This window comes from Bactrocera neohumeralis, chromosome 3 (genome assembly GCF_024586455.1).
Source record: "Bactrocera neohumeralis isolate Rockhampton chromosome 3, APGP_CSIRO_Bneo_wtdbg2-racon-allhic-juicebox.fasta_v2, whole genome shotgun sequence".
NCBI lineage: Eukaryota > Metazoa > Arthropoda > Insecta > Diptera > Tephritidae > Bactrocera > Bactrocera neohumeralis.
The window spans coordinates 16,612,893-16,757,071 of NC_065920.1; the positions used below are offsets into that span (position 1 = coordinate 16,612,893).

General features: G+C 35.3%; 1 protein-coding gene and 1 long non-coding RNA gene across 2 annotated transcripts; both read left to right on the forward strand.

The window, feature by feature from the left end:
• Window positions 1-8,727: 8,727 nt before the first annotated feature.
• Window positions 8,728-57,584, forward strand: LOC126753672 (uncharacterized). Its single transcript, XR_007666206.1, has 3 exons — window positions 8,728-9,447; window positions 51,308-51,470; window positions 57,398-57,584. It is a non-coding gene; the product is annotated as an uncharacterized LOC126753672 (long non-coding RNA).
• Window positions 57,585-77,961: 20,377 nt separating this feature from the next.
• On the forward strand, window positions 77,962-110,820 carry LOC126752273 (homeotic protein spalt-major). The gene is given in 6 exon segments (XM_050462972.1): window positions 77,962-78,592; window positions 101,571-103,961; window positions 103,964-106,099; window positions 106,394-106,530; window positions 108,122-108,202; window positions 109,191-110,820. Coding segments are annotated over 6 exon segments (4,926 nt in total). The 5' UTR covers window positions 77,962-78,441; the 3' UTR covers window positions 109,221-110,820.
• Window positions 110,821-144,179: the final 33,359 nt, after the last annotated feature.

Below are 144,179 nucleotides of genomic sequence, written 5' to 3' on the forward strand. Positions count from 1 at the left end.
TCATCTGGCGAAACCTTCGATATCGCGCCACTATAGCATATACATAGCTGCCATACAAACTGAACTAACTGATCGAGTTTTTATAAGGAAAACTTCCTCATTTGAAAAGATTTGGCACGGGTTATGGCCTAAAGCAGCTTTGCAATCTCCGAAGAAATACTTTCGATCGAATCAATTTAGCATATCGTTCCCATACAAACTGAATGATAGGAATCAAGTTCTTATAAGGAAGACTTCGTTATTCGAAGAGATGTATTCACGAAATTTCGCATGGATGATAACCCAGAGTATTACTATAATCCATGCATAAGTTTTCCAGATCGGATGCCTATTGCTTATAGCTGCCATACAAACTGACCTCACTCAATCAAGGTCAAGTTCCTGTATGGAAACTTTTTTTATTTGTGAAAGGTATTCTAACGTCCACTTTGTTTAGAAGTTAAAATTATTTCTGAATGAATATACTTACTGTGTGATTTCTAAAAAATATATGATCTTTCATTTCAGTACAAATTTAATAAAACACGAAAATCTACTCTCATAAATTTTTGAAATTTTTCATGAATTTTTATAAAAATTACACATACGCATTTTTAATGCATAAAAAATGTTAAAACTTTAGGAGAGCTTAAGCTCAGGTCACAGAGCACCTCCTGTCAATGAATATCGAAATAAGTAACTGAAGCGTATGAGCATAAAAATAAATAAGGGTAACTTAGTACAGTGAAAAAAAACTTACTGAATTAATTAAAGCAAATTTCTTTATAATATATATTTTTTTTTATAAATATTATTTAATATTTTATAATATTCGAATTTTATAAGAAATTGAATTTCGTTACCGTTATAAATTATTACTGCGCACTTTCAATTTTCTTTACTGGTTTCTCGGCACGATTGCAATCCCACCGCAGTTTCTCAGTGATTGTTTGTCACTTTTACAATCCCCTGAAGAAAGGTGTATTGTAACTATTTACACCTTAAAAAGTGTTCAGAATTGCTTTAGGCATGATATCAGAGCCACATGCTCAGCTTATGACAAATCTAATTCGCTTATGAAAGTTGTTTATTTGTTCCTTGCTAGACTATTTGGTTTTTAGGCATCTGTAGAACTAGTGAAGAGATAGTTAAAGCACTGGATAATGTGGATAATGTATGTGATTGCCTTTATCTTCCTCTTATAGATCATGATTATATCTCAAATCAGTCACTATTCCACCTTGAAAGACACAACCAGAGATCCTAGCACTGAAATGAAAAAAGTTTATAATTATAACTTCGAAATATTTCAAATTAAATACTAATTACACATATCGAGTTTTCATTGTTTTTAATATGTAATCTGCTATTCGGGGCGGAGATAAATCCAACGAATCAATAACCATGAAAATTGGTTCAGCAGATCTCGAGTTATAAGTGTTCGTACAAACCCGTCTTTGTTTTATACATATATATATATAGATATGCGTATGTTTTAGAAATATTCTGTAAGAAATTTTTCTTCAGAGCATGTTAAATTTCAGACCACAGTAATTTCTTACTTGATTATAGGTACTATAAAAATTTATTTTCTCCACTCTCCATTTTTCTCAGTGTACTGTACAACTCACACCAAACTACAAATATGACTAAAAAAATAAGTTTCAGCACACCAAAATATTTTTTTTTCAAAAAAAGAAAAATTGCACACATATCGACCTGCCAAAATATCCATTTTCGCACGAAATAAATAAACGTCATCAATGTCAAATGGAAATCATTCAATCATTCATGCAAATACGCATATATGTACATATGTATAATAGCACTTCCTTATGTGAAATATGTATTTGTATGCATAGAAATGTGTCTATTTTTGTGCAAATGTATCTATGTATGTCACTAAATCAAAATGCATGACATTTGCAAACTATAACAGTACTCAAAACACAAATGCAAATACAATACATACATATGTATATGGTGTAGTGAATGTTCCTGTATGCATGTATGTTTGTGTGTATGAATATAATATGTACATATGTGACAGAGTGTTTGACATTTCGCTGAATCTGTGAAAGCAATTTATTTGACACAGGTTGCGATTTTTTATAGCACCATTTGTATATACATACATATGTATGTAGATACCATATTATATATCAGCAAATATGTATACATCGATTCCGGAAATGACAAATATAACAAAATACTGACTGACACAAGAAATATTGACTAAAAATAAAAATGTATGTAGAAACAAATATATGTGAATCGAAATACATATATTGGGAAATGAAATGTGGCAAACTCACGAAATATTTTGCGAAATACTCTTACATAGTTAGATAGCAACGAAAGATGTATAATATTGTATGACTAGACCTTGTACTTTCATACGGTTCTACTAATTTGATATAATAGGCACCTAGGCCTTTGGCAAACCCATTGTGAAACCACTGGGATCAAAATTCCCTCACTCTATTATGTCCTCTCTGAACCACCCTGTGCTCCTGACCCAATTCCAAAATACAAAAAGTTAAATTGGTGCAACCTTCCAGACATAGTCAAGTCCTCGCTTTCACTTAGAACATGTTTTATAGTCTCTTCTTCTTATACCTTTTGACGGCTTCTACAATAATCATTGTGTGATATTCTCCATCAATGTCTGTCAATGCCTGCCAATTAGACACTGACCTATAAGCACTCCCATAGAGTTCGTATGTCATCCCTTTTGAATTTTTTCGCATGAGCGATTAGGGATAGACCACCGAATCTCAGCTATATTTATGACATGTTTGTCGACAAAGTATCTATAAGTAGACAGAGGCATATAAATTCTCTCTTTTTCGGAGTATAATTGTTAGGCTTATCAAGAAATAGGATGTTAAATCCCCTAAGAGAGGATTGTATTCCTTTGCTACCTTTGATAAAACCTTAAAATACTTTATTGATTTCAGAGCCGCTTGGCTATCTGTTTATGAATATAAAGAATCGAAGTTTCCTACTTTTTTTAACGAAAAATCACCGAAACTTCAAATATAATGGGAATGTTTATTATCATTCGAAAGAACATTCTTCGGTATTTATTTTTTGAAGATTATATATTTCAAATTTTGTCCGCGTCTACGTCTCAAATGTTTCATCCGTTGAGTAAAATTTTCTCGTCCGAGCATTTGACTGGTAACTGGCGGTGTTTTGCTTCAAGCCCTGAATCGAAGCAGGTTCGTCCGCATATACTTTAGACTTTACATATACCCACAGAAAAAAAGTCTAACTGTGTGATATCATATGATCTTGGTGGTCAATTGACCGACCCAAAAACTTGAAATTATCTGTTTTCCTAAGTGTTCTTTTAATAAATCCATTGATTGATTCGAGGTGTGAGAAATAGCGCCGTCTTGTTGAAAGCAAACATCGCCGAGATCACGAGCTTCAATTTCAGGCATCAAATAGTCGCTCATAGTGGCGCCATAACGGTCGTCATTGACTGTTACGTTCTCACCGGCATCATTTTTGAAGAAATATGGGCCGATGGTTCCTACGGCTCACAAACCTTACCAAACCGTTATTTTTTCTGTATGAAATGGCAGCCCTTGAATCTCTGTAGGTTGTTCTTCGTCCCAAATGCGACAATTTATCTCTTTTATGTACCCATTGAGTCAGAAATGGATCTTCTAAGGCGTTCATAGAGCGAAGCGATGTCGCTAGGGAAGGTCGAGCGGCTTCAGCTCTTGCACAAACTGTAGTTTGTACGCTTTCAATTTGACATAAAATGCGTCAAGACATTCCATACGTCAGTCCGAGTTGCGGCAAACGGCGCCGAATCGATTCTCCACAGTCTTCGTGTAGCTGAGAGGCTGCTATATTTTCTTTATGCGTGCTGGACGTGGTTATTCGGTCAAATATTATCCATTAATGTGTGCTGGGTCTCAAGATGGGTGATGGTGTTGGGAATAGTACGCGCGAAACACATTCTTTGCGTATCGTGAATTTTTCAAAAAAGTTGAGTGATTTGTAAATGTTGTTCAGGAGTAAGTTTTTCCATGATAAAATGCCAGGCAATACTGAACGAAAAACTTGACACGACTCACGCGTGACTACTGATACCCCGTTCACCCGTTATCTCGACGCTTAAACAATTCTATTGTCTTTAATGAAGCGTCGGTTGGGCGGAAGGAGGATAATCGTGGGGTTATTATTGATTCTGAAAAATTAACTTTTTCTATCGGTTTGTAGTCCTGTTGTTCGTTAACTACGCGAATTTCAGAACTCGAAGATATATCCATAGTAATTATTGTAAAGCAGTATCATCTTTTACATTATGGGAATAATGGTTCTTATGTTAGCTTTTCATATTTTAATTCAATTCTACTTTTTGCGGCTTTTAAACATAGCGAGCGACATCTCACGATAACTTACCGCTTTTTCGCAAATTTTGAGCATTTTCAATGCCAATAATATCAATTCGAAATCAAAAAAAAGTATTGACAGCTGACATGAAAAGACGCTTTTCGCTAAGCTGGAAATATAAAAATCATGTTTATGAAGAAAAAATCCAAAAAATAAAAAAAACAGCAAGTATAAATGATGATGATGATGCCTTGAACCCTTTTAGTTACATAATATGTATTTGCTGGAAGCGCAGACAGCTCTGGGGTTTAAATATGTATATGAGCATAAGAATACACTTGTCTAAGCTGCCTCCGCACTGGAAAATTTGTGTATGAGTTTATTTGTGTGTGTGTGTGTGTGTAAATCTGCGTACATTAGCATGATATATGACTTGGCAGTTAGTTTCTTCTTTCCGCCACATTGCCTACAGCGAGTTGATATTCAATAAGTATATTTAATGTATCGATAATATAAATACACGCAGACATACAAACATATGTGTTATTTATAGCACGTGTGTGTGTGTGTGCTCGTGTGTCTGTATGTTGTGCTGTTGCTTGTGTTATTTGGATCACACATCAATAACTCAAATGACAGCGGAAATGCGACAACCGGAAGATGGGTGGCATATCATGCCCACACACAAATACATACACACATACTTAAATACATACATACAGATTTATATATGTCCATACAGACACACACACGCATATACTTATGCATTTCCACAACCGTCGAACTGAGGTTACTCAATATTATTATTATACTTCCTACCATATAGTGGTGGTAATGTTCTCGTTGTTGTTGCTCCGGTTGTTGATGATGATGATGATGATGCCTGTGTTGGTTGTTGTTATTGCTTCTTTTGGCATATCAATCTCAGCTTTGTTCAATATGATTTTCCTTTTACATTTCTTTGATTGAATGCTTCATTCGTTATGCTTTTATTGTGCTTGTTTGCTGCGAGGCAATTTTCGAAAATCAAAAAAATAAAATAGCAAAAAAACAAATATGTGCTTCTTTATGTTAGCAAAATATCGAACCCCTTTTAGTTTGCAACCCTTTCAATACTTTCTTTTTTTCTTGCTAAATTACGTCAATACATTTGCGCACGGCATTCGCATTTTGAGTGGCATAACGGATTTTTCCACTTTACATTTGATCGCGAATGCCGAACGCAACGAATTTCGCGTAAAAAATTGCCTAACGGATATGTTCGATTTGCTGGTCAAACAGTGTAGCTAATGTTCTTTCCGTTGGTGTTGTTGTTGTAGTGGATTCATTTAATTTCGAGTACAAGTCGCAAACTCTGAATGTATGAATCTATGTAAGGTAGACAACAATTGTACCTCAGAAGGTAGTAAAGCGGTTTAGTCAAAGTCGCTATGGACCAGATGGATTCATAGCATTCTAATCTAAAACTTTCAATTGTAGCATTGGGTCTAATCGGCATTTATGTGAATATTATTATACTGTTTTGAAATTCTAATGCCACTGATATTTCGGCGAGATATACATACATAGTTACATCGCCTTCCAATTTGGGTAAACTAGACTGAGCATACCTAAAGGACAATATAACTTAGTTTTACAGTCACTTTGCTAGCTTGGTCCCCCTGCGGGTAGGGGGGACCCTCTTTGGGTAAAACCGAATATGCCCGCGGCAAGGCATGCCTGTCGTAAGAGGCGACTAAAAGCCAAATGCACTATGTCTGACAAGTACAGGTCTGTTTATAATTGTCAACATGGTCTAAGTCGGAACAGTGCTATGAAAAATAGCTCGAAATGATGTCATATTCTTAAATGGGTTTGCGATTATATAACAAATTCTAAAATCTAAAGGGATAACAAAAATCATACAGTCGGGTTCTTAAGAATTCCTTGGAATTCTTGGGGGCTCGACTGGCAGTAGCTTAAGCGCAAGCTTGGGCTACAGGTCACACCAAAGACTAAAACATGGTACCACGGGGAGCAGCCGCCCCTGAAGTTCGCTTCAGTCTGCTCATTGGGTTTTGGCCCTTTGGGGAGATTCGTGGTGGCTGTGGTTTAAACCTAAATGCAGGAAGGGCAATAGTCCAATGTGGAGTCGCACTGCGGCCGGGTGCCGGACCCAGAGTACGGCAGAGGTTTTAGATGGGCCTCGAACCCGACCAAGGTGGCTAGGGTGTCTCCTTTGGTTTTCACCCGAACCGATTGGAACCAAAGTGTATGTGTGTGGGGCGGCACTCATACCTTGGTTTCTTCCAGAGTGTAGTGTTGTGCATGCACTGATCAACGCATTAATTTGATCTATGTGCTACTAGCAATAGATAGCACCGTGGATTTGAGCCTTCGCAGGCAGATACCCACGTAAAACACATTGACAGTCACTTTGCTAGCTGTAAGGACGTTTCTTCTACTAGTTTTCTCACCATTCACTATTTCTTCTTATATTCAGTTATATCAGAAATAAGCTGCCTGGAGCTTTCTGCTGTATCTCCTCGCAGTTTTCCAGTATGATTTGTGATGTATTTAACGAATTAAAATGGTCAGTTATTGTTGTAGCGTCGGAAAACAGTTCGCGAACAATAATCGGGCGAAGGAAATTATTGGTGAATTGAGAACTCAGCCTGATAAAACTTTCAAAAAAAGAATAAATGCCAGCCTGCTGTCTCTAGGACTAAGAAGTTGATCCCAGCATTCATAATACACAGCATGTAGCCAGCCGCTTAAAATCCCTTTCATTCTCTCCGAACTTCACAAGCAGGCTCATATTCTTCTTCTTGATTGACGTAGGCACCGCTTACGCGGTTATGGCCGCGCTTTACTTTCAGAGCTGAAGAGTTTTCGTCCATTCGGACGACATGACTTAGCAGGGTTTAAAATCATTATTTTCAAAATCGCTCTAACCAACAAATTTTAATTTTTCTGGTGCAATCTAAACAGTTTGTGCGGAAAGGTGTGTAGGACAATCTCGTTAAATAGAACAGTTTGCCATAGAACTTCATATTGATGTTGTTGTTGTTGTAATTGTTATCTAGTCCCCGTTAGGGGGGTAAGGCTCAGATAAGTTGTCGTCGAGATCGTCCAAGGGTAGGCCCAGGAAACGTGCTGGGCAAGGAAATTGGTGTTTAAAGTCATACAGGAACTTGTTGCGTGCTGGACATATTAATATGTATTTGGTATGTCGGGATCGATTCTAGATAAGTAGGAGTTCAACCGGCTACAATATCCAGAACGAAGCTAAGCAAATGTCGTTCTCGTTTCTCGCGGCAACTGAAGCTAATGCACTGCAATGGGTAGTATTTTGATTCCAAGTACGCCATTCACTGAGAGGGAGTCGGTGAGGGGTTATATCTCCATGTCTGAAGTTAATTGCGTCCGAAATCTGATCTGCGTATTGTCTTATTTCGTCGACGTAGTTAAGGATGGACCATTTGATGCTCCTAGGAAACGATTCTGCTTCAAGCAGGTGACTGCAGGGATGGTTTCTACGAAAACACACGAACGGAAAACGCTTGAAGAGGAGTTCATTATGCCCCTTAATTGGGAGCATACAGACCTTACAATGTAGAGTTCAATAGGAGACATCAAGAGGCATCCCGTTATAGTCCGGGGTGCATTGTTCTGGCAACTTCTTTTTCCTTTAGATAAAGTTAGATATAACTTCATTTTGACCTGTGTATATGTTATAGTAATCCGATATTAGCGATTTCGACAAAGGAGCGGCAGATCGATATCTCAAAACTGAGAGTTTGTTCGCATATAGCCAGACAGATGGACGGACTGCCAGACGGATACGGCTTAGTCGACTCAACTCGTCGCGCTGATCATTTAGGTATATAACGATCCAGGTAGATCCTCGAGCAACATTTAAAATACTATATGACTTCAAACCACAAATGCCAAAGAATAATCTTTCGAATGATAACAAACATTCCCCATTAACTTTAAAGTTTCTGCATTTTTTCTTTAAAAATATGGAACTTCGAAATGTATCACCCTTTACTTTATATGATCTCCGTCGTTTCTTTCTGTGTCTTGTAAACTGTTCTGGGAATAAAAATCAAACATTTAACTAACTGGTAACCAGAGCTGTCATTGCATCAGAGAAATTCTCTTAAAGATTACCAAAGAAGAGGAAATTCAAATTTATCTGTTAAACTCATCAATAAAAAGCGAGTGGTGGATTAAAAATTTATTGTACAAATTTAGAAATAAGTAGTAAAATAATTTATAAGAAAAGCAGTAAATTTGCCTGAGAATCAATGCGCGAGAACACTTTTTCTTCACCAACTGCACTTACTTTGATGCCCATCTTCTTTCTCTTTCTTGACTCACACAGGTGTTCTAGCCACACGCTCACAACATTAGTATAACTACTCAAATGCTAATTTATTTGCTTATCAAAACATTAAAAAGTGATACTTATCGACTAACCGAAGACATTCTTCATTATAGAGACAAAACACACAAAAGAGTTAACTAAAACTCAATAAAGGCAACAATGAACTGAAGGCAGAAGAAAAAACGAAAAAAGTACGCCAACAAAATTAACAAAATATTGAATTTCATAGTAAATAAATTTTACTAAAAATTTGTACCGAACACGAATCAGCAGAACACGAAGAGCAGAGAAAATTTCACAAGAAATCATAAAAATTTTGATTGCTTACATTAAAAAGGGCCGCAACAAGACTCAAGATTTAGCTGCCTTTGAAAAAGAGTACACTGAAGACACTGGGTAAAAACACGATATGGAAAAGACGTCGAAAAAGCAACAAAAAAGAATATATAAACAAATAATAAAATAGTGTACGCCGTTGTTGAATAAAAGTAATGAATTAAGAAGCATCATTGTTGATGGGAACACGGCATGAAAGCCAATCAACACCAACAACCAAGTGATGGGTTCGTAAGAATTACTGTTTTCGGGCGATAACTCATCTGCTAACGATAATGGAGTGAGTGAAATTGGCGCGCCAGTAAACATCGTGAGTATGTGCTTCGACCTCTGCGCTTACGGAAGCATCTTCATCGCACACTCAACCGACCGCCTGAACACTGACGCACGGGAACCCTTGGATGCTGGTGAGTTTTTGTTTGACTTTATCTATTTTTTTTTCTTTCTGCCTTCTTATTTTAATGATGAATTAATCGTTATATAAAATGTTATAAGACGCGCATAATGATTAACGTGAAATGAAATGCATAAAAGTGGCAGGGATGCTAGGGAACCGAGCTTATGAGTACATTAAGGCATGAGTGGGGTTATTACATACATTTATAGATAGTCACAGATGCTAATAGTGAGATATTGACAGCATGGGAGAATTTACATATGTACATATATATAGATAGTTTTGTAAGAATTACGTACTTAACTATATGTATATACATATATCTGATTGTCTTCTATATATAGACTTGCAAAAAGTTTCACAGAGTACGCTTTTATGCTTAAATTCTTCAAAGTTTTGCAGGAAATTCAGTCTGAAACATTATCTTGAGACAAATCGGCGGTAGAAGTGAAAATTAAACAAGAAAAGACCTTAACTTCGGTTACACTTTGGGTATAGACCCTTAATAAATACACAAAATTCCTTAAAGAACTCGAACCAATCAGTTTGTATGACAGCTATATGCTATAGTGGTCCGATCTGGTCAATTTCTTCGAAGATTGAACCGTTTTTTGGACAATACTCAATGCCAAAGTTCGTAAAGATATCACATCAACTACAAAAGTTTTTCATATGTACCAGCACTTGGTCCCGTATCAGTTGTATGGCAGCTGTATGCTATATTGTTCTGAATTGAACAATTTCTTCGTAGATTGAACCGTTGCCTTAGGCAGTAATCCGCAATGTGCCACTGCAAGTCACTTAAGCACCATCTCTAAGGAACCGTCGTCCACCCTGGATCCACATTTGCATTACTTCAGGGTGGCGTTCCTTTTTTCTCATTGAAACATTCACATCTGCGCACCTGTGTCCATGTCCCGTTTTTGACCCGTAGCAAAATTGTTGCGCATTTCTGGACATTCCCCCAGTTCGCTGCGCTCTCCAGCACGGCGCTGATTAAATTGTCCGCGTTTATTGTGCCAACCAGGTTGTTGTTTTTGTTGCAGAAATCTGTCGTGTTGACAGTCCTTGGCAGGATAAAAATCTGGTCCTCTCCTGTTATGTAGACCCAACTGTCGTAGGAGCGAGAGCCAACCAAGTCGTCTACAGCGGTTGTAAAGGCATGACGGCCCTACAATTTTTCTTATGTGTAAACGTCGACTTCTCCGAATTTACGGCTTGTTCATAACTTTAGGTCTTTTATTAGTCTGGCCGTCCATCTGCCGCGACTCTCGTTCTCCCATCTTCGTTGCCATGTTATTATTGTATCTTTCTTTATTTATTCTATTTCGCTCTTGTTATGTTTGGATGTTTTCTTCAGCTTCCACAGCATCTTCCTTTCGCATGTCAGAATGTCGATTGGGGCATTACCGTTTATAACTAATATTATATCACCTGACGCTGTTCGATAGGCTAATGTAACTCTGAGGGCTGCGGTGTCGTCGACATTAGGAGCTTAATCTTTTCTTGGCTCGGGCCGCCTAGTTAGTTTACTGCTTTTTTGCTCTAAGAATATCATTAGATGTTTGCACACTTATTTCGAAAGCTATGTAGTTTATTTATTAGCAGTAGGGGCTCTGTTTTATCCGTAGGAGGTTGTCTGAGTCGAGCCATGCTTGCGTCCGTATTAAGCTTTCTTCGCGCTTTTCTATGTCTCCTGCTGTAGTCACTGCTGCAATGTCGTCGGCGTAGCCAACTGAGTACGATTCGTCTGGCATTTCGAGTTTTAATATAGCGCCATAGCTGATGTTCCACAAGTCTGAGTCTAGAATAAATCCTTGTGCTACTCCTGCCGTGAACGCTATCCCTCCCTAGCTTGTTATAGCAGTCTTCTGTTAGCAAGGTAGCTCCGCACCACAGCTCTGAGGTTGTCGGGGATTTCAAAGCTACTTTTGGAAGCGTCGATCATATTCAACCATCTAGCACTGTTGAAGGCGTTTCAGACATATAAAGTCACCAGAAACATTATTCTTTTGTATTTATGCCATCTATGATGTGCGGCTTCTACAGTTTCAGTGGCGCATTTTATACCTCCTAGAGTTGATCGACCGGGTCTAAAGCCGTGTTGTCTAGGAGTGAGGTATAAAAATATATTTTTACTATCAAAATAACTTACGATATTCTCTAAAACACCTATTATTTATACCTCATGTCGAACTCTCATTTTGTTTTATATTTCTTAATTAAACTATCGTAACTGTAATATCTAGTAGGTGAAAAATTACCGTAAAGTCTTCAACAAGTACTCTAAAATTTGTTTTACTTGTCTTACAAATATGTTGTTACAGTTTTACTTTGATTTGGCAGTTAGAAATACTATTTCTGGCATCTAACAGAAGATCGCCTCGATCAATCAATCCGGAAAGTTCTCAAACTAAAAATGTATTGCCATTTAAGCCTATCATTGTTAGGTTTTAAAACATTGCATTACTTTTCAGTCAAGGTTTTATTTAGACGAGGGTTTCAAAATATATCCATTATGTTATCTGGAACCCTAAGTTCGGTCGCGAATCACCTGCTCAGCTCTTTTCTTCGAAAATATGTTCTATTTCACTTAAACCCTTTCAAGAACAAAATTGTGACAACAACTGCCCGGATACCTAGCTAGCCTTTTATGGTATTTGTCGGAATCTGGCAAGCCTAGGATCTGGCAACTCCCAATGTTATACATACTTTTATACATACTGAGAATATACAGTAACTTAAAATATTCATCTCGGTCAAAATACGAAATAGAATTTCGAAATTTTTTCCTACAATTTTCGACGTGTATTAACTCAGCAACAGTGCAACGAAGAACTTTGTTAAATTTTTAGCAAGGAAGCTCCATCAAGGCACGCTATTTATCAATGGCACGTCGAACTCAGTAGAGAGCGCAGATTACTTCAAGACAAATTTCGTGAAGGTCGTCCTAACTCAGTTGTTCTGAAAACTATTGATGATGCGCGCAAACTGATATTGAAAGATTGTCCTGTGATCTATCGCGAACTAGCATACATTCAATATCTACTTAATTTATTGTAGTACTTATTGAAATAACGAGCTGTAATCGTCGCGTATTGATGCACGCTCCTGGAATCCTTACTCTGGAACATCTCTGACCTCGCCTCATTTCATGAGAAGATTCTACGGTTTTGACTTTCAAAACTAGCGATCAATTATCAAGCGCTTACTCCGAATTATGTATTACTTGCTGGACTGGTCTTACTTTGGATTTTGTCAACACCAGCAGTTGACATATATGATATCTGGTAATTTTCTTCGAAAATTGTAGGAAGTTGCGGTGATCCTTCGCATCCTTCGAGTTATTCAATGTAACTTCTCTATAATATTTATTAAAATTTCTCAAGGGCAGACCTGCTATACTTCAGTTCTTATAAAATGTAAGAATTTCTCAAAGCGAAGAAAAATAATTTGTATACTATTATCAGATGTACTTGAACTTTCTTTTTTGTAAGAAATAGCGGAACCCCCTCTCATTATGAACACATTCACTCTTGATATTAGATTCGCCTTCGCGTCTAATTTCATTACAGCTGCAACACATTTATCTTATCAGAATTTTGGAATTCAAAAATTGTCAACGACACACACACGCACACATACATACATACATATATATAATGCGATGCACTTTCAATTGCAAACTATATGCTTTCTACAAAAACAACAAAAACTACCAGCAAACTCCAATTTGGTACGCCCCATTACACTTCAATTCGAGTGCAACACACACATGCATCCACTAGGTGCATTTGTGTTGCCGTGCAACATTTGTTTAGACTAAACACATTTGTAACAATATTTGAAAACTAATTTTAGATGCCTTGAAGTGCAGTGAAACAGTCATCAAAATCGAAAACAAAACATAGCTCAACACCGCGAGTACTACCAGCCACCAAGAGCAAAGACAAATAAAGCAATATGGCATCACCTTAGGGTGGCAGACTACGTGCAACGGCATCGATCGACAGTTGAAATATTTTATGCAGTGATTTTTGACGTGTGCGCGTGATTTGTCATTGACATTATTATGAACTGTTCGTGTCACGCGAGTGTAGAAATATGTCTTCAAATTTATTTTGTACGCTAGATACATACTTGTATGTACATATGTTTGTAGTAGATATTCGTAGGTGCTTATGCTCGCCCTCAAAGAAATTTTTAAGAATTAGGCTTCAGAAATATCGAATTTGTGAGATCGTATATTTCTTCAGATTCACCCTTATCTCGATAATAATATGCTGAAGCATTATTTCCGGATAAAAAAAAAAAAAAATAAAAATATATCGAAATGCTGTCATTTCGAATATGATTTGGCTGAATCTTTTGTATACTGCACATATTGGTCATTGTACACCCTAGTTACCTCATCTGACACCAGTTATAACCGACGTACATATGTAGCCTTACCACGACGTTTTCTGTTTAACTGTGTTGGCGTCTGACTCAAGCTTCGTTTATTAGCACCAATGTCCGTTTGCGTTACTAGGCCTTGAGAAACGGACCGTCTATATTCCAGCAGAGTGATTTTTTTCATGTGTTTGATAGTATACGACATAAGAATTAATGAACGTTATTTTCAAAAGCACTCAAAATAATCTATGCCGCCATTTTTTAAATCGCCTGCCTATCCCGTAGGTATTTCGCAGCTGAACTGCATAGTCTATTCCACCCATGAATGAGTTGTAATCTTTAACGGCAGCTGGACAATGAACATGTATTTTCTGGTCTTTTTGATCCCTTCTCTTGACTGTAGTTTGCTCAGTGCCATCAAAATTAGACGCCAATCATTATTATCTATATATTCATAAACAATTACTCAATTCATTGTTGATCATGAATCAAACTCGCCTCTTTTCATATGTTTTGTTTGGCTTCATGTTTGGAGGAAGTCCTTTTCGATTGCCTCTAATTGTTCCACATGCAAACACTTTCTGAGTTTGGAAGAACTCTTGGAGTCTAACGGAGGTAAAATTGTTATCAAAGTACATGTGTATACATGTTCTTGCCCACTCATCTTCTATGAGGGACAAAACCACTCTCTTCCCGAGACCAAATCCACCGTACTTTGCTTCCACAGTTTCATCTTTTCTTTGGTATATTTGGAATTTTTTTAATACATGTAGCTATATTGATCCGACAAACACCAGCTTAATTTGTTTCATGGGGCAATATTGTTTAATGGAGTTTCTGCCCTTGAAAAGAATCATAGATTCGTCAACTGACAATTCCTTGGTTCCGTGATACACCTGCTGAAAGCGTTTGTTCAGAGCGTCAATCATAGGGCGTATTTGCAATAGCCGATCTTCGTTGTTTTCCGAAGTTTTTGAATTATCATTAACATGTAAAAATCTTAGTCTTGAGCCGAAACTGTTACGGGACATTGTTTTGGATATAACGGGTAAAGCTAGGACTTCACTCGTACGCCAGTAATATCGCCAACTGGAAGTTGATTTTAACCAATAAAATAGTTGATGCCAAGAAATGCAAGGAACTCACTTTTTTGAGATTAAATGCTTTTTTGTTTTATGCCGCATACAAATTTAATTAAATATGGTTCCTTCAACAATAGTTTCAAAGTACGGCAAGAAAAATTGTGTCAGCGTGTCCATATCTTAAAAAAAAAAAACAGCTAATGACCCACTAATGAATCAAACTGTGAAATCTCGGTTGTTTTCTCATTGTTTTTTCATTTCCGCAATGGTTCGCCAAGAACTGCGTTTTGAGGATTTTCCGGCTTCGCTTGTTTCTTTAGCCATGATTTCATTTAGAACGTCACACAAAAACTGATCTTCATTGCCTTCTGAAATTATAACTTGGTCTTCTTCATCATCAGACTCTGCATCCGTGTTCGATTAATTATCTATTGGAATTTCTTCTAAAATTGAAGCAATTTCATCTTCTTTTAAAGATTTGCCGTAAACACGATCCATGATATACTAAAGTTTTATATAATTACATATATGAAAATATTGTATGTATATGTTACTGTCAGAAAAGCAAGATATAGCTATTTCTTACTTGAAGAGATTTTTTTAGAGCTGTCTAAGAACTTATTTTCAGAGCAACGAGCCAAAAATTCGTTTTTTTTTGTTCCCCACCCTAATATACATATACATATGTATATTATATCTGAAATATGAGATTCTGTTCCAAAAATGAACGCATTTTTTTATACCCTTTTTTAACAAGATTTCCAATACCATTTTATAATATAATTATTTCCGCCTCTCAAGTGGGACTTATTGGGAATATTTTGTTCAGCAAATTGTGATTTGGTACCAAAAATTAAAAGCCAGCCACTTATTTCCATAGTCCACATTTGAAGTTCATTTTGAGCTTAACCGTTGCGAAATTACGTTTGGGACCGAATACTGAGATCTATACAGTTTTGAGAACACATTTTGGTTTTTCACATATTTCGAGATATATTCTAGCAAATTCTGTTCTATCAAAAAATTGTATTTTTTACCTTATAAAGACTTAATAAAACGTTTCGATCTACTAATGCCAACGGAACATGGTTCCTACAGGCCCAACTCTCATTTATACTACGTACGTACACACATCAAAGATGCCATCAGCTACCCAGTTGTCAACAGCCTGCGTTCACTTTAACCTCTAGATAGCAGTCAACAACAACTGCATATCACAACAACAACAATAACATACAATGAGTTTGACAACAAAATATCGAATTTTATAAAAATGAGTTTCTTTTTCTTCCGCGTGCTGCGCTTCCGTCCACTCGCAACCCCCTGTCGGCCCACTATCAGCTTACTGCGCGCCGCCACATTTTCTAATTGCTTTTAAAATGTTTCACTTTATATAAATAATTGCATTTTTGACATTTTCTCGAACGTACAACAACACAGCGCAGCAACAATAGCTGCAGCTTGCTCCCCACAGCAAAAATCCCTGCGATCAGTCAGTCACTCACTCAGTTGGCTTCTTTTGTTGAGGCTTCTTCTATTTTGAGTGCTCGGTGTGTGTGTGTTGTGGATTTTCGAAATGGTTTTCAAAGCTAAATTGAGGCAGATTATGGTTGTGCGGCAAGCCACCCCCTCGCATCGGCTGCATGGCACCGCAGGGACTTACGCTAATTGCCTCGGTGCGTGGTGCAGTGTCGCGCGGCAAATGCTTTTGGTTAATTTTGGAAATGCTCGCTGCGGCATAGTTTGAAAGTCACTGCCATATTAATTTAATTTATGCCTGCCATTTATTATTTTCTAAATTGATTTGGAACGTGCCATATTGTTGCATTATAAATTTATATATGAGCAACTTACAACAAAGCCGACCAACGCCAACCATACGTCCATGGCTGCTCCTCCGCCCTAACTGCCAACTCCCGCATCTCATGCCTCGTGTTCTCACTTCCTCTCCCGCTCTTAATGTCTTAAAAATCTGGAAAATCGAAAGCGTAATGTAATTAGACATTCCATAAGCACAAAATTTATATTCACACTCTAATCGAATTTATTGAAATCACAAATTTTTATTTGCTTCTAAAATAGTCGGAACTCTGTCGTAGTTCTATGGTTGTAGACCCGAAATCTCTTATGCAAAATTTTCCAATTTCAATAAAAATCAAAAATTATGTGAACTTTGCTCATTTACGCCATTAACGGTGACAAATTTAATACTCACCTCGGTGTGTGCCAATTTACGACCGTCAGCCGAAGTTGTTCGTTTGAGGAAGCAAGCAGATCTGATCAAAAGAATCAATAAAATATCGAAAAGCCATAGCTATAAAGTATGAGCGCTTAAGTTCTATAAAGTAAGCGTAAAGGCCGATACCCATACCACCTATCTTAAGTACTCAAACGATAATGAGCTTAAAAAACGAACGACAATAATATATCGATGACAATCTAAAATAATTTTCACTAGAAGATTGGATTGATACTACTCATGGATTTTACCTAGAAATTGTGTAGAAATCTATTTGCAATGCCATCAGTATGCGACATTAAGCTTTGGCTTCATCTATTCATAACGACCACGACCAAAATTGACATGCTTTTATATGAACCCTTTAAAGACAAATTTTTGTTTTTACGGGTGGTCCCAATAGAGGTGATTTTTTCAATAGCCTTTTTTTGACAGCTCTCGCGTGAGCTGTGTCAAGTTGTTTTGTTATTTTTGTTCAGTATTGTTTGGCATTTCATCATGGAAAGACACTTAGACCTGACCTGAAGCCGCTCGACCCTCCCTAGCGACATCGCCTTTACTCTATGGGTTCTTGAACAGTTCCAAGAAGATCCGACGTTTTCGAGCCAAATTTAGTTCAGCGATGAGGTCCATTTCTGACTCTATGTGTATGTAAACAAGCAAAATTGTCGCATTTGGGACGAAGAGTAAATTGAAGAGATTCAAGAGCTAGGCGGGTGGAATCATCGATCCATATTTCTTCAAAAATTATGTCGGTAAGAACGTAGTCGTCAATGGCGATCGTTATCGTTATTGCGCCATGATAACCGACTGTTTGATGCCTGAAATTGAAGCTCAGGATCTCGGCGATATTTAGTTTGAACAAGACGGCGCCACTTCCCACATATCGCTTCAGTCAATGGATTTATTGAGAGAACACTTTGATGAGTAGATAATTTTTCATTTTGAACCGATCGATTGATCACCAACATTGTGAGATATTACACCGTTAGAATTTTTCATGTATTTTTTTTCTCTTATAGATAGAAAGGTAATCTATATCTTTCCTCTTTTGCCTTTCACTCTCTCTCTCTGTCTTTCTCGCCGATATAACGGAATGCGTTGAGTTCAAGTTTACCATTTGGTATATAGTGGGTTCAAATTGCGTTGATGGTGAACTGACGGTTTGAGAGATAATACCAAAAATTTGAGTGCAATTATCACAGCTATAAAAAAGATTCTCGCGAAAATATGATCTTAATATTTGTAAGACCCCATATTAGTCATATAGCTGAATCCATTCTTAAATGTTTAATAACGACCTGTCGAATCCATATAATTTATTTCCCCTAGGAGCTTCAGAGCATCAGCTCTAATAAAACCAAATTTTTTTCAATTCAACGCAATCTCTCATAAGAGCTTTTCCTCATAACCTTGCCTGGGTATTTTTTTGCTAAGTGTACAAGCAACATTAATTTGCCAACAATGACCGAACATTGATACTCTTCTTATCTCTTTAAGATACAGAAGCCCCCATTTATGCCTTAATCGTAAAAAATAGTGATTCCGTTTTGCATTCTTATCATCATAAGAGCTAATTTTATGACAATTTTATTGCGTTAGCATTTGCTGATAAGATAAGCCAGCGGTTAACCGCTTTTATGACTGGTTCGAGTTGACTTGAAGTGCGCCTAAAGGCACTAAAATTAGAAGTGTTAAACAAAGCTTGCCAATTTGGTTGAATGAGAAAGAAGAGAGAGAGAGAGTAAAGTATTTGAGGAGTATATAGTACATATATTTGAAAATTCATAATTTAATGGTTGGAAGATTACTTCGCTTTTTTGCTTCTAATAAAGACTATCACTTTAAATATCTTCTTTCGCAACTTCTTTTAAAATCTCATCAAGATTTCTTTCTTTGCTACTTTGTAATTATCCAGTTTGGGGAACCATTACATCCCATGTCAATAATTTAGTGAAATTTTGGGGTTGAAACACTCTCAAACTTGCAGTTTATTGACCTTCGTTTGTAAGAGTAACTAAACGCGATTTAAGAAAGTTCAATTGTCATGTCAAACGGGTGGTAGTAATGTGCGTATATTTGTATACATATGTATCTGGTACGCTTGTAGACACCTTGCGTATGTGTATATGTCGCATACACGAGCCTGAAACACTAGCGCAAGTCATGAGGGGAGGATTTGCTCAACTCGTCCCTCGCAGAGAGATGGTTGTGCCGCCCAACGACGTGCGTCGCAGCTACATGAAAAATGCGAAAAGTGCTGGAGTCGGGGGCGAAATAGTGGTGTCAAGTGATTTGTTCGCATAGTAGTTGGATTAGAGCTAGTCGAAGTTGCTTTCTATTGCCTTTAGAGTCTTGTAGCATTACACCGTACAGAATTGGTAGATCAAACATTGACAGCTGCGTCTTAAGAAAAGTGAATTAAATTGTAATTAGCAGAAAATTTGCGAAAATATACTAAATATTTTAGTGTGAAGGTGATATAACTTCCCAAAAAAGACTAAAAATTTCAATTCGACTCTGTAGTATCCACTCGTTTCCAATTTAAAGAGGTTGGCGCTAGAGTGTTCTCTCTGGCAAGCTCATTAGTTGTGCAGTTTACGGCTTAAATTTATTAAGTTAGGTCGGATCCGAAGGATGTACTCGTCGGTCCGAAGGATGGCTCGTCTACCCTGCACTCTTCAAAAAACCTACACTTACATCTTCGTAATTTTTTGTCTTAAGTAAGTGTGACTAATATTTTCGATATCTGATCTTTCCCATTCTTTGGTCGAAGTCTATTTTATTCATTCTTCCCTAAAGTAGTGGTTCCGATCCGATATTTGCGTTCTATTGAATCCGGTCTCACCAGAGCGGGAACAAGTCAGAACTCCGCCGCCTGTTTGCGGTTAATTACTGGTTGGCTAGACCTCAGGTGATCATGGCGAGCGTTGGTCAACTACTAGCATTTATGGAATCTCAAAATCTTTCCGTATCGGTCTGACTAAGGAGATCTTCGGCCTCACAAAATTTCACCTTTTCTTAGTCTAAGGTTATTTTAACTGATGATTGCCTAATCGGTTCTATGATGGTTCAAAATTATACCGTATTCCAGTAGCTTAGAACAAGACGCACCTAATTTTAAATACTTCTTTTAGAAAAAGACCCAGATGGATTAATTTCATTATACATATATAATTTTTTGTGGTATTTCACGACGAAGGGAGAGAAAGAAAGATTAATATACTATGTACTATAAGTGTTCTTAAGGTTTGCAAAAAGCGTTGACGTCCTATATGACAAATACAGCTCAAATTAAACTGTACCTCCATCTGACATTACTAGGGACCGGTAGGTCTGGCGTTACAACCGGCCAGTAGAACCTAACCTAACCTAATATATCCAACCAGTGCTACCACTTGATGCTCGGAGATTGGTATTTCTGTGGCTCCCCATTATTTTCACGTAAACTTATTTGAGTTCGCATACATAAATTGTCAACCTAATTAAATCGTGTAGAGCTAATCGGGTAGAATATGTCTATTAGACCCCGAAGTACCATTTATGACTCGATAACATTAAATTCCGAACCAAAAAGGATTAAATCGTCATAAGGTCAATTCAAACATACTAGACCTCATAGAGGCCTGTATGCAAAGAGGCAATTATATTTCTCATATATACTTCTTAACATTCCTTGAAAGCGCCCTCTCAGACCGCCCATATACACCTCCCCTCTCGTTAGCACTTAGTATTCACTTTATTCTCCTTCCGTTTGACTGCATAAATTTCAAATAAATTCCTCAAATATTTGCACAACAGCTTCCTGCTGTCATAATTATGCATTAATACGCAAACATATTGACTTTGCCACTTGCCGCGTACAATTTGCCACCCACACTGACTGACACACGCAACACGCGCTATGTTGCGAATAAAATTGGCGGAAGCGTGTGTGGCATGAGGCAATAATATTTACATAAGTCGCCATAAATGCACAAAATCATTTCATAAATGGTAATAGATTGAACTGTGTAAACATAACGCCTTCCTGCCAACCAGCCACGTGCCACACTTTTCATACGCTGCCTACAAAAACACACTTCCCTTTCAGACGACTTCCTTCCGCCAGCCAGGCCGGCGGCGCATTTGCATTATCCTTTGCGCTATCCTTTTCGGGCGTACGATATTAATAAAGTTGAATTACTCATAAAATTATAGTAACACCAGAGGCGCTGGCACGCACCCCTCGCCGCCACAGCTACTGGGGTGAGCTGTTGTTATCGAGTTTAACGGACGGGGGCACATACTTTTCCGCTTTCCACTTTGTTCGCACATTGTCAGGCGCCGCGATTTCCAATCACTTCATCAAAACAACCCCACGAATTATGAAATTATTTTCCATAATGTGAATATTAAGCAGCGAGTGTGTGTTTGTGTGTCGAGCTGTGGCAGGATATGCGGCGCAGTGAACATGAAGCGCGTGACCTTGTTGTGTTATTGTTGTTGTTTTTGTTTGCTGTTTTTGATGTTGCCGTTGAGATTGTTTTTACTGTTGTTGTTGTGATTATGACTGCTGCTTTGATATTTTTTGTTGTTGTGTTATTGTTGTATTATTTTTAATTCTTTTGTTGTTGTTGTTTTTGTAAATTGTTCTTGTTGCAAAATGGTTTTTAAAACTTTTGTTGTTGTTGTTGTAATTTCTTTTTTGTTCTCTGTTGTTGTTGTAAATATTTATTATGTTTGTTCTTGTTGTTGTTACAGTTGTTGTTTTTTGTTCTCACTGTTGTTGTTAATTTTTATTGTGTTTGTTCTTTTTGTTGTTGTTGTTCTAAACGTTTGATATTGTTTTTATTGTGTTAGTTCTTGTTACAGTTGTTGTTGTAAAATTTTGTTGTTGTTTTTGTTGCAAACGTTTGATTTTGTTATTGTTGTTGTTGCTGTAGTACTTGCTGTGCTCACTCTCGCACAATGCCACATGTCACATGCCTTGTATGCCACCGTTAACCAGAAGTCAACTACTTGTCACACACACACTCATACACACCCATAGACACAGGGGCTTGCACCCCTATAAATTTATGAATTTTTCTTGCTTTCAACAGCGCATTATGATTTTTACTTTTGTTGTTGTTATTGTTATTGCCATCATATTCACAATTCATAATGCTGCTTTTGTTGTTGTTGCAACACTAGGCTGAGGGTTGCTTATTGCAGCCGCGTGCCGCTATTTAGTGCCCACTTGTATATTACACATTTCCATATTTTCCATGTCACGCTGACAGACGAACAGACAGACTGGTGGACGGACGGAATAAAGTAGAGATATACATAAGTGAAGGCACAAGCAGATGGACACAGAGTCGCGCGTTTGAGACATGGGTCCTTATGGAAGTTGTTGTAGATATTAATATTTATAATTGTATATGTGTGTGTACGTGTTTGTATGTAAGTTGTTTAATGCAAGGTGGTTGGTTGCTTGGCCAAGGTTTCGCTGGTGGGGTCTCGCTTATTGTCCGCTTTATCCTGTCATCACTTACACGCTCGCTCCTTGAGCATTCCTACACAAAACATATATATGTTTGTATGTATGAATGTGTGTGTATTTTAAGTTATAATAGTTGATTTTTATCATCTTCGGCGATGATGTAATTTTCCGGTAAATATATCTAGTTGATATATGAACTCTCTGTGCAACAAATGTAATCGTTCTTTAGTGACTAACCCAGGAAATGCGCTTGAAATCGTATGCCATCTCGTCGGAAGTTATTTGTTTGCGAGTTATGAAACTAAAGATAATCTGTGGCCGGTGGTAAGTTCATCGAAATAAGTGGGTATATATGTATGTATGTATATATTCTTGTGAGAAGTTAATATTTAGAGGGTTCCTTTTAACCCCTTTTTTGCACTAGTAAATATAATATTTGGACATGATTGTAAAATCTTTTTTTAAATTACCCCTTATTCCTTATTAGGTGCTAAAGTGCTGATAGACCTGTATGGTATTGTTTCCTAAAATGTTTCTCTGTAAAATAAACTGACAATCATTGTTGTGGGCAAAACGATTTTTTTTAGAGATAGTGATTGGTATTTCGGTAAAAGGTTCGATAGCTTTGTGAAAAGAAAGCCTGAATAGGAACTATAGTATCCTAACAAATAAAATGATCGTCTTTGTTTGATTCGTTGAATAGGGAAGTAACAAAAACGCCTGAATGTAAGCGTCCTCGATTATACTTCTTGCCCTCCCAAGTGCGTCTCAACTAGCTACCATTCAATAACTCACTGGATTTATTCCTAATTCCTAAGTTTCTTCATCTTTTCATCTTAGACTCTCAATCTCTTTTATATTAGAACATTGCAGCCCGTGAAAGATATGTCTTCACAACCAATTGTAAGCTAGAGATTCGTAGATGTACTGTTCTATCACTCTTCTGGCACGCTCTGCATTCTGCCGATTCCGTTGTTCCAATTTTTTGAAGGTGAGATTTCAGGGTTAAGTACTCTACTCTTATGATTAGATTAATGTTACTTAGTTATCTCTTTCCTAAAATTATGTACCATCTCGTCCGCTATCACACTACTCCAAAACGATTCTGCAGTACGCTCTTTGTTGGTGGTATTCCAAAAACTGAGTCTATCCTCTAACATCCATTGCTTCAAGCAACCATTTCCATTTATACCTCTAACTGGGTAACCAGATGATGTTTACTGAGTTTACTACTAAAATTCTGTTGATAGTCTGAGGCTTTCTTTGCTGTGAATTGCCACTGAACAAAACTGCCCTTGCGGCAGCTTTACAACTTGACACATCGTTGAACAACGTTGGTTCTACCGATAAGTTTAACCATGCTTTGTTCTTCCCTGTTGGACAAAGAAAACATAGTTGTTATTTCTCCAAAATATTTTTTTTCACGGTCGCATTGTCAATTTAACACGATTTTGGAAACAAGATCGTGTAACAGTGAAGAGTAACGCTAAGCCTAAGTCCGATTGTCCAAAACCTTAAACCGACTGTCTGTTTATCATTAACTATGATGAACGCCCGCCAATGTTACTAACTTATTCGCAGGTTATCTGATATACTACTGTCGAAAACTATGATCACTGGTTTTGATTATAAGGTCCTTTGGCTGCAAGCACATTTAGGCTCGAATAAATTTTAAATTGTAGAAAAATTTCAACATAAAGCTTTCAGTAATAATCCATGGTTCTCCAAGAGTGTTTAACATACCCCCCATTTTAGGCCTACTGCAATTATGTGGCAACAAGAATCCAAACCCATAATGGGTTGTAAGATCTGTAATTAACGGTTCCTTGACATGCAGCTTCGATTCTTTTGTGGGCAGCTTCGTTCCTTCTATGGGCAGCTTCTTAACTCACGTAAAGCAAGTAAAAGTTCGACTTTTGCTTAAGAGCCGATCTAGACCCCTCAACCAAGACCTAAATGTGACATTTTGATACAAATTGAAAGCCAATGGTCCTATCTGCGGAATTACCTTTTTTTAGCCTCAAGGGGCGGCCATGGTTTTAGTGACAGAACTTTCACATACGTAAGACCCTTAAATCTTATATTTTCACTAATATTTGGATTTGATCTCACGCTGAACGTGGTTATTCTACCATCGCTCTTGGCCACAAAAACCTGCGTCACTTACCCTATTTGTTCTTACTTGTCTTTTCGCGAACTTATTCCATTCCTTTGATCCATCTTTTTCAGCATTTTTATGTCCTAAACAGGGTATACTAATATTGCCACGAAGTCTGTAATGTTCGCCTGTCTGTATATATGCGAACTAGCCCCTCAGTTTTTGAGATATCGGTACGAAAATGTTTATGCGTCCGTTTTTCTCCAAGAAGCTGATAATTTATAGGAACCGCCGATATCGGATCACTATAGCATATAGCTGTCATACGAACTGAACGATCCGAATTAATTTCTTGTATGGAAAACTTTTTCATTTGACGAGATACCTTAACGAAATTTGGCATAGGTTATTGATTAAAATAATGGTGCAATCTGCGAAGAAATTGTTCAGATCGAACCACTATAGCATATAGCTGCCATACAAACTGACCGATCAAAATAAAGTTCTTGTATGGAAAACTTTTTTATTTGTCAAGATATTTCCACGAAATTTCGCATGGATTATTACCAGAGGCAAGTCTACAATATTTCAAGAAATTGTTCAGATCGAACCACTATAGCATATAGCTGCCATACAAACCGACCAATCTTGTATAGAAACTTTTTTTATTTCTGAAGGCTATGCCAGTATCAGTTCCTTTGTTTCAGGTTTTAAATTTATTTATATGTAGCTTTAACAATGTTTACATAAAAAAATTAATTTTTTACTTCTTTTTTATCGTGTGAGAGTAAGTCGGCGGCGTTTGCAGGAGGTTCTCGTTTGCATTTATGCGTTTTCTATTGAATTTCTGGTGATTAATTTGATCGTTGATAAATGTGCTGCAGTGCCGCATGGCAGCAACAGTAGTTGTTAGAAGTAGCAACAGCGGCGATGCGGTTGCACCTTGCGCTCTCGCCCCGCGCACTCACACGAGTGATCGAGCGCGGTCTGGATCCCTTGGAGTACTAGGCATTCGAAGCAGTTCAATGCCACTATTAATATTGTTGTCATTGTTACTGTTGCTATTTAGTTGTTGTTGTTGCGTTGCTATTTTTATGATTATAGTTCATTATCACCGCCACCGTCATTGCCACTGTCAGCCATCAAGCGATCACAAATAGAACGCCACGACACAGCACAGCATAGAAGGAACTCATAGCTCATCAGCAGCCGAGCACAGCAACAGCAACAACAAGCCATCCATCGTTCGATCGCTTTGCGGCAGGGCATTGAAGCTTGTTGCAGCAGTCAGCAGTACAATTGTTGCAGCCACATGTAATTGTTTGTGGTAGACACTTTGTAGAATTTTGCTCGTAAAATCTTGGCCACATACTGGGCCACCAATGTTCGAAGGCTTCATAATTGCTGTTGATGTTGTTGGCTGATGTTTGGCTGTTTTCTATGTTTTTATTGTAATTTTTGCTGTTTTATTGTTGTTGTTTTCGGTTTTATCATTCACATTGTTTTGGTTTTCGATGTTGTTGTTGTTTTTCAAGTTGTTGTTATTCCCCATGTTGTTGTTTTTCTCATTTGTTGTTGTGTATTGTTTTCTCAACAACTTTCAACGCCTCAACTCCTGCGCACCTACTACAATTGCTGCCACCTTTCCAGCCCTGCTTAGCCCATCCCATCCATACATACACACACACACATACGCACATGCACTCGCTATTTCCACCGCTTATTGCTTTCATTTTCGATTTTTATGACTTTTAATTGATGTTAGTTTTTCCATAATTTATGTATTGTCGGGGGAAAATTTTATAGCTTAATTTCTAAACCTTTTTAATTGCTTATGTTTCCCTTGAAATATTCCCAAGGCACACCAAGGCACAGTGCTGCCATATTAACTATAAACAAACTTGCTTTTAATTTCACCAGAACGCAATTACATCTACATCCATGTATGGTGGCATGATGTGTGTGAAAAATGCGTGAAAATGTTGCATGACATTTATTGTTGCCGGCTGCCAGTTCCTGCTGTTGTTCCACCGGTTACTCGCTGCTGCTCGCTCTCGCTTGTTACTCACTACATCAATAACTGAATCGTTGTCGGTTTATTTTCACTAATATTGATGTGTTTTGGTGGAATTTTGATTTCTTGTTGGCGATTTTATGTTTTGTTTCTTCTCTGGAAAATTTTACGATCGAAATGTGGCCACCAAAGTTGCGGTTTTTGGTTGATATGAAATGTTTTGATGTCTTCATTATTTGGTGGTTCATATTATATAATGTTCTTGGATGTTGAAAGACTATTTCTATAAAATTTTGGGGATCGAGGAAGGGTAAATTCTAATGCCCAGAAAGTCCACGTACAGTTCTCGCAAGAAGCCGAAATACAGTCTTACTTTTCAACAGAATTTTCATTGACTTTTATACATCCTTTATACTATTATCAGTCTTCTCTTTGTTACCATTTTTAGTATGCTTTATTTTTTGCTTAAAAAAAGGTGTCTGCCTTGACGATTAACATTTCCTTCCCGGCAAATTTCTTTCCAGCGTTCGTTCTTTGTTTTCGCTATGAGGAGAAGAGAAAGTCGGCTGGAGACCAGATCCGAAAATTACTTTGTAATTTACGCAGTTTTTTTTGGCTGTGCTTTGTCTAGTTTGCGTATTTTTTCACTTCGCGTACCCAAATATTCACGAGCGATATGTTCAATATATTTTATCTCCATCAACTTCATTTTGCTGTTATCCAAAATCATTTAGTGAACTTTTGAGAAAGCGTCATCTTTTGAATGTGCACGATGTTGCTCGGTTTGGAGGCTCATATGGACTGTGTGAGATTCACCAAACCACATAGAAATTAAGACTTCGCCCAACGCAGGGCTCAGACAAACACTTACAAGTCACGTTTTGCTAACACCAGCATTTTTTGCCATAAAGATAGGGATTCTTGTTTCGAAAATACCAAAGAAATGTCAATTAAATGCTACATATTCCACGCGAATTACTGTCCGGAATCTTTAAACATACTGTACATCCTCTCCTAGAAACGATGTGAGAATTTGAATATGTCTCAGATTTGTCTGTGTTCATCTGAATTGAGAAACCTTATATCCACATATTAAATATGACCTGGATTGTCAGCCCTAGATGATTTCGCCAAATACATAAGTAGTCCAGTAGTGAATCACAAGATGCCATTGGAGTTCCTACCCGTTCCTATTCCGCAATTATTGAAACTGAAGTACCTGTTCTAGCAAGCTTATCAGCCTTACATTTTCCTGCAATACCGCTGTGGCCAAGGACAGGTCTAATTATAAAATAACTAAATGCAAAATGTATTAGTCTAGACATCCTTTTATTAGTCTTGAGCACACAGTGAGCGAACTTTAGGCTAATATCGCTGCCCCACTATCAGAGTGGATAGTCACCTCTGTAAATAATGCTGCGCTTCGGAGCAGTAGATCTACTGCCACCTTTATGGCAGCCACCTTCGATTGGAAGACGCCGCAGTGGTCAGGAAGACTACAACCGGAGTTGAAAGTTTCCAACAGTGTACTTCTGCACCAACCGTTCCCATTTGATCTAACCTTAAAAAATTCGTTGGTCTGGGTTACCGCCTCTCTTCTCCAGCTTCTTGAATACTTGACAATTTTTTTGTAGTCTTTTCTAGCGCCTCCAACTTTCAACAAAAACTCCGACGAACATTATAGGCTATGGTTTTATTGAGGCAGAGTACCTTTGGTGCGAGTTCCCATCTTTTACCAATGGCTATCCTGTATAAAAACAGTGCAACCGATGCCTTTCTTGCTCTTTCCACGATGTTTTACGGGTTTCTATGAGAGCTACTGTCTGGAATAAGCCTTAGGTACTTAACACTGTCAGTAGCCAAAGTCGCGTTCCTCTTATTGATGGTAGATTCGCCTCTGGTATTTTTACTTACTAGTGAATAAAACCAGTTCGGTCTTGCTAGATATTACAACAGGCCGTTTTCGAGCCCAGTTGCTTACGATACTAAAGTACATTAACTCGTACAGAGTTTTCGAAATTTCGACATGGTAACTGGCCCGGTTTCCTTAAGCTTTTCCAGAAGATCATTAACAACCATGATCCGTATAAGGGGTCAGAGAACTTCTGTTTGTGCCGTGGCGCAGAGAAGTTTGAAGATCAGATGCTTAAGTTTCGATTAAGTGCCAAACCGATTCAAAGCTTTAATGACTTACGGCAAAACGCTTTTGAATGCGCCGTAGATATCAAGGAATACCACATTACAAAACTCTTTGTTCCTTATGATTCTCTCACGCCGAAAGACAGGAGTGTGCAACTGTTCTCTGATCTTGGTGGCCAGACGAGCGGCCCAAAACGTGGAATTATCTGCTCATCGAAGTGTTCTCTCAATAAATCCATTGACTGAGGCGATATGTGGGAAGTGGCGCCATCTTGTTGATACCAGATCACGAGCTTCAAATTCAGGCATCAAACAGTCGGTATATCGTGATAACGGTCCATTGACGGTAACGTTCTTACCGCCTTTGATGAAATATGAACCGATGATTCTACCGGACCACAAACCACACCAAATCGTTGTTTTTTCTGGACGAAATGGCTGCTCTTGAATCTATAGGCATTGAGCGAGAAATGGGCCTCATCGCTGAACAAAATTTGGCTCGAAAACGTCGGATCTTCTTGAAACTTTTCTAGATCCCCTAGAGCGACGCGATGTTTGCGCTTGAATTTAAAATCTTCAATCGTTCCATACGTCACTTTGCACAACGCTATATTTTGTTACGCTCTCAATTTAAAATTCTTGCAAGCTGGACGTTGAATTTGTCAATATTATCCAATAATGATTGCTGGGTCTCAAGATAGGAGATAGTGTTTCGAATAATAAGCACAGCAGGCCGATTACCTCTACTTGGATCTCCCGAAATTTACCTTAAAGAGTTTTATATATGTACTTATTATGGACTGACTTCGTTTATTATTTTCCCATCATTACTGCATAAGATTTAATACCTTTTTATATACATATTTGTACGTACATATACATATATGTATATGTATATTTTTATGTATGTGTGGAAGTCTAAAGGTTACTTAAAATGATGGATAAATTGAAAGTAATAAACATAAGAATTACGACCTTACCTTAAAAGGACACGTACAACATTTTGCCTCAACATATAATCAAACTTACATATCTACACATGTGAATATGTTTGTGTATTTATATATGGATAAAAAATGTATATTTATATATGTTCGTACCTGTATCAAAGATTTGAAGCAATCAAAGTAATTTCAATGCGTAACAGTGTTAAATGTGTACCTCCTCAATTGGCCATAAGTAAATCTTAAATTGCTGTATTTTTTATTTTTATTTTTTTTTAACAATTTTTAAATGCCGTTTTCATCAATGAAATAGCGCCACAGACAATTGGCGACGAAATAATCGATTAACTTGACAGAAATTATTAAGGTCTGCGAGCATAACTGATTGGGTAAGGGATTTCGGTATCAGGTTGGCTTCGTTCACTGCATACATATATGAAAAAAGGCTGAAAAAACAACAACACGCATGTGAAATACATATGCACCTTTATAGTGTGTGTATGTATGTTTATGAACACACACATGCATTGGTAGAAATCCCTCTGCATTGATCCTGCTTTGCGCAAGTGCAACTGCCTGCTTAGAGTGCCGTTGTTGTTGTTGTTCAGCATATGTGATTTTCAGTTGGACACTTTTTAATTTGCCTTAGTTGCTTCTTCGTTTAATTTTCGGCAGTCTATAAGTGTAGGCGACATCACTGTTGTTGTTTTTGTTAATACTATTTTTTTTAGTTGCCACTCACCTCATTTTTCTGCCGTCCGCACTTGTAGCCGCGCAAACACGTGAGGCGCCAGCGGCGGTCTATTTGTGATAAGCGAATTTAATTTATGTTGTTGTCTATTTTTGTTTAATTTTTGTTGTTTTTTTTGGTTGCATGAAAAAGACACAGCAAAAATCTGAAATCTAAATCACATTTCAACGGTTTGCTGCGCTCATAATAACTTTTTTTTATTATATTAAATACTTTTCTACGGCTTCGTTTATATTTCGGACAAGCGTGAGGTTGTGGTCGCCAGCGAAAAGAAGGATCTGGTATTGGTCTGGCGGCAGACAGCGCCGATTTGTGAGATTTCATAAATTTGAAGTGAAAATCGACAGCTTGCAAGCAAAAAATGTTACTTTTATGCGATTTATATGTGCGCATTACTGTAAATATATATATAATCGTATACATGTGTATGTATAGTATGTGTTAATGTATGTACAAGTAGGTGTGCAATCCAGGACGCCACAAAATATTTGAGACCATTGCCGGATCATACCGTAGTTTCGTCCTTTTTGTACGTGGCCAAAATTCAGCAGGTGCATATGGTCAGCACACACCTTTACTTATGTACATGTAGTTACATATATGTATGTATGTTTGTGCATCCAGCTGCTTTTTACCTTCGAAAATTTATTCAAATCGGAAGTGTTTGCCTTGATCGTGACTGACATTTTTGAAGTTCAACCAAATAAAAACTGTTATTTTATTTTACTGATCTCAACACTTTGACCTTAGACAGTAAGCCAGTTAGTTGATTTCAGCTTGCACTTCCGGCGAAAAAAAATAGTTTTGAGATTATAAATTTTGGTTTTGTGCTCTGAATTGTAATCCACTCGATGTTCTTCATTTGCTTTTTTGGTTTAACCGGGAGCAGGGCCATTTCCTTCCTAGAGCATTCAAGTCTGTATCTTCTTTTGATTACTACAGTAATTTTCATGAAAATCCGCATCAACTTTAACTAGATTCGATAGGCAAGCGGCAATTAAAGCAATAATCGCACATCGCTTTGCGTTAGAGATTGTCTTTAAAAGCAGGGAGGCAGTAGATCTAGTATAGTATACTATACTATACTATCCGAATTTGATACCAAGTCTCCAATAAACTTCGCGAGAAGCCTTGACATGCTGCTCTTATTAAACTGGAACTCCATCCGACAATACAAAGAACATGTCGGTCTGAGTATGGCGTGACAGCTAGACAGTATAACTTAACCTAACCAATATAGAATTCATCAGATTATTATAACCATAATACCGTCGGAGTCTTCCTTTCGACTTTCCTTTTGGTATTCATGCACCGTTTCGGCGTTTTAGATACTCGGGAATGAGCAAATAACAGTGACGGACAGTATTTTTAGAGACCCTGAATAAAAGATCATAGAACTAGACGTATGTCATACAAATTCTGCTGATTAACTTATTTTCTACCAAATTAAATATCATATCCAGTTAAATTCGTCAATATATCTGTTAATATCCGGATTCAGTTAAATAATACAGTCTTTTAGAAATCTCTTGCTGTTTTACCCTTCCTCAGAGTGTGGAAGAAGACCACACCTTCTGAATCTAATAAAGATCCTCACTTTTCCTTCCGAAATGAAGATTGTGTGTGTCTTCTTCGGAGCAGGTTCGCAAAGTGAACTCAACTTTTTTGTCCATTCCTTGGTTTCTGGTGTACAGTACTCGGTCACAGCGTCATCACAAAATAACTTAAACTTAGTAGTCTCACAGTTGTGTTTGTCGTCCTGAGTGTGCAGAAGCGGCACCCATCGCGTTGAAGTCCTTCGAGCTTTCTCATACCACACATTGTATGTAGGATACAACCTTATCGGAGGTTTGCCAATACGAGGTCGCTTATTTTTAACACGATGTCATGCATAATTACTATTCAGGGCTATGTTGAAGATCGTTAAACCGCACCAAAACGTATTTTTTTCAAGATGCAATGGTTACTCATGGAGTAAGTGTGGATTGCTGCCTGACCAATAACGCATGTTTTGCTTATTGACGAAGTCATACAGCCAGCAATGAGCTTCATCGCTGAAGATGATTTTTCAATGAAAATCCGGATCATTTTCAAGTCGTTGCTCAACCCAATTCACAAACATACGACGGTTTTGGTGGTCAAGCGGCTTCAGTTCTTGCGTCGATTTAATCTTGTAAGGATTTAGGCCAAGATCTTTTCCAAAATTCGCCACAACGACGTCCCGAAGATGCCCAACGGTTGAGAACGACGTGCGAGAGACTGATTTGGGACTTCCTCAATTGATGCGCTAGCTACAGCAATATTCTCGACATTACGGGCATTTCTTTGTCTCACTGAACGGGAACTTCATATTATACTGTTCCTGTGGATAAAAATTTGTCCACTAGACCACTCAATTGTTGATTTGACAGGGTGATTATGATGACCATAAATTGGGCGTAGCGCTCTTAAAGTTGACTCCACTGACTTCGAAAGTCTGTAGTAAATTTTAATAGTTTTAAGCAGTTGTTGGATCGTATATCTTTCCATGATGAAATGGCAAACCTTACTGAAGAGAAATGTCAAAATAGCGGGGGAAAAGCGTCGCCTGCTGTCCCTTTCGGTCTACTTTTGTAGCGCCGTTTTGATAAAAACCCGTTATTATACGATGGTATTCTTTTGCTATAGTGGCGTTGTTGGGTCTAAGTACCTATACGACTGTTCTCATATTGATATATACTTTATTTTTCATTCCCTTGTTCTCGTTTGCAAATATTTCCGTCGGTATTTTGTACCATGGCACTAATTGAGATCGAGTAATAAGTATCAGGTAGTGCCTTAACTCTTCAAGATTTTATTTTCTAGGATTTCATCAACCAAATGAAGTTTTTCTGACACATACAAGCTGTTAATGGTTTCCTTAAAAAATGTTTCAAGTCAAAAATATAGACGCTGAATATATGTCTATAGTCTGCCAAGGAGTTGGTATTGTGGCTCTTAGAAGCATGCTATATATAATTGTAGATTTTTCTGACTCTAGACTTCCGACTGGATTTATAGATTTCATACATTTTACGTCCCGATTATGTGTTGTCCCATCTATTCCAGATGTTAAATATAGCGTCTGCATTAAAACGCCAATCCTTAGGTACCCAAATATACTGTCGGGAGGAACATACATATATGTATATACAGACATAATTATGTAATCCTTCGTTTATGTAACACTTCCTTTATTGTTACCAAACAAAAACGTTTCCTAGCACAACATCTATTTACTTATCAGCATTATATTATACATATTAGCGATTCTTAGAAATCGCATATAGCTGCTTGCCGCCCGAACCTTCCGCGTATCGCCATTAAAAACGCCACCAGCCAACTACCCGATAGCATAACCCATTAGCTGTTTGTTGTCTACTTTAGATACAAAAGTCTTAAAACAAATTGTCTTACACAACTTTCACCGCGTTTCGACCTTGCCCCGAGAGCGAAGACGCATAAAAATATAACGTAAAACACTTGCAACGCCCGAACAATGGCGCGCATGCGCACGCGTTGCACTAAACAAACGAAAAATCTCGCACAAAATACCCGCTGCTTGGCTTTGTATAAAATATGGTGTTTATTACAATATTATTTTATGGCTTGCATTTGCTGATTAGTAGAGGCTTAAGCGAGCAAACAGCACTCGCTTTCAAATTTTTGTGTTGTTTTTTTTTTTTTGTTGTCCAAATGTTGATATTCTTGTCTAATTGCGCCACTAATTACCCGGGCTCATTGCTCATTGCATCACCGAAGGACACGCCAACGCCAGTGCCACCACCAGCATCATCATCACAAGCACCACCAGCAACAACTAGCTGCATTGTGGTTGTAGTTGTAGTTGTTGCAGGGCACCAAAAATGTCATAAAAATAATTTTTACGATCTGTTTACCCTTTCGCCAACAGTCGGTCGTGTAGCATTGCAGCTTCCTTGGAATTTTCATTTGTGTTTGTTTGTTTTCCAAAATTATTGTTGCGCTCTATTTTTAACGACGAGACAATTTTCCAAAATATTTTATAGCTTTTTAAAGGTGAAAGCAGCTATTAAGGATCTGTTGTTGTGGCAATTGTGATTGAAATCGGACAGCAATTTTTATGGCACACATTTTAGACAAATTACTATCGGGATATATATACACATACATATGTATATGTTATGTAATGTCATTTCCTGGCAGACATTTAAAAATCATAAAAATTTTCAAATCCCCTGTGAAAGGTGATATTTTCGAGGTAAAGTGTTGTTTCAACATGCAGCATGTGGCGACTGTAGCAATTTTCTGGAAAAAGTTATATCAGTTAATCTGCTGTCTGTTGACAGCACCTTATGAGCACGATCCCAGAAGTGCACAATTTGTTGAAATAATAGTCAATAAAAGAATTGAAATTAATTTTTATTGATCAAAATGTCTGCATTTAGCTGGATAACCTCCTTACTGCGGACCGCAATAGCTTCCTTATAATTATTTTATATTCTAAAGTCTCTAATCTCCTGCTATTTCGTGGTCGTTGCAGTTTTTTATTAGTTTTGAAAAGCGTTTCCAATTCGACGAGGTTCGAGGTTCCTCTGAAGCTCTTTTAAGTTACCCGAAAGCACCCACCTTAAGAAACACACTTCGTCTGTTGATATCCAACTAGGCTTTGATAGCGGTTTGATTTGGGCCAGAGAAATACAGATATTGCAATTGAATTCGAATGTGATCGGATTTACAAGATTTCTCGCGGAGTTTTTCCGAGCTCAAACGCAATATTTCTGTAGTTTCGAGATTTAATTATGTTGAAAACAAGCTTGTATTATCAGCGAAGAATTTTTCATGCTTAACTGTTTTATGTCAAGTGTGTTTTGAACTTCGTAAGCTCAAGGTTTACTCTCTTAATGGCAAAGCCTACTATTTATAGGCAGCAAAAAGAAAATTATAATTCTTCTGATAACAGAAGTCTTCTTCTTCTTCACACACCTGCGAGGGATTTGAGTGATGTGCGAAGCCGTTGGAGAAGGGATGCCTGTAAGCGTTTTCGACTCAACTCTAGTTTCAGACTACCGAACTACTTTAGCATTTTTCATGAGAAGAGGCTGCCACCGAAGGAGTAGTTGATATACCCAGTGCAGTTTCTTTCAGAGAAGTGAACATTCGGTTCGATACCAAAGCGGCTATACTAGATCAGAGCTTGCTGACTGTGCATTCAAAGATTCTTGCAATAGCATCAAGTTTCTTCCGTATTAGACTAGTTTGGATATCAGGCTACAGCGGATTTGCTGGAAACTATGAAGTCAAAAGCAAACCTTAATTTCAACAGATTGGAAACGATTCGGTACTCCTTTATCCTTTTGTACTCTAGCTTAGCCTTATGGATCTCCCGAGAGCTCGACAAATGCTGGTTAACAACCAGAACTTGAGCGACTGCAGTATCCTTCTGGTCCAGATTGAACCATAAGAGCTCCGGCGAACTACTGGCTGTCTACAAACTCAATCTCGCCGCAATTGTAGGTGCTCTGATTAGACACTATCCTGTCGAATAGACTCGCACGCGGTGCAGCTAAATATTCTGACGGACGCTTTTGGCAAAGCTGTATGGAATAAGACGAGGTGGAATCAACTTGTCACCTCTTTCTCTTTTACCCGACTTTTGCCAAAGTGAGATTTAAATATCTCAGTAGACACACGTTTGGGGAACCTAGCAAAGTTCCTGTGATTCACATTAATCGCCTTAATAAATTTGTGGTCAGCTCAAAACGCTTCGTCTGTTTATGAGGAGCTGGTGATCCACCTTTAAGTTTATGAGGAACACAAAGGTCAAATAACTCTTCAAGTAAGATTCGTCGAGTTTGGACCAATTCTACCACCTAACCTAATCTAATTTAGCGTCATCAGCAGACTATGGAAAACTTTCTCAGGCATTTCTACCATTAAAATTTGTTTAATAAAAAACCATTAACGGTTCGAAGTAGGCGCTTTAGTAGAACCCTTCATTTGTGAGCTAATCAATACTAAGAGGTCTTTCGTAGACCGATTTTATGACTAAGCGAAACGCGTATTAGATATCACACTAGTTTTTTCAGTCCATTGTTGAAGAACCCAAGAATGTCTTGTTGGTGTTCTTCTTGTTCTATGCAGAGATTGTGCTTTCTGAAATAAGGTGAAGAATAATCTTCTTAGCTTCCGCTCATATTAACCCCTATTTGGCAGTCGTTTTGAACTTTGAATGAGATTTTCGCTCGAAGAGCCTCTATCTATCTCCAGCGAGGATAATGAGCTTGTTAAATCGGGATTACTCTATACTTGTGACTTTATAAAGCCTGACGTTGAGAAGCTGAGTTTTATGTACTTTGTATTTGGGATTGTAATTTCTTGTCTTCCTCTGCCTTTGCAGTGAAAAATGAATTTTTTAAATATTTTTTTTTTAATTATTATTTTTTTAATTTTTCTTAAAAATCTAAAAAATTTTTTTATTATTTTTTTTTTATTATTTTACTAGTATGGAGAACAAGCTAAGTTATCTGCGGATAACCTAAAAAAGATTGTCCAAATGACTCACTACCGAGCAGTGGATGCTAGTGTTGCTTTAAAAGTCCGAAAGCCAAACGGAAGTGGCATACATTGCATAACAACAACAAAAAACTTTTAATAAATGCACAAACAAAAAAGTTCTTCAAGTGGTGGCGCCTACATGTGAGTCTTCCACAACTCGGCCAATCAATATTTCATAACAACAAACATGCAGCATATTTCACCGAGTGGCGCTTAGTCGTTTGTCATTTGCGACCAATTTGACATTTCGAAATTTTTTTGCAACTTTTTTACGCATGAAGATTTAATAGCAGCAGCAGGCTGTCGCCAAACTGCCGGCTGTTGCATGCAACAAATAACAACAGTAGCAACAACAACTTATAAAACCTGTAATGCATTGCCCGGCAGCGCCACTCACTGGTCCTTCCTGCCTTGACGTCAAGAAACTGTGACGTACTTAGACTTTTTTCGATTGACAATCAGTCAAACAACAACAACACTACTATTTTTTATATCTGCCAGCATTGTCATCGTCGTCATTATGTGTTTGCTTAAATATTATTGTAGTTTTGTCTCCCCGAAATCGAATTGCACAGATGCCAGAGCGCATTTCGATGTTTTCTGTGGCGCTTCGGCGCAGCTCACGGCGCTGGCGGCTTCATGCCAACTTCAAATTATTTCCCCAAAATGCCACTGTTTGTTGTGGTTTCCATACCCAGCGGTTTACCTCATTGATTGTTGTAGGCTTGTGCTCGTGTTTGCCTCAATCGTTTGGCACACATGTTTGGCTTTGACTTGAGTTTATTTGCCGACCCGTTGCAGTCCATCAAAAAGCGCATATCAATTGTCAAAATGTCATATGCTTGTCGCCCATTCAGAATTCGTTTGAGTTACTACTTTGTACGTTGTACACTTGAAAAATTCATCTTCATACTCGTGTAAGCTGGTAGAGGAGCCTTTCTCCCAGGGCTTCTATTTGTTTTTGCTTCGGAGATGGTGAAAACCTTCTTTTTGAAGAACTGAACTGAACCTGAACTTTTTCCACATCAGAACGTCTCGGTATATACAGTCAGTTTTCCAAGAGTTTACAATTGCGCTAAGAAGATTAAGGGGCGTCTCTTTCACAGTTTCCTCAAGAGATTCAACCAGATTTGAACAGATGCTATCAACGGCCGACAAAACGACATAATCTATAAAAATTCCAAAGATGCAAAAATATTATTCCAAAGATCGACGTGATCACCATCCAGCCGATGGGAATGGGAATGGTTTTGGTGAGTCCTTCCTTCTTTACTCAGATCTGCAGCTCGAATTATTTTCTCCAGGAGTAGATTGAAGAAGTGGCATGAAAGAGAGTCGTCTTGCTGAAACCTCATTTGGTATCGTAAGGCTAGGAGAGGTCCTTTCCAATCCTGACAGAGCTTTCGGTATTTCTCCCTTTTTGTGGATTGTGCAGAGGACACATAAATTCCAATCGTCGGGCGTGCATTCTACAAAGAAGCTCCTTATCAGGCCTTTTGCTGCGTATTTCAATAGCTCGGTCGGCAATCCATCGGCCCCTGCCGCTTTGTTGTTCTTCAGCGTGGTAATTGCTATTCGAATTTTTTCATGGTCGGGCAACGGAACGTCTACCCCATCGTCAGCGATTGTGGAATTGGGTTCGCCATCTCCTGGTGTTATGCCATTCACTGCTATTCAGCGGGCTGAAAAAATGTTCTCTCCATAATTTTAGTATACTCTGGGCATCAGCCACTGGATGACCTCTGGAATTTCTACAAGAGTCGTCGAATACTCCACAGACATTTGAGAATCTCAAAATATTTTGTTTCGGCAGCGTCGTTTAAGCAGAATCGTTTAAGAGCGTTTTAAAAGTTACCATTCTCTCTGTGGCTCTCTAACCCGATTTACGACATTTCGACACTCTGTTTAGTGGCAAAAATTTATTTATTCTAATTTCATTAGAAAACTCGAGCTCTTTACCAGCAATGAGAGATGCTGTGATTTTCATCACAACACTAAAGTGAGGAAGGGGTTTTTAGATGCTGCTTGCCGCACTGTCTATTGATCATTGCCTTGTTCGCAGGAGAATCCTTCCAAGTTAGTAAGGTGTCGGTAATCGTCTTTTCTTTAGGCCATTGGATCTAACCCCTTTCTATCGAAAAGTAATGTTATGATGGATCAGTAACGTTCTGTATTTTAGAGTGGGGTTTCCTGCAATATACTTGAGAAATTCTATCAAATTTTAAAGGAGATTTCATCTCATTTTCCTAAAAATAATTTCTTCGCCCAGTGCTTTGTCTTCAGTTAGGGCAGACAGAGGCGAACACGCGATTCGGCGCATAGCTCACTGCATTGCTACGAGTATATTAACTGAAATTTTAATTACTACGAGAGCAAAAAACAAAAACAAAAATAACATAAAAATCGTTCGAAATAAAATAAATCAATGTGAGCAGGCACAACAACAACACACACATACTATGTGCGCTTGGCATTGCGTTGATAGGCTCATAAGATTCATTGACACACACACCAACACATATACACAACCACATAAATACACACACATGTCAATGGTGAACTTGCCGCACACTCTGTCAAAACGACGCTGTGATTCTTCCGCCGTCGCGCAGACATTTTGATGAGCTGCACACAAAAGTCATCGTAAAATATGATGTGGCTCCACACTTTTATATACTTTACTTTTATGCTTGTTCTTCTGCGTTTTCTTCATCTTTATCTTAATTTCAATTCATTCGTTTTCGATTTACTTTTATTGACTGTTTGTTGCTTACGATTTTATGGCCGTTGACAATGATGTCAGTCAGTCACTCAAACGCAGTGAGTCCTCAAATCTCGTTTGTTTGACGCACATACACGCACATACATATACAAACACACACTCATATACACTGATTAGTCATTGATGCAGCTTGTGGCACATGCGCAGGCGTAGTGATGACAGTCTGTCAAGCCGTTTGTCACAGCATTCTTTTGGCCGGGCCAAAAGCCAAAATCAACAACAACAAAAATACTTTAATTTCGGTTGTAGCGCAGCAGTAATACCCTTCACAAATAAAAGGAATTTGTTTTTGTTTGGCCAGTTTGTATGGCAGCTATACGATATAGTGGGCCGATCTGAACAATTTCTTGGAATATTGTAGACTTGGCTTGGATAATAATCCATGTCAAATTTCGTGAAGATATCTTGTTAAATAAAAAAGTTTTCCATACAAGACTTTGATTTTGATCGATCAGTTTGTATGGCAGCTATATGATATAGTGGGCAGATCTGAAAAATTTCTTCGGAGATTAAAGTATTGCCTTTGAAAACAATTTATGCCAAATTTCGCGAAGATATCTTGTCAAATAAAAAAGTTTTCCATACAAAAACTTGATTTTGATCCATCAGTTTGTATGGCAGCTATGTGCTGTAGGGTTCCGATATCGACGATTCCGACAAATAAGCAACTACTTGGAGAAAAAAAAGACGTCTTCAAAATTTCAGCCCGATATGTCATAAACTGAGCTGGCAGACAGACATGTATATTAGGGTCTCCAACATTTCCAAACTTCTTGGCAAATTTAAGTTGGGGTATAAGTTGAGGACATAAAACCAAAAACAAAGCACCAAAAAAGCATGGTAATTCAGGCGAAAATACTTGCACGGCCGCAACGCTGCGGGTACTTCATAAAAATTTAATTGATTGATTTATTTCGGGGAAGATGAAATTTGTGGGATTTTTATGTTCCAGCGCGTAGATGTGCATACAATAATAACCAAGCTGCATATCTGTATGTATGTGTGTTTGCGCGCGGCATCCGAGTAGTTTTGTTTTATTTTATATTAAATCACGTGTTCTTTATTGCATTTTATTTATTTTATTGCACTTACATATTTAATTTGCTGCTCATTAATGTACCTGAAAACATACATACATACATATGTCTATATATGATTGTGTATCTGTTTACGTGTTTGTTTGGCTTCGCTGTCAATGGCCAAAAGGTTTGAGGAATTGACTGCCGTTGATGCTTTCCTTGCAACCGCCTACCATCGCCCTTTAATTTCTTGGCGCATGCGTGTGGCATTCAGCTGCTGAGCTGCTCATAAACACTTGTGCATACATACATGCTTACATATAACATATGTACATTAGGATGTGTCATTCTGAGGCAACCTTTTTTTCAACTGAAAAACAGGCTAAAAACTTTCGAAAATGTGAAAAGGAAAGTCACTCAAAAGATGAGCTCTTAATATTAATATTAAGAGGTGACTGTTTAAAATCTTCTGTTTTCCATAAAAAAATAATCGATTTTTCAAACGTCAAGAATCGATTCTTAATCGACTTCGACTACTGAAGATCGATTCCGAAAAATCGATTATTTTACGAGAAAACTCAATTCTCGAGTAGAATCGGAATCGAGTTTACCATCCCTACTGGCAGCCATCGCGTGCACATATAATAACCTCCGCACAATAACCACCACAAAAAAATGATTTTTTTTCCATGTTATTTATATGGAAAACAGAAAATTTGAAACAGGCACCTCTTAATATTAATATTAAGAGCTCATCTTTTGAGTGACTTTTTTTTCACATTTTCGAAAGTTTTTAGCCTGTTTTTCAGTTGAAAAAAAAGGTTGCCTCAGAATGACACACCCTAATGTGCATATATACATATAACAAACCTTTAAGTAGGCGCAAAATTTCGCCGAGGTGGGTTCTGTGCTTTCTTATATGAGGTATTCTCGAGTATGTGTATGTGTGTGTTTGTAATAAATATGCCATTGAGCCTGCCATTAATTTGACATATCAATTCGTTTGAGCATTTCGTAGAATTAAATGTTGAAAAGGTGAATTTAACATTTTGATTTAAGGCCAAATTAAATGGAGTGCCTTCAGAAAAGCAATAAAAATTAAAGGAGGTGGGTGTAGGGTAAAGATGGTACGTAGATGGTCTTAAACCTGTGCAGTTCTGTTTATTATTATATACATATATAGTTCTGCATTTACCTACATAACAGTGTATCTTATCAGTGCTTATAGAAGAAGACCGTTCCAAAAGTGGTTTTCCAGTTTCGATATTTCAAGCGAAAATCGTTTTGTATACTTTTGAGATTGAAAACATGTTTTTGAAACAGTTTTGGCCCAGAATGTTTATCTTGAAATTAAGGCTCATATGGACAATGTTATTACTAAACCTAAAAAGTAAAAACTGCGTTATTAAATGCATAATAAGCTTTCTTTAAAAAATCCTTTCAGACACTTCGTTTGCTTTTGCATATTTCGATCGTATGTACTATACTTTTAAAAATAACGTGGTGAAATTTTTAAATATATTTTCGGTTACGGACTTCTAAAGTGACCGCTCAGTTCAATCAGCTCTATCAGTTAATATTTAAATGCGTTTTTTTTCAAAATTACATTTTTCATATTGGTTGCAGTTGTAATTCGAAGACAAATTATCCGATGGCTTCATTTTTAAACTCTTGCAACATGTTGCTACAGAGTTTAATAGTTCTGTTCACCCAACGGTTGGTTGTATCACCTCAATATAATCGGGGAGGATATACGAGTTAGATATACATACATATATAAATGATCACGATGACAAAACGAGTTGAAATCCAGGTGACTGTCTGTCTGTCCGTCTGTATACATCCTCTTACTAGAGTAAAAGTTAAGACATCCTAATGAAACTTGGTGTGCCGCCCACAAAACGCTTTACGCAAAAACCTATAGAGCGCCGTAATTAAGTACTAAATTAAGTTCTGTACAGACGATCGCAATAGGAATGAACATTTTGAAGAAGTTCAGTTATTTCATTCAAGCTAAAATATCTAACTTCACTCAGGACAAGTCTTTTAAGCCCTTCTGTCTGAAATCGGATTATAACCGGCCCACTCCTCATATAACGGTACTGTGAAGAGTCGTTGTCAACAATAGGTTATGGGCGTAGCTCCGCCTACATTTAAGCTAAACCACATATCTCGTGATCTGTTCGACTGACTTCAACATATATGCCCTTCTTCTGATATTCCTCTGTTACGGTGTGAAAATGAGCGAGATCGCACTAAAACCGCGCCTACTTCCCATATAAAATTAAAAAGCTATTAATATAACGTTATAAAAGCTTGCACCTGTCGAAAAATTGTTCAAACCGACCCAAAACTTTTGAACTACCGGAAATGTGGAGATATATTATTGAAATGAGGATGAATGGATTATCTTCCTGATAATAGCACGTATGAGTGTCTTAGATCCAGTCATTACTTCTCTTAGCCCCCTTATACCTAATATTAAGATTTTCGAACTTCCAATTGACTTATACTGCATATGTCGGCCACTTTTTGAGTTATCTCAAAGAAAACTAGAGAGCATTTTTTACTCATAACATCCTATTCAAATTTCGCCATCCATGGGTTTAGATCAAGGCGTTGTCTATAATTTATTTTAAAAGGTTATCTGGGTCCGTAAATTAATTCCTCCGTTAAAGTTGTGTGTGTTAAACGTAATTTCGCATAGCAGAGAAGCTAACCAATGAAACTTGTACTGAAAGCTTTACAAATATATTTTTAAGCTTCTTGTCTATTGTAACGTTTTTCAATCAGAGGTTACTGCCCTTAAAGTAGCAAATGATGTACTGCTCCAGGCCGCACCCTCTTTTAGGGAAGTGACAATCCACTCTTATAGCAAAGGGGCAATACTTACTAGCATTAAAGGGTTACATGGGTTTCCTCGGGTAAAAAAACAGCTTTTTTTTAAACAATTTTTAGAATTTTTTATTGTTACAAACATACACTTTAAGAATTGTATTTCAAAGACCTGTGTAAAATTTCATGAAGATCGGTTGAGTAGTTTCCGAGAAATCTTGCCAAACCGACTTCAAAAACACAGTTAGGCTATTGCTTGGGTTATAACTAGATCCCACACCTTTAGAACATAAGTTAAGGGGTTATATACATTTAAAAGTCCGAAAGAGAATTTTCAATAATTTCTTCTGAGAAAACTTTTCAATTTATTGATCCACATATTATGGTATCTTTTAACGGTATTTTAAGACTTAGTATTAGTAAAAGTATTTATTAGGAAAGGAACTACAGTTGATCAAGCAGATTTCATTAAAGTAATGTTAAATCTAATAAAGCAAATCGAAGGAATAATTAAAATAAATTTTTTTGACAAAATGGCGGTTTCCAAAAAAATAGATTTTTGACTAAAATTCGGCCTTAAATTGTTGATAAAAAAAATTATTTATCGGTGAGAAAAATTTTTCGTTTAATTATATATTTAAGAAGCTCGTGTTAAAATTTGAGACTAATCGGCTAAGTCGTTTTCGAGTAATGTTCGTCACCGACTTTGAAAACATCATTTTGAGAAAAACGCGTTTAAAACTTGGACCTTGTACTTCCAAGTACTCTGAAACACCTTTTAAAATTTGCATATAACTTCGAAAATATTCACCGGAACGATATGCAATTTTCTGTGTGTATTCTTAAAAGTACATTAAGAAAGTAAAATACAAAAAATTTTTTTTTTTTTAAATTCGAACTGCATATAACCCCTTAAACGGGTATGGAGATTTGTAATGGGTAAAAGACGCTATGTCGCCACTTAAAATTAAAACATAAACTGACCTTTACAGATATTCTAAATAATCGGACTTTCGGTCCGTGAGTCACAATCCGACAAAAAATTATGCGATATATTGCCATTCTAACTTTCAAACCAATTGGTACACAGTATAGTTTTTCACTTTTAGTTAAAGGATCGACGATAAAGCTCAGAAACATGCAAAGGCAGCCAAATTCAATCCTGAAAGCGTCAAAAAGAGCAATAATTTTTCTTCAAATTCTGGTTGTGAACCCTTACGATCAAAGCATAATTCTAGAGATAAGATGTAAGCATATCTGAGTATATCCTACGCATTGTAGTATAAATAGTTTTAATAAGAGGTGGTCTTGAATAAATATTTTTTGTATACATTTGTATGCATATGTTCTTGATATTTTCATAAATATATAGATATACTAGAGCATATAGTAAAATGGCAGCTGTACTTTAAAGTAATCATAAAATAATGGCTTGCTACTTCCTAGAATTCTTATCAAGCATAATTTTCGGCCTTCACAATTTCTGCTCATAATATTTCCAGTTGACTTTTGCATTGTTGCCCATCAGACAATTGAACAATTCGGCGTTTGCTCCAGTTTGGTTAAGGAGAAAGAGTTGCCAGAGCACCGTTTAAGAGCGCACACAAAACGCAAAAACCTTGAAGAAACTCACACAGCCGTTAGCAGCGACATTTCGCATGCCATTAAATATTTTTATATGCCGTTATTTAATGATAAATGATTTTTCGTGAAGTGAAAAGAGCAAACAGTTAGCTACGCATGCCAATTTGTGTATGTATATACATACATACATGTGTGTGTGTGTGTATATGGGCAAGGGCACAGTCATCAAAGATTTCACAAAATCAAATATTCACGCTCGGTTTTTCTGTTGTTGTTGCAATTGAGTATTTGCGCTGTGGCGGGTATTTTTGACAAATTATCCTTGTCAATATTTGCATATCAGCGCGCAATACACCAACACAACACAACAATAGTGCGCATGCGCAAGCATAAACTAAATAGGCATATTAAAGGATATGCACACACTAAATCCTTTAAATGGATAATTTTTCTGAGAAATTGTGGCACAATGCGTTCCTCAAGGCTGTCCAATTGTTTGTTTGGCCGATTGCAGGCACTGCTTGCTTGCTTTATGCTTTTGCATATGTGTGTGTAATTCAGCAGGCAGCACTAAATGCTCTAAATACTGAACCATAAAAGCGGTGCAGATAACTGTGGACAAAAAGTAGTAAGACTTTGTGCTTAGTTTTAAAATTCTTAATATATTCTTCAAAATCTATGTCGTCTCCCTCAAAGTAGTCCCACTTGGCCCCAATACGCTTGTGTCGCCGTTTTTTCCAATCCTCGAAATAGTTGTTAAAGTCAAATTTCCGGAATAGCCTGCAATGTGCGTAGCGATTCATGTTTAAACTAAAAAGTCTTACTATCTTTTGCCCACAGTAGATATGCATATCCCTTGCCGCAAACAAAAGGGTAATGTATGTAAATTTGCCGTCCAACGGTGTCTCTCGCTCTCACCCACACTCTCTCTCTTTCTCACACACATAATTGCACATAAAATGTCTACAATTGGCAAATCAGAATTTCATTTCATTTTTCATATCTGTCAAACCAACTATTCGCCTTGGCTTGCCTCCTTGCTTTGCGAGTTCCTGCAAAAGGTTGGCACTCGGCCGATATCCTGCCGCGTTACATGCAAATACATGTGCATATATGTAGCTGTAAGAGTGTATGATTGTGTTTGTGCGCTCACCATTGTGTGTCCTGCTTTAATTAGTACCCAAAATATTTGCTTTAATTGTCCGAAAATAATACAGCGTAACCACCTACTTACATGCAACAACAAGCGCAACACATACATGCATGCTTACTCTACACATATACACATAAATACATCAGTCTTACAAACATAAATACCCACATCCATTCACTCGTCTAATTCAAAGGATTTGCTTTCATATTAGACTCAGTTGTATATCGGAAGGGGGACAAGGTAAATGAGCCGTAGAAAAATCATAAATGCAGACAAGCTGATTTTACGGTCAGTGAACAACAGTTTTGCCCGTCTAACTGTTTGTTTCTTATTAACCAATGCACTCGATATACCTGCTAACGGTAAAGGCTTCAAGTGAACGCTTGAGAATTTTGCACTAATTTTGCCGACTCAACACTTTTGCGCATGCGAAAATTACTTTTGTGTTTCCTTATAAGTATAGGCTCCTATTCAGGCCCATAAACCGCTACTTTTGATCCCGTTGCTGCTGCTCTTCCACACACTTAGTCAAAGGATATGCTTTATTCTTCGTTTGTTCCCGTTCTTTTGTCCGTGCCTTGGCATGCGGTAAAAATACAGCCAATATTATAACGGTTGGTGGTGCTCTGGCACAGACGATCGCGTCCAGCTGCGCGTCTCACTAGCCTCGTGGATTTGGCACACCGGATTAGTGAATTTAGTTAGAGTTTCATATAAATTCCTACATTTGAGTTCTGTTTGTTTGTATTGAAGGAGTATAGGTAGGCGTTCGTAGTGAAACACTTTAGAGTGCGATACTAAATCATACATATGTATGTATATGTATACATATATACCATTATGTTTGTCTACAAGTGGGCAGCAGCGTTTAGCCGTCATTTAAAGGATTTACGGGTGTAAAAAGGCGTATTAGTTACAGTTTTGCCATATACAATATAAGTATATGCATATTTGCATAGCTATAAGTAGCATAAGTATATAAGCCTACAAATAAGAAAAGTTTAAATACCAAGCAATGCAGCTTTGCAAAAATGAGCGCTAACAATTCATAATTGTGTATGCATGCATATATAATCTTCTCTTGGTTAGATTAGATTAGATAAACTGCTTGTGAGTAGAGATTACTCAATGGTTGAGTTAGAGAGGATTACTCATATTTAGATCGAATTTCTCACAATCCCAACGACGCCCTTGTTTTAGAACTTGTAGGGGATGCTTGTGATACAATCGCACTAGAACAATCTATGAATGTTCTCAAGTAACTTATTACTAAATGCATCTATAAACTGTAACTAGTTCTCTAATAATTCCAACATGCAATAGATCTGCGCAATATTTAGAGTTTTTTTACGAGGAGGAAGCATCGAAAGCCTGAACCCCATATCGGTGTGGAACTTTAATTCGAACTGAACCTCCTACTGTCTTGTACCGATCCCACAAGTATTACGTCGAGAAGATGATTGAGAACCTTATGACTCTAATGCCCTTAGTAACAAACTGCATTTACTTGACCCGACCTTGTGTTTGTTCCCAAACCTTCTTATCGGCTCCATTCATAGTAGGTATGTCGCGTCTTAGTTGTCCGTTTCATTTTTTAGTTCTCGTCTACGTTTTTGGTCTCCAGCTTTTTTGGTTTCATTATTTTGGCAGCTACTTCGTGCACGGTTTTCCACTTATCTAGGGATTCCTCCATTTAATACACTAGATATTCTGTGGTGGGGCCAACCCGAATGTATTTCTCAAAATTTGCCTTTCTTGGTCTTATTTCGCACAATGGAACAAAGTGTGCTCTACATTCTCGATGGTCTCGTCTCCGCAATAATCGCATATGTCGTTGTCATCGTGTTTGTATCGCTTGAAATATGATTTGAAACAACCGTGTCCTGTGAGACTGGCCCAATGTTTGGGATTAGTCGTAATGTCTAGTAACCATTTCTGCTGTTTTCCCATCTTTTCTGCCAGTGCTTCACCGTATCTGCTCTGGTTTTCTCTTTGAGAGTTGTGTGTGTTACTATATTGTTTAAAGGCTTTGGCTAAGAGGTCTAGCGGGTGTAAGCCCTCGTTTACTATGGCAGCATCTTCAGATACCGTACGAAATGCGGAGCATACTCATGATGAGCAAATGATGTTTTTGGAAAATAGGCCGTGGCGATACGATTTAATCTTGATGGTTTTCTTCCATATCTGGACGCAGAATAGAACAGCTGACTTTAATACTCTGGCTAGCAGTCCTCCTATTTTGTTTTGGTCCACGAGTATTGAGCATTGTAGCTTTTCACACATATGTATGTACATATAAGCCACTGGTTCTTTCAATCAAATTCTTGCATCAAGAACAATTATCAAATATTTTATAACTGGCTGGGTGGCTATGGTTACACCTATTGTGCAGAATGTAGCAACTTCTCGGGTTTTCCTGCCTGTAATAAGCACGGCTTCTGTTTTGCTCTCTGCTAGGGTTATTCCGTTAGTTTCGAGCCAGTCGCTTATTTGTGATATTTTTGTGTTGTTTATCGTAACGTTATATTCTATGTGCTTAGCTATTACCACCACAGCAATGTCGTCCGCAAATCCAATGATATGTACATTTTTCAAAGTATCAAGTCCTATTGGTGTTGTGAGAAATCAAATTTACTGTACTGAAACCGTTATTGCCGATATATCAGTAAAAAACAGTCTTCAAATATTTTTGAATAATACTGCCAACTAGATAAACTGTAATTAATTCTCATACCTCATTTATTACGACTTGATAATGCTACAACCTTTTTAACGAGTATTTCTTTGGAGATTAAAAAATTTCCTACCACGGCAGACCATTATAATAAGTTTTTATAGTAAACTTAATATATTCTCTTCAGGGTATAAAAATGTTATAATATTTGGAACCATATAATAAAAAGAAATCTATGATTTTTAGATTAAATTCAAAATTTTATTTAGCATAATTAGAATGATCCGATTTTTATTCAAATATTCCCGGTTTTGTTCGATAACTTTTTGTATTTTGAAGGTAGTTTCACTAAGTTACTCTCATGGAAATCCTCGTCACTTTTAGCAAAATTCAGGATAGTCGATCACAAGCTTTTCTATAAGCAAAGTTTTTACCATTTTAATCATTCACCACCATGCATCCATGCATAGGAGCAGATAGAACTCACTTTTTGCCAAGTTCAGACTATAAGGTGGAACATAAGAACCTCTAAACCAGCCAAAACCTTCTACCAAGTCACTATCGATATGTCAAGCCTGGCGTTGTCCTAATGGAACACCGTTTCTCTCCTATAGGCCAAAGTTTGCACTACTGCGTGATTGCATCCTTTGGATGTTCCAATCGATGACAGTATATGTCCGAAATAAGAGTTTGGCTTTAGGGGAGGAGCCAAATATGGCAATAATAGATGATACCCTGACACATAACAAAACCTTCCTGATCATTAATTCTAGCTTGGTACCCGTCCCGATTCGATTAACTAATTCACTGCTAAGGAGACTTAAAATTAATAGGTTTTTTCTTTGCCATAAGTAAAACAATATTTTCATCATCTATGTGCATGTTTTTGCTTTGAACCTCGGTTTAAATTATTCAGGTACTTTTGGTTTTAAAAACAGAGTAGCTCTTTCTGATAGGCACATTGCGAATTACATACTTTGAATTAGATATTAAGGTGAATTTCTACAAAAAGAAGGTATGAAGTTTTCAGAAATCTAATTTTAATTTTAAAAAAATTATTAAAAAGGGGTTTCATTTCGAGTTTCCCTACTTTTTTTAAAGAAAAAACACAGAAATTTCAAATTAAATTGGGAATGTTTATTATCATTCGGAAGATCATTCTTTGTCGCTTATTTTTCGAAGATTATTTCTTGCAAATGTGGGCCGCGGCTTTGTCTCAGATGGTCCATCCGTTGAGTCCAATTTTCGATGACTCGTTCGAGCCTTTCAACTGGTAACTGGCGAATGACACGCGTGATGTTTTGCTCCAAGGCCTGAATCGAAGCGGGCCTCTCCGCATATACTTTAGACCATATCTTCACAGGAAAGAGTCTAACGGGGTGATATCACACGATCTTGGTGGCCAATCGATATGCCCAAAACGTGTTATTATATGCTCACCGATGTGTTCTCTTCATAAATTCTTTGATTGATGCGATGTGTGTGAAATGTCACCGTTTTGTTGAAACCAAAAATCACAAAGATCATGAGCTTCAATTTCAGGCATCAAATAGTCGGTTATCATGGCACGATAACGGTCGCCATTGACGGTTACGTTCTAACCGGCATCATTTTGAAGAAATATGGACCGATTATTCCACCTACATATTCAATATTATTAATATGTATACCCAACTGAATTACGATGATCATACGACAGACTATTAAGATCTGAGTCCACCTGAAAAACAAGAAACAATTTGTTTCAGTACAGATGCATTTATCTGCAGAAAACAGTCTTTCAGTGATATTTCAATTCAAATTGATTTTGATGCAAATTACAATGGAAGCTACTGCAATAATTACATACATATACAGCAGGGATTTTAACACTATTTAAACGGCTCGCCAACCACCAGTGTCCACTTAACACTCACCACTCACTCGCCGACTGAATGACACGCAATCAAAACGATTTCAATTGTCAGAAAGTCAGAATTGCGAGGCATAAAATTGTGCGAATAATCCACTTGCATAATAAAATTTTCACACCAATGCTTGCATATAATATAACTGTAATTGACGGCATGTGAAATTATTTTTGCATTCATATGATTTTTTTTTATCAACTGTTGTTTTTGCTTTTATTTATTTGCACAGGAAGCGAGCAATAATGTTCGGCACTCGAGAAATTATGCGTGCCTCACTGGCTGAGCGAGCGGCGCGCTGGATGCAAGACCCGTCTGGCAACCACAAAATGTCTTCGCTACGCGCACTCCATACACCACAACTTGAGGGCGTAAGCTTCTCGCCCATTTATGCGGTAAGTACCCAATGAATACATAAGTTCAGTTGTGTGTTGAAGTCGCCTTTGTTTTTGCACACAACGCAAGGCTGGCTGAGCCCTGTGCTCTTGAGGAGACTTATCTAAATTGTTGCTAAATTGAATTATTTCATCAAATTCTGCGCGAATATTTATTTGCTTAATCAAAGGTTTAATTATGCGGAAAAGTTCGAGTGCGTTGTCGCATGTTGCATGCAGCATGTTCACTGTGGCAACTGGCGGCAGGCAAGTGAAGTGCTTAGCGACTGCCTTCTCGAGTGTTTTTGTCATAAGCGGCAGACTCTTGTTGTATTTTGGGTGGTTGTCAATAGTATTTTTTGGTTAGATTGATAAAAGGCAAAATGTTAGATAGTCAAGCTGGCTCTCTAGCCTGATAGAACGTCCACGCCAGTTGGTCGAAACCAAAGGTTTTATATATTAGTAATTGGAACGTATGTTCTTTCTTTGATCAATTTCACCTTTCTGTGTAGCAGTGTTTGTCGTGATTTCTTTTGCATGCCCATCACGGGCACGCTTGCAGAGGTCCAGACTTGGTTTTCAAAAAATCGATTGTGACGTTCGCTGTGTGGCTTGTAGCGCCATTTTGTTGGAACCACATATTGTCCAAGTCCAAATCATACAATTAGAGCCAAAAATATTCGGTTATCATTGAGCGGTAGCGATTCCCATTCACAGTAACGTGTCAATCTTGATCATCACCGAAGAAGTACGGTCCAATGACGCCGTCGAATGCTATGGTGATTCATGGAGTATGTGTGGATTGCTGCCTGACCAATAACGCATATTTTGCTTTTTGATAGCTAGAAATGAGCCTCATGATTTTCAATGAAAATCCGGATCATTTTCAAGTTGTTGCTCAGCACAATTCACGAACAAACGACGATTCTGGTGGTCAAGCGGCTTCAGTTCTTGCGTCAATTTGATCTTGTAAGGATGTAGGCCAAGATCTTTTCGCAAAATTCGCCACAACGACGTCACAGAGATGCCCAAACGCTTGAGAACGACGTGTGAGAGACTGATTTGGGTCTTTCTCAATTGAAGTGCTAGTACTCCTTTGTCTCATTGGCACGGGGAAATTTTGTGCTGTGCCTGTGGATTCGCATTTTTCAACCAGACGCTCAACTGTTGATCTGACAGGACGATTATGACGACAATAATTTGGACGTAGCGCTCTGACTCCGTTCATGATGAAATGGCAAACTTTACTGAAGAGAAATGTCAAAAGGGCTCCGGCTTCAACCAAATTCAGTTTATATAAATTCTCCTGACATTCCTATGTTACAACGAAAAAATTGGTGAAATCGTTCGACAACTACGCCTACTTTCCATATAACGCCATTTTTATACCCTGAACAGGGCATATTAAGTTTGTCAGGAAGTTTGTAACACCCAGAAGGAAGCGTCGGAAACCCTACAAAGTACATGTATAAATGATCAGTATGTTAAGCTGAGTCGATTTAGCTATGTCCGTCCGTCTTTCCCATTTGACGTGGTATCTTCACGAAATTTGACATGGATTACTAATTAAGGTAATAATATAATAATCCGAAAAAATTGTTCAGATCAGATTTCTATAGCATATAGCTTCCATACAAACTGGACTCATAGTTACTAAAAGAAAGGACCTTTGAAGGGTACATTAGCTTCGAAAACGCAAATTTTGGTAAAAAAAAATCTCAACGTTATTCTTTTAAACAAGGTGCAATTGTAAACAAAAAAACTCCATTCTAGACCTTGTAAATTATAAACCGCAAAACTGTGTTAAATTTCACTAAAGACAGTAAAGTAGTTGCAAGAAATTTCTAAAACTATTTCTCGGATCCCGTAAGAATCTAGACCAATATTCTAGAGATTTTATATAATTAAATAAGGGGAAAAAATCTATATGTTAAAGTCGTGAAACCCATTTAACTCTTTAAATATGCAATATTTTCTACGCATACTTCTCTTACTGCACGAAATCATCAATTTGTATTATCCGCAACTCTTATACACTCCTATGAATATATTTTTCAATTTAAGAAATGTAAATTGTACAAAAAACAAACAAAACACTAAAAAAACAGGTTGTTTTATTTTAAATACATTTTAAACGTCAAAAAGTTGCATTATATAATTATTTTCAAAATCTTAATATCTACCACAGTAAGTACACTTACCTTTGTATATATATATAGTATATTTACTAAAAATGTTATATCAAATATTGCAAATTAAATTAATCGCCGAAATTATTCATCTGCACCACCCTGTGAAAAACAATATTTACCATTTCCACAAATCACTAGGTGATCATGAAGAGCAGCAAGGCTGCGCTGAAAGCATAAAAAGCACACAAACAATAGATGAACTCTCCTATTACACATGCATTAACTATTTCCAATAAATATTAGCAACAAATAAACAGTGCTGTTTCTTTCTCACGGCATCACCCACTCATTGCAGCATTGTTGTGCAATGCATTGCATTTACCGCAAGCGAAAAATGACGCAGAGGATGAGCGAAACAATTGGAACGAAGTGTGTTGTTGTTTAGAGTAAAGCAAATAAACAAATCAAAGAAATTCATGCATAATCAGCAGCTGCCAATGGCTCTCATTATATTTATGGGCGCCTGTTAGGACAACAGCGAATTTTTAGGATTTTCGAGGAAATTTTTTAATTTCTGCAACCTTGAGGGGCATAAAAATAATTTTTTAAATAAAATAATAATATTAACATGAAGGGGTAGCGTTGTGTTTATACTGCTCTGTTTGTACCAGGCGCACAAAAAGTAGATGGCAGTATAAAAATTATATGCAAACTTTATTATTGTAATCCTTTTACTCGCTGTGCAATGAGCCTTACAGTTTTCTTAGTAGTAAGTTGTATGGGGTGTATAGGATCGAGCTAAGGACACTTGGCAATGGAACAAAGCTTTGTTGCTGTGAGAAAATATGCCAAGGGCAAATCAAATGCAATTTAGCTTTCCCAATATAATGGGGCGACCTTCAAATGATCAGCTGTCCATCACTACATTTTGTTAGTGTTAAGCAGTAAACAGCGAATATGCAATCGAGCTTAAGGATATTTGACAAATAGAACAAAGCTTTGTTGTTGGGAGAACATATTCAAACGATCAGCTGTCAAATGTCTACTTTCACTACATTTATGGGCGATTGGTAGGCCAACTGCGAATTTATAATGAATTTCTTTGGAAATTTTTGATTTTTCAACCTTGATGAGGGCCGAAAAAAAATATCATTCATCATCATTTCTAGTATATAGGATTTTCCACCAGGCAATCATCATACTTCATGAAAAGGTTGCTTGCTTACATTTTCTAAAGATCAAATTTGATGGTTGCTAGGATTATGTTTTACACTAGGACCACAGAAACTATAATATATAACTTTTTTGTTATAAACAGCCTCATTAGCCTCTGCTTCATTAATATGCATATTCATATTATCGGTTTTGTTAGTGTTGCACAGTAAAGAGAGAATATAAGTTCGTGTTTAAGGACACTTTGGAAATGAAACCAGAGCTTTGTTGCTGTTAGAAGAAATTTTAAATGTAAATCAAATACAATTCAAATGCGGGCGACCTTCAAATTATCGACTGTCTGGTGTCTGTCACTGCATTTATGGGCGCCTAGTAAAGCAACAGCGAATATTATGCCATTTTGATGAATAATTTTTTTGGTTTCGCAACCTTGAGCGGGATAAATAAAAATTTTTTATTTTATTTATGGGAAGAATTTTACACCAGGCTACCATATTTGATGAAAAGCTGCTAGCTTACATTTTCTAAAGATCGCGTTGCGATGATTGCTGGTTTGTGCTTTTTTTTTGCCAGGCGCGCAAAGACCAGAAGTTATACAATATTGGCATTTTCGTTGTTATAGCTGCTTCATATGCATTATCAGTTTTGTTAGTGTTGCACAGTAAAGAGAAAATGCGAGATCGGGCTTAAGGACACTTGGCAAATGGAACCGGAGCTTTGTTGGTGTGAAAAAATATTTCAAATGCAAATCTAATACAATTTTTTGCACTTAAAATACCTTCGCACCGATTATGGGCGCCTAGTCGCTTGACGATCACACGATATAAATTAGGTCCATCCATATCATATTTAAATGACTATTGATTGCCTGTTTGTTATACTAGATTTTCATATAATGATATTTTTTTCGGCCCTCAAGGTTGAAAAAATCAAAATATTCTAAAGAAATTTCGCTGTTGGCCCACCAAGCGCCCATAAATGTAGTGATAGACACTAGACAGCTGATCGTTTGAATATGTTCTTCCAACAACAAAGCTTTGTTCTATTTGTCAACTATCCTTAAGCTCGATTGCATATTCGCTGTTTACTGCTTAACACTAACAAAATGGAGTGATGGACAGCTGATCATTTGAAAGTCGCCCCATTATATTGGGAACGCTAAATTGCATTTGCTTTGTTCCATTTGCCAAGTGTCCTTAAGCTCGATCCTATACACCCCATACAACTTAATACTAAGAAAACTGTAAGGCTCATTGCACAGCGAGTAAAAGGATTACAATAATAAAGTTTGCATATAATTTTTTTTTTACTGTCATCTACTTTTTGAGCGCCTGGTAAAATCAGAGCAGTATACAACGCAACACAATCTAATATTTAGCAACCTTCTAATAAAATATGATTGCCTGGTGTAAGTACCCACCCCTTCATGTTAATATTATTTTATTTAAAAAATTATTTTTATGCCCCTCAAGGTTGCAGAAATTAAAAATTTCCTCAAAACCCCTAAAAATTCGCTGTTGTCCTAACAGGTGCCCATAAATATAATGAGAGCCACTTGGCAGCTGATGATTATGCAGATTATTCTTTATGTGTTTACTTGCTTTACTCTAAAAAACGCAACAACACTTCTTCGTTCCAATTGTTTCGCTCATCCTCTGCGTCATTTTTCGCTTGCGGTAAATGAAATGCATTGCACAACAATACTGAAATGATATCACTTATGAGTGGGTGAGGTCATGAGAGAGAAACAGCACTGTTTATTTGTTGCTAATATTTATTGGAAATAGTTAATGCATGTGTAATATGGAGAGTTCATCTATTGTTTGTGTGCTTTTTATGCTTTCAGCGCAGCCTTGCTGCTCCTTATGATCTCCTAGTGATTTGTGGAAATGGTAAATATTGCTTTTAACAGGGTGGTGCAGATGAATAACTTCGCCAATTAATTTAATATTTTTTTAAATTTTTAATATACATATATATATATTTTAAGAGATTTATGTTATGATATACTTTTATACTTACTGTGGAAGCTATTAAGATTTTGAAAATAATTATATAATGCAACTTTTTGACGTTTAAAATATATTTAAAATAAAACAACTTGTTTTTTTTAGTTTTTTGTTTGTTTTATGTATAATTTACATTTCTTAAATTTAAGATATATACTTGTACATAGGAGTTTCAGAATACATATAAGAGTTGCGAATAATACAAACTGATGATTTCGGACAGTAAGAGAAGTATGCTTAGAAAATATTTCGTTTTTAAGGGGTTATATGAGTTTCACGCCTTTAAAATATAATATAGTTTTTTGTCTTATTTAATTCTAAAAAATCTCTAAAATATATTCTTCTAAATTCTCACTAGATCCGAGTAATAGTTTAAGAGATTTCTTGCAAACTATTTTTCTGATTTTAATGAAATTTAACACAGTTTTGCGGGATATAATTTACAAGGTCTAGAACGATTTTTTTTTTTGTTTTCAATCACATCTTTTTTTTTAAATAACGTCGAGAATTTTTTTTCACCAAAATTTTTATTATTTTTTTTGTAAAAACTTCAGCCAAAAAAACAATGTTTACTTTTTTTCCTTTTTCTAATACCTAGCATGATCTTAATTAGTATTTTTTCTTTTCACTTCAGATGTTCCAGTAAGATGTTCTGTTGTCAACGCGGAAGCACTTTTTTCGAGGCATTCCCGGAAACGCTGTCGTTATGGCCGAGTTTTGAATATTTTCCGTTGAAAACTTCACAACATCTTTGTAAAATATACATTTTTGGAACAATAAAAAGTTTGAATAAAATATTTAATTTGTTGTATGAAATAAAATATTTAAATATTTAATTTTTTACATGAAAACAAAAAGAATTAATCAAAATGGTCGGTTTTTTTACTCCAGGAAACCCATGAATTCACAATCGTTTGATTCAAAAATTGCGAGCAATCAATTACACGTAAAATTTCCTGATTAAATTTATGTGCTCATCGATCTCTTGTCTTGTTTGGCTCTTTCGGGATCAAAGTAATATTTATGCTGTTTTAATGGCTGTCAAAGGAGCTAATACTTGACCGCATTCATGCCTGGAAGGCTGACAGCAAATCAGTGAGTGTTCCTTTGGGGTAGATATGTATGTACTAGGTCTCAGTAGGTAGGTAAGTGGATCGACAGCCTTATTAAATTTCAACATGATAAATTTCGGGTCGTCTGCAGTTTCTGTTGATGTGAATTTTGAAAAAAATATTTTATAATGATGGATAAGTATTCGATTGTAATTTCGTAAAGGTAATAATATTTTAAAGACAAAGAATATACTATTTTATTTTTGAAAATATTTATAATCAATATTAATAAAAACAGCACAATAAATAGTAGAATAAATAGAGTAACTAACTAGAAGTAAATAACGAATCGAGCGCTCTGCCATAATCGCCCAGCAGACTCAATAATTCGAGCAAAAATAGATCGCTTCCGCACCACATTTACTCCAGTGGATAATATGCATCCCCAGAGATGCTGCACGGTATACGCCGTACACGCTATTGCTGCTGTGGTGTGCTGTGAATGAGACCCAAATGAGTCCAAGAGGCAGGAATTGGACTTTTTGCTCATCCATTTTATAGAAGACTTAAGCAATTTTGCGGAAGGATCTTGGTTTGCAGGTTTATAAAATCCAACTCGCGCAAGAATTGAAGCCAAGTAACCATCAAACACATCGCACGTTCAGTGAGTGGACCTAAAACGAAGTGGTTACCGATTCAGTTTTCCCAAGAATATTTTGATCGGGAATGAAGCTCACTTTGGGTTGAATGGGTACGTTAATAAACGAAATTGTCACTTTTGGATAACCAACAAGTCATTGTTGGAACAGCGTTACATGCTCAAAACTTCCCTTTTTGGTATGCCCTATTGGCAGAGGTAATCATTGGTCCACATTTCCGCAAAAATGAAGCCGCCCAAGATATTATAGTTAATGGCGAACGAGCCATGATTAATGACTTTTTTCTCCCTGAATTGGTGGCTGTTGAAGTGGAGCACCTTTGGTTCCAATAAGACAAGAGTCTCCCAGCGAAGCAATCAAATTATTGAGGCAACTTTTGGTGAGCACATTATCTGGCCATAACATTGGTCTATATGGATTTTACTCAATATATAGGGCTACCTACAGTATTCTACATAACTCTGTAAGTCTAGAATGATATATACTCTATAGGAAGCCTTAAGCGCACTTGGCTGGAGATATTCAAATGGATGATAATTTTAATCTCGTCATCTCCAACCTATAGTATGTGACATCTGGCAGGTTCGAAAAAGGTAAATACGAGTACATATGTATAGAGGTATATAATTTCTAATGAATTCAAAGCTAAAAATATTCATTGTTGTACAGTTTTCATGACTTTCCAGCCTCAATTTTTTCGAAACAACCCATTCAGTAACCATTCCTCACTTTAATCCTTTCCTTTGTTAGCTCGTCTGTGACCTCGTGAAAGAAATTAAAAAACACACGAAGGTTGACAAAACTAAAGTCTCATTGGCAATCGAAGTAGTTAAAATACATTTCGCGAAGTAGTGTGTTTTGTGTTTATCAATAACTTATGAGCCTGCTTATTTCAAGGTAAATTAAGAAAAAGGTTTATATCAAGTGAAGCGTGTAATTATAAATTAGAGCTAAGCCAAAGGACAAATAAATGCAAATATTTATTATGTGAAATAAAAGCCAAGAAGAAACGCTGACTACAGTTGCACTGAAGCTGTAATACCCTGCACAAATACAAAATATTTCATACAAGAACTTGATTTTAATCGTTCAGTTTGTATGGCAGCTATATGCAATAGTCGTCCGATCGGAATAATTACTTAGAAGAGAGTACCGTTGCTTTGAGCAAAAAGCCAAGACAAATTTCGAAGATATCTCGTAAAATAAAAAAAGTTTTCCATACCACGAAATAATGTCGATCGGTCAGTTTGTATGGCAACTGTATGCTATAGTGGTCCGATCTGAACAATTTGTTCGGATATTGTAACATTGCCTTGGATAATAATTCTTGCCAAATTTCGTAAAGATATCTCTTCAACTGAAAAAGTTTTCCATACAAGCACTTGATTACGATCATTCAGTTTGTATGACAGCTATATGCTATAGTGGTCCGATATCGGCTGTTCCGACAAATGAGCATCTTCTTGAGTAGAAAAGTATGTGTACAGAATTTCAGTACGATATCTCGAAAATTGGCCGACTAGTTTGCCTACTATCTTCAGACAGACGAACGGGAGAATACACGGACATGGCTGCATCGACTCAGCTCCTCATGCTGATCATTTATATATTTATCCTATAGTCTTTGAAATTTCCTTCTAGGTTTTGCAAACATCATGGCAAACTTAATATACGCTGTTCAGGGTATAAAAGTAAGAAGAAGAAGAAGTACAAAAAATAATTAAATCTAATAAAAATAAAGGGCAAAAAAGAATTACTTCCGTTCGCAGACACAAATTAATACACGTGAAAAAAGAAACTTGTAAGGATTGAAAACACACACATACAAATATTTTTACATTCTACATATATATAGTATATACATACATACGCATACCTATATGTATGTCAACCGTAAAAGAAGGCAAATACTCGAGGCAGATAAACCTCAAAGCCCAAGGGGATTTGTGCAAGGAGCGGTGAGCGTTTTCCGTGCAACAAAAACAATACAAGCAAACATATGCAATACATATGTATGTACATACATTAAATTTTATATACCTACATATATTATAAAAAAAACATACATACATACATATGTATATACATATGTGCGTATGAGTTAGCCTGCGGCAAGTCACTCAAGTGCTGCTGCATTTCTAATGCTCTAAAATCCATACATACATACGCACAACTGTAAATGCATATACACATATATATATGTATGTATGTGTATATTTGTATATAAATAAAATTTTCAGTTTTCCATCAACATCAAAACCAAAATCATTCTAAATATACACATACAACAACAAATTCTTCTTACCAAGCGCATGAAGGGGTTTTCTGCTGCTGCGTCTTCTTAATTATTGCTACCACATTGCACGCATGCGCGCCGAACCCAAGCCAACAAGCAAGAGCGATCACAGACGCTGCTGGCAACAAGCAAAACGCTTGCGTTGCATACTAAAAGTGCTAAAAGCGTAAGGATCTAAGCGGCAGGAAGTTCTAATGAGGCAGCAAAATGCAGAAGAAGAACCGAAAAAAATTACAAAATTATTACACACAATTATTCTGTTTCCACATAGTCTTATATACTCAAAGCAAAGGCGCACCCAACTTTTTACTTTTATTACCAACAATAAATTTCGGGAAAATGTGCAGCGTGTCCGCAATGGATTTATTATAATTTTGTGTGGATTTACGTAATGCTTAGGGCATGCCGCTACTTGGTTATTACATAACGACTACATATTAAATATACATACATGCATAGATATGTATGCATGTTAAAGGAGTATTAGTGTATGTATTAAAGTGTTTGTGTGCAATTAGGCAAATTTATGTGATTTTGAACGAAATCCATTTTAACACTTGCTGCCGACTGCCATAAGTAAACAAATATACTTGAACACTCACATAAACACGCATGCGTGGGCACTCAAATGAGCCGCTCAACATTTCACACCAACTTCATGTAGGAAAAATCGTATTCAAATTAAAATCAAACAAGAAAAAACGTTAAAAATACGGCTGCACCGAGGCTATATACCCCTCACGGATGCTTTTCTTATAGCATAAAGGGGTATAAACAATTTTTATCTTGATTTTTATCGTTCAGTTTGTATGGCAGCTATATGCTATAGTGGTCTGATCTGAACAATTTCTTCGGACATAATACCGTTATTTGGAAAAATAATGTGTGTCAAATTTCGTGAAAATATCTCCTTAAATAAAAGAGTTTTCCATACAAGAACTTGATTGCCACCGTTCACTTTATGTGGCAGCTATGCTCAATAGTGGTCCGATCTGAATCATTTATTCGGAGGTTCTAGCTTTGATTATCCATGCAAACAAGAACTTGATTTTGTTGTTCAGTTTGCATGAGAACTAGATGTTATAGTTGTCCGATATCGGCGGTTTCGACAAATGAGCAGCTTCTTAGAGAGTAAAGAACATGTGGGAAGTTCAGTTCGATATCTCAAAAACTAAGGACCTATTTCGCCTTTATGCAGATGAAAGGATATGGCTAAATCGACTCAGCTTGACACTCGGATCGTTTATGTTTCCTTCGAGGTTTTACAAACTTTGTGGCAAACTTTATATACACTGTTTAGGGTATAATCATAGCAACAGTCATTGTAAATATGGAAACTAGACACAGTTTTCGGTGGAATATTAAGAGGTCACATGCATGCATACATGCATGTGTATGGGAATTGCCTTCCTGCCATTATCAGAGCACAATATTATATTTAAAGTGAAACAAATTTGCGCGGCGGCTTTGTACCGCTTTGTGGCATGCAGCGGCAGCAGTTGCGCCGCGAAGGGGTTACTTGAAATTTGGTGCGTGCGTGTTGCGGCGTTTGTACGCTCCAAACGCTAGGCTCAAACCGGGCTCAATAGCTTAGCGCTCACGTAATTATTCTAAAACTACTACTTTTTGTTGTTGTCATGTGTGGGTGTGTTGTTGCTGCTGTTTTTCAGTTTTTTCTGTGCGTTTTTTCAGTGCGTTTTGGTTTATTGCTGTGCTGCGCATGCGTGCCACCATTTAAAACGTGCTTAATGAAATTCTTAACACTTCGGCGCGCGCATATTTATTGGCTAGACAGTTGTGCGCTACTATTTACGCATTTTAAATATGTATCTAAGAGATTCAGTTACTTTGTGTTGATGTTTGTGTGTTTTATTCATTTTCATAACCTGAAGAGGGTATGTTAAGTTTGTAACAAACAGAAGGAAATATCGGAGAAGCCAATAATATATGTATATGATATATATACATATATATGATATATATATAAAAATTATTTAATCGTGACGATGGGTCGAATTTATCGTTTAGAACTCTTTGATTTTTTAAAGGTGTCTGTGAAAATGCTCGCAGAGTAAAACCGTTAATATAGTTCACCGAACAAACATAAATAATACAATATAAAGTTGATAGGCCTTACCGTCCTACTACGCAAGTAAGCTATTGGGAAGACCGATGCCTTCTTATCGTTGGTAATATCGAGACGATTTTGTATAAGCATTATTATTGAAGATTTGAAGTTGATTTGGCTAAGAGTTTGAAGGTATGAGCGTATTTGTAAGAGTTTTTTTAACTTAGTGTAATCGCCTTCCACTGGTTTAGAGTTATAGCGAAAATTTTCTCCGAAACGGCTGGACGATCTTCTGAACCTTCTTAGATTATTTTTGAGATAATGTTCGAGACACAATAATTTCGATTTTAGCTGTTTAAAGTGTAAATTTTTTCGCCAAAAATAACTTTTTTTGAGAAGCCATCATTTTCTCAAAAAACAAAATTTAACTAGGCCTTCGATCATTAGCTATGTTCATCTATAATAATTTTTTTACTTTGGTTTTCGATAATTTTAACGAGAAAAATCGTGCTCATCGTCTTTTCGGAATCCAAAAGTTTTAAAAGTGAATCCCCTATTATTAAATTTTTATATTCCTTAAGAGGCTACATGGGTTACGGGTTTCAAAAAATCGATTTTTTTACTGTCTTATTAAATTCTACAGCCTCGAGATGCGCTCGAGCTAGCTAGGCTAAACGCGTCGTCTTTAAACTATATTTTTTTCTCGAAAAATCTAATTTTCAGTTTTTTCCTTCGTCCAATTTCTAAGTTAAGATTTTAACTAAAACATGTATTTTTTCACTTTAGATTATCCTATAAGGAATTATCCTGAAAACGCTAGCGCATCTTTTTTCCCGAGGGGTCGCCGAAAATGGCGTCGCAATTGCCGAGTTTAAAATATTTTTTTCCAAAAATAGAATTTCTTTGTTAATAGTGTATGTTTGTAACAATGAAAAATTCTAATAAAATATTTCATTTTTTATATAAAAAAAATTGTTGAAAACACACTGTTTTTTACCCGAGGAAAGCCATGTTATTCTTTAACATTTCCGCCTTCTGTATTGATAACATTCTGACAGAGAACTTTCCTTTAACATTCACTGTTTCTGATGATATACATTACAGTTTGCAATGCTGTTAACACAACATGTTAAAATAATTATTTATGTACACTCTCTGCTGTTTCGTGGCAACATTTCGAAAACACATTCGCAAACAACATTACAGTGTATAAGACTGTAACACTCAACTGAATACGCTACTTCAACCTAACCGTGCGCTGTTAATGTAATTTTTTAACTAACGGATGGCAAAATCACACGTTAAAGCGAGATAGCTGTAATACTTTGTATGAAAACCAACAATGTTGCGCAGCCGGAAGCAAGGCAGAGCTCACAGAGCATAAGCTAACAGTAAGTGTAAAAAAATGGCGAATGAGCAAAATGCAACTGTTACAAAATGGTTTACAGCGCCAATGAGCACGCTTTGTCCCAGTAACAGTGATGGCGCACGACTTTTAATATAACAGTAATTGAAAACTCTGAACTAAATAGAATGCAGCTCTTGAATTTTGGAGCAAGCGCTCGTAAAATGATTCACACTCACTAAACTAGTTGGTCTCCGCCTCGACTTTTTAACATTTGAGAGCGCACACGTGTTGTTGCGCATGCAGCGATTTTGCTGAGCAGCAAAAGTGGTGGTTTGCTTTTGTTGTTGCTTTTAAGTTACCATCGCTGCTAGCAATCCATTCGCTTGTGTGATATTCTATGCGGCTGTTGTTGCTATTGCTGTGTGTGCTGTTTATGATTATGAGAGGCTATCAAAACTTGACTCTTGTGCAGCAACAACACTGTTAAGGCATCAAATTGTAACATACACAAACCGGTAGTTGTAGTTGCAGAAGAGGAGGTGACCATCGTGCAACGACCGAGTCAAATCAAGTCAAGTCAAGTTGCTAACGTTGCCGTCGCTATTGGTGTTGTTGTATGTTGAGGCGTATAATAATGTTGGAATATGACGGAAGATATGAGCGCTGGATATGTATGTATATACATACATACAGTGTGCGACAAAACTAAAGCACGGAATCTACCTTGTCGGTATTTAACTGGATAAAATCATAAATTAGGCATTACGTGATGTTTTATTGATTTGTATTATTAGTTCATGTATTCTTCTTTTAAAATTAGTAAAAATTAAACAAATTAACTTACTAAAATATTATATAAAATTAAATATATGAAGAACTCCAAAAATCTGGTGCGACAAAACAAAAGCACATAACTAAGAATTTACATTAATTGCACATTAATTGTTTGTCAAACGGTTTTTAATGATCAAAAATGTTGGATATGTGTAGTTATTACCTAATTAGAAAAATATTAATGCATATTCAGTTGCAGTTCGTCATTCAGTACGGTTGGTTGTATGTTAAAGAGAAAGATATTTCAATGGCTCGAAATAAGTATTCTGTTCATTTTAGAAAAAAATTTGTTAAGGATTTTAAGAAAAGAGAATCGGTTATGACTATTGCAAAAAAGTTTGGAATAAATCATCCTAATGTTTCCCGAACATTTAGCTGATTTGGCAAATCAAGCTCTTTGGTTACAGCGCATAGAGGTAGACGGCCGTGGAGAGCAACCGAACGAGAGGATAAGGGAGTCAGATTCGGGCAATAAAAAATTACCCTTTTATATCGGCAATATCTATTGTAAGACAATTACGGTTAAATATATTACAGAGATCCATACAACGTCGAGCTGTCGATGGGGAATTTTCATGCTACCTGTAGAAAGTTATTGCAAAAAAGCCGTATTATTTATTTAAAGAACAGACTGGCGTGATTGGAATTTGTGAGGATGCACATAAATTGAGCGATTACCAAATGGCAAACTGTACTTTTTTCTGGCGAATCGAAGTTTAATATCAAAGATTGAGATGGGCTGAAGCTGGTAGGCAGACCGAAGGGACAACGCCTAAATCAACGTTATAAAACAAGCGCGGTGAAACATGGTGGAGACAATGTACTAGTGTGTGGTTGTTTTCCAGGGAATGCAATAGGATAAATTCATCATATAAACAGTATAATGGACAAATATAAGCATAAAAATATTTCTCAGAATATTAATGCTGCCACATGTTGCAGAAGAAATGGCTTTAAAATGGAGTTATCAACATGACAACGACCAGAAACACACTGCTATTTGTGTGAAACAGTTGTTTGTTGATAACAGGAATGAGGTTTTGAAGCGACTCGCACAATCACCTGATCTCAATCCCATAGAGAACCAATGGTAAATTGTAGATCGAAAAATCAGACTTGAGAATTGTAAAAATAAGGCCGTTTTATACATTCAAGTGAAGGTAGCATGGAAAAGCATTTCCTGGGACACATCAAATAAATTAATTGAGTCCATGCCTAGCCGATGTGCAACTGTATTGAAAAATAAGGGATACGCAACCAAATATTGAAAGACATAAATTTTTCAATCATAAAACCATTTCGTGCTTTTGTTTTGTCGCACCAAATTTTTGGAGTTCTTCATATATTTAATTTTATATAATATTTTAGTAAGTTAATTTGTTTAATTTTTACTAATTTTAAAAGAAGAATACATGAACTAATAATACAAATCAATAAAACATCACGTAATGCCTAATTTATGATTTTATCCAGTTAAATACCGACAAGGTAGATTCCGTGCTTTAGTTTTGTCGCACACTGTATGTATGTACATACATATATATTCAGTACTCATGTTTTGCTGTGACTCCCTGCAAAGTATTGGTTCGGTTTCATTACATTTTTTTCCGTTTTGTCTGTTTCTTGTTGCTGTTATGTATGTGGTAAGACGAGTATGGGTGCTCTACCGTCGTCGTAATGTGAATATGAGAGTTTTCATTTATGAATTATGCATTTTATATGTATGTACATATGTATGTATATACATACATGCATATATACAGACAATTTAAGTAGTTACATAAATGTTTATGAATATGTATGTATATACGTATTTATACATATATGGATGTATGTATGTATGTATCTTTGGAAAACTGACATATTTTAAACCAAAAAAAAAGTTCCCCAACTTCTGACATCATTCCGATCGACTGAGTAGCTAAACAAAAAAAATTAAAAAGTCAAAGGTATTTCCTATACAATGACCTACGATTTTTGAAAAATATTAAAAATTAACAAAATAATTCTGAAGAAAAGTATCGTTTTTTTAGGTAAAAAATGGTCGTTTTTAATGCCAATCAAAAAGATCGTAGGTCATTGCATGGTAAATATATTCAAAAATACTCCGATTTATGCCTGCGAGTGGTCGCTCTTTAGACTGCTGCTATTCAAAACCTATTCAAGATATGACCTTGCCGATTTCATACGATATTTTTGAAATTTATATATATTTTTGGCTTTTCGCATTATTAAAAAAAATAATAATTCGTCTTCTGCTGGGAGCTTTGGCTTTTTTTGCCTTGACTTTTTGAAAATGCAAATAGATCAAATATGGTTCAAAAATATGTATTTTTAACCAAAAAATCTCTGTATTAATAGGACATAAGGAAGTTACTTTACCCCAAAATTTTGAGAAATCAATTTTTTTTTAAAGATATGAAAGAAACAACAAAAACTTGATTATTGCATAAAATCAAATTTTTTGTGAAACATAAAAATAAAAAATTCAAAACTTGGATATTTGAACTTTTGACATAAACTTTGAGGTTATATTGAAAAAGTGTTAACACATTTATTTTCATTGCCTATATGTAGCTTTTGTGTGAGAGTTTTTTCCACAGCACTATTAGTGTTTCCAAAAATCGAGATACAGCGTTTTTACACATAAAGACTCAAACACACTACGCCCTAACACTTCCACCTTTCAGATTATGAAAAAATATTTTTTATGTATTATATTTTATATTATATTTTCTTCCTTTCCCAAGGAGTTTCTCTGGTTTATTTTACATATTCGAGTGTAGCTATAGATTTCCATATAAAAATAAGTCGTATCTAACCTTTTTTCGGACAATTCCTCAGATTCCACAACCAGAGAGAGATAATATAAGATCCTCTAAGCTTATTCGCTCAGTAAATAATTCAATTTCTAACTCCAACTTTCTATTACCAGCAAAAAAAAGTGAGCTGTAAACACTCACAATGGGACTAACCCACTACCATAACTCACAAATATACATATAACTGTTTTTCCCTGCAAAAATTAAATTTAAAAAACCCAACTGCAGCCACTCAAGTTTACGCCCATTTCTGGAATCACATAAATATTATGGAATCCGCTATATTTCATAGATTTTTCTATCTCAATCCGAGTAGCAGGTACTGTAAATTCACTACTTATTGTGCGCTGAATGCGCTCTCAGCTAACACTCTCCCAACTAGGGGTGAGTTATGAATTTTTCCACATTTCATATTACATATTATTGGTTAATGCCATAAAAACAAAAACAAAAGCAACGCCAAAACGCAGAGGGCGTCAAACTACCTTGGAATGATGATATTTGCTATATAAAACACACACACATTTACATATTTACACATTTTTATATAAAAGTTAGCATTGGCACCCAAGCAGCCAAGCAATTTTTGTTTGTGTGTGTGTGGTAGTTCAAGAAGTTTAACAGTTTTACTAAGAAAAAGTGAGCGTTATAAAATAAAAATGGAATTTCAAAGCTCACCTCTGGCTTAAGCTTCGCTGTCGCTGTCGCAGCCACAGCCGCAGTCACTGTTAACGCTGCTGAATTGGCTGACTGCACAGCAGTTGCACATAATTTTGTTGGAAAAATGAAAAAAAGTGAAAGAAAATTGTCTAATAAAAAATATGAGCAACAGTCTGTGGCGGTGCTCGTAATGTGAGCTGCCATACTTCGCTTTCTGTAAGGTAAAGCTGCAGATAGGTGTTGCGCTTTAAGGAGCAACTTGTGGGTAGGACCTGCGCATTGAGGTGCTTTCACGTTCTGCACCGTCGTCCAGCGTATTTTGGTTTTTGTATGAGTAGGTGCTATGCGCTCTACTTGCTTGATGCTCCTTCTTACACACATACATACATATACATATGTACATTAATAACAAATACATACATTCATAAGCACATATGTACCTACACTCATACATTAGTATGTACTTAAGTTAAATCAAATTTATTTGCTCCCTACCGCTTCCAGATAAGTTTGTTTAAATTTTGGCAGTATAAATTCATTGCAGTAATTGGTTTCACTTGGAAATTGTATTTCTAGAGGATTTATGAGGTTGAGACTTGAATAAGTTAGGAGAGAAAATATTTTAATTTCATCTTAAATTAGTGACAATTACTAAATTTATACAATAAATATTTTTTCCGAATAAACTTTCAAAAATAGTTTGAGCTGTGACTGAAATAAAGCGCCATCTTGGTGTGAAACCACATGTCAAAAAGCAATTTTTGGATTTTAAAAAAAAAAGTTTGTTACATCGAACGATAGCGATTGTTTTCAAACGTTGCGTCCAACAGCATCTTTTAAAAAATACGGTCCAATTTCCACCAGCGTACAAACCACAATAAATTTTTTTTAAGAAAAAAACCAAGATTTTTAACGCCTTTTTGGAACTTGTGGGGCTACGTCAATCTAAAGTGCTTCTGAAAAGGAACCATTCACAAAAACACTAAGAATGATTCCGATTCCGTGAATGAAACCGAAAAAAAATTATCTTCTAGAATATATTATCCGTACAATGTCCTAAGGTCAAAAGAATCACAAAATGGCCGTGTTTTTAAAGTGGTTTTGGTCAATTTTAGCCTTTTGAATTCCGATTTTGGTTCAAAAAAAAAACATTAATATTCAATATATAAGCACATATGAGAACTATTTAGTATGTAACATATAAATCAAATTTATTTGCTCCCTACCGCTTCGGATGATTTGTTTAAATTTTAAATATTGGCAGTATAAATTCATTGCAGTAATTGGTTTCACTTGGAAAAATTGTATTTCTAGAATTTATGAGGTTGAACAATTTAAAGAAAATATTTGGAATTTCATCTCTTAGTGACAATTACTAAATTTATACAATAACATATTTTTTAAAATAAACTTTCTAAAAAAGTTTGTCTTGACTGAAATAAAGAAGCCCCCTTGGTGTGACAACCGAAAAAAGCAATTTTGGAAATTAAAAAAATACAGTATTTTGTTTTGAAATTCTTTTTTAATTTATACATATAGTATTTTCAAGAATACACAATAAATTTTTTATTTATGAAAAAAAAGTCTATTTTTTTTCGAACTGAATCTCCGATGCTTCTGAAAAGGACCATTCACAAAAACGGACTACAATGATTCCGACCGTGAATGAAACCGAAAAAAAGTTATCTCTAGAATATATTATCCGTACAATGTCCTAAGGTCAAAAGAATCACAAAATGGCCGTGTTTTTTTAAGTGGTTTTGGTCATTTTAGCCTGCTGAATTCCGATTTTGGTTCAGAGCAAAAAACAGGTGGATCAAGATATGGAGAACTATTTACAAAGCATATAGCAAAAATTTATAGTATTCGGATGATTTGTCTTCTTGTTATCACTTCAGCGAATTTGAAAAATGTATTTCGAAAAAAAAACACATTTAAAGATAATCTGATGGAGCTGCTCTAGCTAGCTAAACTTTAATAGCCTGCAACTCAAAAACTATTTAAGATATCGATTTGAAATTTTAGGACGGTATTCTTAAAGCCATAACCTTTCGAAATATGAAAAAATTTGTTTGTTTAAAAATTTTTTTTTTTTTTATAGATTTTCAACACTACAAGCATAATATTATGATTTATGGCTTAAAAGTCTATTGATGAATTCGGAGTTAAAGATAAGTCTCCATTAATTTTCAAAGACTCTGAAAATTAAAAAATTCTACTTTTTGCCATTTTTCCACTAGAGATATTATTCCATCAGTGTTAAACTTTCATCAGTGTAAATCAAAATTTCGAAACTTTCAGAACGGAAGCGAGCGAGTCTCCTCAAACTACACAAATCACATTCTCCCCTTCTTTATACAAAAAATTTCAAAATAATTTTTATTTTATTGATTTTTTATCATTTTTTTTTTTGAACAGCTAACTTTTTGTGATTGGTAGCACTGGAACTTAATTAAAATTTTTTTGGTTAAATGAATTTTAAAATCTCACCTTTCCAACACTTATGGTAGGACGCAATGTGATTGGTACAGTTTAGAAAACGATATCTATATGACGAAATACGAAAAGACTTTTTCGACTACCCAATATACATATTTCTTGGATCAATTCGAATATAATGATATAAATTATAAATGAATAAATATTGTATTATTTGAAATATTATTTTAAAACATAAAAACATACATATATTGCAAGAAAGTAGTTAGGGACGCGAAATAAAGACTCCACAAAAACCATATTCAAATCAGATTTTTGAGATACAAAGGTTTTCCAATAGCGGTAATCCCTCTGCAGGCAATTCCGAGGGTATACCTTATAAAAAAAAATGTCTTATAAGTAGCTTACATAATTTAGAATGATTCTCGTGCAAATAATATCTATGTATGTATGTATACCACATACCGCAGCACTAAATATTTCAATTCAAAAACAATTAAAAATGTACCCATTTATGTATGTACAAGTCTACTTAAGAATCAGCGTGTCATTATCCTCTTAACTGCTTTTTGCAATTTGAGGCACGTTCTACGAATTTTTTGAATGCCATTACTAAAAACCGACATCTTAACTACTTTTTCGCAACTTTCTCGTGGCGTCAAAAACCACAAAAAGTCATTTATTTTAAAGTTTCTAAATTATATATTCAATTAGTGTTTTAAAATGACTTTTTCATGCTAATTGAAATCTAATGAAATTAGAATAAAGACAAGATAGAAATTTAAGCTAAGAATATATATGTATACGTATATATGTATATGTCTTAATGAATTATATGTATATACGGTACATAATATATACATATGTATGTGTTAAAATACACGTAAATATATGTTACTTACTGCCTAACGGTACTTTTATAGCTAATATAAAAATTCTTTGCAACAAGCGTGTGCTGCGAAAATAAAATATAAAGCAATTTCATAAAAAAAATCAAATCAGCTACAATTTAAAAATAACAGCAGAAATGTTGGCGTTTAAAATTCAAAGTACATACAAAACGTTTCAGTATAAAAATACCAACTACAACAAAACTGAACAAAAATGGTATATGCGGAATTTAAGACTATCGCTTGGGAAACAGAAATATGGGTGTAAATTTAAGAAATGTGCACATTTACATATAAACTTATATCTGTATATGTACATACATACATATGTATGTATATATGTATATTATAGCACTACATGCCTTCGTATATAATTGAAAAAATGAAAATGCGCAATAAAACAAGCGGAAAGGGGGGCAAAATGGCAATAAAAAAAATCAACGTACCCGACCAATTGCCAAAAGATACAAAATCAAGAAAGCGAGCAACATTTAAGAAAGTGGGAGTTACCTTCGCCGTAAGCAATGAAGATAGAACAACAACAGCAACAAAAACCTATAAGACACTAGCGACGTGAATGACGAACGTACAGCAGTTGTGATGTTGATGGATGGCTCATAATATTCATACATACAAATAACTGCAACAATAACAAATACAACAGCAGCAGCAACCTGCAGAAGCTACAACACTACTACGCACACACATGCATTTACTTACACACACACACCTGCACGAAATCATGGAAATATAAAAACCAAGCATATACATATAGCCAACGGTAGCGAGCCCAAGAATCTAGCACATTGTTGTTGTTGTTATGACTGCCACCGCTTTGCGCCTTGTGCCTTGCAAGACAAAAATCTTATAAGCCAAATTATTAAAAAAGCAAAAAAAAGTAGGCGACCAGCAGCATAAGCAACAATCCACAAGTGGCTGTATGTGCAAAAGAGAAGACACGCAGCGCGCACTCGCTCCTGCACACTTACACAAACTGCCACTGCGGCGCTGAGAAAGAAGGTTGGGCGCGCGCATGCATAGAAAACGGAACCAGTCTGTTCGTCTGCCGTCTGCCTACGTGTGCGTGTGTGTATGCATGCTGCCAACCTGCCAAGACATGATATGAATGAATTATGATAAATTATTAATCGCTGGGCCATTGGCGGTGCTGGTGTGAAAGAGAGCGCGCATGCCAGTGAGCGTCGGGTGCCGAACGTCTGGTCGACGCCATTGGACCACCACAGTGCGAGTGCAAGCGAGATGTGAGAATTGCGAGCAGAGCTTGGTTTTAAAAGTCGGACGCGCTCTGTGTGGGTATGAGTAAAAATGATGGAGACGTTAAAAAATGTTTGCTCAGAACATTGGAAAACATTAAAGAAATATGAAAGCGCTGCCAACAGCAAAATATAAGTATGCACATGCATGCATACATAGATAATAGTTATTGGGGCAGAGGTAGGCAGTCGCTGGTACGGTACAAATAACAACAATGTGTACAGTGTAAAAGCCAATAAAAATATCTTATGGATTTTTTCTTTACATACTTGGCTGATTCGAAGGATTGGTTGGATGTGAAGGATTTTGAAGACGTATCGCAGCGTACAGTGTGTCTTAAAGTTCTGCATAAAGATGTGGTGATTCAACTTCCAATGAAAGGAAATAATGAAACATACCTGTGTAAGGTGCTTTTCAAAATTTCCACAATAATCTGAAATAGATTAATTAGAAAAATTCATATTATAAAAGGTGAGATAATTTAGTGTGAAATATGTATATAATTTTTTCGACTTGAACAAAATACACCTTGATGTTATTACTATTCATATAAAGTTTTTAAATAATTTGATTGGTCTTATGGATCCTTTTTATCTAATATAATTTTTATTTTATTTTTTTAGAACGGCTAAACTTATTATATTCCATTGGGGTTTTAAATAATGCAATTTTTTAATCGCAAACACCTGATCCGAAAACCAATAATTAGTTAAAAATCAAATTTTAATGTTAAACATAGAAAAGAAAAATTAACAAAAAAAATATTTCTTTATTACTAACAAGCTTGTGAATAAAAAATTAAAAAAATTATGTTTTGCCGGGTATATGTAGATACATATGTATATGTAAATTCCAGCCCATTACGGTTATATAAACTCGATTTTCATGGAACGGTTATATAGGGCGATGGAAAGCCTACATTTAAACTCAATTCAACGGATCTCCGATATTTTTCATTATGTATTCGATGAAGACACCATTATTAAAAAATATTAATAACTTTTATGAAGTACCTCTCAACTTAGTATTTCCATTTACATACATTGTACTCGGCAAATTATTTTAAATTTTTTTATTTCAAGGGGAATAACATATTGTTCCTCTATTAAAAGCATGAATAGTTCCGAAGCTTTAAGTATTTTAGACTTTTAAATTAATTTACATTCATACAAATAATTTACAAACTACCGGATACTGTCTATGTAAGTTTTATAATGATAAATATAAAACTAAAACACAGAAAATTGAATAAAAAATTCCACTTCATGCATGCCTTTAATTTTTATATTTTTTATGAAAATTAGTGCAAAAAAAAATATGTATACATACATACATATGTACATACATACATACATACATATATTTTTTTAAATATTAAAATTACTCTGTTAGTGTAAAAAATACCTGAAAAATGTTGATTTTACTGTAAATGTGAAATATTACTTATGAAAAAATGCTGATTGAATATTCTATTAAGTCGAAAAATAAATTTTAACATAAACTCTTTTCCAGTGAAATATTTTTATGTTTGTGCATTCACATTTCTACTTAGCATACGTAAACCCAAGTTTTCTCTTCACTATTTCTTATAACCGAATAAAACATTTGCTACTTCGTTATACTGTACCCACCTCCCATTTACATGAGTATGTACATATGTATGCATGTACAATGCATGTAATATGAGCAAGGTGCAAAAGAGCACACGAATATGAAACAACGGCGACAGAGGTATTCATAAAGCGCTCCATAGCGCAGACACCACTATCAGGTGTAACAGTAACAACATAACAAACAAACAAATAATAAACAGCACCAACAAATCACACTAACTTGTAACAGAGTAAAAGTTCCATTATGTATTTGTTGTAGTTATAAAAATTGCAAAATATGTAGACGTGAATAAATGAATACAAGTCAATGCTGGCAGTCCAACAAGCAAGCACCCTATTGAAATGCACCAACAGCAAGAAGTAAAATTAACACGACTAAAAAATCAACAACGGTATACGAAGTCAACAGCAGCGAACAGCGATTGACTGCACAGAGTGTGTTTACGGAAGGAAATGTTACTGTTGTGCATATACTTGTATGTTTACAGTGCAGAGCGCATGCAGACAAGCACAGAATGTAGTGGGAAAAAATGAAATAAGTGGCAACAAAGAAAACAACACTGCTGTGGCTCATAATTTACTAATGGAAATCATAAATGTACATGCAAGGAGTAGCAGCAACAGTGCAGTTAACAGCGCAGTCAACTGTGCAGTCAACACTGTCGTCAATAACGCAATAACAGCGCCGAGCGAACAGGTAAATGCTGTTACCAGTGGATATACAGACGAGTGAACTTGTCGTGCGTTGCTGCAAAAATAATGTTTGTTGTTGTTTATTTTGATATCTGTTTTTCTTATTTGCCAGTGCTTTATTATTGTAGAGAGCAACAATAAGATAATTACATTACGCGAAAGTGATGGGTGTGAGTGAAAAAGTCTGCTACATGCTGTTTGCTGTCTGACTGCGCTGTCACTGACTGTATGGACTGTTCGTGCAGTGAACCGACTGTGTGTGCACGAAGGTGAGCGACTGCATAACAGTGTTCAACGATTTACCGTAGTATGAATGAGACAAAATGCGCCTATTGGCAGTAGCGTGGCGTGTGTGTGCATGTATATGCATGCATGTGTCATATAGGAATTATTGGTATAAAAATATGATGATGGAAGAGAGCAGCGCAAGCAACAACAGCAAGTAATGACTACACGTATATATGAGTTGAGCGCAGCGCACTGTGTTTATGTATGAGCAGCACCAAGTGGCGTTGGGTAAAAAGAGTAAGCGAATATGAAAAATATTATTGAAACATATAGCAATAAGTGTGTAAGGTGAAGGAATATGAATAAAAATGGACTAGTGCATATGTGTGCGGGTATGAGTGGATTGCTGCTGAGAGGCAGGTCGCAAGATTATATGAGTATGGAATTATATGACTTTTTTTCAACCACCTAAATAAAACTTAATGCTTGCTTGTATGCTGGTGAGAGGAGGTGGCATAAAAAAGTAATAAAATTGTAGCAAAGTACGATCCAGCCAGCAGTGGCGGCAACAATGAGCGTATGAGCAGTGAGTGGCAAAGCAAAGGTGTGCGCGCCTATGTGTTTGTATATGTATATATACAGTGTATATGAATGTAGCGTGTATACATATACATCATAGGCAGCGCAATAAGAGTCGTTTTTGGACTGATCTGTTTTCAAGCAGGCCATAAACAGCACAAACGGCGTTGGCGTCAACGTCAGCGTCACTGTCGCTATGCCTTAATTCTTATTGCGAACGTTACGCTGACGCTGCTTGCACGCCGTGTATTTTGTATATTTTTGTTTGAGTGACTTTTTGGTCGCTCGATTATTATTGTTTGTGTCAGTGCTATTTTGACGCGCGTGCTGAACGTTCGTACACTAGAAGTGTGGTACGGTGATTTGATGATGTGTGGCGTTTCGTACACGAAAAGAACTCAGTACAGAAAATAAAGGAACAAGTAGTAATAGTAAAACGTAAGAAATAAGATATCAACGTGTTGCGTCGAGAGTAATACATAGTGTGTTTGCAAGGCGGTTAGTCGTTACGCGAACTGATAATTGATTGATGGCATTGAATTTAGTTAACTTGACGTTAAAAAAGTGTGAATCAGTGAATTTATATACGAATTTCTAAATGGATTTTTACACAGAAGCAACAATTATTATAAAATGCACGAAAAAATATTTAAAAAAATATATAATAAAATAAGTTCAACAAATAGTGACAATCAGAAATAGCGTAAATAACTGTAATTTTGAAATAATAAAAAACAAAAAAGCGGTAAAGTGGAAGACTAAGCAAAACTATAAGCTAGTAAAAACTAGTCACATAAAAAAATTGCCGACGGCAAAACAAAAGCAGCAACAATAAAATTTTTAACAAGCTAAATAGTTTGATAACAACAACTGCAGATTGCAATTACACATTTGTTAGCAAAGCGATATTAATTGCTTGTATTACAATTGGTTGCCGCTGAGGAGCGTGTAAAATAAATTGCCGGTAATAGCAACAGTGTTCTGAACGCTGAGCGCTACAAAGTGTCCAAAACAACCACAACCACAACAACAACACACCAAACTCGCAGAAATACGCTCACATTATATATGCGTACATAATACATATGCAAGTAGGCGCAAGCGTGCGTGTGTGTGTGTGTAATAAGAGTAGCACTTAAAAGTCATATAACATTGGTAGGCTGCAGGAGGCGCTAGCAGCAGCGCAGTAGCAGCGGAACAGCGACGCAACGCCAATACGATTTTTCATCATCAGCGGTGAAATAACACAACAACACAAACAAAAAAACATAAAATAACAGTAACAACAACAACAACAGCAGCAGCAGCAGCAGCAATCTAACATTAAGTACACACATGAGAAGGCGCAGCAGCGGCAGCAACAATAGCAACAACAGCAAATAAATTAAATTGTAAGCAACAGCGACACACGGAATTTATTGATATTACACATTATGAGCGGTGGCGAGCATTATTAAAGTTTAAATGAATATGATGATGACAGTTGATGACGGCAGCGTGTAGCGTAAACAACAAACCGTAGATACAACCGACTTACCGCTTCAACCAAAAACCAACTAATAGCTAGTCCAACAGGCAAACAGCAATCAGTAAAACTAATTTCAACACGGTATTACAGCAAAGCCGCCGGTTAATACACAATACGCGGAGCGCTTCAATTATAATAAAATTTAATTTAACAAAATTTAATACAGTTTAAAAAGAAAATTGTTATAACTAAAAAATATTAATATCGTTTCAAGAGAGAATTAGTCTAATTAAAAAAAATTACTTTAATAAAAAAAATTCATATAATTTAAAAATAAAATTCACAATAATTTTACGCGTAAATATTTAAAACAAAAACATCAACTTGCATTAAAAAGCTTTTACAAAGTATTGAAAATTTGTAAAAAAAAAATTTCTTCGTTTTTAAATGTCAAAAATTCTACGCTAATGTCGCGCTTAATTTACGCCACAATAAGCAGCACCAGCTATAAATCGCAGTCGCGTTCGAAGCGGAAAATTTGTGCAAATTTATAACTTGCAACAGCAACTGTATGTAATTAACGCGTTTCGTATGTGTGCAACAATTTTTATTTAATGCTGCTCAAAGCAATTCAATCAAGCAGAGCCAAGCTTGTCAACCAAAAATAATAGCAAATAAGTGTGCAAGCTAATTTTTCAACTACGAAATTTGCTTACAATAAAATATATGCATATATATAGAAAATATTTTTTAAATGAAAAATCATATATCAACTGTTCTGTGTGAAATGCGTAGTGATTTCAAAGATAATCATCAAGAAACAATTAATAAAATGATACAATTTGGCACCGTTAAATATGGTATCGTCAAACAATTGAAAGACCGTGCGCACAGCGTGGAGAAAGGTGAGTGAGCGTTGAATATTGCAAAATTAAATTAGTTTTAAAGCTGCTGCTGTGTTTGAGGTGTGATTGAGAAGCGGTGTTAAACCAAAATAAAATAGGAAAAGTGCTAAATATTAACGCTTAGCAAAATTATACAATTTCGACGTTAGAAAATATGTATGTGAAATCTAGGACAGATTGCGATTTCCAAAACTACACAATTTTGTTTGTGGAAAAGCGGAAATTTGTGCTTTGAGATTTCGGAAAATCGTTTTCCAAAAAGTTTTTGAAAATTGTTATCATATCTTCTGGTAACTAATAATATTTGTGCTAATATTTACTGCGTTGCTATGTATAAATTAGTGCATAGTGGCAAAAAAATTTGCTTTGTTTCCAAAGAGAAGCTGGTGTAATATTTTTAAAGAAGACTTGTTATAAAAGTTATTAAAAATATATATTTTTTAACATAATTATAATTTATAGTTAAAATTTATTAAAAAATTATATGTTATAACGCAACCATTTTCATATTCTATTAAATATTTAGAATCAGTTTTAAGAAACTTTTTTTCATGGAAGCGGCTTTATAAATTATATTCAATGAATATTGTTTAAATAAAATAATAATAATTTCTGTGTCTAGAATATGTGCTATATTCTTTCAATTTTGTACAAACTTGTTTTCATTGAGTTATAAAATTCATAATAAAAAAATTTAAAGTAATCAAAAAACCGTAATAGACGTTTTTTTTTTTTTTAAATAAGAAAAAAATTAAATAATCAAATTTACGAAAAAATCGTTATAGACCTTTCTTGAAGAGCCTTCCATTTTTTTCCAAATTCACAAAACGAAATATTGTTTCAAGTAGTTGGCAGTGAATGGCAAATTTTTTTTCTATTAATAGGAAAAAAATAGAAAACCGTTAGTCGAGGGATCTTTCCGCTACAATTAAGAGTTTATACTTAGAGAGCTTTCTTTGAGGTGTCTATCAACCAAATTTTCAGAGTACGAAGCAAAAAAAATCGATCTTTTTTTACCCATGATTATTTATAAACGACTAAGGAAGTCAATATTTTTAACTTAAATCGAAGAACATTAGGGAGTTTTATATTTCTCATACTAAATTGCTTGATTCAAGATTCAAAAATTTTCTTCAATGAAGATGATATACAATTTACCTAAACATTTTAAATTATTTAAAAGTGGTAAATTTTAAATTTTTTCAAATATTTTTTTTTTTTTAATTCCGAAATTTATCTTTAAAAAATATTTATTTGCCTTTTCGACAATGTTTTTTAGTTAGAAAATTTATCTTAAAAAAATATTAATTTTTTTCGAATATATTTTTTTAAGTTAGGAAATTTATCTTAAAAATTATGCAATTTAAAAAAATTTTTTTTTTTAGGAAAATTTTTCAAAAATATTTATTCGCCATAATTCAGAAAATTTAAAGTTTGCATAAAATTCCGATTTATGAAATTTTACTTAAATAAATTTCAAATATTTGTTGCGTTTTTCGTATGAACATGCAAAAAAATATATATGTATATGTAGCACATAATATCCTTATTAAGAACTACTTTACGACTTGCCGTCGGTGTTTTTTAAAAGATTTTTACTTTAAAAATTTTCTTCTAAAATGTTGAAACGCTTCATTTTTGAACTCTTTGAACTTTCGTTAACATAAAAACGTACTGTTATTTTTTACTATAACAAATATTTACATTTTGTATAAAAATGTTTTTATAAAAAACATGAATAAAAATTTAATTTTATTTTTTTTATTTTTTAGTTTTTAAGAGTTTGATGCGAATAGATTTTGAATTCTAGTGATTTTGTTGGCTAATATTTACAGACTCTTTTTGGACTTCTTTCCCATTTTTTAAAACCTACAAATAGTAAAATATTATTAAAAATATTATATTATATTTAAAATATTATTTTTACTATCGTTAGCTTTGAGCATTTCCAAATGAGGGCACATCATTTAATATTTTTTTACTTTTTAGATGATTTATCAGTTAATATTAAAAAGGTATCATCAAAAAAATTGAAATTAAGTTTTTTTATTGATTACGATTCACATATGTATTTGGGGTAACGTATCATAAAGCATCGTAAAGTCAAAAAATCACAAAATTTTATGCTAGTGTAAAAAATTTGTTGTTGGATTGCATACTAAAATAAGTTTACGCCAATACAACTCTGAACGCTATGTTTTCGAATCGTTATAACTTATAACTTTATGATACTAGTATGTGAAACCCCTAATTATATATACATATCTATGTATATGTAGTGTCATAAAATTTCAAGCAGCCGCTCTCAGATATAACCAGTATATAACCAATATATAACATATATATAACGATTTTATAACCAAAACCCAAATTTTCTTTCAATATGAGTGGTTTTTCATTATATCGTTTTTCCTTCGCCTGTAAACTTATGAAAAGTGATGTTACGTTATTTTGCATTTTAGGTGACGATATGCTTCTTCTATTACTAAATATTATACTTTTACTCAAGGACGTTCATATAATTGATTTATATATAGTTTTCCAAATCAATTTATGTCTAAATCTACTTAAAAAAATTCACTTTCATATTTACAAATTAATTTAATTGCTTATGTCCCTACACCTACACGCGCCCATACATACATAATTTCAAAAACAAAAACTTAAAACACAACGCAAACATAAATATGCATTTCAATTTGCTGTAAAGCTTAATTAAAAACGCCTTAAAAGGCGTTGAGACAATTCGAAAAATATTAACGCTAAAATTGGCAAAAGCGGACACTGCCAGCGCTAAGAAAAATTAAAATAAAAAACAAAAAGCTAAATATTTTATGACATAAAAATTTTGTAAGCGCAAATCTACAAATATATAAATAAACAAACATATTTATACATACACATATGTATGTGCATGCATACGAGTATATAAATTAATATGATAGGTAGCCGCCAAACCAACACACCTAATATTTTTGTATGCAAATTTTGCTTTCAAAATCAATTAAAAAATTATATATGTATATGTGAAACTACTTTGGGCGCACAGGCATTTAAATAGCAAATATTAAAGAAAAAATAAAAGAAAAAAGCGCAAATGACAGACAAAAATTGTTGAAGAAACCAAAGTTGAGGAAGATGAGCCAGAGGCTGCATGAGAAATATACAAATATGTGTTTTTATTGTATTTTTCAACTGAAATGGACCGGTAGATGCGCCTAAGTAAGTGATCTGACGCTCTGCAGTCGATTGGTGCGCCGTTGTTGGTTGCTTATTATGCCCATTAGGTGCTTGTCTTCAATGGCTACTCAGTTGCCGGCTTGGGTACAGTTAGCGTACTGGTGACACTTTTTTCGGACTTGTTGTTGCCGCCGAAATTATATTCAACTTTTGCTCGTTTGATTAATCATAAAATTCGGTTTAGCGCTTAATAATAATCCATAATAAAGCAACAAAATTGAATTAATAAATAATTAAAAATATATTATGTGTGTATTTATGTATGTTGGTGTGTGTATTTATGTATATTGTTGAGCGTATATGATGATACATACCTATTGTTTTGTGTGTGTGTGTGTGTTTTCAAAAGCGCGTGTATGAAAATTTGAATTTTTATGACACATAGATAGTTTCTTGTAGATGCTTATGGCTTTTTAAGCGACTTCTTTTATCAGCTTTAATCAAAACTAAAAGCCTTTGCGCTGGTCTAAAATGCGTTTTGATTGTTTATATTTGTTATAGTTCAAAAATATGCTTTGACGTAAGCAAAAAATTATGGTTATTATAAACAAAATGTCGGCAATGTGGCAATTTTGAATAGTTATCAGTAAATATGAATAAAATTTGTGGTTATAGTTATAATTAGCGAAGCTAGTTTATGGCCGTTATGAGGTTTTTTGTGCTTAATGTGTGTTTTTAGTGTATATACATATGTATGTATAGTATATGCTATATATTTGGTCCTCATGAACCAATTTCTGGAAGAAAGTCTCAAAATTTTTATATGTATGTAAGAAAACTGAAGAAAATATGAAGAAAAAATAATTTTTAGGTTCATATCCTAAAATGAAATTCAAAATCTTTATTTGGATTATTTTATAGCTTACTCTCTTTCAAAATTCTTTTAAACTTGTTTTGAAACAAATCTACGGGTAAATCGTTTTACTTAAATTTTCATATATTGCTGCTTAAAATAAAAAAAATTTAAAAATAATATAAAAAAATTAAATAATAGTATATAAAAATTAAAATTAAAATTTAAAAAAATTAAATAATAATCTAAAGAAATTAAAAAAAATTAAACAATAATTAAACAAAATTATATATTAATCTAAAAAAATTAAATAATAATTAAAAAAATTAAATAAAAATTTTCAAAAAATGTAATAATAACATAAAAAGTTGTATGATAATTATCCAACATTTCAGGTATTAAAGAAAACCTGTAGGTGTATGGATGGCGTGACAGCCAGCCAGTATAACCCAACCTAACCTGTATAATATTATTTTGACCGTCTTCATCAGCTTTTTATTAAATTTTAAGGAAGTAAGACTAGTCTAAAAGGGCCGCTTGATAACCAATGCCATTTTATATGAAAATTTTAGTTTCAAATATGTAAGTTTTAGGGCTCTGAGCTATTTTATACTATTCTAAGTCAACAGGAAAACTCATTATAGCACCGCAAGACAGGAAGCTTTTAGGAAATGATAAGCCAGAACAAAAAAAAAAACAAAAAACATAACAGGAAAAAGTTAAAAATAGATAAATAAAAAGAAAAAATAGCCGACATTAAAATCAGCGCTATTTAAATATTTAATAGCGCACAGAGCAACATAAAATATAAATGGCAACCCATGCATCAGCAATGCGCGTGCAGTCTTTATTTATTCCGCAGAAATCGAACTAAACAAAATATATATATAAAAAAAATACAAAAATAAAAATTAAATAGAACCAGAAAAAAATTATCTCCGCCTGCACTCAAAATACTCTTAATACTCTTTACAGTTTCATTTTAATAGCATAAAAGGGAATAAAATATTTTAATATATTGATTTTGATCCATCAGCTTGTATGGTAGCAGTACCCTATAGTTTCACAATTTCACAAAAGACTATAACTTTGCCTTTGGAAATAATTTGCGCTAAAACTTCGTGAAGAAAGCTTTTCAAATAAAAAAGTTTTCCATACAAAGACCTGGGTTTTTATCGTTCAGTTTGTATGGCAGCTATATGCTTTAGTAGTCTAATCTGAACAATTTCCTTGGAGGTTGTAGCGTGGCCTTTGAAAATAATTTGCGCCAAAATTTCGTGAAGATATCTTTTCAAATAAAAAAGTTTTGCATACAAAGACTTTATTTTGATCGTTCAGTTTGTATGACAGCTCTACAAAATAGAGGTCCGATATCGGTGGTTCAGACAAATGACCAGCTGCTTTGAGAGAAGAAGCCGTGTGAAAAATTTAAAGAAATTTAAATTAGAAACGAAATACAGTTTACTGTGACAACTATATATACAGTGATGGAAAAAATAATAGGGACATCAGCTTTATTCCCATATTTTATAGCACAGATTTGCATATGTATATTCGCGCCACATTATTGAAGTTAACTGTAAACTAATGATTTCAAACTGTACTTTAATTAAAACACCGTTAAAATAGTAATGAACGCAACCAAACTTTCTGAAATTAAGATCCTATTTTGTTTGTTTTGTTGAAATTAACAGCAAATAAAGCAGACAAAAAATATATTGCTCATATTTGCCACATTTTAATACTTACATAAATACACAAATACTAAATATACATACATATATTATCAAAATTTTTCTACTCCACCAATGCCCGCTTTTGAGCTGTTTTAAGAGCCGCACGATGAATTATGAGCCTTTTAGCGACCACTGTTTGCCTCATATGCTTTAATTAATCGCTACAGCTGATAATATGCACTAAAAACAACAACAGTTGCAACCAACAGCGACTAAACTAAAAACTCCACGCGACTAAAAATAAATTTACGCGGCATGCGAGACACACATATGTATGTAGCTACATCTAGATACAAGCAGCATAAATATAAATCTATGCACATACATACATATGTACATATATACAAAAAAGCATGTGTATGTATGTATGCCGACTTGCCTGCATTTAAGTAACTCAAACATTTTGAGCGCCAAACAATTTATTTCGATCTACTATTTACTAAGACGCTTCTGCTTTTTTGGCTACCACATCAGATTGCTGCCGCTGATGGTGAAGTTGATGCACAGCCGATGAGGCTGATGAAGATGATGATGATGAGTTCAAAAAACGCATTTCAAGTTGCATACATTTCACAAAATCACACAACCAAATCTATAATGCAAGTTCATGCGCGCATACATACACAGACACATGAAGATAATTTAATACATGCATGTATGTATGTATGCATCTATTATAGCCGCTGGCTTGCTGTGCGCCAGACGTCGAAAACTAAGCGTTTTAAATGATACAGAAAGATCGTGTCTAAAAATGGATGCGGACAAGAAAGGCACAAGTGGCGCGGCAATTGCAAGTATACAAACAACAGTGAGGAATAACAGAAACAACAAAAACCACACAACAACAATAGCAAGCAGCAAGAACAAATAGCCACAACATTGAGCACAACAATAAGGGCAACAAGTCAAATCTGTAGCACGAAACAAACCAAATAAACTAAGCACCGCAACAACAACAACTTTGCACTACAATTTTCTGCGTGCGTGTGTTTGTGTATGTGTGTGCAATTGCAATAAAGTAGCAATGTCGCGCTGTGCGGCGCGGCAAACATTGATTGGCAACACACTTTGTTGGCTTTATAAATATTTAGTTGCTATTATTAATATTAATTATGCGCTTGAAATTTATACAACACCATATATGTATGCATGTACGCAAGTATGTGTGTGTGTGTGTCTCTGCGTTTAGTTCTTTATGTGTTTATGGCTAAATATGGCACTGCGTAGGTTTTTAATTATTTAATTATAATTTATATTAAGTTTGTATGCACTTATACAACAACAAAAACAATAATAGTTGCTCAAAATGCCACAATTAACGGTTGAGGGGTTTGAAAAGTTGGCGCACTAACGCTTTGCAGCACAGTACCCTTTTTCTTTTTATAATTATTAGAAATTGTTTCATTTAAAAAACTTAAATTAGTAAAATAATTAAAAAAAATTAATTAAATTAAAAAAATAATTTTAATTAATTAATATATTTATATTTTTTATTAATCAATAAATTTAAAATTTTTAAAATATTAATTAAATAAAAAATTATAATTTTAATTAATTAACATGTATGTAACATAATATATGTATATTATATTATTATTTTTTAATTAATTACTTTTGTAAATTGTTTTACTAGTTTAATTTTTTTTAATTTAAATAAAATTTAAAATTTAAATTTAATTATCTTAAAAATTAAAATTTTCTATTTTAATGTAGAAAAAATAATAATTTAAGTTATTTTCCCAAGCAATATATGTAAATACATAAATATGATTTTTTAAGCGTCTCGAAATAATAATTACGATAGTTATTTGCTGGCTTACATACTTATAGCAAAGTTTTATCCATGTATATATGAATGTACATATGTATATGTATGTATGTACAAATGTACATATGTATGTATATGCTTATATATGTATGCATGTATGTATATAACTAAAATCTTATTCAAAATTCTCTGATCTACATGTACATATGTATGAATGTATTCCTGTCTAAACAATCATTTCTCAAACAATTGGAATAAGTGATCCCTGCTGCGCTTTAGCTATTTTTATTTTTAATGTGTTTATTAAATTTTAATTCATTATTTATTTGGTTAAACATGCTAGCGTGTTCGGAACTAAACACAAAGCGAAGAAACTTATAATTCAAAATTGAGTGTGGAAAATTTAAACAAGTTAACAAATTGGCTACTTAAAAATTTTTTCATTTTTAATTTTTTTTGGATTTGTAATTTTGTTTAGTTATTTTTAAATTTATATTTTTTTTAGACTTATTAAAATATTTTTTTCCAATTAATTCTCTAATTGTATTAATTTTTTAAATATTATTTTATTAACTCTTACATTTCTTATTAATTATTTTAAATTTAATTTTTCAATTTTATTTATATTTCTTTTATTCAAACTTATTATATAGCGCCAATGTTTTTTATATACTTGCATACATACATATGTATGTATATTAATAATATCTATTTTTTGCCGCCACAAATCAGCGTGTTAATTATGATTCTAGTGAAAGCAGCGAATTTTTGAAAAATTTTCGCAAAGCGATTTATATTTGATTTGTGGCTAATTAAAGAAAAGCGTTTAACATTGAAAATGAGCAGGATTTTATAAAACATACATTTATTGGAGCATTTAATTGAGCACACACATAGATACATATGTACATATACATATAAGTATGTATATTGATTTTGAGAACAAAAAATATTAACTACAACTAATATTCTACTTCAAAATAAAGCTCTAATGTCATGTATTTTAAACTATTTTTGATAAAGTTATATTAAATTCAAATTGTTACAACTTCATGGCGTCTAGAAATTATTTTAAAAATAATTTTAGGACTTCTAGTAAACACTATAATATTTTATTATTTACTATTATATTTTATAGCTACAAATTTTAAGAATTTTCTTAATATTTCAGAAAAAAAATCCAAAAAGTTCCAAATTTAAATTTTCTAGTAGCGATCTTTAGTATATTTGTAATACAAAAGCATGATTGCAAACTCAAAGCTATACATATATAGTATATATGTATGTATGTATGTACTTACATTAGTATCAATGTAGCTGCTGTGTTTGTTTTTTCTCCCTTTTATGAAAACAAATTCATACAACGCAGACAATTGAGAAATTGCTAAGTTTTTCGCATGCTCGCGCAATCAAAATTTTAATATAGTTTATTCTGTAAACAAATATGAAACTTGTGTTATTAAAAATATTTAATTGTGAATTTTTATTGCACATTAATGTATGCATACATGAAGATACAAATGTATCACGCGGCTTTTATTATAGCATTTAAAATTTTCAATTTCGTAAATTTTTGTGCAATTTGTGGGTTTATATGGTGAAGAAAATGAAAAAGTAAAATAAAAATATAAAATGTTAAATAGGAAAATAATAAAATCAAAAAGTTAAGAGAAAAAAATTAAAAATAAAGAAAGTAAAATTTAAAAAAATCAAAAAAAAATAAATGAATGATGTTTTGGTTATAATCATCCTTTTGCAAACATTTTCGCTAAATCAAAAGTAATATTGCTGTCAACTATAACCACATCCTGTTAAAGCTGAACATTATACTGTTAATACCAAATATAATCCTGCACTGTTCTTTCATATGCACTTTGTTGGAAACTTATAAATAATTTTCTTTTATTTATGCATAAATATGCATTTCGTCTTCAATCACTTCCAATGAATTCTCCACCCAACTCAACCGAACTCCATTCACTTCACTCCGATTTACTCTCTCTGCCTACAACAGCAAATCATTACTCTGCACTGTTACATAGGCAGAATACTGTTTACGCCATACATAGGCTGTGATAGGCTGTTGCTTTATTATATGCATTTTTTATATGCTTAATCGCTGATTATTCGGTTTGATGTCAGAGGCTGCTCCCTGCACCCTCGAGAATTTAATTATACATACATACATGCATATTTGCGTATGTTTAATTGAATTTATTTTTTATTTATTTTTATTTTCATGCGAATCATACGCATTAATTTGACTTATGTATTTAAAAAACGAAATGGAAATTACGAATGAAAATGAAATGAAATTAATTTAATCTTTATTTTCTTATTCAAATATTCTGTTTTATTGAATATATACGCTTTTTATATGTATTTTATGCGCATATGGATAGGTAACTGTTCAAAGTACAACACGTACATACATATGTACAATATGTGTGTGTATATGCTTTGTGTTATGCATAAAGGGAATATCTGTAAATGCGATTGCGTTAAAATTGCAGATATACCTTTGCATGCTTTATTTCTTGTATTTTTTTGTAATAAGTAATGTATGCCGCACGGGGTTAGTTTGTGTTGAACCATATTAATAAAATATGCAGAATATTCCCATTGGGGTTATCAAAAGCGGATGTACACGCATACATACATATCGTCATATACATATGTATGTATGTATGCAAAATGCGGCTTACAAGTTTACCGTATTGATTTTATGCGACAGCTTGTACATTTGCGCAAAGCTAGCACACAAATGCAGAGCTATACATACATACATATGTACATATAAACACAAGTGTGTGTTTGTGTATTGTTTCACATTTTTTATTTATTTTGGTGCGCTTAAATTTAAATAGGCATGTATGCACATACATATATATACTTATATGCAAGAATTTCAATTAAATTTTGTGCATTTTTATTTAAGTTTTTCGGCATTAACAAGGTTTTTTTTTATTTAAAAACTGAGAAAATGGAAATATTCCATTGAGAAGGTAATAAAAAGGCTTATAAATGTGCATATTTAGAATTATTTTGACTTAATAGAACGTGAAAAGCAACTAAAGAGATAATTGTATGCATGTATTTTTTTATTTTTATTTTTATTTTTTGTGTGTTTGTATTTGTTGCAAAGCTGCAAAAAATATTTATTTTTAAGCCTAAGTCTATTTCTAAATTGCCTTAAAACTAGTTTTTATTAATTACTTATTTCATTACATGAATAAAAATTTATTTGAAAGTAATTTAAAAATAAAATAAAAAAATCTAATTTGTACAAAATGTAAACAGTTCAAAAAATTATAAAAATGTTTAAATACAATATAAAATATTTAATTTGTAAAAATTAATTTTAAAAATTTTGGTATCTGGTCCTTCTTTAGTTGTTTATAAATGTAAATGAAAGTCAATAAAAATAAAATTTAAAAATATTTAATTTTCTAGAAAAATTCTACAAATTATTCAAAAGTTCCAAGAATTATCTTTTAAATAAAATTTAAGAATATTTATTTTGTAAAACTTAATTAAAAAGGTTCTAAAAATTCCTTAAGTTTATTTAAAACAATTTAAAAATAAAATCTAAAAATATTTAAATTGCCAAAACTAGTTTTAAAAAGTTTGGTATTTTCCATTAAATTAGAGATACATTTATTTGAAATTATATAAAAATAAAATTTTAAAATATTAAATTTGTACAAATTAATTTAAAAACATTTTGTATTTGGTTCTTATTTAATTATTTAGAAATATATGTTAAACGACTTTAAAAGTAAAATTTACAAATATTAAATTTTCTAAAATTTTTACAAATTATCTAAAAATTCTAAAAAGTATTTTTTAAATTAAATTTAATATATTTAGTTTGCAAAACTTAGCTTAAAAAGGTTTTAAAAATTTTATTTAGAAACAATTTAAAAATAAAATTGCAAAAAATGTATTTTAAGGAGCTTGGTATTTCTCATTTAATTATAAATACATTTATTTGAAAATTATATACAAATAAAGTTTTAATATATTTAATTTGTTTAAACTAATTTTCAAAAGTTCCAAAAAATTTTAAATTTATTCAAAAAACAGTTACAATTAAAATGTTAAAATAATTATTTATCAGATAATGAATTAAAAAAATTCTGAGGACTCCTTAAATTTTAAAATACTTAATTTGTACAAATTAGTTTAGAAAAGTTCCAAAAATGTCTTAAATTTATTTAAAAAGTATTTAAAATTAATATTTGAATATAATTATTCAAGAATCTATTTTAAAAAATTCTGGAAATTTCTTTAAATTCTGAAAATTTCTTTAAATTTATATAAAATCATTTTAAAAAGTTTTGATAAATTAAAAAAATCATTTTTTTTCATTTTCGAAACTCACGTGTCAAAAGAATTATATAAAAATGGTGAAAAATTACTTAACAAAATTATCTGCTAGTACTTATTTGCTGGCAAAACAAAATATGAAATATAGTTATTTATTTAGCAAGTGAAAAGGAGGCGCACAATAAATTTAAAGCTTAAATATAATACCCAAACATTGCCAAGCATTTGTTTACATGAATGAGTATGTATTTATTTGTACGTACGTACGTCTTTACATACATACATACGTATCATTAGCTCATAGCTTGCCAATTGTTTTGTGTCATAAAAATATTAATGTTATCTGCGTTTCGACAGCAGCCAATCCTACTGAGTCCGGTAGTGACGTGGGTGCCGCAAAGCTAATAAGAGCAATAAGAGCAAAGAAAAAAAGCAAAAACCTTTATTTAAAGGGATACATACACACATAAAACATATTTGAATATTATTTTTGAAATTAATATGCATATACATATGTACATATGTATGTATATAGATAGTATTTAGAAAGGTTCTTCATTCTTCATTTCTAATTTTGCTTTTTAATTGTATATGACAGCAAAATACATTACATTATAAGTACAAGTACAAGTATACCAGCTACTCAAATTGAACCTGGACCAAAAAAACTAATTTTTCATATTTTAATTTTTTAAGGCAAATATTTATTAGCACCTTCAAGTTCGGACTCTGAGCCAATGCAATTATGCCGTGCAGTTTATATGGTCCGATTCGGGCACAAATTGAACTCAACATACATACAGATTAATTTATTAAAAAAATCCGCTACTTTTGTTTTGCGGTACAATTTGTCTTCTTCGAAATTTATTTCATATTAACGCCAAATCCATGCAAATTGTAGATATTTAAGAACCCACACACATACAAACACATGTACACAATCAAAATCAAATGTGAGAACGTTGTTTAGAGCAAATTTGCGACGCGAAGGTGGGCCAAATCGAAATTAACATGAGGAAATATTAAATTAATGTGCCAACGTATGACAAGAAAAATTATGTGCATTCGTTTAACGGTCAACAGCGAGCACGTTTACTCGTTGGTGGTGCTGTGCGTCGACTTCGTCAGTTTCGTTGACGTTGGTTGGTTGAGCTGCTCGGCTGCGCTGTGCCTATGCAGCACCACTGGCTGGCTGGCTGGTTTGCTGCGTTCGTACTTGCCAATATGTAAATACATACATGCAGGCATATATTGAAGCGTACATAGCGCTGTTACGCATGGCTTAAGCGCAAACGAATTTATGAGTCCGAATGTGATGAGAGCGTAGAAAATGTGGCGGTTGAGTAAATATGTAGGGGAATATCTTTAAATGTGTGTGTAGTACATTTCTGCACGTGGAAATTAAAATTTTTTTGTGACTAATGTGTTTTATTCGTATTTGTGTTATTAATTAGCGATTCTCACAGACTGCCAGTGTTAGCATTTTCTCTGCTAACTTGTGTTATGAGTTTATGCCGATGATATTGAGTAAAGTAGCGCCACTTAAGTAATTATCTACTTTAAATTGCGAACATATTAGTGTTTAAGTGTATATAGATACATACATAATTATATTTATATATGTACATACATACGTATGTATATGTAAACGTGTTTAACTGCTTTTAAAACATTTATATTGTATATGCAAGGATTAGCAAATAATCATTTAATTATTTTATTGTCCGTCACACATATGTATGTATATACATATGTACGATGGCTCATCGAAAACATGTAGATCAGCGATTTAGATATAGAAATGTATGTATGTATGTATGTATGTCAAGCAAATAATTAGTCATGCTATGCAATGACAAATTGTACTGTGTAACATACAAATATGTACATATGTATGCATAAATGCATTTATACTCGTACATACATGCACTATTTACTGTATAAATCTAAAATTGTAAATGAAATAAAAAAACAACGTTTTAGAGATTAAAAAAAAAAATTTTAGATATATGCACTATATAAAAAAATTTTAAAAAGTATGTATTATAAACAAAATAAAAAAAATTTATGTTATACATACATATATAAAAAAACTTTGAAAAAAAGGCAAAAAAATTGAACAAATGACTATTGCTTCAACAGTTAATTATTTAACTCGCACATTCATTTTGTTTAAATTAGCCAACTTTTTAAACATTAAATTCTGCGAAAGCTATTTGATTGTAATTTTTGAACTTTATTGCCATTAATGGCCAACTAAATGCCGTTTAAAGCACATTTGGGCAATAATTAAATTAAGATAAAATTGTTAGAGTTCAGCAAGACATATCAACAACTTCACAAAGTGTATGTAATACATATCGTATATTGTAAATATATATTTTTTAAAGGTGTATGTATATATTTGCACGTATTTCTGCATTGTGTATATAAATACACTTATACATAATTACATTTCGTCGTTAGTCACATTTGCTTGCTATCAACAATTTCGCATACAAATTGTTTTGGCTTGTGAAAGTGGATCTCACGTTCCAAATTTGTTAAGTAGCAGTCATTATTTATGTACATATATATGTAGTTGTTTTATTGGTGTGTTGCTTCTTGCTTTATGAATTTAGTAGTTCACTTTATTTTAACTACAATGCATTTTTTTCAATTCAATTTACCTATTTATATTTTTTCTTCTTTACATAAGTTAGTGTGTTTCTTGTATTTTGTGTTTTTTGTATTTTTCTTGCTTTTTTGACAAAATATAAATATAAACTTAATACTTTATATAATAAAAATAAATTAATACTTTTTTAATATACATTTCCATTTCCATTAAAATTTTCATAAACTCTTTAAAAAGTCTATTTATGAAAAATATATTTAAATATTGAAAACTAAATTTTTTGAAATGTAAATGAAAATAGTTACATAATATTCATTAATATACATATGTATACATATATGTACATATGTACAATATAGTTATCAAAAATCTTTTAAGCTGCAAAATAACCATCTTGTAGTCTATCATTGTTGGAACCCTACTTTTCACTGCTCTAACACACATTCACACATATTTTATCAACTATAAATTTACTGCAAGCCAATTTTTAAATCAACAAGACATTTCTTCTGCTAAAATGCTTATATTTCAAAAATTAAAATTTTTCTTGCTTGTAACATTTTAATTTTCGCTGCATGCGCTTGCTGTACTGAGAGCAAAACATAGCATAGAAAACAATATTAGCGAAGCATAAGAAAATAATAAGAAAATGCACAAAATGGCACAAAAAATGAAAGATCGCTCATTTAATGTGGGGTAAAAGTACTTATTCATTAATAAATCAAAGTAAATATATATAAACTTTTTGTTTCTATTGAAGCTGCAGATAAATCGATGGTTGTTGTTTGCTTAACGGCTGAATAAACACTAGTGTTTTGATAAATTAGATTCTATTAATTGTAGGAATGCTTATGGTAAGATGAAAATGCTAAGTTAGAGAAAATAAAGATATTATGAAAATTGCATTAAAATTCGTTAAAAAAAATTAATTTTATATAATAATATAATTGTTTTTTTTTTTTTTTAATTTTAAATGTAACATTTTTCAATTTTAATTTTTTTATTTTAATTTTTTTTTAATTTTATTTTTTTCAAATTTTAAATTTTTCAATTTTATTTTTTTTCTATTTTAACTTTTCTTTAATTTTTTTTAGTTTTAATTTTTTTTAATTTAAATTTTTTTATTTTATCTTTTTTTTAATTTTTTAATTTTTTTTTTTTTTTTTTTTTTATTAAAATTTATTAATTTTTATTTAAATTATTATTTTTTATATAAATTTTTTTAAATTAAATTTTTTTTTTTAATTAAAAATTTTAGATTTGCCCTTACCACATATTTTTCCTGCCACATGCATTATTAAACACTAAAATATGCAAAAATTAAATATCATTGCCATAGCGCGACTTATTTCACTTATACGATCACTCAAACTGACCTACAGTTTTATTGCGTTCATTTGCGTTTATACATACTTATAACTATGCATATTTATAGTTATATGTTTATTTGTGCAATATAACGTTGCTTTGCGACCTACTCCATCACACAAAGACCCGCCGCCACTAGTATTTAATCATTCAATCAAACTTAGTTAATTCACTCTTATGAGTGTTATATGCATAGTACATAGCACACATACATATGTATATATGTACATATATTAACGTATTTGTAGGTACATACTTTGTATGCCTTGATGCATAGCAAAATTATGCATTTGCATTTGAAATATGTTAAAGTGAACTAATTGCATTTTTATTGTACATTATCACACATGCTTTATATACATATACATACATATATATTTACTACAAAGTCAGCGAAATTGTTTCAATTATAATTATAAATACAAATATGTATGAATATGAATGGGAATAGGAATACTAAAACGTCCTATAGAGGCCGTTCGTTGCATGCAAAATGTGCAGTATTGTTTTGGTCGCATAAGTATAGCATATAGATACTCGTATAGATATATTTTCATATGCAAAATGCAGTTAGACCTTCCTAATAAATCATTTCGTATTTGCATAACCATATAGTAATGCGTCATATAGTATTTGGAATATAGAAATATGACAGGCTAATGAGATGTATGTACATACATACGTGCTAGCTGTTAGTTAATACGCTATTAAGGTATTGCAACCCTACACAGTGTATGCCGAAAGTAGGTGTATAGGTTTCAATAAGCGAATAATGCAGTGTGCTTTATAGGAATGAGCTATTATGAGAAAAAGCAGGAAAAACTTTAAATTTAGTAGCACCGTAAATGGTATTGCAAATGCAATTTGTATGGCAGCTATATGCTATAGATATCCGATCTGTACAATTTGTTTGTAGATTGTAGACTTGCCTTAGAAAACAAGACGTGTCAAATTTCGTCAAGATATCTCGTCAAATAAAAGAGTTTCCCATACAAGAACTTGTTTTTAAGTGGTCAGTTTGTATTGCAGCTATATGCTATAGTGGCTCAATCTGAACAAGTTACACACAGTTTATAGAGTTGCCTTAGAAAATAAGACGTGCCAAATTTCGTCAAGATATCGTGACAAATAAAAAAGTTTTCCATACAAGAACTTGGTTTTGAGTGGTCAGTTTGTATGGCAGCTATATGCTTTAGTTGTCCAATATCGGCGATTTCGATAAAAAACTCGTTTTTTGCCAAGAACATAATGTTTACAAAATTTCAGTTCGACATCTCAAAAACTATAAGACACAGCACGTCACGCTGATCATTTACATATGTATGTATATATAAACTGTATATGGTCTTCAACGTTTCCTTCTGGTAGTTATAAACATTCTGACAAACTTAGATATACTTCCGGTTGTATGAAAACTAAAATCCCTGAAAATAATTTCTTACCACCATTTGCAATTTCACCACTAATCTCAGTAGCAGACTGCTAATTCTTAGCGATCATTCACCTTGATCATTCAAAAATTGTCGAAAACTATTTGGCGCAACAAAAGCATTTGCAGTAGTTACGGAAAACACATTTCCAAGCTGCTTCCAATGACAAAATGTCCGCAACTGATGCTAATCTAACTATTAAAAACGTTTAACTGCAGCAAAACAAAAGGAATAAGGCACAACGTGCAACAATAAAAACGTCTAATTGCCATTAAAGTCACTCATCTTGAGGATGATCTGGCTATTTAGAATTTTCGAATTAGAAAGAACACTTGTTACTGGTAAAAGGAAGTGCAAAGCAGCAATAAAGATTGCCACGGTGTACATCACTTGGCGCGAGCGTCAATGAAGTGCGCAATAGCGAGTTAGTCGAGCATTAAAGTGAACGCGAGCGTGTGGTTGCTTGACAGCTACTTCATACTCGGTTAACTAGTTGAATTTGCGAGTTAAATTTTATTTATTTATTGCCAAACTTATTGCAGAGTCAATTTTGTATTAAGTATTATTTGCAAAAAAAGTTAAACAAAAGAAGTGCTAATTAAATTAAATATCTGTGGAAAAAATTGGAAAATCAGCAGCAAAAATCTGCAATGAACCCGTTTGAGAATGGCTGAGTTGTGGCTTCTGACTTCAATTGTTACTTTTGTGTGTTTTGTTTTTTTTTAGTTTTTATCTCTTTTTTTGATTTAATTTTTATATTTTTTTGTTTTTTATTATAATTTTTTTTTTAATTTTTTTAAATTTATTTTTAATTTTTTTTGTTTATTTTTTAGTATTTTTTTTTGTTATTCTTTATTTTTTTCTATTTTCTTGTTCACTTTTTGTTCTTTTTTTTATCTGCTTAACCATACCCACTCACCATACAAGTATTTGGTCACACGCTTGCTGCGGCGGCATTTCAAAAATCAAACTTAAATAAATTATTTGCCTTATATTTTTACTTCTTGAACGAATTTGCATCGTTTGCACATTAACGGCAATTTTTATTCGCACAAATAGTCTGATTTTAAAAATATTTTCCATATATTGCCTTCGGCGGCGCGGGCAGAACCGAAGTGTCTTAAGTCTGCTGAGTGCAACGGTTATTAATATGCATATGAGCTGTTATGTACTGACTCTTTTACTCACATTCCTACATACATACGTACAGGTTTATGTGTGCGTTTGCTTTTCAAATGTATGGTGACACTTTAAAGTGCTCGAAGTTCAATAAAATTTAAAAGCGAATTCTTTTCGCAATAATGTTTAAAATATTATGGTGAATAACGTTTAAGCCGAATTTGGTAGCTGTTAGACTTCAGCGAGTAACGCAAAAGTAGCCAAATATATGTAGCGAATAAATTTACTTATATACGGTAATGGATAGTACAGACAAAAAACAAATTGGAAAATAAATAAAAATTAAAAAAGAAAATAAAGCAGAAAACAGTTAAAATTAAAAGCAAACAAAAACAAAATAAATAATAATAAAATAAAATTAAAAAATAATAAAAAAATAATATACATAATAATATTAAAGTTAAATTAAAATATATTAGTGAACGAAAATAAGGAACATAGCAATTTAATCAAAAATAAATGTTCATCAATTAGTAACTCTATTTGCAAAACTAAAAATAGTAATAAACAAATAGAAAAACTCATAATTGTTACAAAAAAAATGTAATAATAAAATTTGATAAAAATTAAAATAGTTATTATAATAAAAAATAAAAATTTTAAAATTAGCAATTAAAAAATAAAAAAATATGAATACTAGAAACACAATATTTTAAATTAAAAAAAAAAATATTTTTAAAATTTTTTTTAACTTCACTTTAACTTCAAATTATTAAAAAAAATTTAAAAAAAAAATATTCCTAAATTTGTTTAACTTCATTTATGACACTCAAAAAATATACGAGCACAAAAAATTGCCAAAAAGTAATAAAAATCGCATATTTTTAAAATATTTTTTTAACAGCTTTTAAACTGCAATATTAATTGAGCGAATTAAGGACTGATGATCGATATTAATTTTATTATATTTTTTTAATATTCCTTCACATTACCTTCTACCAAAGAAATAAACTTTCATATTCACATACATAGTATATACAAACAGCTTATATAATTTTATGATAAAAAAATTCTTATAATTAAACGCCAATCACATTTTGAAGGTCAATATTTGCATTATATTAAAAATTTATATGCACATAAAAATATAAAGTATCAATTCTTCTTAACTTAACTGGCCATAAGGAGGAAATAATAAAATGGCGCGCTATATACTACATATCGATAAGTGTATGTACATACATATACTTGAATCGCTTTTAAAAAATTCATAAATCATCGCGAATTTTATTACCGCTAAAAATTTTGGCGAACGAATTTTTAAAAAATCTTCTCAAAAGAGAACAAAATTAATGAATATTTAGATATATGTACATACATATGTATATGTATATTGGTGCAAGCAGAATAATGCAGAAATCAAACTAGGCAAGGAGCAGTGCAATTAATTAATTTGATTTAATAAAAAAATTATTTTATTGTCTTAATTTTTTTTTTAATTTTCCTTTAAATTTTTTTTATAATTTTTAAAATTTTTTTAATTATTTCACGTTTTGTAATTTTTTAAATTTAAATCTTTTCTTTTTAATTATTTGACTTTTTTAATTTTTAATTCAAAAAATCTTTTTTTAATTTTTTTTAAATTTTTTTAATTATTTCACTTTTTTTGATTTTTTAAATTAATTTTTTTTTGTACTCTTAAAAATTTTTATTAGCAATTTTAATTTGCTTATTTTTAATATACGGTATGTCCAAAATATATATGCAGTTCAATATTTCTGCTATAAAGTAATGAAAAATTAATTAGGTAGCTACACCAAGTCAATATGCTACCAAAGTAGGCTTGTACTTACATATGTATGTATGTATAGCAACAACTGTTGTTGCAAGTGCTTACGTTGCGATCAATTGAGTTATAGGTTTATATATACTTATATAAATATATAGCAAACAACAACAACAAACAGTTAACAACTTTTCTGCTGGTTATTGTTGTTTTTGTTACCATAGTTTATCTTCTAAGCAAGCTCTTTGGATGTTTATTTCTATTTTCATTGTTGTTGTTGCACTGCTATGCTTTGACAAGCGCCTTCTGCTAAAACAGCCACTCGGATTAGTGAAAGATTTTTATGCGATTATGGCGCGATCACGGTGTATGCCGGTTATGCGCTATGAAATGTGCTTGCAACCGCATGCCGAATGCCAAATCTGCGCGACAAACACGCTGTGCTGCAAGGCGGCAGGCCTAGGCGAAGCAACGAGGCGAACGCGCTGGTGGCAGCTACCGCATGACAGCGGGCAAGTGGCTTAGCGGGTTAGCAAACAGGTGTATTGTCACACCGAATGCTATGAGCGCGCAAGCGTACATAAATAAATAAATAAATCGAATAGAAGTGGCTGATATTTTTTCACTCATTCAGAGAAGTTACGTCCTAGCTAACAAAAATGATGGAGATGTAGCATAAATTGTGGGTAAAACAGTGGGTTTTCAGAATGAAGTGCAGTATAATTACAATTGGTGAAAAAATATAAATAATTAATAAAAAATAATTAATTTTTTTTCTAATTTAATTAAATTTTTATATACATATATTTTTTAATTTTCTTAATAATTAATTAAATTATTAAGAAATAATTTTAAAATATTTTAATTAATAAAAAATAATTAATTTTTCTAATTTAATTAATTTTTTGTATATTTTTAATTTTCATAAAAACTTAATTAATTCATAAAAAATAATTTAAAAAAAATTAAAATTCTTTAAGTTAGTTTATTTTTTAATTTTCGTAACTTATAAATATTAAAATAATTAATGAAAATTTAGTTTTCAAAATTATTCTATACAAATTTAATTAATCTATTATTTTCATTAATTTAATTTTATTATTTTTTATATAATTTTACATTTCCATAATAATTTATAAAAGATATTATTATAATTTAATTAATTAATTTTTTTTTTAATTTTTCTAATTTAATTATTTTTTATATTGTTTTAATTTTTGTAGTAATTTAATTGATTAATAAAAATAATTTAAAAAAGTTTTAATTAAGAAAAAATAATTATAATTTTTTTATTTAATTAATTTTTTATATATTTTTTTTAAATTTTCATAATAATTTAATTAATTAATAAAAAATTGTTTTAAAAAATTTCAATCCTTTTGAATTTATTATTTATTTTTAATTTCTTAATACATATTTTATAAAATGTGTGAATAATAAAATTAATTAATGAAAACTTAGTTTCCATAATTATTTCATATAAATTTTATATTTTTAATTTTTTTTGTAAAAATTGAATTAATTAATTAAATTAAATTAAAACTAAAGTAATTTGAAAATTAGTCAAACTTATTTTAATTTCATTATTTTTTTATGTATTTTTACATTTCTATAATAATTTATAAAAGATATTATTATAATTTAATTAATTAATTCGAAATAATTAATTTTTTTTTTAATTCTTTTCTTTATTATTGTTTTTTAATTTTTTCAATTTTGTTTTTAATTTGTAATAAATTAATTTTTTCATAATTTTTATTTTTGTTTAATTTTTTCATCTTTTTTTATTTTTGTTTAATTTTTTTCATCGTTTTTTTATTTTTTAATAAATTATTATTTATTTTTAAATTTTTTTCGTTTGTTTTTATTTTTTGTATTGTTGTTTGTATTTTTCTAGTTTTGTTGCATAATAATATTTATTTTTTATTTGTAATTTTTGTATCCTCAAAACACTGTGCTCGCTCACAAGCAACCCCAACATTCCCATGAGCAGACATACTTGCTCAAGATTCATAAGAATCGCCGCTTAAAGTCACAGCGCGCATTGCTGACTGTGACATATTTTTAATTAACGGCAACACAACAATTTATTAAATGTATAAATAAATAAATATGGCACGATTATGACAAGTCAATGTTAAAGCAAAGCCATAGCCAGCGACAAGCAGCCATTTTCCATGTAAAGCAAGAAAGAAAATCTGAAGAGTATGCTTTTTTGTATTCCTCACTTGAAGGTGTGTGATATATTCGCTTTTTTGTCGCATGCAATTTTTTTACGCCTGTTGTTTTCTACTACTACTAGTACTGCTGCTTCATTAAATGGCGAATTGCAAGTGGACAGAAAGTCAGTTGCTTGTAATCGCTTTGTTAGCTGTTGGCTCGTGAAGCGATCAACTAATGGCTTGGTAGCCGTGGACGCATTGTCAGTGGAGTCAAGAAGTCAAGCCGCCGGTAGTTGTGACGCGGCAGTAAGTAGTAGCAGTAGCACTCGCGCCCAGTGGCAGCAGACAGTGTTTTAAGCTTGTTGCGCTTTTGTACGCCACGCTTTTCGTCTTGCCGATGCTCTACGCTGAGGGACCTCATTTTCCAGCTTGTTAGGTTTTATGTCCGTGGGGACACTCATTTACACCTGCTTTAACATAGTTCGCCACAGCGCGCTTGTTTTATATATACATACATACATACATATTTTATATACGATTTTTCTATTTAAAATTTAACAATTTTCTTTTCTTCTTCTTTTTCTTCTCTTTTTACGCCTTTTCAACGTTATTTTCACGCCGCATCCGCAGATGAGTCCAGCGATCAGGAGGAGAATGGTGCTTGCTGCTCGCCCATTGCCAGTCAAGACGTGGCGAGCAATACCGAAACGACAGCAACAAGTGCCGCAGTAGTGGCAACAACAGCCGTGCCCACAGTTATGCTTGCAACGCCGGCACACAGCGCAATTGGCAATGATTTGTCAGTGGCGGCACATGTGCAAGATCGCACACAAAGCGCAGCGGATGCGCTTGAACAAAGTACAACAACAACGACAATGAGCGAGGCGACCGAAGATCACAATCACAACAACACTAGCAACAGCAATAATGCTATGTCCGGTGTATCACCGACGCGACTAGAGCAAGCGCGCGGTTCCACACCCGTGGAGCGCCTACTACAATTAAAACAACTTAGCGATGCAGCCGCGTCGGCGATGGTGGAAGCGAGCGCAGCGTCGGCAATTAGCGCGACCAGCACACTAACATACAATACATATCCGCTAGATAGTGCTGGTGTTGTGGCTAACAGCAACAAATTTGGTGCGCCCACACCAATGGACACCGAAGAGACGGAGGAAAGTACGCTTTATGCATCGGCTGGTACGATGGCAAAGCAGCGCGCCACACTAGCAGAAATAGATAATAAGGAAGTGGAAGAGGATGGCGATGAAGATGAAGATCAACAAACTGCCGAAGAATTGGCTATCAAGCAGCGCGCCGAGGAATTAGCGGCGGCTAGCGCAGCGCTAACAAATGCCAACAGTATGGACGTTAGTAATGGCGCGGTCACAAGCGAAGCAGATGACATTGCAAAGAGCACTGCCGCCGCGCTTACGCCCACAGCGAGCGCGCTTGCCAGCGCGGCCGGTTTGCCACAAGCTGCTGCCGCCGCCGCTTTCGGCACCGCGCCGGTCAATCTGGAAGCCATACAAAATATGCAAATGGCTATCGCGCAATTCGCCGCCAAGACGATAGCGAATGGCGCACAGGGTGGTGATAATGATGCGGCTATGAAACAGTTGGCTTTCTTGCAGCAAGCGCTGTTCAATTTGCAGCAACAACAACTCTTTCAAATACAACTCATTCAACAATTGCAATCACAATTGGCAATGAATCAGTCGAAAGGTACGAGCGATGGGGAAGTTGGCGACGGCGATGAGTTGGAGGAAGAGCGCGAAGACGGCGAAGAAGACACATACGAAGAGGAGGAACGCATTGCGGAAATGGAGTTGCGCCAGAAGGCGGAGGCGCGCATGGCCGAGGCTAAAGCGCGTCAACATCTCATCAATGCCGGTGTGCCGCTGCGCGATGAAGCTGCCGCCGGCGCACAGGCAACTAGTTCAGCTGACACCAGCGGTAACGCGCTAAACGCTACAGAGTCACTCAAGCGCAAACGCGAAGATGACGTTGATGCTTTTGAGGCTGTGGCCAGCAGGCGCATGAGTGTTGAGGCGTCACAGCTCAGCGCTACACGCGCGAGTGCGCAAATGCCTACTGGCATGGATGCTTTGAGTAAGCTGAAGGAAATGGAAAATATGCCACTGCCGTATGGTACTGATCTCGCCTCGAGCATAATTACCAATCACGATGATCTGCCTGAGCCCAATTCGCTCGAGATGCTGCAAAAGCGCGCGCAAGAGGTGCTAGACTCCGCCTCGCAGGGCATACTTGCCAACAATATGGCTGACGAGTTTGCATTCAGGGATAAGAACGGCGACGGTAAGAATCGCAATGAACCGTTCTTCAAGCATCGCTGCCGCTACTGTGGCAAGGTGTTCGGCTCCGATTCGGCGCTACAAATACACATACGCTCACATACCGGCGAGCGACCATTCAAGTGCAATGTCTGCGGCAGTCGTTTCACCACAAAAGGCAATCTGAAGGTGCACTTTCAGCGGCACGCGCACAAGTTCCCGCATGTGCCAATGAATGCCACACCGATACCCGAGCACTTGGACAAATTTCACCCACCGCTGTTAGACCAAATGTCGCCGGACAGCTCGCCCTCACACACACCGGCTGCGCTGCCACAGCAAATGCCACAACAACAGCTGCCGCCTGTGTCATTGCCGCTACCTTTTCCACCAAGCGCCGCCTTTCCTGGCTTAACCGGGCTCTATCGGCCACCAATGGAGCTGTTGAAGTCACTAGGCAACGTCGGCTTCCCAAATCCATTCTTTCCGCAAATGTCTAATGCCGTAAGTGAGTTACGCGCTGAAGCGCCTGCGGCACAGACCGAATCCAAAGAGCATAATCAAGACTTGCCGACCGATTTGCGTAAGTCGTCGGCATCCAACTCACCGGAGTTGACAGTAGTGAAGACTGAAATCACGGAGGAGAAAGAAGACGAAGAAACAGTCAAACAAACGATGGCGCCCGCGCAACCTACAGAAACAGCGACGGTTGTTGTCGCAACGGAGGACACACTCCAACACTGGCTATTAAAATTAAAGAAGAGCGCATCGACACGGATTCTCAGGATGAAGAGTTGGAACGTGCGGAAACACCAAACGCACAGTTGACACCATCGCCTGCGCGCGCAAATGCCGCAACGCCGACACAGACGTCCGCCAGCGCGCCTTTCACACCACCAACACCCACCTCAAAGTCGTTGGCGTTGCCACCTGTTGTGCAGCCAGCGCAGCCGCCCATCACTATGCATCCGCATCCGTCACCCGGCTTGAACAATCATTTCGATCACTTGCCCACACCAGGTCAACTGCCGCCGTCTTTGCACCATCGCGACGACTTCTTTGCGGAGCGTTTTCCGTTGAACTTTACCAAAAATCTCTCACCCGAGCACCACTCGCCCATACGTTCGCCGGCGCATCTGCAGCGCTCGCCGTTCTTCAATCCAATCAAACATGAGATGGCGCTGCTGCCACGCCCACACAGCAATGACAACTCGTGGGAAAATTTCATTGAGGTTTCGAATACTTCGGAAACGCTGAAATTGAAGGAACTAATGAAGAACAAGAAATTGACTGACCCAAACCAATGCGTCGTATGTGATCGTGTGCTGTCGTGTAAGAGCGCTTTGCAGATGCATTACCGCACACACACTGGCGAGCGGCCCTTCAAGTGCCGTATTTGTGGACGCGCCTTCACTACGAAAGGCAACCTAAAGACTCACATGGCTGTGCATAAGATTCGGCCACCCATGCGCAACTTCCACCAATGTCCCGTTTGTCATAAGAAGTACTCGAATGCGCTGGTCTTGCAGCAGCACATACGTCTGCATACCGGCGAGCCAACCGATTTGACACCCGAACAGATACAAGCTGCCGAAATACGCGATCCACCGCCTTCGATGATGCCGGGCGCGTTTATGAATCCCTTCGCAGCGGCGGCTTTTCACTTCGGTGCCATGCCAGGCGCTGGCGCTGCCATGGGTCATTTAGGACCGCACAACGGACTCGGTTCAGAGTCTTCGCAAGGCGATATGGATGAAAACATCGATTGCGGCGATGACTATGACGATGACATGTCGTCCGAACACATGTCCAGCGCGCATGACTTGGATGTCAGCGATCGGCCGCGTTCCAGTGACGATTTTAAAGGTCTACTCTTCGAGCAGAAGCTACGTATCGATGCTACCGGCGTTGTGAATACCACACCACGTCCGCATTCGACTGCCAGCAATGCGAACTCCGTAAACTCAGCGCCAACCAGTCCCAGCTCAGCGCCGCGCCACTGTTCCACGCGTACCAGTTCACCTGCGCGTTCCATGTCTGAGGCGTCGCAAGGCGCACTAGATCTCACACCGCGCGCCATGCCCGCGCACGCCAAAAGTAGCTCCCACTCACCGGCACCGACGGCGGCAGCGCCGGCAAGTGGTCGCAAGTCGCCCACATCACCGTCGCAGCGCAACAACAGCGCCAATAGCAGCATCACTAAAAGTCCCAATCCAACGTCCATACAAAAGCCACAAACGAGTCCCGCTGCTACACTCACCTCACCATTGGTGCCAACATCGGCAGTAGACTGCCTACCGCCAGTGTTGCACCATCACTTGCAGCAGCAGCATCAGCAACTGATGCAACAGCAAGCGGTCGCAGCAGCAGCAGCGCATGCTCAAGCGCAGGCGCAACATCATCATCAACAATTGCAACAGCATGCCGTCGCTATGCATGCCGAGCAATTGCGTCGCGAACATCAAATCAAACAGGAACATGCGGCACATCAGCATCAACTGCGTCAACACCACCACCACCAGCAGCAGCAACAACAGCAAGACACACATGCGTCGGCACATTCGCCGCATCAGCTGCCATTGCCACCGTCGCCGCATCTGGCGCATCACCTGCAACAACAACACCAGCAAGCCGCGGCGGCAGCAGCAGCAGCCGCAGCAGCGCAACAACAACAACCAACCGGCGCTATGCCACCACAAGGCCCACAACCACCCAATCCATTGGTTGCGGCGCGTCCACCGTTCGGCATGTTTCCGAACTTGCCACTCTTCCCGCCGGCCACCGCGCAAACGATGTGCTCCGCTATGAACACGATTGCGCAATCGGTAATGCCGGCGGCACCGTTCAATCCACTTGCACTTTCCGGTGAGTTTGCCTTTACATAAATGTTGTTGTGTTTGTAATTGCTGGTTTGACCTAAATTTTGTCAGTTCCCGTTCGATTTTAATATAATAAATAAATCGTTTAGTTATGGACTGTTGCGCATGCGCAACTTGTTAGTTTACGACCATAACTTTATAACCGTTAATTATAGCTTTTCAATTAAATAAATGCAGATTTCACTTGATTTGCGTTGAAATTGAAAATATTGCTTGCCTGTCGGCACCATTTTAATGCGTTTTCAATTTTCTTTTTTTGCGAAAAAATTTCGCTTTGTAGGCGTGCGTGGCAGCACCACCTGCGGCATCTGTTTCAAAACATTCCCCTGTCATTCAGCTCTAGAAATACACTATCGCAGCCACACTAAGGAGCGACCGTTCAAGTGTACCATCTGTGATCGCGGTTTTACCACAAAGGTGAGTTCGAAAGTCTTTATTAAATGAGCAAAAAAATTAAAAAATTAACACGAAATTAAAAATGAAATTTAAAATAAAAACAAAAAATATTTAAAAAGTTACAAAAAGTCGAAATTCTTGATTAAAAATTAAAAAAAAAAATGAAAAGTTAAACAAAAAATTAAAAAAAAGTAATAAAAAAATATAGAAAATATTAAACAAGTTAATAAATTTAAAAAAAATAAGAAAAATTAAAACAAAAATTTAAAATTTATATAATAGTTAGACAAAAATATGATTTTAAAATATTTTATTTGAAGAATGAAGATTTGAAGGCGTATGAATAAGATGTATAGAAATTAAAAATAGGAAAATAAAAATTAATTAATTGCTTAAATTAAAATAGAAAATTTTTTATTTGAATGTTAGTAATTAATTTAATTAAAAGATTAAAACTTTAATTCAAAATTAAATTCAATAATTGAATTGAATGTTAAAAATATGTAATTAAAATATTTAATTAAAATTAAAATTATTATTTTAAAATTAAAAATTCTCATTTAAATTGAAAAATATATGCATATTTAAAATCTAAATTTTTTTTTGTTTAGAACATTAAAATTTAAAAAAATTAATACCATAATTATTTGGAATAAAAAAAAATTTGGATTCGTTAGTATACATATGTACATATGTATATGTAACCGCACATGTACCTTTCATATTTTTCAGTTTTATTTACCAATATAATAAAGTAAAAATAAAGAAAATTAAAAAAGGAATTCAAAAAAATTTAAAAAAATTAAAAAATATTAAGAAAAAAAAATTTTAAAAATTGAAAATTCATATAAGAATTAGAAAAAAATTAATTTTAAAAATATTTAATTTGAATAAATATTGAAAGCCGAAGGAAAAGATTATGAAAAATATATGTAAAAATTAACAGTAAAAAATTATTTAAAAATTCAATCAATTGCCGAAATTAAGAAATACAATTATACATTACATTCATTAATTTTAATTTGAATTAAATATGATTAATTAAATTGAAAATTGAGAATTTTAATTCAAAATTAAATTAGCTAATTACTTAAATTAAAAAATTAAAACAATAATGTGAAGTTAAAATAATTTATTTCAAACTTAAAGAAATCATGAAAATAAATATGTAAAAATTAGCAATAAAAAATAATGAATTAAAAATTCAATCAGTTGCTGAAATTAAGAGATACAAATTTTTATTTAAAATAAATATGATTAATTTTATTGAAAAATAAGAATTTTAATTTTAATTTATTGATTTTTTTTACTATTTTTTAATTAATTTAATTTAATTAAAGATTAATATTTAATTAAATAAAAAAATTATATAAAATTAAAATAATAAATTTAATTCAAAATTAACATTTTAAAGCACAAAAAATCATATTTTAAATTTAAACATGCATATTTGTAATTATCATATTTTTTCCCCTCAAAACATCAAAATAATAATAATATTAAAAAGTCTTTAATTTCATTCGCATCATATTATATTTCTGTTTGTACGTGTCAAATTTTTTGGTTTTATTTGCCTACATTAATACTTTTTTCTTTTTTTCCTCTTTAACAGGGCAACCTCAAACAACATATGCTGACACATAAAATACGGGATATGGAGCAGGAAACCTTTCGGAATCGTGCAGTAAAGTATGTAAGTGTTCCAATACTACACTCATAATATATCGTACATTCTAGGAAAGCGAGACTAACACATATTACAGTAGAAATTTTCAATGAGAATCACCATTCATTCGAAGCAAAATTTTTTATTTTGTATATTTTAATTTTTCAAAATTAATTTTAATTTCAATATTTTTTTAAGTTTTTTAATTTTAATTTTTTTTTTATAATCTTAAATTTTTTTTTTGCAATTTTTAACTTCCTTAATTAAAATAATTAGTTTTATTTTTTTTTTATTTTCTTTAATTTTTTAAAATTATTTTTTATTTTATATAATTTAATTTTTTTAAATTAATTTTAATATTTTTTAAAGTCTTTTTAAATTTTTTGGTTTTTTATAAATTTTCGTTTTCTTAATTAAAATAATTAATTTTAATTTCTGTTTAATTTTTTATTTTTTTTTTAATTCTTTTATATTTTTTTCCTAATTTTTCATTTAAGAAATACGCCGCCGAGGCATCCTTTCTTATCACAATAATTTTATTTAAATTTCATTTTCTGTTATTGTTTTCGTTATTTTCAATTGGTAAAATTAAATCGAATTTTTTTCTTAATTTTTTAAATTACTTTTTTTTTTATATATTTTTTATAATTTTTAAATTATAATTTTTTCAAATACTTTTTAATTTTTGTTTTTTTTTTATTTTTTTTATATTTTATTTATTTATTTTTATTTTTTTTGTTTGTAATATTATTTAAGGCACTTTCTCATTTAAGCAACCCGCAGCGGCATCCTTTCTAACCACACACACTTTTTCCTCATACTATGTACTTAAATTTTTTAATTTCCTTGCGCTGCATAATATTTCAATTAATTTTAATTTTCCATAACCTCTTTGTTCAACTAAGCATTTAATCATATTTTACACACATAGACATGTACACTCATAAACTACATATTTATGCCATTTAACAAACGCTCACTTACATTTCCGTTACTTTTTTCTTGCTCTTTACAGATGAGTGGCTGCAAAGACGGCTATGAGTAGTGAGACCGTTGCAGTAGAAACATAGTAGCGATGGCTATGTGTAGAAACAAGCAAGAAGAAGCAGAATACAAAGAATTTGAAGTAACTAGAACGCAGGCAGCTAATTAGAAGCTTCAAAAATTGCAAAAAAAAAAAAAATCCGTGAAAGCTTAGCAACAAAGCCGCGCCTAGCAACCGCGTCTTCAATATGTTCGTATTTCTTGTTGTTTTTGATGCTTTTTGACATTTACGATTACTACCATGCGTAAGTGATAAGCAGTTATGTATGTATGTATGTATATAGGGTTTGTGTGAGCCATCAATGTAAATATGTATGTATGTACTAAAGTGATACTGTGAGTAGTTTATGTGTTTGACAAAAAATATTTATATATGTATAAGTAAAAATATAAAATTATGTAAACATATATGGGGGTGCTAAGTAACTAAAGAAATTTTAAATCACTTAGTAATGATCTCAGCATAGCGCTTGGGCAGCTGCTTCAAAAATAAATGAACTATAGAAGTTCCATCGCTGGTACCATGTAATGAGTGTACACTGTACTTTGGTATGTTGGTGTTTGTGGTGTCGAACAAAAGATGACTGATGCGGAAATGGCCAGTAAGAAAAATCATAAAACTCATTTTTACTGCGCTGGCATTTGAAAAGAAAAACATTAAAAAATAATAATAATTTTTTGTTTAAACAAGCCGCGCACAAACAAAAGCGAAAACTAAGCAGGAACAAAGCGAAAAAAATGCGCATCTGCAAAATGAGAAATTAACGCTGCCAATGAAAATATGTTTGAGGCGTTTATTGTTGCAATAAAAAATATAGTTTAAAACATATTTACACATAGGAATATATGCATACATACGAGCACAATTCGTTGTGTATATTGATCTAGGGAAAAATCGGATCTTCATATTGCAAAAATGGCAAAATTGTTAAAGAAGTGAATGACTAAACGTGTTGCCCAGTCCGCTGTTTCGACAGTCATAAACAGCAATAACAACAATAAGGTGCGCTGTCGTTCAGCCCGTTCATTCATGTTTCCTTTTCATTTTCATTTTGATTTGCTGTGCGAGCGAACTCTTTAACATTTGTAGTTTTATTGACGATTTTTAATGGCCGCATTTTTCTGTTCGTTTGCGTTTTTTTCATGTTTTTTAACGTTTTATTGCGCGTGTTCTGTTATCCAAAAACATATATGTATGTATATGTATGTATATTGTTTGCTGCAATTAATAGTTCATTTCGTTTCTGAAGCATTGATCCTCGAAGCACACTTCTGTTTTTTTGTCTTTGTTTTCAATATGTACACATGTATACAAAAGTGTAAATCAAAGATAAATAATTGAAAGCATAAAAATTATTTTTAAATACTTAAAAACTGTACGGCAAAAAAATATAAGCAAAACAATCAGAAAACAGATGTAGAATCCATTAGAAATCTATCCAGATCTGTTACAATACCAAACGAACCGATAACGGTAACAAAAAATAGAAACAATGGTGGTAGTGGCGCGGTGAAAAATTCAGTTATTTATTTCAAAAAGACTGATTTCATTTTAAATGAAAATAATTAACCAATTAAATGAGAATAAATAAATAAAAAAACTTAAAAATAAAAATATATAATAAAAATAAATAAAAAATTATAATAAAGTAAATTTAAAAATTATATTATATCAAAAAATTTAATTTAAATAAAAAAACACAAATGAAACAAATAAAACTTTAAAATAAAATTAAAAAAAAATTAAATAAAAATTAATGAAAAAAAAACAGAAAAATTAATTGAATTGAAAATCCAAACAAAATAATTAAAAAAATATAATAAAATAAATTTAAAAAATATATTAATTAAAAACATTAAATTTAAATAAATAATAAAATAAATAAATAAAAATTGTTATAATGAAAATAAATTTAAAAAAATACAGAAAATTAAATTCAATTGAAAATCAAATTAAAGTGCATAAAAAAATACTAAAAAAAATAATGAAAATGAACAAAGCCCTATTATGCCTTTTGCCTGAGTTTCAAAAAAATTAAATAAAAAAAGTTAAATTTTAATTAAAAAAATACAAAATTAAACAAAAAATAAAAACTAATAAAATAAATTAAATTAAATAAAAATTAAAATAAATTAAATTAAAAAAAAAGAAATTGAATTGAAAAGCAAATTGAAAAAAATACAAATAAATATAAAAAATTTAAATAATATCTAAAATTATATTAAATAAAAAAGGATCGTAATAAAGAAAATAAGTTACAAAAATACAAAAAATAAATAAAACTGAAAAACGAAAAAAAACTACATATAATTAATATAAAAAAATTAATTTTAGCAAATTCGAAATAAACTAATAAAGTAAATGAAAAGTAATGAAAATAATAAAAAAAATTGTAAAAATAAATAAATTAAATAATAATAATTAATTAACATATAATAATATTAATAAACAGTTTTTAAATTTTAATAATTATTTAATATATAATAATACTAATAAAAATTAATTTATATAAAAATGTAATAATAATAATAAATAAATTAAGGATAATAAAGAATAGTAACACAAAATATATATAAATTATTAAAATAAATAAAAAAAAGTATGATAAATTTTTAAATTGACTTAACTTAACATAACTTAACGTAACGTAACGTAACCTAACTTAAGTTGACTTAATATAATATGAAACAATACATAAATGCGCAGCTCAGCAGCTAAACAAAAAAATTACCATAACTTGACATAACATAACTTAACATAAAAACCATAACTTAACTTAATGAAACATAAAATTATACTGAAATGTGCAGCTTAGCAGCTAAGTATAAAAAATGTTACTTAACATAACATAACATAACTTAATTTAATATAACGAGAAGCAATATTCGAGTGGCCAGTTCTACAGCTTAGTATACAAAATTTTTTGTCATAACTGGACATAACATAACTTCACTTAACATAAATATTATAACTTAACACTTAACACAAATAATGTACGAATGTATACATATAGTATAATAAAACAATAAAAAATATAAATATATAAAGTCACAGAAAATTTTGAAACATAAATTAATAAATTCCCAAATATATTTATAAACTTTATAATGCAAAAATTGTTTGCATATTTTCACCTTCGAGAAAAGGCAAATTTTAACACCAACAGTTACTAATTTACAGTAAAACTAGATTTCAGTAATAAAAAAAAATCTAAAAATTCAAACGATTTCTAACATTTTTGTAAACAATAATTTTTCAAACGCCAATCGTTCACCGTGCAACAACTAAACACCAGCCAACAATAAATAATTTACCTTACAAAGAAAACCAAAAAAATATGTCTAAATATTGGCAAATTATACATTTCAGTCGTAAACAATTTTTATGGCATAAATACAATTTCCAAAAATATAATAAAAAATTGTTTATAATTAATAAAAGAAAACTGAATGGCATGATAATAAATGTGTGGGGTCAAATCATAATCAATTTGTATGTACTAAATGCTTTATATACATACATATATGTATGTAAGTAAATTTCTATATATGCATATCCGCGCTCCCATATATGCATGACACAGTACACAAGCAGGTATAAATGTGTGTGTATGTGTTCGTATGCTCGGGGGAAGTTTTAATTAAAATGAAATCGAAATAATCGCAAATAGAATTTACCAAATTGTGCAATAATAAAAATGAGCGAAATTCATATTGATGCGAGAAACAATTCAAAGCAGTATATATGTACATATGTATATACATATATTATATGTATATGTGTATATATACATAGCTGAATGTGAAAATTCACAGCAGCGCATATTTATAGTAAATAAATGAATTTATATAAGTAAAAAAATAAAAAAATATAGATTAAAATTGGCAAGCAAAAAATATTTTTGTTTTTGTAAATTAAAGCAAGGCACTCGTTTCCTATAAATGTAAAATATGAAATTAAATTAATTTTAATTAACTTGTAAATATTTATTTTAGCTTGCAAATGATTTTCATAGCATAAGTTAAAAAAAAAATTAGCAGTTAACTGTAAAGAAAAAAAGCTAAGAGAAAAATAAAAAAGAAAAATGAAAAAAAAAATAATTTTGTGATATTACACTAAAAAGCGGTAAGAAGAGCATACATATATGTATGTAAATGGTAAGAACAAGAATACAAGAAACAAGAAAAATTCAAAAACAAAATAACACAACTGAATTTATGTAAAAAAAATGCATGCAAAATATTGAAAAAATCAAAATATTAAAAAAACAACACAAAACAAGCAGTTGGCAGGAAAGCAAATCAAAAACCAAAAACAAAAACATTTTGCAGTAATTTTTGAAATTTAAAAATTTTTTTCCAAAAACTGTTTTCGAAAATCTCAAAACCTTTAAATATTTTGCAAACCGTAAAATTAAAACAAGGAAATTTCAGTGAAATTTCAATTTTTTTTTCGAAAACTGTTTTCAAAAATCTCAAAACACTGCAAGTTTTTTAAATATTTTGCATACTTTAAAGTTGAAATATGGAAATTTTGTTGAAATAAAATATATACTAAACAAGTATATATGTATATTTATATAAACATAACACTTTGTATGTAGTTTGTATGTGTAATTATTATGTATTTATGTAACAGTTGGTATAAGTAATTTATTAGTAATGAAAAATAAGTACATTAACATACGGGCTTACTATAAATTAAAAAAAAAACTATTGATAAATGTGTAAAAATTGATCTAGACTAAGTGCAAAAGATATAAACAGGTATAATAAATATAAATGAATATACAAGTATATACACAAATACACAAAGAAAAATTTAAATTAAAAAAATAAATTTCAAGACTTTTTATTTTATGGAAAACCAGTGAAACGGAAAAGGTTGAGAAGGTGAGTAGAATTTTGTAAATTTTAGCAGAGCTTGTGCCAATTTCTGACAGGAATCTTCAGATCGCAGTCAAGAGATTGGAAAAAAATTGAATATTCACCAAAATATTGCCCACGCATTTGATATGACTTTTTCACAAAATATTTACATATATAGATGCTTACTAGTCACCTCTGCGCCCATGCGTATGTCCATTACCTAGATATGTACAAGGTGCGTTCCAAAGTAAACAGGACTTAAAAAAACAGAACAAATGGTTTTTCGGCAAAATCAATTTATTTTATTCAAAATAGTCTCCTTCTGCTTCAATACAACTTTTTGCACGGTCAAAAAGCATGTTGAACGAGTGTTTTAGCTCGTTGGCCGGTATGGCCGCCAGTATGCCGGTGGAAGCCTTTTGAATGGCTTCTGCGTCTGCATAACGCTTTCCTTTCATGGCTAAATGCATTTTTCCGAAAAGGAAGAAGTAGCACGATGCCACATCAGTTGAATACAGGGAGTGGTTAATAGTTAAAATGTGATTTTTGGTCAAATAACCGTCCTTCGAATGTTGGATTCTGAGCAATTTTTGGTTGTCAGTTAATTTGTACGGAACAAACCGTGCCAACGCCTTTCGTAAGACCAAGTGTGCGGTCAAAATGCGATAAATCGATGTTTCTGAGATGTTCAATTCCATTTCTATGAATTTCAATGATGATTTCGGCTGATTTCTGATTAATTCACGCGCAATTTCGATGGAATTTCCGGTGATTACGGATTTTACTTGACCCACATGTTGATCGTCATTTATATCCTCACGACCACTTTGAATACGTTGAAATCACTCGAGCACTGTGCTACGGGATATACAATCATCGCCATCAATTTGTTTCATCAGTTGAAACGTTTCGGTAAAAGTTTTACCAATTTTAAAACAAAATTTAATGTTGGCTCTTTGTTCGAAGCTCATTTTCGCACCGATAACACAAACATACTGACACTTAAAACGCAATAACTTCACTTTCAATTGACGAAATGTCACGAAATTTTCATTGGACAATCGATAAAGATAGCAGATTCTAATGCACCAGTCCACATATAGTTGGCGCCACCAGTGGGCGCTAAATTCAAAAAATCCTGTTTACTTTGGAAAACACCTTGTAGGCACAACTTGATTTAGTGGAAAAAGTACTCGAAAATTGGGTTCATCGAGTTCTTGAACCCATGAATGATGTTATTTTATTATTGTGATTGTGGTGATTAAAGTTGGAGCCATGTCTAGAGGTTCACGCAAGTGAAGAATGTTCTCTGAGCACCATTCGTTTGAGCGTGGCCAGAAGCGATTCTTTTACATATGGCTCAAGTAGCTCACGACTTCCGGTCTTAGACTATATATACTATCCTATCATATCTATCCAAAAAACATCAGTTTGAATGCGAGCTAAAGTGAGAAGACGAAACATCCCTGCCCAAGGTTGTGTACTGGGTTTGGGACCCGCCCCGTAAAAAAACCCAATGAAAAGGTCAAAATTGCCTTGGATGACTTTCGATGTATTGATAGTACTTCGCATTAAATAAAAAACATTTGAATTCCCTTAACAATGATGTGTTTTTTTTAAGAAATCATATCACTGTTAGTGGAAAACCCTGTATTTAAATTGCTACAGTCGCCACAAATTCTTTTTATATTGTATAATTTATATCACTGTGGCTAGGCTTTCTTTTTAGGTAGGAATATGTCTAAATTCAGATGAAGCTGCATACCGAAGACCACGAAATTGCATCTGATAAGTAGAATTGGAATAGTTTAAGAAAATTCCATAAAAGTCTCCAAACCTTTAACAGTTTGTTTAAATTATTAATATTGTCTGTTTTTTGACCTAATACAGGCCTAAATGTGTAATGAGGATTTTAATTAAATTGCTGAAAATACAAAAAAAATGAAAAGGAAGTCGCCACCTGTTTTAAATTATTAAAATAAAAAAAATCTAAGCAAATCTAGAGCTATTTTAAGAAAGTTTCGTAAAAATTTAACTTTATGGAGTTGCCACCTTGCATAATTTTTACATTATTTTTTATATTATTTATGTTTGTTTCAAATTGTGCAAGAAATTTGAAATTATAATATAAAATAAAATAGTGTGGCAACCCTTTTGAAATTTTTGAATCAGTATAAAAAATCGAAAAAAATTAAATTACGCGTTAATATACGAAGCATATTAAAAAAGTTGGATTCATAGAAGACTCTGACGTTGCCACCTGATTGTTTTCTTAAAAGAGAAAAAATTTAATATTTGAAAAACACCTAAAATAATTGCAGAGAGTTTAAAACATTGAAAACACGGCACAAAAGGGTTCTCGGACAGACTAGTTTCGTCTCTTTTGCGTTTTGTTTACTTCAAGTTCATTGGAATATCTTTGGGTGATTTTATTTATTTATAATATTTATATAGAGGGTTTTTTTGGCCAATTAAATGCGACCCTTGTTGCATGTTGCATTACTTTGCTGCCATATCGATTACACAAATATTTAAACGAGCAATTTGGTATTGTTTCTTGGGCTGCAGAAAATGCAAACCTAGCTACATATGTAAGTAAATGCTAAAACAAATAAGCCTAACCAGCAATTGGCCAATAGTGCTACCAAGAGCGATGATGGCACGTGTCAAGCGGAAATATTTTGCAAACAAAATTGCTCACGTAAATGCTGCAATCAAGGGACTTAAGGGCGACGATTGCTTATACTTGTGTACATATGTATATAGGTACATATAAAAATATATATGTACATTAGGGTGGGTAAAAAAAAAAATTATATATTCGTATTTCAAAGTACTTGTATATTTATATAGTTACATATACATACATATGTATATACATTAGGGTATGTAAAAAAAAATTCTTTCGCTGGGTAGTTCTTAGACATCTCTATGAAAATCTCTCCAATATCATATAGATAGGAAAATTCACATCTCGTCCCTAACTACCCGAAAAAATATTTCGTTTTACAGATTTTGTTGGAAATTGAGTGCTCTATAAAAAATCTCTTTAACTTTTTTCGTAAAACTAATCGTTTATAAGATATTAGCGGTTTGATTATTTAAAAGCGAATTTTTTATTGTTTTTGTTGTGAATTTTATAACTCAATGAAAAAATCATTAAAAATCGGAAAAACATAGTTTTGCAGGAATTTTTGTGCTCTAAAAAATGGTCGGTTCGAAAATAAAAATTTTTTGACCTACCCTAATATCATTATAAATCGTAAAGAACATAGTTTTGCAAAAAATGGTTTGCTCTACAAAATGGTCTCTTCGAAAAAAAAAATAAACTTTTTTTGGCCCACCTTAATAATTATTGTTACACATTTCCACTTCTCGCTTAACTAATCCAGAGATATAATTTTGCAAAGTCTGTAGTTAGTTTCAGTAGGCGTTTTATTGTTATTATTTTTGTTGTTGTTGTTATATTTGTTGTTATTATTTTTTTGTTTTGCTAATAGGCGCGTGCCTTGCTTTCCGTTAACGCGCGCCTAATAAAAATAATGCCAATCTCAAAAGTAGCAAAAATACTTGATAACGAAAATGACAACAATAAAAACAAAAATAAATGCAATATGCTGTCCGCATGTAGGCTGGCAACAGTAGTATTTCGAAAATTGCCCTTTATTGCGGTTAGCAGATATAACAAACGAATTGCAATGGCTTACTGGCAAGCGCACAAGCAAATGTACAGACCTACATAAATGTATGTAATACATATATACATATGTGCTTATGTACATACATATATGAATGCATGAGCTTAGATTTCATGGAATATTTTGTATAGTATCAGCTTACTGATGTCAATAGCGGGCATCACTCGGCAGCGCCACTCTCAAGTTGGACACGTCACCCACACCCGCCGACGATATATTCATTCATAAGCACACTGAATGCATAAAAGTGTATGTGTTATATATGTAAGCATTTATATGGCGTTGGAGGCGGCCCAACAGTTCAGTGGTTCATCGGTTCACTGACTGTGCGGCAATAACCGTTTGCACACCATTTTCAATATCTCTAATACACAATTGCCGATATGCCACGATATGTTTGAATATGGAGTGGCATAAGCACTGGCGTAGATTAATATTTTCACGTAGTAAGGCAGCTGGAAATAGGTGTAGTGTTCATTAAAACACTCTACTTTACAGAACAGCAGGTCACGAAGTCACTAAAAATTCTCCTCTAGGAATTTCGATGAATGAGTAAACGCAAAAAACCTTAAAAACCAAATTTCCGTCTCTGTATCGCAACAAAATCGATCCATTTCTGAAGGCGATGGTTATTGTTGAGGAAAAGTCGGTCACTTACGATAACATCAAGCAAAAACAGTCGTGATCGATCGTGGTGTTTCGGCCGAAATGGTGGCCTAGTCAGTATTGACGATTAGGAAGGTTTTGCTATGTGTTTGTTGGCGGGGAAAATGTGCTATGATCTGTTCCTTATCATCAAATTCCTAATTTAGACCTGAACTGTCAACTAGAAGCAGTCAACTTTGGTCAACAAGAAATACTTCACCAAGCCGCACACAACGGTAGAGACTCTACAGAGGGTCAAGAGCTTGGTTGGGAGGTTCTTATGCATCATAGTTTTGGTCTGAAAATGCTATTACTACCATTTTATAACTATGGCCAATGATTTTGGTAGGGAATATGGTTTTTAATAGTACTAATGGATTCGGCACTAATTATCTCGGAATCGGTCTTCTTAATAGGTTTAGGTTCTTTCTACAGTATTGTGTGAAATACTTAAGCCATTTGTAAATAAACTAATTGGACTTTATCAGTGTGGCTGGCAAATCCGCCATTGGCCAGATTTACACAGTACGTGAAATCCTTGAGAGGACCCTTGACTACCCATCTCATTTTTGTCGATTTCAAAGCCGCTTTCGACAGCACTGACAGTGGCTGCTATGCCTAAATATATAGGCGTTTCAAGTCTAGAAAAAGATGTGAAGGAGGTTGGTCTTGTGGTAAACGAGAACCAGACAAAATACTTGGAGGCCATATACAAAGATTCCACAAGTCTTGGGAGCTACGTCACTGTTGGCAGCTATAAACTTGAACTTTGTACCTATATCTTGGAACCGTCATAAATTCCACCAACATAAATTCCAAGAACAAGTGTAGAATAACTCTCATTAACAGGTGCTACTTTGAGATCGATCCGCATGAGCGATGAGTATCGAAGAAGATGCAACCACGAACTGTATGAGCTCTACGGCGACATGGATGCAGTTAAGCGCATACGAATTCAACGAATGCGCTGGTTAGACCATGTCGTTCTCAGCGAAAAGCTGGAAACTGGCGAAGTTTCGTGTTCTTGGTCCAGACCGACCATGGCTGTTATGCCAAAGAAAGCGAAGAATGGACTCTTGGCGCGTTCCCAGTAGCGGATTTTTCAGTTTAAAAAACAGAAAACAGTCCCAGAGAGCCAAACCTAGCGAATACGATGGCTGAGCGATGACTCTTGTTTTATGTTAGGTTAAAAACCCAGTCACAACCATGCCAGAATGTGACGTCGCATTCAAGTCTTTCGGTACAAATCTGGTATTGACACATTTCGTGCCCGAAACATTAACTAAAATGTGTTGAGTTGATCCATAAGAGATGTGGAGATCCTCTGCTGTCTCACTGATGACGACAATACGATATTCAAGCGCTGTTTTTATAACTTTTCATGTTATCGTTATTAACACTTCGCATGAGGCAAGTTTTTGACCTGTGTTCGTTATAAAAAATATGGAACAGTCAGAGTCAAATTTGATCAGATGATAGTGTGGAATACTACTCCAAGATACTTTCGAAAATGAGGTAACAATCTAGGAAAAAAAAATGATGGACCAATCCGGGTCAAATTTCATCAGATCATAGTGTGAGATGTGTTCATGATAAAGTAGACTTTCCAAGACACTGCCGCAAATGTGGTAACAATCTGGGAAAAATAATTATGAACCAGTCCGAGTCAAATTTGATCAGGTGATTCTTCTAATATTTTTTACGAGCGAACCTAATTTTTTATCATTACCAAAAAACCTGATCTCCAACAATTTTTGTATCAACGCATTCAGGGGCTTAATACCTCTCCCCCAAACGAAACATATTTTAACCCCGCCTCTGTATTTGTTATATTTGCAATATTCAACACACTCACACCGCCAGATGGCTTAGCCAAATATCTGTGGCGCTAGAAGCGGCATTTGTTTTAGTTGCAAATATGTGTGTCCATATGCATAACAGCTCGTGCCGTCATATCCACACGAGCGCATACGTAAGTACACAAGTTCATATCGTTGTGGATTAGTGCGCTAACAGGAAACAATAAAAATGTAAACAAATCGCTGCGATATCATGATTTTTATATTTAGTATATTCGATATCGGGTTATATAGCTTGAATGGCGCTACCCAAAATTGCCACTCACATACACACTCACTCATTCACCGACTGGAGCGCGGACGCACTCGTGGCATGCATATGATTCGCTTGCTCCCACCGCCGGTACAGTGGCGGGCGATTTTCCCGATTGCCGGCGCTGCCGGTTGGGCCGTTGTGGGCTGGTTTTTATGATGTTTGCGCGTTTATGTTGATTGTTTTATTTTAATTTTATACGAATATCTGCCATTGCATTATTCTTGTTGTTGCGAATTTTTCGGCGTAATCTCTATTTGCCGATATGAACTGTGGGTGTGGCCAATGCCGTTGTATTTACATGCTTATTTGCTTTTGCTATTATTCGCATAGCTTTTGGGCCGATATCTATGTAATCTTTCGATTATTTTTCATTGCTAGTTGTTGTTGGGATAGCAAGGATGGCAAGGATTCCGCATTTATTGCAAACAATAAATTTTCGAATTATTGCATGTTGCGGAAATTATAGTTGGTTGGAAAGCTTTTTTGAAAGATCAAATGCTTCAAGGGCCGTTAAGTTTGTGAGGGTATAATCGCTTCAAATGTAAAGGGTACTGATAGTAGAGTTTTATTATTTTTATTTATGGTTTAAAATTTGGGTGGTACAGAAAATTTAAGTCCAAAGATCCTAGTTTTATGTGAAAACTAGACTTTAGTCAAAGACAAGTTCTGCCATTACCAATGGTATCTGAAAATTTCAAGATTACTAACTAGTATCTGGCATTGTAAGTGAGAATTGGTACATGAAACCTTAGATTAGAATAGATAGTTACTGATCCACGCACCAAAGCTGGCGCAGCATCCTTCTGGGACAGCTGTGAACGCTAGTCTTTCATGATTCCCAAAAAAGAAACCAAAAGAAAGGTCCAGCGGCCAGCGGTCAGGAGGTAGAATTTGCCCGCATTAAGGTATGCCTGTCGTAAAAGGCGACTAAAATTCAATATGCAATATGTCTGTTATTTGGCTTGCCTCGAAATACCGCTTAGTCTTGTCAGAAATAGAGCTATAATACTCAACTTGATCTGAAATTATAGACTTTGAGTGAGATTCCTACTCATGAAAAGACATTTGAAGTTCAAGCGACAAATGTCACTAGTATTTGAGTTTGATGCGTGTCCAACTGGTAGTAGCAATAGCTACAAGGTCTGACCGGAGACTTACATCTGGTACCGCAGGGAGCAGTTAGCTCCTGGAGTTCGCTCTTATCTGTATGTTACCCTTTTCAGGGGCATATCTTATACTTGTAGCATAAAAGACTACAAAATAAAATTTAGCTTGATTATGAGTGCTCAGCTTGTTTGCCACCACTATGCTACAGTGGTTCAATATAAACCATTTTTTGGAGGTTATAGCATTGCCTCGATGACAGATGCCTTGTTTTTACCATTGACAAGTCATGCGATTTATACTAGTGAACAGCGTTGTGATTGAGAGAAAATTCTGGCAAATTTGAAGCCGGTTAGCTAAATGTCATAACCAGACAGGCAAATAAAGAACGATTGAGTTTTGTAAATAGTTAAGCTCTTAAAAAATCCGACAACATGCGTCGACCGACAACATATAGAGCGGTTACTTTTTTTGGAGGTTATAGCGTCGAAATATCGTTTTTCATACTTCGGCAATTGGATTTCAATTTGTATCGAAGCTATAACTATAGCCATGCGACAACAGGTTGCGACAAATGAGAAGTTGTTGGAGAGCACACCGAATTCAGCTAGTCAATAGGTCAGGTAGTTCAAACACACACAGACGGACAGACAGGCGGGCATGGCAGATGTACGGTGGTAATCTCCTTTCAGCGGAGATTGTCAGGTGGTTAATAAACTTATAGAGGGTGATTAATAGCCACGGCGGAACTTGAAGTCATGTTTACACCGCTTCAGCTAGTAATAGGTCAGGTAGACAAACACACACTGCTCTGAATGACAGCAGGACGGTTTGGCAGATGTACGGTAATCTCCTTTCAGCGGAGACACCAAGGGACAGCATTACCAAAAGTGTAAACTTCATTAACATTAACAGAGGTGTTTGCTATAAGTGGGTAGAGACAACCCTCTAACGCAACTATCGCAACGAACGTAAAGGTTTATTTAGCGATAGCCAAGTGGCACTTAATGCGCTCTCTGCGTACAAGATCAAATCGCTATTGGTACAGGAATGTATAGAACGGTTGAACAGTCTATCAGATCGTAACCAAGTGCACCTTATTTGGGTGCCCGGTCACAAAGATATATCCGGGAATAAACTAGCTCATGAGCTCGTCTGCTCCGCAGCATCCACCCACATTGGTCTCCATGCCATAAAGGAGTTGCTCCTTAAGGATGAATGAGTGGACAGGGAGGGGTATTGGCAACAACTTCAAGGTCATGCCATGTTGTTAATTGGTGGTTACGAGTACAACCTTAAAAGGTTTAAATATATAATCATCCTTCCAAGGGACAAACTCATGCTACTTGTCGCTTTCTACATTGGCTATTATAAGCTCAAGAACCACCTATATAACATGGGCCTAGTTTCTTGTGCAAATTGCCGGTTATTTAGCGCAGAATTAGTCTTGCCAACAGGTGCTACTTTGGACTGAGTAGCAAAAAAAACCAAACACTATAAGTCACTCATAATTCCCGTGCTGCCATATGGTGCAGAGGCATGGACGATGACAACAACTGTTGAGTCGACGTTGCGAGTTTTCGAGAGAAAGGTTTTGTGAAAGAATTATATTCTTTTGCGTTGTGGCCACGGCGAATTTCGCATTCGATGGAACAATGAGCTGTATGAGATACATATATGACGACATTGACAATGTTCAGCGAATTAAAAGACAGCGGCTACGCTGGCTAGGTCATGTTGTCCGAATGGACGAAAACACTCCAGCTCTGAAAGTATTCGACGCAGTACGCGCCGGGGGAAGCAGAAGAAGAGGAAGACCTCCACTCCGTTGGAAGGACCAGATGGAGCAGGATCTGGCTTCGCTTGGTATCTCCAATTAGCGCCACGTAGCGAAAAGAAGAGACGACTGGCGCGCTGTTGTTAACTCGGCTATAATCGCGTTAGCGGTGTATGACGTCAGTAAAGAAGAAGAAGTTTCTCGTCAGTTTCGTCCAAGTATTCAGGTTCACTGAAGCTAAGACTACCGAGATATTTCAGCCTCAGTTTTCGAAAGGCTTGACAATGGAAAAGAAAGTGTCTGGATATTTCCACCTTATTCTCTTCCCCTTGTAGATCAACTATTCCAGCGATTCTAAGTGCTTCAAACAACACTATAACATGCAACTGAGTGTTTTTGAGTGTTTTTACATCTACGCTCACTCGCATTAATTAATGCAGAAATTCAAAACAATAAATATTTGCGCTTATCATAACATCAACTTTCATTGAAGTTGTTAAATACGCGCACAAAACACTCATAAATAATGCCAAGCCGTATATCAACAGCCTTCTTCAACCGCATTTCTCACATTTGCACCAGCTCACCTGTGCACCCATTTAGCCGTCACTATCAGCATGCACCCTACAACCATGCTACCAACACTAACATCATGCTATGTTATGCTATGCCATGTCATGTCATGTCGAACGCCAGCATTTAACATATTTTGACTTCAAGCTGTCATACCTTTTAATAGAATATTTTACAAACAACCAGAAGCTCAAAAAAAAAAAAAACAAAGCGGTGAAAAAATATTACAAATTAGGGGCGGTTCAACAAATTGTCTGTGCGCCGGCATAATTTCATTTATGAGCAAGCGCATCGTCACAGCCGCTTATCAAATTGCCTTCATCAACACCAGCCAGCTAATGGATGTGGCAACCTGAGCTGCACTCACACAAACGCTAGGCACACATACACACATGTATATAAGGAGGTTGTTGGTGGTGGCTTTCATTCATTTTTATTTGAGGCGTGTAATAACCATTGAGCATAGCTGTCATCACGCGCGCGCTTCCGCGGTATGCCTCCGTTGGACGCAGGCCGCACTCGTCACTGACGTCTGCAACGGTTTGCATGTCAGTTGTTATGGGTTGTTGTTGTTGTGTGCTGTTTGTTTGCGTGTTGGCGCGTTGCACACGCAGCCATTTGTGGCCCAGTTCGAGCGCGAGCGCAGTGAGAAAGGATTAAATGCTGCAATTTGACTCGGGTGACTCGATTGACTCGCGTTACTTTGGCTGAAGAAGTTGCAGTTGCATCTGTGTATTTATGCGTGTGTGTGTTGTCACCCCAATGTGTTGGCTACCGTATGGTAATGACTCTTTAAGTGAACGCTGTTGATCGCGTAAATTTTTGTTGTTTTTCTTGTTGTTACTATGGCTAATGTCAATTCTGCAGCTAATGTCATTTTAAATGTCACACCGCATGTTTTGTTGTTTTGTTTTTGTTTTAAAATTTTTTAGCTTTTATTTGTCACATGTCTTACAAAGAATGCGCCATGTGTTATGCTTTTATTTTTACGGAACACTTTTACTCTCGTGTCTTAAACATTCTTTATTCAACTGGAAGAGGGTTGTATTGTCAGTGTTTCATTAATTAGTTATCATCTTACAAGTTGTTCGTTTCTTTGTCTTCTTCTTTTTTTCTTTTTTATAGATCATCTAAGTGTTTCTAGTTGAGGTAAGCATAGAACGCAACAGTCTTCATTTTTGCTAAACCGACGCCAGTTCATCAATTTGCATCTCCTTTTCTTACTCACTCTCTCTCTCTCTCTCTCTCCCCGATTTTCCCAAATTCAACACCTAATAAATTGCTATACATTCCTATAGTGTGGAGATCGGAGTGGCTCGAGGTTGCCCGCAGGATTCCATTTGTGGGCCATATATTTGGGATCTTACGATGGACTCTCTGTTTGGGCAACTGGAGCCACTTTGTTGTGCATATGCGTATGGCCTTCTTCTTCTGGTCGAAAGTCGGCCGCGGTCTGGGTTAGAGCGGGCAGGAGGGCAATTTTTAGAAATTGTAAGTGCTTGGGGTTTAGGTGTGAGGGTGGATATATCGATGGAAAAAACGGTGGCAACTCTGCTTGATTGCATATTTTCGGCGGTTCGTCCACCGATTGTCCGCGTGAACCGGGTCAACATCAGGTATGTGTTGCAAGTCAAATACCTGAGTGAAAGGATGTGTTTCACTCCACACTTGACGAATGTGAAGGAGCGGCTGCAGGCGACCGTAGACAAAGTGCGGCTTGCTTGTGGCCTGGGAGGGAGGGGTTTCAAGAAGCAGGAGGCTTCTAAATGATAGGGTCAGGTGTAGAAGGCAAGGTAGTTGGAACAATAGTCCTACCGTTCGAGTGACTTATAAGTGCATTCGGGATGTTGGGTTTGTTGAAGGTAATCATGAAGGCAGAATGCCCGATGTAATCGGATATTCGGGATCTAGGTGGTATGGGAATTGCCTGGACTAATGGACGTTTAGATGTTAGCGGTGTGATCTCCACTTGTCGGAATGCCGAACAGTTAGGGTCGTTTAGACGGCGAAAGCGTTTAACTGGGAATTAGGGTTAGCTTCTTGTGTGCGTGTAATATGCGTATCGGGTCCAATCCCTGGTCACCAGTCCAGAGTAGTATGAAAGCTTAACTGGTAGCAGCTTCGTCTACGAGGTCTGACCGAAGACTTAATTCTGGTACCATGGGGAGCAGGAGCTCTTGGGGTTCGCTCCAATCTGCTCATGCGGACTGGACCCTGGGGGAGTATCGTAGTAATTGTCCGTGAAATGCCGGACCCAAAGTACTTTAGTTCGTATATTTGCTGAGTGTTTGTGCATGGCTTTTTAACAGGAAGAAAGACACGGGAAAATTTGCCGAACTTATTGGTTGAAAAGAGATGATATGTCTGGCTTGTGCTTACAGTATATCACAGAAAACAGTTTTTGACAGCAACCTAACCTTAAATTTGCTGAAAGATATTTTTTTTAGGTTTGCAGCCAATTTTACAGATTCCAACTAACCCTTATTTGTACCAATACAGGTAGCAATGGTGATCAGACTAGAGCTTCTAACCCTCTACGACTGTCGACCACCTTTTCAAACCTCTTGCTAACTATTACGAGGGTCACAAAATTTGTTACTTTATTCAAAGAATAAACTAAGGGCTTAGATAGATAGATTGAAACTTGGGGAATGCGCTGCGACTTGTCGTCTTTTGTACCCTCTTTTGTTACTATAACACTTCGATTAACACAGATAAAAAGTCGAAGTAAAGCTCCTGGGTTTATGGTCACAGAAGTGACATAGGTCCGTGGAACGGTACCCTAATCAGTGTAGATGACACCACAACCGGCACTGACGTATATATAAAATCTCACAAGCCGCTTTAAGTTGTTTCTGAAAAGAGCATTAGACCCTTCAAACATTTTGTATCGATCTATCCCAGAAACAGCTTCGGTTGTCGAAGCCCAGGCACTTTTTTTTCACTGACGATCACTGAAAAATCCTCTGGTTCTTTCCTCCTTGCGTAGTTCCTCTCCTAAAAGCTCTTCCTATCCCATCGGGCGGGTTGCCGCAGCTTCTTTCGCCAAGAGATCGGCTAGCTCATTTCCATTGATGCTGTTTTGTCCAGGGATTCATGCTAGTAGGATGCTGTTTTCCACTCCACTACCATTGCTTATCTACCTATAAGCGAACGGCTCGCTATATAAACGTGATCAACGAAACCTTCTCACCAGCCGGGGTTGTGGTGCTGGGTTTAGGACCCGCCATATGTATAAAGATGTAATACCAATGAAAGGAATACGAAAGCCTATCAGGACTGAGGGGTATAAATACGCACTTCGACGAAAGCAATATATGAAGCTCACCTCAGTCGTGTCCTTCTTTCGATAATTTTATTGATCGACAAATACGTCTCTCTTCCACTCTAAAAGCATATTTAGAAAATTACAGCAATTTAAGAAATTAACCCAATTTTTACCTTAAATCAAAACTAGCTGACCCGGCCAGCGAGCAATGTGTCACCCTTCAGTCACATACGATGCATTTAAGACAAGAAAAAGACTCGAGCACGCCAAGGTGCACGATTTGAAATGGCATAGGAGTATTGTTGTTGTATTCTACATGCAACGTGTTTGCTTTTGTTTTTGTTTTTGTTTTTTATTTTGTATCCCAACACACCGTTTTGGCCATAATCTCTAATAGACCAATTGCGCTGTTGATGATAAACCATTTATTTTGCGTTTACTTCGCACACATACATACAAACACATAGACATGGCTATTAGCCTGGCATGCGCTGGCGCTGTTGTTGCTATTGTTTTGCTTTTTTACTTTTTATTTGCTTTAGTTGCTGCTATCGCTAGAGCATTGCATACATTTATTCATCGGTTCCCTGTGGGCGTTGTGCAATTTACTGTTGCTCCGAAGTCGAACTCGCACCGGCCGACGTCCGTCCATGCATATACCATATGTATATGAGTCCATTGAATGGCGGTATGTATTGTAGCTAATGATATGTAAGCATGTGAGTGAATGTGTGTGTGTGTGTTGCAGAAAAATTACAGAAACGGGACATGCACGTCTGACGCAGCCATCAGCCACCGGCCGACCGACGGACCACCGACAATCTGGCAATTGCATTTGAAGGAGTCACCGCAGCGGCGAATGAGTGGAAATGGAATGGAGCGAGCTTGAAAATATGTATGTGAAAAGTGGTGGAAGCAATCATTGCTGACTGGTGGGTGGGTGGTTGGCTGCTTGGTGGGCAACTACGACGCTTGCTTGCCAGGTAAGTAGTTGCTGATGCTGGTCGCAACAACAATGCTACAACCGTTGTTGATGATGAAGTGCTGATGATGACGTTGACGTTGCCGGTGCAGTTGGTGTTGTTGCTGGCGCTTGGGTGTATAAAGCATTGCTGCTTGATATGATAATCACGATCGCTCAGCGGCGATGGACAATTTCACATTTTTTTCTGTCAAGTCAGCGCTTTTTCATAGAATTTTGTTTTTGTTTATTTTTTGCAACGATGATTATAGCGAATGGGAAGACATCGCTGAGAGCACAGACAAACATACATATCGCTTTACTTTTTCCATAAATCAATACTAGATTTATTTGCAATAGTAAGAAAACTACACTGTTCGGGGGAAAATGGAACTCATGGCCTCATGGCGTGGAACTATTAGCTTTCACAACTTTTAGAGACAATGTGGGTTGACTAAAGAAATTAAGAAGAAGATTCTCAACTAGAAACACCAACGATGGTATTTAATGCTATTCTACAGATTGCACTCGTGGATGTAGGCGGCGTATGCTCTGCTGCATTGACAACAGAGTCCGGGAAAATGGGCACATTAAGGTCCCATATAGGGAGCTACCGAGATCCTTTCTAATTTCGACTGCAACCCTGATAACCGAGCTTACTTCTACCAGTATTATCTCCGCGTTCTTACCTTCGAATTATACTATATGTAAAAAAGGCGCACTGAGCTTTTCCACGAATGGATCGAAGTTCAAGGGAGGGGATCAATTTTTGTTTCAGATTGCCAGACTACTGTAGTATATTTCAAGCAGAAGTGGTAGCCATGAAGGTAGCAGCGGATGTACTTCTCCGAAGTACGACTTCCTTCAGAGAGGTGTGCATTTACTTAGTAATCTCAAAGTAGCAGCAGCATTAATCTACAGCGGAAGCGTCGGAAATTGTAAAGACGATGAGCTTGCAAGAAAAGTTACTTCAACCTAGCACTTGTGGAGTAGCAAAGCCTTCTGGATTAAAGTGGATCGTTAAAGTCCATTGGCACCCACGTGGTGAAAGGAAACATATTAAAGTTCAAAGAAAGTTGAGGTTAAAACATCTAGACACTACCTCCACCACTGTCCAGCTGTTCAGACTAAGGTTTTTGCGAACTCAGCGAAAAAGCTGCAGTTAGGATTAGTCGGTATTTTTGATAACAATGCACAGGCGTTTCTATCAGTCCAAGTGGAATTATTTGTGGCCTCAAGAGAAATCAGCCTTTTTACTTAACCTACTTAAGCTATTTAGATATTATTTATCCCTTCTACAATTTTAAGCTTTCTCTCTGGGCTTTCGATTCTCAGACATAATACCACTTGTTTTCTGGAGAAATCTGCTGACAAATATAGAGCGTTTTTTAGAGAGGAGTTTTTACTAAAGCAATACTTGGTCTTGAGTTGGTGATTTTGATAGCTGTTACTTGGTTTATGCTCAGTCGGCTTGCCATTTTATAATGACCAGTCTTGCTCTGGAACAACGTATGCAAATCGTGCATTTTTTGTAACCTAATAATGGTTCGGATATAATGTTTCAGTCAATGAGGAATGCTGTGGAACCATAATTAATGAGTTTTTCATGCCTGAATTAGGGAATGTTGACATGGACGACTTGGTTCCAACAATACGGCACTATATGCCACACAGCCAACGAAACTATCATAACAATTTATTGAAAGAAACTTTTGGTGAGCGCAGTATCTCGTGTGACGCTGATAAGTCCGAGACCTTAGATGCCTTGGAAGATATTATTCGACAGATTTTTTCTGATACTGCGAAAATTGGCGGGAAATTGGGCTCCTCGGCTCATCTTTGCTCGATATCCGGCCGATTGATCGCTTGTTTTTGGGACGCAAGCATATAACCAAGTCTCATCGCCATTAATAATACGTTTCCTGATATCCTGGTAGTCGGAAAGCGTTGTTTCACAGACGTTAATGCAACAGTGTTTTTCAAAAATTTTTAACCATTCGTACTTTCACTTTTCATAGGCCCGAATAATTTTTCAAAATGGTTTTCACTGAGCCTTAGTCCGTTAATCATCGATTCTCATGCACCAATTCTTTATTTTTCTGACGTGTTGATCATCAGTTGCTGTTGATGACCGGCCTATAGATATCAGAGAGGAACACTCTTAAAAGTGTGTTTCAGAATGGACTAGTGAAGCTAATGAGCCCGTCAAATCAGTTTTATAGGCAAATGAATTAAGGAATTTACGAAGCTTATATCTTCCATATTGAGATGTATTCAATGCAATCTCTGACGTATTCCCCGTATAAAGCGTGCATTGAGACACTTGACTGATTACGTCGATGATTGATGGATCGCTGTTGGACATACAATTTTTAGAAAGGGGAAACATTCAAACAAAGCAAATAGAAATGCATCAACAATAATTTCTCATGCGCCAACAAGCAGCAACAAGAGGAAAGCAAAAAGTTCAAAAAGAGAGATGAGTAAAAAATAGCATTGAGCATTTAATCGCGCTGCCGCTTTCCAGCAATTTGCTGCAGAATAATGCACAACCGTTAATACTAAATCAAACGGCAGTTGAACTCGCTCCAATTTATTTTCGCATTTTTTTTTGAATGCGCGAAACAATTTTGAATCTAACAAAAAATTATGTTGTTGCACTAACATTTTTATGTTGTTGGAAATTCTTCACCGTTACTCTAAATCAACCACGGCCGTTGGTATTCGCATATGATAATTGCCGATTTGTAAAATTTCACTCCAATTGCTTGGCTATTCATTGAAGTTGCTAAGCACGGCAAGCGAGGGGGCAGCGTGGGGAGCGCGGCATAAGTTGTAAGCGCTGAGTTAAATAGCCAGTGCACAGAAGAGTGCTTAATGGCGTGAAGGGTATGCAAATTACATGCTCTGTCATGTGAATGAAGGCTGCGATTTTGTTGCTGTTATTGTTGTTGCAAATTTGAAAATTGCTAGTACCCACACATACACAGCATACATACATATATACTTCGTTTATGTGTCTGTACATATATGATCTATGGACAGAGAAGTATTTTGGTGCGCGATTGCCTATACGAAACCAAATTATAGCAAGTATGTGCAATTAAGTATGCCTGACCCTGTAGGAAAAAGCTTTCGTACTAGGTGGCCAACTAACTACGCGTGGATATTTACAAAAATCCCCGTGGACTTGGGTATAAAATAGTAATGAAGAAATTCGGTGCTCGAGCAAAGCCATAAGCCATATATATTCCCTGAACCCTGGAAAGCAACGGCTGGTGCTGAGCAATAAGGAAAAGAAGATGCCAACTTGCCATAAGCATTCCTTCCACTAGGTATGCTTGACACAGCGGGAAAGTTCTATGAAGGGCTACTTAAACCCAGACTCGAAGCGGCAATCAACGAAGCTTGAGGGCTTTCCAACTCTAAGAGCTATAAAATGCGTCATTGAAAGTGTAGAAGCCGCACAGCTTAGATGGCATAAATACAAAAGAATAGTGTTGTTGGCGATTGTAAATGTCCGGAATGCCTTCAACAGTGCTAGATGGGTTGATATGATCAACGCTCTCGAAACAAGCTTTAAAATCCCCGACTATCTCAGTGTCAGGTGATGCAATATTAGTTATAGCGGCAATGCCCTAATTGACCTTCTGACATACGAAAGGAAGAAGCTGTGGAAGCTAAAGAAAGCATCCGAAAATAACAACATGGCAACGAAGATGAGACAACGAGAGTTGCGGCAGATGACACCGCTTACGTGATTATAGCCGAGTTAACAACAGCGCGCCAGTCGTTTCTTCTTTTCGCTACGTGGCGCCAATTGGATATTCCAAGCGAAGCCAGGTCCTTCTCCACTTGGTCCTTCCAACGGAGTGGAGGTCTTCCTCTTCCTCTGCTTCCCCCGGCGGGTACTGCGTCGAATACTTGCAGAGCTGGAGTGTTTTCGTCCATCCGGACAACATGACCTAGCCAGCGTAACCGCTGTCTTTTAATTCGCTGCACTATGTATGTCGATGTCGTCGTATATTCGCCGTGGCTAACGCGCAAAGGACCATAAATCTTTCGCAGAAGTTTTCTCTCGAAAACTCGCAACGTCGCGGCAGATGAACAGCCAGACTAAAAAAGACCTAAACTTATGTACATATGAGTATAAGCCGCAAATCCGGAAAAGTCGACTTTTACACACACAAGCTATTACCCGGTCACGGATACTTCAAAAAATATATCCAACGGCGCGACAGAAGACGACGCTAAACACACCTTCTTTGAATGTGTGCGATGGCAACGAGAACGCACAGCCGTAGAAGACCTGGTTGGCCAAATAAAGGCGGAAAATTAAATCATTCTGGTGAAATATCCAGAAATTCGCAGCAAAAACCCGGACCTGAACGCAGAAATATACATCGTCACTCTAAAGTAATGCAAATGTGGTCTCAGGGTGGGCGACGGTTCCTTAGAAGGCGGATTTTAGTGACCTGCAAGTGGCACATGCCGTTGCTGTGAAGCCAGCTCTTTACATACAGTTTAAGAGAACCACAGAAAAAAATAACAAGAAAAATTTCCTACAGAGCACCATCTACCACACATAACCTCCTACATACTACAAATGGCACTGTAAGTGTGCAAGTAAATTTTTAGCTATGTACTTATTCTAGCTTTGGGGTTCACGGCTTGATAATTTGAAAATTTGCAGTTATAAACCCAATTGCTGCAACGGTAAATTTTTTAACTGTCTATCTGTTTGGCATTGCGGCTTGATTTTCCTTCCTGTTCCTGTATCTAACCACCACCTACCAATGTTGCACGTCCGTTCGCTTTGCTCCGCGCACACTTTGCGTTCCACATCGTGGCTGCTCGTGAATTGGCGTACGAATTTTGCCTGCCTGCACTGTCCGTTTGCGAATTTGTCCGAAATTGCTGACGAAATATGCAATTATGTATTTTCGTTGAACTTTGATTTGGGCATTCTTTGAAGCTTAGCATTTTTTTGCTTGCTTTTTTTTGGGTTGTTCACGTTTTCGTTTCATTTATTGTTTGCTGTAGATTTATTCGACTGTGCTTTACTATTGTTGTTGTTGTTAATGTTTTCAATAACGTTTTTAGGCTTTTTTTGGGTTCAAAATAATTGTTGCAAGTAGAGCGAGTAACTGTAAACTTGCTTTAAGCCATTTACTTTAATTGCTCGCTTGGAAAATCTTTTAGAATACAAATTGGAAAATCTCTATTGCAGCTATGTATATGTTGATCAACGAATTACCACTTCTACCGGTTCCCTTGAGATCTGGAGAAAACAGATATCTGTCTTTTCAAAAAATTCAGTCGCAATTTAATCTAGAACTATTGTACTCTTGAGTTCTGTCAAATATCTCGGGATTATCCTAGACAAAAAACTAAGCTGGAAAGAACAATTTGAGAGCAGAGCTACTAAAGCCCTTTGAATCGAGAATTTCTGCAGAAGAGTCGGTGCTTTAAATTAGGCTTGACGCTCAAATGGTGCACAATTTGGAATCACCTTAATAATATACATATGTACATATATGGTGCGGTGGTGAGGTGGGTGGTATTTTCGCAAAATTGCGGCACTAAGCCCCTGGAAGATGTGTAACGAACCTGTTTGCTGGGAATTGTCGGAGATGGGAGATCCTCGATATCTGATCAATAAATATTCAATAATGAAGAATTCTCCACTTTGTTAATGAATTTTCCTTAAAGAATAAAATCCAACGTTTTCATTCTACAGTTAAGAAAAATGAAGCATTGTTCCGAGATCGACAGTTCCAACGGCGAAATATACACATTCACCGACGGACCAAAGTATGAAATAGGAACTGGAGTGGACTTCTTTTGAAGTACTCCATATGCAGAAAGTAGCTTTAAACTAAATGACTGAAATTCAGTCTTTCAGACCAAACAAAAGGTGCCAAGTGGGTTTCTGCACAGACAGGCAGTAACTAGACTAACACAGTAGGCAAGCGTGAAATAACTAGACTCACTGAAGACAACTTCATCTGGGTACTCAGGCATATAGGATCAGTAGGAAGCGAAAAGGCAGACGAGTTGGCCAGTTCGGGTGAAGCTTGGAACCGAGTATTTATGTCCCTCACAGAGCAACACCCTAGGTCTTGGAACACTAGTAACACAGGGCATACTACAAGGTTACTTTGGGATAATATTGATGGAGGACAGACCAAAAAGCTTCTACTTCTAGCTAAAAGGGAACTTAGTAATGTTGTAAGGCACACCACAGGGCACTTACTCTTAAGATCCCATCCTCAGAAAAACGAAAAGTGTAATCGGCAAAATGCAGATCATGCGCGGAGGATGATGAGATGCTGGAACATTATCTTTGTGAATGCACAAGCTTCAGCTGGATGAGGCTGGATATAATCCACAGCACGCAATGTTCCAACTTAAGAGACCCTGGGCAGCTTGGGTAGAAAATAGTTAGGTGTTTTACCAAATTCACTGAGTTGTTGAAAAAGGCCCAATGGACATAATAATGGCCTAAGTGCGACAGCCTGCGGTCTACAATTATCCAAAGTAATTTTCTACTATAATTCATCTACTTACATACTTTCTGGCATAGATTATGGCAGAACCTACTTTTAACGATAAATGCCTTTTTTCATATGGTTTCCGAGGACATTTTTTACGAAAAGTATATTTTATAATAAATTATATATAAGATATATACAAAATTTCGCTGTATTTTTTTTTAATCACTTTCTTTATGTTTATTATTTCAAACCATTATTTCAGTGTTTTCTTTAATTTATTTTCAAGCTTTTTCTTTGACTTTTATTACTGCTATTTTGACTTTTGCTGTCTTTGTCCAATGACGCTATTGGTCGCCGTATTCGACAGCATCGCAATGACTGAATGGCTGACTGGTCGCCTAAAGCGCTAAATGGGCTGCTGCCCGCTGCTGCTAAAGCGATAACAAATCGCCGATACATAATTAAATTACAGCGTTTTAATTTCTGTAATTAGTCACGATTTTGCCAGTTACAAATTCAGTTGGCAACAAAAACAAGAACAAAAGCTAGAAAAGAGTCAAACTTCGCACGAGGAAAAGCAGCAGAAACACATTATTGTAGGGGTTTTGGCCTTCTTAGAGAAATTCGACAAGGTTGCCATGAGACAAAAGAATAAAGTAGTTTTGAAGAATGAATATATATTATATAAACCCAAAATCCATATATAAACGCCTATATATATGTATGTGTGGAAATGGATTATGTAATGAAAAGAAATGCTGGTATATAGAGTATCTACATATTCATATACCTAAGCAGCATCTCTATGTTTAAATGGCGGAAGGAAGATGGAAGTTGGAGAAACTTGAAACTAGTACTAGGAGTTCTCTGCTCGAAAAAGTTGTATACCTCAAGAAATATACTTTACATCACCAATATACAAAATATTTTAGTATAAAATTAAATCAATTTAATATACAATATACATATATGCCCTTATAGAGGATGGCGCCAAAGTCAGAAGATGATCAGAAGATGCTATAAATTTTGCAATTGACCTCTAATGTCAGTTCTGTTTTGACATTTGTGGAGTAAACACATGCCAAATACACGTAAATATTTAAAGAATGGTACGCCACACTGCGTGCCACGACCGATATGCTGGAAGATGCATTTCACGGGCGCCTAATCTGCCGTTTTGGCGATTTGCACTGGCCAGCAAGATCGCCTGATTTGACTACTCCAGACTTCTTTTTGTGGGGCTTTTGAAGTCGCGGGTTTATGTCTACAAGCCTCAAACTCTTGCAGCTCTTAAAGACAATATCCGCCAAGAATAGGACCTATCGCCGGAAGTTCTGGCCAAAGTGATGGAAAATGTCATAAAAAGGACTCAAATGACAATCAACTGTGGCGGCGGCCATTTACATGCTATCATATTCTAGACTTGATGTAAAAAAATTTAAAAGACCAAATAAAAATAATCCCTAAGCAGAATCAGAGTTTTTAATTTTTTAAAAAAGTTTTTCATTTTCCAAAAAACATCGGAAGGTAATTTTTGCGCCACCTGTTATAAAGTCGACAAAAGTTCCTCTGTATTCTTCGTGTGGGTGTCTACTAGATAATGGCTGTGTATAATGTTGTGCTTTCAAGCTACCCCTGGGCTTGGATCGCCGGAAGCCGTCAACTGCCGAAGGTTGGTGTATGGGGGAATGCAGGGATGAATGGGAAATACCATTGGGGTGGACTTTAATATACATATGTTACTTTGTAGTGAAATTTTGAAAAAAGGAGAAGCGGACTGCGATATCAGCCCAAACATCGGGGCGAGACGTTGCTGCTACCAACGGCGGACACAGTGATTCTTAAACAAGTGACGCCAGCGACCACACCTACACTGCTGGCTGAGGTGGCTGTAGTACTGTGAAAAGTTCTTCTGGCCAGCCAGCTCTCGGAAGGAAAGTGTGAGGACACAGAAAATGAAGAACCCAACTCTGGCAGGCGAAAACTCTGGCAAAAGAAAAGTCAAACAAGTCAAACAAGGGTTGAAAGTAAGAGCAAGGTACAAGACGGTGATCTGGATATATAACCCACTCGAGGGCAAGTCTAACATGAACAAAGTTGAGCTGGAATGTTTGGCTCGAGGCAGAGAGGAGATGAAATGTGGCAATGCATATTTCGCTACACGTAACTGGTGTAATACCTCGGATTCAGCGTTTAGGATATTTGAACGTGGTTCGCAATAACAGGCTGGAACAGATGTCACAGGCAAAATGGAAGCTCTTCCAAGAACAGACGCCGAACCAAGCGCTCCTATGCCGTTATTTGATGGCTGAGTCAAAATCATGAAATGCAAAGATGATCCGACGCTGACGGCGATATATACAAATCTGTACTATTGACATATTCTTTATATTGACTTCAGTCTTTCCACAGTCTTGACGGTTATGATTGTAAAAGGTGTCAAGGAAGGCGAGACACCAATGACAGAGCTTCACAACCTGGCGGCTCCATTCGGCATAAGGTAGCTCATCACTTGGCGTGGTACAGCCTCGACATCAATAAGAGATTGAATCGCTACTCAATTTTATTTAACAGAGTAGTCCAGAGGTAGCCAATTGAGGTGAGAAACCTACCTTTATAAGATTGATAACTGACAGCTGACAAAGTTCGGCTTGAAATCGCGAATGTAACCACAAAAGAAATGGAATGTTTACTTTCCGTGCAAAAATTATGACTATTTTTTTTTGTTCAATGCTTTTGACTCATCATGAATTGGGCATGTATGACAGCGACTACTTGTGAAATAAAGACCAACTCCGTGTGATATAAATAACACCTTAGATCTAACGGTAATCCCACAAGGCAATAGTAAAAGCATAAAAGTAAAAAAGAAAAAAATGCTGAAACATTAAGAAAATAATAAAATGTTGTCCAATTTGTAATTTAATACAAATACGAAAATTAACAGACAACTCACCAGGCAGACATACGAACGCACCACTTCGACTTTACTACACGAATACTCGCATATAACCAAGAGTTGTTGCAACGTGCAACATGCAATCAATCCACAATTGAAACGAGTATGGACTCAACTCTGCGCCACTCACAATCGCTGCAATTCCTACTTTTTACTAACTAAAAGACGTCACCAACACACCAACAACATCAACAACACATTGCCACCAGTTCCACCACCATAAATTGAGATTTATCGTCGATGTGTGAAATAAATATTGTTTTGAAAGTTTTGTAATTCAAGCATCAAAACAAGTTCATTTGTGTGACGTATATTGTTGGATTTGTTACTGTTGTTGTTGTTATGTTAGTGGTGTTGTATTCGCGCACGTTGACTCGCTGTCGTAATTAGCGCAAAATAATTTGCAAGAAACAGGAAAACAGGCAAACATGTGGCAACTCACGCGTGTGTTGTAAGTTATATTGTTTGACAGGCGGAATTATGAGCTGATCATAAATTTGTTGCAAATAACTAAAACATAAAAACGTTTGAAGCGCCAATTTGTTGCTTGTTTTCATAAATTGTAGGAAATTAATTTGGTTTTGTGTCTGACGCGTTGGAGATTTTCGATGTACTATAAAGTGAATGGAAGTTGATGAAATTGCGTCTTATGATATCTCAAAATGACAGAAATGGACGACAACGCTCGATGTAAGTTGAACGCTATAGAGCAGAGGCTTATTTCAAATTGATGATGTCTAATTTGATCATATATTGGCCTTAAGAAGAACTTGGAACTTAGGAATATATTTTACGAATGATTTTTCTCTCCAGTTTGAGAGACACTACGAGAAAACTAGCTTATGTTCATGTTATATGGTCTGATAAATACTGGGGTTTACGATAACTCTCGTCCAAGTGCCCCGAAACCCACAAAGCCAAAGATAGTGTGAGAAAAGTCCAAGATCTCGTATGGACAGACCGCCGATTAAAGGATCATAAGGTATATAAGACCGCAGGCATATCAAAAGATTCCGTGGCTCCTATCCTGCATGAAATGAGAAGAGGACTGGCACGGTTGGCGATAACCACAAACTTGAGATCCTTTCATATTATTGTTTGACGCTTAACTCTGTGCGTCAACGAAATATGGATTCACTGGTACGCACCAGAAATCAAACGACAGTCAAAAAAGTGGACTCCACCGATGTCTGCCGTCTCAGTCGGAAGGGAGATACCCACCGTTTCCAGGAATTCCCAGCGTTTGACCTATTGAAAAAATGAATCTGATGTTATAAACCCATTATCTTCACTCACTTTGACTTCATACCGGATTACTTGTATCATGGAGTCGCCAAACCGAACTCTGGCGGCTCTTCTCTGCCCATATACCAGCGAGGGAGTTGCGGGTGGGAAGAAGCCGTTGGAGGGAGGGAATAGAACAAAGTTAGGGGGAAAGGTTGGTGAAGGAGTTAACTGTCAAGAGCTACCTATCCAGATTCACACTTCCAGACTATTGTAGTGTTTTTCGGGCCGAGGTTGCAGCTATTAAGATAGCAGTGTGTTTGCTGATCTAGAGTGCAGCCTCCTTTAGAGAAGTGATCATCCACTCAGATTGTAGAGCGGCGATACTAGCCTTGAATTCATTAACAGCGCGTTTAAGGCTGAACAAGGAGTGTCTAACCTCGTTGTTAAAAGCATCGAGTGTCTTTGTGATGAGACTGGTACACTGGTGTCGGGCCACCGTGGAATCGCAGAAAATTGTAAAGCTGATGAGCTAGCAAGAAAAGGCACCCTAGAACCGCTATCGGTAGTATGGGAGCGGGTCGGTGCTCCCGTATCCTCTTGTGTTCTACTACTAGATAGCTGGTCTTCGCGGAAGCTTGCCCAGCGGTGAGCCACCATCGGTACATTCGCTGTCGCAAAAGCATTTTGGCCCAAGATCGATCGCAAGTGATCTAGTAAGACTAGCCTTTTCCTAGTTGGGGAGCTTTCAACAGGCCAATGCTCTATTGGAGTCCACGTAGTAAGGTAGGTAATCCTCCTATAGGCCATTTGCAGAAGCTGTATGGAAGAAGATGAGGTGGAAACATTTCACGACCCTCAGGCCTCTAACTACTTTCGAATCTTAGTTACAAATTCGGTTAATTTCACAAATGTTGGAGACCATCATACAAATTAATTTCCGTTTGAGCTTACATTCTTGAGCAGATGGTAAAGAATTGAAAGTGCTGTTTTCGAGCAGTATTTTTCCCCAATTACTCATACTTATTCCAAACTTACAGTATTCTGAGGACTGGAGGATTTGGGGTTAATTCTTGGGGATGTTTCATGATAAAGCTGGACATTTCACTGAAATCTCGTCCCTAAAACTTAAATGGCACTAATTCCTTTATATAAAATGTTTTACGTCAACAGTATGGCTATTAATTAATATATTTTCATGTACAGCTATTTTGGTGAAATTTGTCAGTACTAAGTTCTTTGAGTAGGAGAATGGAGCCATGTGTAGAAGTTCACGCAAGTGAGGAAAGTTCTATAAGCGCCATTCACTTGGGAGTGTCCAGAAACGATTCTTTTACATATGGCTCAAGCGGCTCACGACTTCCCGTCGTAAGCAAGTATCCTCTTGGTAGCCAAAAAACATCCATTTGAAGGCTAAAGTGAGAAGGCGAATCATCTCTCTCCAGGGCTGTGAGCTGGGTTGGGGAACCGGCACGTAAAAAACGCCCCAATGAAAAGGATATAACAGTCTCGGATTAAAGACCACCTTTTGATGATAACCACGGCAAACGCATTGAGGATAACGATTTAAGGGCATGCACATGGAATTTCCGGTCCCTTAATTGTGAAGGTGTTGCTGCCCAGCTCGTTGATTTCCTCGTAAGAGTGAAGGCTGACATCACCGCCGTCCACGAAGTGCGATGGACGGGACAAGGACTGAGACGAGTAAGTCCGTGAGGCGTTCACTGCAATGGCCATATAAAGGAGCGCAAATTTGGTGTGGGATTCGTCGTCGGTGAGATATTCCGTCGTCGAGTCCTGGCAGTCACATCTGTGGATGAACGTCTAGCAACAATCCGCATCAAAGAGATGGAAGAGAAGGACGATGTGACCTGCGAGAGCTTCCCCCACGATGTGGCACAACGGTTCACCCTCCATGACGAAACATCCCCAAATGGGTTGAGGCTGATAGAAGAGCTTGAAAAGGTCGCCGTCAGAAGTAATGCTCGAAAATTCTACGAAAAGATACGGCGACTAACAGAAGGTTTCCAAACCAGAGCTTATTCTTCTAGAACCCCTAGAGGTGATCTAGTGACTGATGCCCCGTCACTTTGTTGTTTGGCCTCAGTTGGAGTGCAGCTATGTCCTAGGGTATTAAGGCCAATGATATCAATATCATCAACGTACGCCAGCAGCTGTACACTCTTATAGAAGAAGATAGCTTTTCACTTTAGCTCTGCACCTTGTATTGCTTTCTCCAGCAATAGATTGAGGAAGCCACATGATACGGAGTCTCCTTGTTTAAAATCTTGCTTGGTATCGAATGGTTCGAAGAGGTCCTAAGTAGTTTTACAAAAATAAGTTTGAATCTTTTTAAAAAACTGAAAGGGCGTGGTTAACCTCGCTTTCTTGATAGTCGAGTTTTGTGGGATCGATCTATATTCAAAAGAAAACTGATGAATCTGCGTCGCTTAAGCTTGACTGTGGGCAAATGTTAGTAGGACTATTTAATTTTAATTTCGCGCGAAAACCCATCACCTTCAATTTGTAGCGCCTTGGTTCAAGAAGTGAAAGTTGCGGTCAGAAAACTTTCGGGTTTGAAATATTCAGAATAGATCTATGAATGTAATTATAATCACTATTACTCGCAAAAAATGTTTGATTCAGCAACAATTTTTGAACGTTTTAATTTGAAGAGATATAGTATTTTATGACATAACTGTTGTAACTACGTCTCATTGATATCGTTTCAACATGAAATGTGATTAAAATATCTCTTATTTTGCTATGGTGAAAGCATTCACTGTAATTTTTCATACTAAGTTCTGCTTTGTTCTAAAAAAAAACCAATTTGAAGTGAAATAACTCGAAATATTTTCGCCTCCGAAATTCCACATAACCTTCATTAAAAGGGCGAAAATTTAAGCAGCGCCAATCGGCATAACCCCACCTTGATTACAATTGCATTATCAGCAAAGCCATAAATTCACACAACAACAAGGAAAACACACACACATAAACTTATGCACCACACACACACACACTTAAAATGTATTAAATGGAATAAAATGAAAAGATTTTTTAAAAATGTTATTTTCAAAATGGCAGCAAAAGTTTTTTCCAAGTAAAAATCAAGCATGAATAAGCAGGAGCGGTATGAGGACTGAGAGGACCGAGGCGAGTGCGAAATCAGCGCACAAACGCAACCAACCAGCCAAGCAAACCGGAGTCAGGTCGCACCAAGTGAAGTCAAGCCAACCAATCAGCCAGCCAGCGCGCCAAGTAGTGCGCGTAGGTGTAAGCGTTCATATGTATGTGTGTGTACATGATTACCCACCCACATAACGGCATAAATATCTAACGGAAAAGCGAAACTTTCTGCAAACAATAAAATCAAAAATTTTCACTTTATAAGTTGATGGCGACTGGAACGCTCAGCCAAAAATGTTTTCCAGCAACATACAAGCAACTGCACATACACACATATCTGAGCACGTACGCGTGTGTGGCGCTACAACTTAGCCAACCTGTGCAGCTCAGCGTAACCCTGGCAAGCAATTGCATGGAGCACGGAGCTTGGCGCACGAATGTCGAGCGCAGCGCAAAAATTGCATTTGATTTATTATCCTTTACTTTACTTTCTGCTATATTTTACTGCTTGCCCCTCCGCCAGTGTAGCATGTGCCACTTTCGTCGCTCGTTTTTGTTTTTCGTTGGTGCTCGCTTACAGCGAGAAAGCTTTTAGCGTGCAACTCCTCCCTCGCATATAATGGAACCGGTATTTACGATATGTAAGCTCGGTTGCCGCAACAAGCGTTCGTGTGTGTGTGTGTGTGTGTGTGTCGCTTCTTACCTTTACTTTACTTTTTTCTTGCCGCATTTCCTGGATTTTCATATGCTCAGCGACTCCTTCAAGTTTTGTTTCTATCAGTACGGTGCCACCACTCCCACCCTCTCTATCTGCCCGACAACGCCGCCGCGCTGGTTCGTGAGTTCGTTCGGTCGACGTCAAAACTGTATTCCATAAATTAAACGTCGTGCGAAATAAAACTTTGTTCCATTGTATAAATCACAGATGTTTTTACATAAATTTATGCTTTCCATTCGCAGTTACATTGTGTGGGTATGAGTAGGTACTCAGATATATAGTATGTATGTGGGAAAGAGGTACGTATACATACTTGTATATATGTAGGTCTGAAAAAATCTTGGTATTTACTGCATAAATATTAAACACTGTTTGAGTCATCCGAGCACTTTTGGGGGTACCAAAATTCCTTCGATCTCATAAACATTATTTTCCCTCCTTGAGTACAAATAAACCTATGATGTGACGTGAAGGTCGTCAAAATACCGTGCTGAACCCACTCCAAGGGTGCTGACTGGTAATAGGTACCATAGTGTCATGACGATGGCAAAGACGAACCGGTAATAAATCGCCCCTATTGCAGTTGGGAGGTATCCAGGCTAAAGCCAGACTTTAAGTTGGGTATTCGTTGCTCCTTAAAAGCACATTATTAAAGAAGAAGAGAAGTCTTAGTATGGTTGGGGTACAAAAAAGTGCTTGAACAAGGTGACATGCGACTCGTGCCGAAGATCAGCTGGGGTTCGGGGACCCTAAAATAGCCCAGTCTCGAACGGACCTTACGGATCCCTGGCGCACTTCATTATATGATAGCCTTACTTGCATAGCGAGGACTGTGTGCAAGCGAATGGACCTTATGGATACTTGGCGGACCTTAAAGAATAATAAAAACATTAAAGAATTCAAGCAGTCCGGATATCCTGGAATAAACCCGAATTAAACTAGTTGTTCGCAGAAGAGAGCAACGTTTGTAAGAGCTCTAAAGCAGCGGGCACAAGAACAGGAGTTAAGCTTGGTCTAGATGTAAGAGTTGGCACTAACATTGGAGCTGAAGCTAAGTCTAGTTTCAAGAAGACAACAATACCATCGGTAGAAGGAATCAAAGCCGGTAGCTAAAGTATGGCTACAAAGAAGGGAGGGGAAGGAAATGCCAAAGGTGGAGATGCCAGTATTGCGTCTGTCAAAGATGGCCTATTTTTAAAGTCGATGCTTCGAGTTGTCTATCTGCTAAGAAGGGCACTTCTGTAACCGCTTCTGGAGCTCCAGGATTTCAGAGGTTAGTTGAAGAGGCTAAGCCGTCCACCAAAATATGCTAAATGAGGGAGATCCCGAAGGAAAAATTCCCATGGTACTGTGGAAGAGGTTACAAGTTTCGCCACCGACATGCACGGATGTCCTCTAGCACTAAGACCAAATAAAAATGATT